Raw genomic sequence first — 144179 nt, 5'->3', positions numbered from 1 at the left:
GATAAGCTGTGGTTTTTAGGAGAAGTTGAGGCATTTGATCACCCATTTTAAGACTGTGACTTGAACTAGAGGGCAGATTGAGGAAAAATTGGAAAAAAATCATTATATTCACAGACTTGGAGAATATTTTTGATTACGCAAAATGGAATAAAATGTTTTCCATTTTTACGCAGGAATAGAAGGCTAATCCACACACTTTATGGGAAGCAGACAGAAGCAGTCAGCACTAATATAACTGTATAAGATGTTTAAATTAGGAGATGTCTAAAGTAGGATTCCTTATTGTCCCCATAGATATTTCATTTGTATATTGAAGAATCAACTAGGTACATAAAGGATTGTCTAAATATGACAACTGTTAGTCATGACAGTAAATTGCATGGAACATACAAAAACTAAGATAATGGTGTGTCCAGGTACTTGATGTGCAGGAGGAAATAGGGTCACTTGTATAAAATAGTTGGTCTTAAATTAGCACAAGAAAATTAACTGACATCAACTTGAACTTATGCCATGAGCTAGAATCAACTTTCACTAGCAAAATTTCATGGGTCAAGTCAAGTTCAATTACAGCTGTCAGTTCACAACTTAATGACACTATGAAAGAACAGATTTCTTTTGTGCAAATGCAAGCTGAAAAGGATTAAATAATAAATAATTGGTTATTAACACTCTCATAGTGCTAAAGTTTAAAATACTTGGTTTTCATATGTAAGGTAAGGTTAAGGAAAATATTGGTAATGTTAGTTATGAGGACAGATGATTCTTGTACCCATGAGAATTCTAAGAGATGACTTGATTTATGTGAAAAAGCTTAAAATAATATAATATACTCTTAGCACTAGGGCAAATACATATATGGAGTTTGACAGCAGCTAATAATACCTTAACATTTCTTCAAAAATGTTCTCATGTAAAACAGTAATTTCAAAGTTTGTATCAAATTCTAAGCAATTCTGTACTCTCTGCAGGGTGATAATGTAACTACTAGATGCCCACCTGTGCACAGTTTCTTAATCAGAAAGATGGCAAGGTGCACTGTAGTTTGGAATCCATGTTAAACCGTAGATCCACATATATCCAAATAAGTAAATATGAGGAATGTGAGAGTATACTGCCTCCAAAAGGATGATGCCAGTAAATCACTGTGATGACTGCCCTATCATAGTAGACAGTGCATAAATAGTTATTTGAGCAGTGAATAATACTTGGTTACAGACCTAAAATCTATTACAACTCTCCACACTTACATATTACAGATCATTGGGCAGAGATTTTAGCAAATCCATGGAAAAAACATCTGTAATGTGTGCATATTCATCAAGCTGAGCAAACATCAGTTGTCATGTGACACTACATTCTCCTACAGTTTGTGTTCATTGTCAAATCAGTCATAGCACCTAACAGCCAACACCAGGTGGCCACGCTGTTAGATATTAAAAAATGCTGTGACTTACCAAACGGGAAAGCACTGGTAGATAGACACAATAAAAAACACACAAACACACACACAAATATCAAGCTTTCGCAACCCACGGTTGCTTCATCAGGAAAGAGGGAAGGAGAGTGAAAGACAAAAGGATGTGGGTTTTAAGGGACAGGGTAAGGAGTCATTCCAATCCCGGGAGCGGAAAGACTTACCTTAGGGGGAAAAAGGGACAGGTATACACTCGGTGGATGGGGTGGGGGGGGGGGGGCGGGGGCGTGGAAAGGATGGAAGGATGGGAAGGATAGTGGGCAGGACATTTTTCATTTCAGGGCATGATGAGAGGTATTCAAAACCCTGGTGGAGAAGCCATTGGCGGAAGGCTTTAAGTGTGAAAATCTTTTTGTTGCACCTATCTGTGACAGCATGAAAATGATGCTGCTTAAACTTATTAGGACCGTCTATAACGCAGGAGAGATATGACACTCTTCCAGAAATGTATCATTGTTCCTGTACCAAAGAAGGCAGCAGCTACAAAATGCGAACAATATCGAACTCTAAGCCCAATATCACATGCATCAAAAATTCTCATAAAAATAGTTCTGAAGAGAACTGAAGTGAAGGTGGAGGATATTTTGAGTGACGATCAGTTTGGTTTCAGAAGGGGATTGGGAACAAGAGAGGCAATTCTGGCACTAAGACTCGTTATCGAAAACCAATTACAGAAAAATAAACCAACTTATATTGCCTTTGTAGACATGGAAAATGCATTTGATAATGTTACCTGGCAAGAGATGTTCAGAGTGCTGAGGAATAGTGGAATAAAGTACAAAGACATCCGTGTGATACTCAGCTTCTATAAAAATGAGGTGGCAGTGATAAGGAAGTGTCACCAGGAACAAGAAGCAAATATTAGAAAAGGGGTAAGGCAAGGATGTGCTCTCTCTCCTCTTATATTGAATGCTTTCATCCAGGAAGCTGTAGACCAAGTTCAAGAAACTACTGAGGTGGGGATCAAAATTAATGGGCAGAAGATAGACGTGCTACATTATGCAAATGATATTGCTATAGTCATGGAGACAAAAGAAGATCTAGAGACAGTCCTCGGAACAATAGAAAAAATTCTATGCAATCAGTATGGAATGAGAATAAACAAGAAAAAGCCTAAAGTGACGGTATGCAGTACGGGAGCAGAATATGAACCTCTGAGAATGAGAAATGGAAGAGAGGAGCTGGAAGTGATAGAGGAATTTACTCACCTAGGAAGCAAAATCACAAGAGGTGGTAGAAGCCAGAAAGAAATTGCAACCAGAATACAAAAGGCCAAAATTGCATTTAATCGGAGAAGGAACTTACTCACCAGCAACAACATCAGTCTGAAAATAAGGAAACGTATCATGAAAGGTTTCGTTTGGAGCGTGGCCCTATTCGGATGTGACACTTGGGCAATTGGAAGAGAAGAGAAAAGATGGCTAGAGGCCATGGAGATGTGGTGTTATAGAAGGATGATGAAGATCAGCTGGAGAGACAAAATAACAAATGAAGAGGTGCTTAGAAGAGTACAGGAAACCAGATCTCTGTGGAGGTACATCCAAACAAGAAGAGAAAAACTTGTAGGGCACATCCTATGACACAACATCATTGGAACAATATCAAAAGGAGCTGTTGAGGGAAGGAATTGAAGGGGGCGACCAAGGCAACAGATCATGAATGGCGTTGGATGTAATACATAGGCCTACATGGAAATGAAGAGGAAGGCAGACAGAAGAGAGGAATGGCGCTCTGCTGCAAAACGACCTCAGGTTGAACACTAAAAGAAAAGAATCTGTGACTCAGCATCTCCACTATATGGCAAGTGACAACTTTCCCTCTCATAATATTGTTACATTCAATCATGGATTTTCCATTGTTTAATTGAAAAATGATAATTTGGTTGTGAGTTGGTGAAGCCAGCGAATGTAAATGCCAAGCAAAGGCTGTGGGAACATACTGATCTATAGCATGGGTCCATTGTTTATGTTTGTGTCATATTCATTGATACTTAATGCACTTTTCATCATAGAAATTGAAACTATAAAGTATATTCAGAAAACGTATATTCGTAAAGGGCAAGGATCCACCAAGTATTGTAATGTGTATTGTGCATGTTTATCATACAGCAAAGGACAAAAAGGAAAGGGGATTCCTCTACAAAACTTTTACCAAATCTTTATCAGTAGGATATTCATAATATGTGTTGTGTTGTAGGGAATAACACCATTGAGAGTGATACACCATTATTTGGCTTTTTGACCTGAGGGGCTGTTAGAATATTTTCCTGTAATTTTATTCCTATGCTACTAAAATAGTCATTTATATAGTTTGCCAAATATATTGGGTCTTTTATTAGAGTCCCTTCCTCTTTTATTTTCAAGTTTGATAGATTCATTTTCCGGGTAGGCCTTCCAGTTACCTGCTTTACAATCTTCCATACTGTCCTATTTTTGTTTTCAGCAGAGAGCACCAGTTTGGAGTTACGAGCTCTCTTTGGCGCAAGAAATATTTCCCTATATCTTTTATAAAAGAGTGAGAAAGCAGGACTAGTTTGGTTGTGTTTAATGGAGCTCAGGTACTTTAGTGTTTCAGAAGATTTTTTGATGCCTTTTGTGACCCATTTGTTTTTTCCTGCTGTTGATAATGGACATGACACTTTAGGAAATGTTTCTCAAAATTTAATTTAAACAATGTCAAGAAATTTTTGAATTTTTCATTTGCATCCATCTCTGAGTATACTGAGTCCCATGTTTGTCCTGCTGTCTGTTTGGCAAACTCATATCTATTTTGTTTAGAAAAAATTTGTCTGTAAATATGAATTTTCTTTGTTTCTTCTGGAGCAACTTTTATATTAATGATTTGACCTGAATGATCAGATAATCCTAGCTCAGCTACCAACACCTCACATTTTTCTTTGCCTACATTTGTTAATACCTGATCAATAGCTGTCTTTGAGTATTTTGTAATTCTTGTTGGACTGTTAACCATCGGAACTAGATTGAAACTTTGAGCAAGACTTAGTAATGAGTCCCATGTAGCATCAGGATTCAGTTTATCTACATTTAGGTCTCCACATATGAGAATGTGGTTCTTTGGAGTTGATATCTTGTCAAGAACATGATTAAGTTTGGAGACAAAGATGTTGAAGTCTCCACTAGGAGGTCTGTATATACATAAGATGATCAAATTCCTACACCTGTATTGGTCCCTGATTTCAACTGCTGCCGGTTCAAAATGTTGCTCTTCACTGATTACACCTAAATCACTTCTGGTCTTATACTGATAATTTTGTTTTACATAAATACAGCACGCTCCACACTTCATAAAAGTCCTACAGTATGCACACACTAAATTATAAGACAGCAAGACTAACTGATTAATTTCAGCCTCATTGTACCAATGATCGGTGAGACAAACAACTGACCACTCTGTAGACTCCAGCTCCACTTCTAGCTGTTGGGTCTTGTTTGCTACGGAACATATATGTTGATGAACAACTGTTAAGTAGTTTTTGCCAACACTATTTTCATTCCCACTTTTTTTCGTTTTAATGACGTTCTGTGTTGGTTCAACTGCTTCCTTATTACGATTACACTTGCGTTTTTTGTTTGCATATGGTATTCCTGGATAGTCACCCCCCGCATTCTTGGATAGTCACCACCTGCAGACTGTATTAGTTTCCCTTATTTTTTATAATTTACATAAGTCCACGAGCATTTTGCTGAAAGTCATTGCACCTAGTCTGTTTAGGTGCAGGCCATCCCTACCAAGACATTTGTCGTCGAAAAATTTATTTGGGTCAACAAATACAACACCAAGTTTGTCACACTGTTCCCTGATGCCAGTGTTTATTTTGTTTGTATATGCGTTACTCACCTACCTTCTTTGAAGAGTTCCGTTGATAACAATCCTGGAGCTTGTAAACAAACCTTTGGCTGACCGAATTACATTACGAATGTCATTTATGATTTCTTTTTGTCTGCTGCTTCTAATAGAGTTGGTCCCTACGTGAATTATCACGCCTTTAAAATTTGTGTTGGAATCATTGTTGTTTTGGTTGGATTTTTCCGTGTTCCTAATGTTGTTGAAATGTTTCACAATCTGCTGCGGTCAGATTCCAGGGCGAACATCGACTTTACAGTTCGGAACCATTACATTTTTTAACATGGATTCGCCAATAACAAAGCAATCACTTTTGTCGATCTGTTTTGCTGGATTGTGTTCACATTTATCTTTTTTCTTATACGTCACAGTTTTCCAGTTATATTTGCTTATAGATTTACCGCACGATTCGTTTTCCGCCGCTGGTTGCACACGTGAGTTTACACAGGTTTGTTTACTTCTCAGTACCGGAGTTTACACGCGGGAGTTTACGGAATTACCACATGTTTCGCTTCCTGCCACTGTTTTTGCCGGAATATGCGCATGTAAGTTTTCACACTTTTGTTTTTTGCTCGGTAACGGGGTTTGCACACAGGAGTCCTCACATTTGTTTGTTTTGTTCTGTAATGGGTTTCCACATACGCAGCTTGCCGATTCGCTTTTTAGCTTTGTATTTTCTTCTTTCAGAGACTGAATCTCTTTTTTTTAGTACTGTTGTTAACCTCTCAGCTCCGAACAACCTCAAAACAAATCCAGACCTCATCAGTCTACCTCCAGACACGGGTTCAGCCACCATTCGTATGAAATGCAGTGACTAACTGGTGGAAGGTCTCTGCCAGTTTTCTTAAGCCCGGTCCACACGCAACGATCTATCTGCGGAGACATCGGCGTAGATGTCTGTACATGCAAAAGATCGCTGCAAATGTGGTGTGTTCACACGACACAAACCACAATCTACTACTCGCCCGCCATCTGTCGGTGTAGGAAAAAAAAAATCAGTGGCAAGCGACTACGCTCCCCGTAAACGTCAAAAATGTATTTCAGTTATTTTGAAATATAGAAAATATTGTGGTCTGTGTTCGCAATTTGTGTTGCAAGAAACATTGAGACCAACCGCAGAAAACAGAGAAAGCGGTCAAAATGGTGTAGACAGTGGCTGCTAAAGCGAAAGCAGTTTTCTCACTTAAATTTCCTGCCAGAGTTGCACGGCAAACCTAAAACATGGGGAAGTATATTCATGTTTCTTTTTTATAACAGCAGTCAATTTTCTATGATGTTTGCACACAAATATATTCTTTTGAATAAACTTTTGATAAACGTATGTGAAATGTATTGTTTTACATTACGTCGTGTTCCATTTCCTCGCTCATTGACACTCCAGTTTCATCTTCAATTGTACTCCTGCTTGGTCTTGGCGTTTCTTGATCACTAAGAAAGCCAAGCAGATCAAAATACCATAACGTTGGCTAGTATACTTGATCTACTCTGAACTTTGGATAACTCTTTTCGATAAACAGTTCGCAACGAATTTTTTTTTTATTACTGTTTTTCTCTGTTTGCCGAGGCGTCAACTGCCCACAATTTTTCTGTTAGAGCATTGTATGGTGCTGTCTTTTTGTCTCGGTCACTATATTCTTTACTTTTAATCTCCGACAAACATGGGTGGTTTCTGTATATTTCAATGAATTCACCACTGACGAGTACCAGCCATTTTAATGCCCTGTGCGCACAAATACAAACACTACTCAGCAAACAGCTGTTTCGCGCCAGATTTGCGGCCATCTCCTGTCCACGCGCTCCAACTTGTCTGCGCAGATGTGGTTTGAACCCTCAGATTTGAGAGGTTTCGCTCAAACCTCCAACTCCAACTTCCAGGTTTGCACACACCTCAGGTCGGTGCAAATCTTCTGTCCACACGCAACGATCTGTCTGCGCAGATGTGATGTGCGCAGACATTTGCGCAGACAGATCGTTGCGTGTGGACGGGCCTTTACTCCTCCACCTATAATTTTTGCCAGTGTGATACCATCCCAGAAGTACAACATAAAGGTTGGCTTATTCGTGAAATGGGATTGTTGTATCCGCGGACCCAACCGAATAGCGCGCGCGCTCTGCTGTCGCATCGCTTGCCACAGTTTCACGTCGCGACCGCCGGCGGCGCACGGCATTGCCACCGACCGAAGATGTCGCGCCATTGCTGAGCTGGGGCGTACAGCGCCCTCTGGCTACACGATATAACAGGAGCGCTGGCCCGAGTGAGGGAGTCTTGCAGACAGCTCGTTGCAGTCGTCCGTGCCGTCGCTAGTTGTCTGGTTAGCTAGCTCGCTGTGTGATTCAGTATTGTATAACGACTTAGGCCACGAATCGGGAATATCCTTTGGGCACTAATTGGAACTGTATCTACAGTACACTCTTCGCTGTCAAAAAAGCAAAGTAACTGTTTTATACTAGCTGGCGCTTATTTGTCACTAATCGTTTTCCTGCCACCAGATTTTAGTCACAACCTGGTCACATCCTACTCCACATCCAAATTACGTTTGCCACGCCCGGGCAGCCATAAAAGTGGCGACGACGATTTCGGTTTTGCTGAGCAGCGGGCCGACTCTGCCTCCCGCCGCCGTTGTCAATCCTGCTCGGCTCGACGTTTGCTATCGCTTGTGAACCGTTTGATAGTTGCTTCTTGCTTGCGCCTAACCGAAACTAACCGAATTTCTTGTGGACATTTTCGGATTTCAGTGTGGAGCACTTCATCCCTTTGTTTCGTTTGTTGGTATCTTGTCCTGAACAGTTGCATAGTACTAACATGGCTATTCCGGGAATAGGTTCCTCCCACCCCGGCGCAAGCGTCTACTACCTCCACAGTCACTCCCGAACTGATTTTGCTTTTGCAGACGCAGCAGATGACTCAACTTTTGTCCGGCGTGCAGCAACTAATAACAGCGCAGCAGCAATCGACGACGCCTGCTGCAGTCCGCCTCACGGACCGACCGACCTGCACGCCCCTGTTCCGAGCCTCCACGGGTGTTAAAGTATACCGACTCTTAGAAAAGTTGTTTCCAGCCTCCCGCTCAGAACTTTTGTAATACGAACAGTACATTCAGGCTTTGTCACAATACTTTGACTCCCAAACCCTAGTTGCTGCAACTAGGTTCAAGTTCTTTCGCTATCATAGACAGCTGGGTCAAACCTACAAACAGTGGATTACTGACCTCAAAGGGTTTACTCGTGATTGTCTTTACGTGTGACTGTGGTAAATATTTTGCAGACACTATGATTCGTGATGCCATAACTCAGAATGTGCAGGACGTACATGTTAGGGAGCGGATATGGCGGATCCCCAATCCCTCCCTCAACCGAGTCGTCACCATCTCGGAAAGTAGAGATGCGTGTGAAAACGCTCAAAACAGTTTTGACTTGCCATCCGTTTGTCATGTGTCGAACGACCCTAGTGTACAACAGACCAACCGTCGTAGGGAAAACTTGCCACGCACACCGCGGGTTCACAAACGGCACGGCGGCAGTAGCTTGCATTCCTGCCAACAGCCTTTGCGTCAAAACACACAATTCGCTTCCTCACAGATGCCTTTAAAATCATGCCCGCAGTGAAATGTGCGTCACAAACGCGAACAGTGTCCATCGCGTAATTATTCTTGCTACGTGTGTGGGAAGACTGGACACGTACAATCCGCGTGCCAACAGCGTAAACTGAATACGTTTGCTCCTCGTGCTTCTGGACACGTACATTCAGTCCGTGTTACTGACTCTACCGTCGACAGTGTTGAAAACTGTGTTTTAGCTAGTGGCTTGTTCAAATGGTTCAAATGGCTCTGACCACCACGGGACTTAACTTCTGAGGTCATCAGTCCCCTAGAACGTAGAACTATTTAAACCTAACTAACCTAAGGACGTCACACACATCCATGCCCGAGGCAGGATTCGAACCTGCGACCGTGGCGGCTGCGCAGCTCCAGACTGAAGCGCCTAGTGACTTGTTCCGTAGTGTCAATGTAGTTAATAGTGATGTTGCGTTGCCGCCCTCTGTGCACCGATGTGCTTACAAATTGTACATTGACTTGCTCCTGGCTTCGCATCGTGTGAAATTTCAATTGCACTCGGGCTCTGCCATTACACTGATTAATAGCTGTGTGTATGAACTGCTAGGAAAGCCTACACTTGCAAAGCCCTCTTCTCCACTTACGGCGTATAGTGGCGAGCGTATTTCAGTTCTTGCCACATGTAGTTTGCCAGCACAATACCATAACGTGACCAGGACAATTCAGTTCCATGTTGTGGCCGCACGCTTGTGCGAAAACATTTTTGGACTGAACTGCTTCGATTTGTTCGGACTCAGCATCCAAAAGAATGTGTTAGCAATCAGTGATAGTCTTACTACTGACGCTGTTGCCCCCCTCTGTGACGAGTTCCCAGAATTCTTTAGCAGTGGCTTGGGCAGCGTCCATGTCTCTGTTGCGCATGTCACGCTCGAGGCAAGCGCCCGCCCTGTGTTTGCAAAGCACGATCAGTGCCTCGTGCATTGCGTGATCAAGTTGCAGCCGAACTCCCTTGAGGGGGTGGTTGCACCCGTTAGCGCTAGTCAGTGGGCCTCCCCATTAGTTGTGCTGACGAAGCCCAATGGTTCCTTGCGTCTGTGTGAGGACTTCGAGAGTACTGTGAATCCACAAACGATTGCGGATAGCTATCCTCTCCCTCGCCCGGAGGAATTGATGGACAAATTAGGCACGGGCAGATACTATTCCAAGATTGACTTGCAGGACGCGTATTTGCGAATTCCTTTAGATGAAACATGCCAGACATTTTTCTGATCAACACTCACTTGCTTCTTTTTAAGTATTTACGCCTCCCCTTTGGCAGCTCATCAGCTCCTGCTATTTTTCAGCGTTACTTGTCGCAACTGACTGCCAGAGTCCCTTTTTGCTCCAATTATCTGGACGACATCATAGTTGCCGGTCGTACTCCAGATGAACACGTGCAGAATTTGCATCGCCTATTTTCGGTGTTGTCGGAGGCAGGCCTCAAAGAGAACAAACATAAATATGTGTTTTTTCATACAGAAACAGAAAATTTGGGACATGTAATCAACGCACAAGCTGTCCATCCATTGCATTCGCACTTTTGTGCCATTGCCAACCTCCCTTCGCCTAAAAACTTGTCCGAATTGCAATCTGTGTTGAGCAAGATTACCTATTATCGTCGGTTCATCCCCAATGCTACACAAATAGCTGCCACCTTGCACCCATTACGCCGGCGCAACGTTCCATTTGTGTGGTCGGCCCAATGCCAAGCGGCATTTCAGAAATTGAAAAACGGCCTCTTGAGTGCTCGTTGCCTAGTCCATTTGAATCCCTCTCAACCAGTTGTGCCTGCTGTGGACGCTTCACCCCACGGTTTAGGTGCTGTGTTGTCGCATCGTGTTGGATCTGCTGATCGACCGATAGCTTTTGTTTTTAAATTGCTTACCGCCGCACAACAAAACTATTCGAAAATTGAAAAAGAAGCCTTCGCAATCATATATGGGGTCACGAAGTTCCACGACTATTAGTATGGCCGAAAATTTTTTTCTAGTGACGGACCATAAGCCTGTACAGTCGTTGTTCCATCCTGCCAAGACGGTCTCCCCCCCCCCCCCCCCCCTCCCCGTACAACTCAGAAGCTCCAACGGTGGGCTCTGTTCTTGTCGAATTATCGGTATGAAATTGTCTATTGCCCCACATCTCGCCATTGCAATGCAGATGTGTTGTCTCGTTTGGCAATAGCCCATGACAATGCTTTTGATGAGTCAGACATTGCGTATTCTCACATCGATTCCCATGACAGTGAGGTGGTCACTCGTTTTCCTCTGGATTTCCGCAAGATTGCACAGGCCACGGCTTCGGACTCGGACTTGGGAGAACTTTTGCATTTGGTGGGCACCGCCTGGCCCCGTTCACCAAAGAACATTGCAAATCCCGTCGTGCGCCGTTATTTTACTCAACGCCACGACCTTTACGTGCAACGTGGTGTTTTTCTGCTTCGCTCTCAGTGTGGACAGACTCGGGTGGTTATTCCACAGTCTTTGCGGCGCGAAGTTTTGACGTTGCTAATCAGGGCCACTGGGGAGTGGTACACACTAAGCAACTTGCACGCCAACATTGCACTTGGCCGCGCACAGACAAGGATATTGTTGAGTTAACCGCTCAGTGCAGTTCGTGCATCGAACACCAGTCGGCCCCGCCCCAGGCGCTCGCTCCGTGGCCCACACCCTCTGCGCCTCGGCAGTGCGTACACCTCGACTTTGCGGGCCCGTTCTGGGGCACTCGCTGGCTTGGGGTTGTGGATGCCTTTATCAAGTTTCCTTCTGTCGTTGCAATGAACAGTATCACTACTGCGAGCACCATCTTTTGCCTCGAAGGTTGACCTGAGCTGATTGTAACAGACAATGGTCCCTCTTTTGTTTCGCGTGACTTTGAACAGTTTTGTGTCGCCAATGGGATTGCTCATCCCACAAGTGCTTCTTTCCACCCTCAGTCCAATTGCGAGGCTGAGCGGTTTGTCCGTACTTTTAAACAACAAATGAGCAAACTTTGCGCTACCCTCACGAGAGACCGAGTTTTGCTCGCATTCCTTTCGTCATATCATTCGCATCCTCGCGACGGCCCGTCGCCGGCAGAGTTGTTTCGTGGCCATCGCCACAGAACTTTGCTCACCCTGCTGCACCCGCCACCGTGCGCGCCAGCACCGCTACGGCTGCACGGTTGCATTGCGCCTAACACTCCTGTGTATTGCAGGTCGTTTGCCGGCCGCTGCCGCTGGGGGCAGGGTACCGTCGTCCGGCGGTTGGGTTCTCACATGTTTCTCGTTTCCACCGCAATCAGCTGCGGCTTTGCCGTCCTAGCGACACTGCCGCAGTCTTCCCGGTTGCAGACCCACAGGCGGACTCGCACCGGTTGCTGGATGGCGGGCGTCCCTCGTCGACCCTGTCCCCACAGCCGTCGCCGCTGCAGGAGCCTTCCCTGATGGAAGTCGACGCGGTTGTCTGTACTGGTCCAACCTGCCCTCCAGCTCTTCCTAACCGGGACTCCATCGCTGCCTCTTCTCGTGGGTCATCTTCGCCGCCGCCCGAGGCTTCGTCGTCGTCCTCGAGCGTCCGGGCGCGTTAAGTGTCGGGTCCGTCGTGGCTACTGCGCGTGGCGTCTTTGGGGTCATTTCAGCTGTTTCCGGCTTCAGCGCAGGGCGAATGCCGGGACGTGGGAGTCGGAGCCATCCAGCCTCGCTCCGTTGGCTCCCCTTCGTCTTCAGGCCCCGGCAGAACCTGACGTCTCGGCGGCCTTTCGAAGGGGGAGGAATGTTCTATCCGCGAACCCAACCGAATAGCGCGCGCGCTCTGCTGTCGCATGGCTTGCCACAGTTTCACGTCGTGACCGCCGGCGGCGCACGGCGTTGCCACCGACCGAAGATGTCGCGCCATTGCTGAGCTGGGGCGTACAGCGCCCTCTGGCTACACGATATAACAGGAGCGCTGGCCCGAGTGAGGGAGTCTTGCAGACAGCTCGTTGCAGTCGTCCGTGCCGTCGCTAGTTGTCTGGTTAGCTAGCTCGCTGTGTGATTTAGTATTGTATAACGACTTAGGCCACGAATCGGGAATATCCTTTGGACACTAATTGGAACTGTATCTACGGTACAATCTCTGCTGTCAATAAAGCTAAGTAACTGTTTTATACTAGCTGGCGCTTATTTGTCACTAATCGTTTCCCTGACACCAGATTTTAGTCACAACCTGGTCACATCCTACTCCATATCCAAATTATGGTTGCCACATCCGGGCAGCCATAAAAGAGATAAATATTTGCATACAGGTTTCAGTTACAGTCTCTCAAACAGAATTACAGTTTCAGTATTAATGTAACTTTGCTGGAATTTTATGCTGACTTTCTTTTATCTGCTTTTTGTAAAGTCTCGAAGAAATAATGGCTCAAAATAAAAACAATTAAAATGTTATTTTGTGCTTTACGGTCTGTGGACCAGGAAACATCAGACTTCGATATTTGAAAGATATAGGTTGGGTTGCATGTATGAAAGAACACACATTATCATACAAGACCACTAATAAGATGTTACTTAACGTCCATTGCCCTTCATAAGTTATCTTCACGTTGACTGCTGCGAATTATTACTACATAAATAAAAATTGTTTATGACAGAAGCAATTAGGTTCTGTATATTGCCATTTCAAATAAAACACCAATACTTTTAATGAATTACTTTATCAACTTGAGAGGTGGCATGAGCCCCCTCTCATATTTCTATCTTACGATTTTCGTCTCTAATTGCATGCGGTGAAAAGTTGCTATTCCTTCACACGCGGACTTCCCACACAGCGTCTCTCGTCACCCAGGTGGTCCGGTGACAGGCGGGCTCTGCCGATCTTGAAAGGGTAAGCTGACGGGTGTGAGGGAGTCGAGTGAATGCTTTCCAGACGCCGACATTGTCAAAAGACACGCCCGGAGGGGCCTGAAGTAGCGGCTGGGCTAGAGGTTCCGTTACTTCGAAGAAACTTAGCGAAAACACTTTCTGGCGGGCTACCGGCGAGGCGTGGGAATGACTTGTGTTCCCAAGCAGCCTTGGCGCGCAAATTCCCGCGTTTTCTGCCGTATAGTAACTGTGATTGGCTTGCTCAGGGCATAGCTCCGTGACGTACCAAAAATCGGCGCAGAAATTGGCGCCAAGAATTTCCATTGGTGGAATGGTAGTGCTCCGCAATAGAGTGGAATTTTCCGCCGGTTTTCGAGTTGCTGATTGGAACGTTTAACCACGGCCACTGTCATGGGGGCGGGAATGTTCTGTGTTCTGCTTGTACGGGTGCTCTAAGGCAGTCGGCTCTCGCCTTTCGGTCAGAGTAGGTTACAAGACTGAGCTCTCGCTGCGCGGGTCGGCCTGCCTTCCGTTGGCTGTCTAATATACTTTTATTTAATTGTAACTGTTTGACGAAGTTGCTGAAGTTTCGACTTCAACGTAACTTTCCGAGTACAGTTGGCAATTGAGCGTTCTGTGTACAAGAGGCCTATGTTGTCTGTCTTGAACAGTTTTGGCTAATGTTGACTGTATCGGAGTTACTGGGTGACTTCGCTTGTTAAAATCAATCACTGTACCGTCAGTGATTGTGTGGCAAGCCTTCTTCGTCTCCCTCAGAGGCGCATTTATATTGCTAGGAAGTCTTTAGTCTGGAACAACCAGGCCAGGATAATTTGTTTCGGGCTATACTCGCGACATTGTCACCACCACGACGGGACGTCGAAGCAACCAGCCATCGCTTCCAGTACTCCAGATCGTGTCCTTGCAGCTAAGAAGACAGCTTGGTAATGTACGTCCGCAGCACCGGCAAAGCAGGCATTTTTGCTAGGAGATAATCAGAGCTCAACAGAGCGCGCCTGTTCGTCTTTTCTAACTTTGTTCTATCTTGGGTGTTCATTGTCTGAGTTCTCACTAATGTAGCAGCAATTAATGTTGGGTTAGCGGTGTGTCTCTCTTAGGATTTGAGTGGCAAGGAATTGGCTCCACATACCACTTCGTCATAAAAGTCACAATCTAGTTTAGGGACAACTTCACCTTCACAGCGTTTGTTTGAGTATCCAATTTGAGCCAATTTGATGTATTTTAAATGTTTCATGTGTTTTTGTTTATTATTTTGTGTTTAGTCTTAATAAATCATATTGTTATTTTGGACAGAACTTTCATTCTGTTAATCAGTAGAGCAACCCTATCATTTCTCACTACGTTAATGAAACCTTCCTTTATTTAACTTATTTATCAAATTAAATTATTGCAGGTGCCAAACTCTTTTCTACTCCACTTGCAGGGTTGATTACAGTCAGTTCGCGTATCTTTTTAATCCATGTGCAGCAGCAAAAGTCGGAGTTAGAATAGGGGGGGGGGGCTTAGAGCATCATTTACATATGTAGATTCTAGAAGAATTTAGTGTTAAATACACTGCTAGCCCCGGCACCTCGCAAACTAAATAACTGTACAGTGCCTAGTAGAGTACACTTGCACATTCCTCTCAAAACTCTAACAGACAAAACAGAAGAATAATAGTTGAAAGTTTTTGTCTTTTGTTTTAGAAATAAAAATTACCTGAGATATTATCTCTCGTGTCTATTACATGTATATAAATTAATTCTTTGCCACTACTCGGCAAATTTGTTCCATACAGAATTTTTCTTTTCCCTTCAAATATCTATTACACTGCCCCCTAAATAGTGAGGCTAAGTGTGAAAATACAGTCAAACTATCTACTTCTAAGGTTTGTTTACAATATCCTTCAAAAACATGCATATACTAATTCTCCTTTACATGTACACTCCTGGAAATTGAAATAAGAACACCGTGAATTCATTGTCCCAGGAAGGGGAAACTTTATTGACACATTCCTGGGGTCAGATACATCACATGATCACACTGACAGAACCACAGGCACATAGACACATGCAACAGAGCATGCACAATGTCGGCACTAGTACAGTGTATATCCACCTTTCGCAGCAATGCAGGCTGCTATTCTCCCATGGAGACGATCGTAGAGATGCTGGATGTAGTCCTGTGGAACGGCTTGCCATGCCATTTCCACCTGGCGCCTCAGTTGGACCAGCGTTCGTGCTGGACGTGCAGACCGCGTGAGACGACGCTTCATCCAGTCCCAAACATGCTCAATGGGGGACAGATCCGGAGATCTTGCTGGCCAGGGTAGTTGACTTACACCTTCTAGAGCACGTTGGGTGGCACGGGATACATGCGGACGTGCATTGTCCTGTTGGAACAGCAAGTTCCCTTGCCGGTCTAGGAATGGTAGAACGATGGGTTCGATGACGGTTTGGATGTACCGTGCACTATTCAGTGTCCCCTCGACGATCACCAGTGGTGTACGACCAGTATAGGAGATCGCTCCCCACACCATGATGCCGGGTGTTGGCCTTGTGTGCCTCGGTCGTATGCAGTCCTGATTGTGGCGCTCACCTGCACGGCGCCAAACACGCATACGACCATCATTGGCACCAAGGCAGAAGCGACTCTCATCGCTGAAGACGACACGTCTCCATTCGTCCCTCCATTCACGCCTGTCGCGACACCACTGGAGGCGGGCTGCACGATGTTGGGGCGTGAGCGGAAGACGGCCTAACGGTGTGCGGGACCGTAGCCCAGCTTCATGGAGACGGTTGCGAATGGTCCTCGCCGATACCCCAGGAGCAACAGTGTCCCTAATTTGCTGGGAAGTGGCGGTGCGGTCCCCTACGGCACTGCGTAGGATCCTACGGTCTTGGCGTGCATCCGTGCGTCGCTGCGGTCCGGTTCTAGGTCGACGGGCACGTGCACCTTCCGCCGACCACTGGCGACAACATCGATGTACTGTGGAGACCTCACGCCCCACGTGTTGAGCAATTCGGCGGTACGTCCATCCGGCCTCCCGCATGCCCACTATACGCCCTCGCTCAAACTCCGTCAACTGCACATACGGTTCACGTCCACGCTGTCGCGGCATGCTACCAGTGTTAAAGACTGCGATAGAGCTCCGTATGCCACGGCAAACTGGCTGACACTGACGGCGGCGGTGCACAAATGCTGCGCAGCTAGCGCCATTCGACGGCCAACACCGCGGTTCCTGGTGAGTCCGCTGTGCCGTGCGTGTGATCATTGCTTGTACAGCCCTCTCGCAGTGTCCGGAGCAAGTATGGTGGGTCTGACACACCGGTGTCAATGTGTTCTTTTTTCCATTTCCAGGAGTGTATTCTGACAGTAGGTCGGTAACGCAGGTCAGAATGTTGTCTGTGAGGGTCGAGCACTCACATATGATATTGTATGTTGCCGTGGAAACAGAGCTTTGGACACAGGTGCTGGTGCACGGTATGTGAGTGTCCGTAGGATGGTGGAACACTGAGCCCTGTACAACATTCGGAGATAGTTTGTAATGAGACAAAAAATCCATACCGAGGATCAGTTCATCGATATCGGCAATGTAGAATGTTCGTGGAAAAGTAGAGAAGGAGATGTGGTCACCGTAACATTTACTGAGCCTGAGGTAGGTAAAGTCATTGCGTTGACAGCTCGTAGAAGTGACTTCGTCTGTGAAGAAGCGGGTGGAGACATCGAAGTAGGTATGATCGACACATCAGCACCAGTGTCGACCAGAAAAGCTAGACCTGACGCAATGTCAGTCACATAGAGGCGACCACTCGGCCAGGCAGACGAGTGAACAGAGTGTAATGTAAGAGGACTGCTGTTAGGTTCCCTGCAGGACTCGACATCTCTTAACTCCTGCGTTGGGCGTTTGGGTGTTGTCATGGCAACCTGTACTTCTTGCTGTTGTCGCCGAACACTCTGTGGTACCAGCAGAAAGGGTGAGCAGGGTGAGGAGGATGTGGAGAGTGCGACAGCAGGGACGGCTTGTCCTTGTCGATTTGTTCCGGTAAATAGACCGGTACGTAAGGTGCACGGGCGATCCCGGAGTGCTCGGACAGCTGAGAGAGTGAGCCGACCCTGCCAGGAGAAGCAGACGAAGTGACGGCAGAGCAAGCCCTGCCCCTGCTGGCCGAAGGTCGGTATGCGGGGTAGGCTGTGCCGACAAACGGTGTGGAATGAACTGGCTGACGTTGCCGCAGCAGCGAATACAACTGGTCAGTGATGCGTAGGCGGGAGACGGTGGACTCGAACGAGTGTGGTAACAGATGGATCTGTAATTGGTAGGTAGTTTGGCAGACCACACAGCCCATAGTGTGGCGTCAGGCATGGTACGCTCGTTCGGGAGCAATCGAAGGCAGCGGCAGAGTTGTGAGGGAATGCGCTGCCCCAGGTGCTCCTAGTAGAGAATCTTGATTATTAACTCTTGTGGCGAGCAGGCAAGTCGTTCCATTATAGTCTTCTGTGCAAATTCGAATTTTGGTGCAGGCAGCGGCGAGAGGAGCAGGTCACAAATCAAATCCGAGTAGTCGTGGAGGTGTGTGACGAGGCAGAGAAACTTTGAGTTGTCATCAGACACACGGCGTAAACTCGTACAGATGCTCGACGAGTGCAAACCACGATGCCGGGTTGTTCTCGTATAAGGGCAGTAGCTTCAGCAGGCGGGCAGGAGGGGGTGACAACAGCGGTTTCGGTGACTCGTGGGGTAGCAGCTGAACTGAGGTTAAGTCAGGGGCTGGCAGAGTAGGCCCAGATTTAAACCAGGTGAGCGAATCCGTAGTAGTGGCAGCTGGCGTAGTTGACTGTGTGTCACGAAAACTTGGTGCAGCAGACACGGATGGTACCGTGGAAATTGGCGGATGGAAGGCACATAGGGGGGGGGGGGGTGCAGAAACTGGACCGTGAGTGACGAGTGCTGGACGGAAACTACCTGCTTTCGGAACGGGGCGACAGACGGCGCGGCAGACACAGGCGGTGCTGTGGGAGCGGCAGGCAGTTGAGAGAACGGAAACGGGGATCCCCGCGCAAGTAGGGGGTGGGGAACTATCTGATGCGTAACATGCCTGTAGTGCATGTGGTGGGCCACTGAGGCGAGGTAAGGGGTCCATGTTACTCGAAACACTGAATTGTGCATGTAAATTGGACACAACTGGAACACCACACGCGCGGAACGGATCCGGCGTGGTTTGTAGTAATGGCGTTGCACACTGCCTGAAAGTAACTGATGTAGCTTGCCGGTGGGTGCCTAACACATTTTCAAATGGAGATAACTTTGTTCTTGAAACACTCGATTTGAAGAGACACAATTCGAAATATTGTTCAGTTCACATTTCACTGTCGGATGGGCATAATCCAGTGACGCATACCCCGAGTCCATTGTTCGCTCTAACGGCACAGTTGTCGACTGTTGAAAACTAATGAGGTTAGCACACGGTGTTGGTAGAACGCAAATCACTGTGTGTAAATGATGGATACGCTGCTGGCGAAGAAATGATGTAACTCGGTGAGTGGAGTTGTCCTTCCACGTTTTCGAACAAGACATTGTTTGGTGTGGTCATTGTGTAGTGCATATAACCTGTTGCATAAACACCGGCGCGGAAGATGCAAAACACGAATGAACTGTGGGGTCACCGCTATTGAAACGCAATCGGTAATTGGGATACAGAAAACTTGATTCCCGTATATGTCATAGCTCGCATATATTTACACTTGACAGAATGTGACTCCGTACAGAATGAAGTATAACAAAGAACTGACTAAAGTAAAGTTAAGTGGGAGGCTCGACAGAGCATTTAGAGTTCACAGATATTAAGTTTTGTGGTCGATACGAACTACAGATGCCACAATAGCTGCAGTCTGGTCTGAGCTGCCGGAGTTGGCAGTCGTGTGCACATGAGATGTGCTTGCTTTTCTTATTGGGTAGTGTGTGTTTCTCTTTCTTTTTCAGAGGAAGGCTATGGCTCAATCTTATGTGTAACTGTCTTTTACTTGAGCCTGTCTGCAAATTAATGCGCCACTTTCATGGTACACAGGGATCTATCTTTTCCTGCATTGTTGCTATTCCAACTGAAGTTTCCATTGTTTGAAAAGAATAAGAGCCACACACAAAAATTTTCAGATGGGTTACTAGTAAAATATGAGCTGGACATTATTTGTTTACTTGCATATTAATTACATACGTATGACAAGGTACCAAAGGGGACAAAAAACCATTGAAAGAAGTTACAAACAGTATTATGACTTATTTAGTAAATCAGATCTACATTTAAAGAGTTTTCTGATTTATTAAGATTGTGACATGCAATATGCCACGTCGTGAGTGTGAGATGCATATATGTGTGTGTGTGTGTGTGTGTGTGTCTATTGTTAACGAAGGCCAACAGCCAAAACCTTTAATTGTGAGAGTCTTTGTGCTGTGCCTATCTGGGACTCAGCATCTCATAATATAGTAAATAGTTGTAGTTTTATTGTTAACTCATTGGTTTCAAACCATATATTGGATAATCTAAGAAATCCTTTTGCTTTTTTTCTTCAGTTTATTTATGTCCTTCCCAGAACTGATAAAAGTTGTATCATCTGCATAAAGCACACATGTGCATCACTTTTACAGAGCCTGTTAAATCACTACATCAATTCTTGCTTTTTTCCCTCTGTTTCCTATTTGTCCATATTAATTTCACGTGTTTTGATCTCTGTCTTTGGAACCCCTAAACGTTATTGAGGCTGCTTTCTTATTATATCTTGTTCTTCCCTGAAGATCACATTCTGAATTTTCTTTCTGTAGAAGTTTCTGTTGTGTGCATTCATTATCTTCTTTGAGGTCATTTAAAGTCTGTGTAAACCATGCTGGTTGTCCTTTGAGCTTAACTATTTTATTAAAGATTTCTTTTGTGAACCTGTTGTTTTCCATTCTCGCCAAATGTCCAAAGACTGACGTTCTTCTTTATGTATTATGTTCTCTACATGTTTGTCAATTTCTTGGTTGGGTTGTGGTCTATTGTATTCTGTTCTTGTTGCCCTTGGGCCAAGTAAGCTTCTGACCAGTCTCTTTCCTATTTTTATTATTTTATTTATCCCACCTTTTCGTACTAGGTTTAGTGTTCTGGAACAATACAGAGCTTTTGTTCTCACCACTGTATTGTAGTGTTTAATTAGTGTTCCATGATAATGCCTTCTTCATGTATATGTTTCTGGTGGTCTGGAATGTGATGTTCATCTTTTTTGCTCTAGACTTTCTTTCTCATTATTGTTTATGGTTACTCACTCATCTAAATATTTGAATGAATTGACTTTCTTGGTTCTGCTTTGATTTATGGGTAGTTTATTGGCTCAACTTTTTGCCTTTGTTATAAACTCTGTCTTTGTGAAAGAAATTTCTAAACCGACTTTTCTTGCATGCTAAGTTACGTTTTCTACTTGGATTTTCGCATTCTCTGGTGTGTCTGTGACCAGGGCAGTGTCATCCATGAATGCCAAGCAATCTACATAGATGTTATTCTTTCGGTTTCCTAATCTGATAACTTTCATATATGATTTTTGCCACTCTCTGATCACTTTTTCCATAGCCAGTTAAAAAGTATAAGTGACAATCCGTCTCTTTGCCCGACTCCTGTTTTTATGTTAAAACTTTTGGAGAATTCTCCACAGAACCCCACTTCAGATGAGGTGTTTGTCAACGATTTTTTGATAATGTTTGCAGTTTCTGAATCTAAGGTGAATTCTTTTATAATGCTGATAAGGGATTCTCTGTCAATGGAATCATATGCCTTCATGAAATCTACAAAGGTAACAGTTGTTCTTTATTTCTCAGTTTCCTCATTTTAAGAATATTTCAGACCTGTTCAATGTATGATTTATTTTTCCGAAATCCACCATGGTATTCCCCTATTTACGGGTCTAATTGCTTGTTCTACCTGGTTGAGTAGTGCTTTAGACAGGATTTTATATGATACTGGTAGAAGTGAGATTCCACTACAATTATTGCAATAGGTTTTAGGGCCTTTCTTGTGCAGAGGGTGAGTGATGGCAGTTTTCCAGTTTTCCGGAATTTCTTCTTTTTCCCAGATTTTGTCTATTATATTTAAAAGTTTAAGGATAATGTACTAGCTAGCTGTCATATCTCCACTTTAATTTCTTCTTCACCAGCTGCCTTGTTGTTTTTGAAGGTGCATATGATTTCTTTAAGTTCTTTTAAATCTATGGCCATCGAATTGTTATTTTGTTTATAAGTTTCAGTAAAAGTGTTTTTGGTTTCAAGTTTATGACTACTGTGTAAATCTTAAAGATATTTTGTCATTATGTCACAGTTATCCTACTTAGAATGGCCATTTAGTCAGTTTTTGGGCTCGCTAGTTGTAACATTGGCGGTATAAATTTGGAAATAATTTCTCATGTTGTGTCTTTTGAAATCTTCATTGATTTGACGTAGCTCATTCATGATGAACACCTTCCTCTCTCTCTTAAACATTCTATCGGTTTCCCTTCCCTTTCATATGAGGTCTTCTCTGTTTTCCTGGCTTCTGTTTGCGTTTCACTTTTCCCATGGTTTCTGCCTTTCTTGTAGAACCTTGCCACATTGATCGTTCCATCATGTCTGTTTCTTTATGTTTGGTAGGTGGTGCCATTCTGATTGCTGCTTCTATGATGACATTTCTAAAATCATCCCATGCTTGAAAGTCATGAATTTGAAGTGCTGCCTTTTATTTTCCTAGCTGCAGTTTATCGGGGTCGTGTTTTGGGATCTTCGTTTCTCTCATGTGTTTCCTGCATTCTTCAGGCTTAATCCTAAACGTAGCTACTGATATTTAGTGATTTGATTCAATATTTGCTAATTTTATGAGATTGACATATTATTTCCTTAGATAACTTTCTGCTTATTCCTATATGGTCAAGCTGTTTTTCTCCATATAGTGGGTTTGGTGAGACCCATGTCGTTAGCTTCTTAGGTCTTCTCTCAAAGGACTGGACTTAATGAATGTGTTGTGGTTATCACATAGCTCTATCAGTCTTTTCCTGTTTCTGTTGGTATTCTTGTGAGCAGAATGTTTACCAACAGTTTTCCTATATTTTTTCTCTTTTCGAGTTTGTGCTTTGAAGTCACCCAGTAGAATAAGAGTGTGTTTCAATTGTATTTTAGTCATGTAGTTATCAATTTTCTTCCAATATTACATTACATTATGTTTAGTTTTCTTCTGGTTTTTATCATTTATTGGGGTATGGACATTTAGAACTTTATACATGTTCATGGATTTAAATGAAATGTTAGAGAGGATGTTCTTTCATCAAGTGAGTCAAAACTTACTATTGAATCAATTATTTTATTAGAGATAATGAAACCACTGCCAAAAATGGGTTCACCTTTCAGTATCTTGTTGCTGGACTCACTATTATAGATTCTTTATCCATTTGATTCAAGAGGTTCATTGTCTACGCAATGGGTTTCTGGCACCTCATACAGTGAATAGATGCCATCATGGAGCCGCTCAAAACAAAACAGATGCTTCTGGATTTACCTTCCTTCTCAGACTGGGTAAGGTTGCCTCTTCTGCCAGCTTCACCATACCAGAGTCCATCTCTTCTGCTGTTGCTACCATTGAAGTCTTCTTCATACACTGACAAGAGACGAACAAAAGTTACTGTTACCCGGGCCAAGTGAACCGGGATTCTTTTAATGAGGAGTTGCTCCTACCCCTCTTCCTTTCTCAACTGTGCTTGGAACCAGCTATGGTGGAGTTTCATTCATAAATATAATAAACAGTAATGGTCCCAGGTCTGATCCTTGTGCAACACCTCTTGTAACATTCAGAAATTGTGTACATTAGTTTCCTGGTACTGAAATAAGGTATGATGAGGGAGAGTTCCTGGTCTCTAATGGTGTAACATCATAGTTTCTCCAGTAATATTCTGTGGCTTACAGAATCAAATGCTTTGCTCAAGTCCACCAGTGTGGGTTCAGCAGATAATTTGGATTCGAAAGAGGATTCCCTGACAAAAACAGCATATTCAACAGATTCAGCTGTTGATAACTAGACCATATTGAGTCTTAGTTAGTATGTATTTCAATAAATGCATACAAGTTTGGATTTGTATACAATATTCAGTTATTTTTTAGAAAATAGGTACCAGAGAAATAGGATGACAATTATTGGTTCAGGACTTTATCACCCTTTTTGTGTAATGTAATGACTTGTGGAAAAATAACACTGGCACACATACAGTTTATAATTGTGCACAGAGGGAGTGATATTAAGTCCACAATATTTTTAATCACAAAATCTGAGAGGCCATAAATGTCTTCTGATTTGAAATCTTCCTACTGATTTAATTACTTCACATACTTCCACTTGGTAAAATTTTTCATTCAGTATTGCCTGATAGTAACACAGCCCAATATATTCACAATATATTTTAGGTGGGATTATACTAGGCATGGCCTTCACCTCAACAGGAAGGGGAAGGGTAAATTGGCTGGGGAAATAGCAGGAAAGTTAAAGGGGGGAGGCACTGTCATGAGTGGTAAAATACCAGTGGTTATAGGATTCAGAAAAGACCCTTTTTTAGGGTAGGGAGGACAGAAAGAAAGCAAAATTTAAGAGAGGTTAGAACTGAGACAAACCTTCAGTTTGAGAAAGAAATAAAAAAAACATAATTCCAGCTTATTACATCAGCATAAACAGCCATTGGTTAAGAATTTTCAACTGTCAGCAGATATTTTAACTCCACCCAATTTTAACTCAGTCAATGTGAAATGTCAGCTATCTTCATTGCATCAAAATATTCGAGGACTGAGAAATAAAATTAATGAATTAACTATCTGCATAGATGAATTAGAGTCTTCAAACCCAGCTGACATAATCTGCCTCTCTGAACATCATGTGTCCACTGGTATAGAACTTTTAAGTGTTACAGGGTTTAGGTTAGCATCTCACTTTTGTAGATCAGAAATGGAGAAAGGAGGAGTTGCCACATTCATCAGGAACTGTCATAAATTTAAGAACATAGACATTCATAAATTTTGCCTAGAACAGCATATGGAAGCATGTGCAACAGAATTAGATTTTCACAAAAAATCCTTCATAATATTAAGTGTATATCGAGCACCTGCAGGTAACTTTAATCTGTTTGTAAACCACCTTGAAGCTGTACTGGCCCATTTAACAACCAAAAACAAAGAAATAGTGGTAGCTGGCGATTTCAATGTAGATTTCCTTTAAGACTCTCCCAATAAGAACTTATTTGAGTTAGTAACACTATCATTCAACTTAATTCCCACAGTAAAGTTCCCCACTAGGATAGCCACTTGCTCACAAACAGCCATTGATAATATCTTTATAGAAAAGTCCAATGAACAAAATTATATTACAAAACCAATAGTCAATGGCCTCTCAGACCATGACATGCAGTTCCTTCTGTTAAATGTTAATACTGAACAGGATGTAAAATCTGTTAAATCTGAGCTCAATAGGGTAATTAGTAAGCCAAAAATTGATTATTTTAGGACACTCCTCAGAGACATTTACTGGACTGATGTTTACAGTGCTCATGGCATGAATGAAAAATATAACATTTTTGCTAATAAAGTGCTTACCTTATTCGAACACTGCTTTCCCCCAAAACTTACCAAGGTTAGAGCAAAGTCTACAAAGAAGCCATGGATTACTCGAGGAATAGGGGTATCTTGTAAAACAAAAAGAAAACTGTATCTGTCAATCCGAAACATTTCCAATGTTGATGCTATAGCACATTATAAGAAATACTGCAAAATATTAAAGACTGTAATACGGATGTCAAAGCAAATATATTACAAGAAAAAGATAGTCATATCAGGTAACAAAATAAAGACAATATGGGATATAGTGAAGGAGGAGACCGGTAGAACCAGACATGAAGAGGAACAAATAGCATTAAGAGTAAATGATACATGGGTGACAGATGTGTATAGTGTTGCAGAACTTTTTAACAAACATTTTATAACTGTTACTGAAAAGATGGGGTTGTCAGGTTCGGTAGATGCTGCTATGGATTACCTTAGACCAGACATTTCAAGTAACTTCCATAATATGAATTTGACCCTCACTACCCCAACAGAAATAATGTCCATCATAAAATCTTTAAAATCAAAAACATCTAGTGTTGTTGTTGTTGTGGTCTTAACAACAACAACAACATCTAGTGGGTATGATGAAATATCAACAAAGTTAATTAAAGAATGTGATTCTGAGCTAAGTAACATATTAAGCTATCTGTGTAACCAGTCGTTTATCAGTGGAATATTTCCTGAATGGCTGAAATATGCTGAAGTTAAGCCACTGTTTAAGAAGGGAGATAAAGAAATAGCATCAAATTTCCGTCCAATTTCACTGTTGCCAGCATTCTCAAAAATTTTCGAAAAAGTAATGTACAGTCGTCTTTATAACCATCTTATCTCAAATAACATACTGTCAAAGTCACAGTTTGGATTTATAAAAGGTTCTGATATTGAGAAGGCTATCTACACTTACAGTGAAAATGTGCTTAATTCATTAGACAAAAAATTGCAGGCAACTGGTATATTTTGTGATCTGTCAAAGGCTTTTGACTGTGTAAATCACAATATCCTTTTAAGTAAACTAGAATATTATAGTGTAACAGGAAACGCTGCAAAATGGTTCAAATCTTATATCTCTGGCAGGAAACAAAGGCTGTTATTAGGAAAGAGACATGTATCAAGCTATCAGGCATCATCCAACTGGGAACTAATTACATGTGGGGTCCCACAAGGTTCCATTTTGGGACCCTTACTTTTTCTTGTGTATATCAATGACCTTTCATCAGTAACATTATCAGATGCCAAGTTTGTTTTGTTTGCCGATGATGCAAACATTGCAATAAATAGCAAATCAAGTGTAGTCTTAGAAAGATCAGCCAATAAAATATTTGTGGACATTAATCACTGGTTCCTAGCCAATTCTTTGTCACTAAACTTTGAAAAAACACACTACATGCAGTTCAGAACTTGTAAGGGGTGTCCCAAGAGTATATGTCTAACATACGGTGACAAGAAGATAGAAGAAGTGGACAGTGTTAAATTCTTGGGATTACAGCTTGATAATAAATTCAACTGGGAGGAGCACACCACAGAACTGCTGAAGCGTCTTAACAAATCTCTGTTTGCAATGCGAATTTTGTCAGACATAGGGGATATAAAAATGAAAAAGCTGGGATACTATGCTTACTTTCATTCCATAATGTCGTATGGGATTATTTTTTGGGGTAATTCATCAAGCCAAGCTAAAGTTTTCCGGGCACAAAAACGTGCAGTAAGAATTATATGTGGTGTGAACTCAAGAACATCCTGCAGAAGCCTGTTGAGGGAACTAGGGATACTAACTACTGCTTCCCAATATATTTATTCCTTAATGAAATTTGTCATTAAAAATATATCACTTTTTCAAACCAACAGCTCAATTCATGGAATCAATACTAGGAATAAGAATAATCTTCACAAGGATTTAAAGTCACTTAGTCTAGTACAAAAAGGTGTGCATTATTCAGGAACACACATTTTCAATAACTTGCCAGCAGCCATAAAAAGCTTAACAACCAATGAAATTCAGTTTAAGAGAAGCCTAAAGGATTTAATGGTGACCAACTCCTTCTACTCCATTGATGAATTTCTTAGTAAAACCAACTGATTTGTATATAAGTACAACATAACTTCTGCACAATTTCAGTGCAGTAATGTGTTCATTGAAAATTTGTGTGTGTGTGTGTGTGTGTGTGTGTGTGTGTGTGTAAGTATAATCTAACTTCTGCACCATTTCAGTGCAGTAATGTGTTCATTGTAAATAAGTATTACAGTAGTTGTATTACATGTTTATTACCTTATAAATAAATAAAAAACTATTTTATTTTAAATTCAGTGCATTAGTATTTGTAAAATGACTCTTAGTGTTCATTAAAAAATGACGATCATTCCACTTGGGACCTGTGGAATGGTACATTAGCTTATTTGTTTTAGTTGTAAATATTTGTCATGTATTGTTGTTTTTCTGACATGTTCCACATCCTGGAGGACCTCCTCACTACGGATCAATTGGAATGAAAGTAAATCTAATCTAATCTAATCAAGCACCATACTAAATGTACTGCTGTTATCAAGAATGTCACAGCAAGTCACTTCAATGCTGATCTCTGCAAAGGTGTAGGTGATAGGCCTTCCCGTTTAATTACTGACAAGTCAGCAGATGTTACTGTAGCCAAATATTTCACAACAGTTACTTCAAACTAAAGTGAACTTTTCTGGAATTTTCTGATCTTCAAAAAGGCAATGCAGATTCTATTGTATTTTACATGAAGTGCACACTAAATAAATACAGTCTTAAACTGTCTAACATACAAGCATTTAGTGTAGATAATACATCTGAAATTGCACTTCCATGCCACCTTGAATTATTATTATATTTAGTTTTTCAATTCATCTATTAGGCAACAAGCTTATAGACAGATGTATGACTTAATTATAGAAGGCAATAGCTCACTGAGGTTCATAAGAACATGTACAACAAGGTGGCTATCAACTGAGTCTGCAGTTAGCAGAATTCTAGATCAATGACAGGAACTGCAAACCCATTTTGGTAGTGAAAGAAAATAAAAAAAAAAATTACACACCAGAAGTATCGGTATTGTATGACCTATATACCGATGAGGGGAATCGTGCATTTCTAACCTCTGTATATCCTCTTTTAAAGGAACTACAGCATTTAATGAGAGCGTTTCAATCTAATAATGTCAATCCCCTGTTGTCAGATCTAACAGTACTTGCTGAATCTGTAGATTTCCCTATGAAAGACATTAGAGCCAAGATGGTGGCACAAGTGTTCTTCCATATTTGTTCTCCCAGTTTGCTGTACCAACACTCATTACAACACATCAAGAACGCCAGTTCAAGGCGTACCTTTTCAAAGCATTGGCCAGCTTGTTGAGCAGTAAGTGCATTTGCAGTACTGCTTATCATCTGGCAGTGAATGGAACAGGCATAATCTGTATCCCTTCAGGCAGGAGGTTACCTTCATAGTCTCAGACGTTATTGAATTTAGCATATTTTAAAATTCACCAGTAAGTAAGAAACATATATGTTTTTTTATTTATCCAAAACAATAGCTGCCACAAGATACAGGCCTCCAAATATGACACTGAGAACACCATTTTGAAGATGCGAATTTCAGAAAAAATTTTAAAATGCTGTATCTCTGTAACAGTTCCAGGTATTTTGTTAGAGTTTTTTATTTGAAATATAATTGATTTATGATTACAATGGTATCCTCCAGTTGGACATATCTGCCAAAGTTTGTTACTACTGCCTTTTGAATTTTTTTTACAATTTACAGATTTTTTTTTAATGCAAATCCAGAGAAGTTAGATTTTTTTCTGTTGATTATTACCATGTAGTACCATATTCTCTGTAAAGGAGAGCTTCCACTTTTAAGTTGGACAGGTTTTATTTTTTAAAAAATCATTTTTTTTAACTTTCAAGGGTAATGTATGTCTTCACTGAAGTTGCTTCTTACTAATTTCTTTGTTACAATGTTTATTTCTATTGTCTTTGTTGCAGTTATTTCTTAATAACTTTCTTAGTTGCATGTATTTCTATTCACTTTCATTGTTGCAGATACTTCTTACACTTTGTTGTAGTTTCTTGTCAGGTTCTTTGTTGTTCAGTGCTAATTTGTTTACTGAAGAGGCTTCTAAAAAATCTGAGACCATCCAGTGAGCTCCGTGTTTTCACGAGAAATTTGTCAGTTGACACAGTTGCAGTGTGTTTGCGAGAAGTACTGTCTGAAATGTATTCTGACTGGGGCCACAGGAGAGTGAGGTCTGCTGACTATTTACATATCCATAAAAGAGTGATGAACAGACTTTGTTCAGGTTGGGGATAAGTGATCTCATTTTAAGACCCTGTTTCAAAGTGAAGATATTTCCAGTGATGACTTTGTGTGTTCTAAATGTATGGCACAATAACAATGATGACAGTATCTGAACAAGGTGCAGCCTCCCATGGTGCAGATGATGCAGATTTTGCATAAATAGAGAAAGAATTAAATACCCTGAATCAGTCAACTACAGAGGTAGGTGTTAGTCCTGTTAAGAAACCATGGTCAGTGAAGTCGATTCATAAGCTCTGTACATCACAAAAGTGCAGAGAAATTACTAAAGCTATGGATGAATAGACTACAGAAAAACTAACCACACTCTTCAAAGTAGAAATTCCATTTTCAGAAGAAAATGAACCAAAGCACTCTTGCACCTCTTGCAAGGAATTTTTCACAAATATCAATTCAGATGTTGAATATTGTGCATCCTACAGTGAAAAGGTACAAGTTTTAACTATTATTCCAGAGACATTTTGAGAGAAAACAATTTTGAACCACATTCCATCAGTACTGTTGTGGATACGTCTGCCACCGAATGTATCAGGATGACCAAATGTAGCAGGAAGACACCAAATGTAGTAGATGCGTGCCAGGAGGTGCCATATTAAAACTCAGTGAGAATGTTCCAAACAATTTATTTGTTGCCAGTACAGTGCTCCGTTCACCTCGTCTGTGTCGCAGGGCCCCGCAATGCCGAGGAAGCACCCCAGTGGCCTGTGCAATTCAATGCTGTGTCGTGCCGGCCTCGGCCGGCCCGCTGAGTTCTGATGATGTCAGGATGGCTGCGGCAGCAGCCGACTCAGTGGCCACCATCCTCGTTGACTCCGCGCTGCTCTGCTGGGAGCCGTAGGCCAGCCTCGCTGCTGCTTCTTCCTCTCTGGCGTAGCTGAGAACGAGACGGCAACAACCGCTCACGATCCCTCATCCGAACCTGCAACCCTCACCTTAGAAGTCTCCGGTGTGTATTGGGAGCCTAGACGACTGCCCACGGTAGTGAGACGAAGAGTGTCCCGCCGCTGGCTGGCTGTGGACCCTGCGTCAGCCTCAGAGGGTCAAACCAATGACCCGCCATCGACTGGAACGCTGGCACCCCATCTGTTGCTGCCATTAGCCCGGCAGTGTGATATACCTCGCCATCCAGGAGAGTTGCCACACTTGAACGACTCTCGTTAGAAAACAACACCTATTTAGACTCGGCTGTGCACCGCTGTTTTGCCAAGCGCGTCACTTCACATCCCGTATGCATAACACATTCGTCAGCCAGTGGCTGTCTTCTGCCTGTGACTTGTGCCATGGAAACTGCTGTGTGCACCCTCTCCAGCAGTTCTACACCCTTGTGGCCTCTATTTGCTTTTGCAACTGCTGGTATGCATAACTTACTGCAATCCGCCCCCCATGAACCATGGACCTTGCCGTTGGTGGGGAGGCTTGCATGCCTCAACGATACAGATAGCCGTACCATAGGTGCAACCAAAACGGAGGAGTATCTGTTGAGAGGCCAGACAAATGTGTGGTTCCTGAAGAGGGGCAGCAGCCTTTTCAGTAGTTGCAGGGGCAACAGTCTGGATGATTGATTGATCTGGCCCTGTAACACTAACCAAAACGGCCTTGCTGTTTTGGTGCTGCGAACAGCTGAAAACAAGGGGAAACTACAGCCGTAATTTTTCCCGAGGGCATGCAGCTTTATTGTATGATTAAATGATGATGGCGTCCTCTTGGGTAAAATATTCCGGAGGTAAAATGGTCCCCCATTCGGATCTCCGGGCGGGGACTACTCAGGAGAAAGAAAACTGACGTTCTACGAATCGGAGCGTGGAATGTCAGGTCCCTTAAACGGACAGGTAGGTTAGAAAATTTAAAAAGGGAAATGGATAGGTTAAAGTTAGATATAGTGGGAATTAGTGATTTTCGGTGACAGGAGGAACAAGACTTTTGGTCAGGTGAATACAGGGTTATAAATACAAAATCAAATAGGGGTAATACAGGAATAGGTTTAATAATGAATAAAAAAATAAGAGTGCTGGTAAGCTACTACAAACAGCATAGTGAACGCATTATTGTGGCCAAGATAGACACGAAGCCCACACCTACGACAGTAGTACAAGTTTATATGCCAACTAGCTCTGCAGATGATGAAGAAATTGATGAAATGCATGATGAGATGAAAGAAATTATTCAGGTAGTGAAGGGACACGAAAATTTAATAGTCATGGGTGACTGGAATTCAACAGTAGGAAAAGCAAGAGAAGGAAATGTAGTAGGTGAATATGGATTGGAGTTAAGAAATGAAAGAGGAGGTCGCCTGGTAGAATTTTGCACAGAGCATAACTTAATCATAGCTAACACTTGGTTCAAGAATCATGAAAGAAGGTTGTATACATGGAAGAACACTGGAGATACTAGAAGGTATCAGATAGATTATATAATGGTAAGACAGAGATTTAGGAACCAGATTTTAAATTGTAAGACATTTCCAGGGGCAGATGTGGACTCTGACCACAATCTATTGGTTCTGAACTGTAGATTAAAACTGAAGAAACTGCATAAAGGTGGGAATTTGAGGAGATGGGACCTGGATAAACTGAAAGAACCAGAGGTTGTACAGAGCTTCAGGGAGAGCATAAGGGAACAATTGACAGGAATGGCGGAAAGAAATACAGTAGAAGAAGAATGGGTAGCTTTGAAGAATGAAGTAGTGAAAGCAGCAGAGGATCAAATATGTAAAAAGACGAGGGCTAGTAGAAATCCTTGGGTAACAGAAGAGATACTTAATTTAATTGATGAAAGGAGAAAATACAAAAATGCAGTAAATAAATCAGGCAGAAAGGAATACAAACGTCTCAAAAATGAGACCAACAGGAAGTGCAAAATAGGAAAGCAGGGATGGCTAGAGGACAAATGTAAGGCTGTAGAGGCTTATCTCACTAGGGGTAAGATAGATACTGCCTACAGGAAAATTAAAGAGACCTTTGGAGAAAAGAGAACCACTTGCATGACTTATCAAGAGCTCAGATGGAAACCCAGTTCTAAGCAAAGAAAGGAAAGCAGAAAGGTGGAAGGAGTATATAGAGGGTCTATACAGGGGCGATGTTCTTGAGGACAATATTATGGAAATGGAAGAGGATGTAGATGAAGATGAAATGGGAGATATGATACTGCGTGAAGAGCTTGACAGAGCACTGAATGACTTGAGTCAAAACAAGGCCCCGGGAGTAGACAACATTCCATTAGAACTACTGACATCCTTGGGAGATCCAGTCCTGACAAATCTCTACCATCTGGTGAGCAAGATGTATGAGACAGGCGAAATACCCTCAGACTTCAGGAAGAATATAATAATTCCAATCGCAAAGAGAGCAGGTGTTGACAGATGTGAAAATTACTGAACTATCAGTTTAATAAGTCACAGCTGCAAAATACTAATGCGAATTCTTTCCAGACAAATGGAAAAACTGGTAGAAGCCGACCTCGGGGAAGATCAGTTTGGATGCTGTAGAAATGTTGGAACACGGGAGGCAATACTGACCCTACAACTTATCTTAGAAGAAAGATTAAGGAAAGGCAAACCTACGTTTCTAGCATTTGTAGACTTAGAGAAAGCTTTTGACAATGTTGACTGGAATACTCTCTTTCAAATTCTGAAGGTGGCAGGGGTAAAATACAGGGAGCGAAAGACTATTTACAATTTGTACAGAATGCAGACGGCAGTTATAAGAGTCGAGGGACATGAAAGGGAAGCAGTGGTTGGGAAGGGAGTGAGACAGGGTTGTAGCCTCTCCCCAATGCTATTCAATCTGTATATTGAGCAAGCAGTAAAGGAAACAAAAGAAAAGTTCGGAGTAGGTATTAAAATCCATGGAGAAGAAATAAAAACTTTAAGGTTCGCCGATGACATTGTAATTCTGTCAGAGACAGCAAAGAACTTGGAAGAGCAGTTGAACGGAATGGACAGTGTCTTAAAAGGAGGATATAAGATGAACATCAACAAAAGCAAAACGAGGATAATGGAATGTAGTCGAATTAAGTCGGTTGATGCTGAGGGAATTAGATTAGGAAATGAGACACTTAAAGTAGTGAAGGAGTTTTGCTATTTGGGGAGCAAAATAACTGATGATGGTCGAAGTAGAGAGGATATAAAACATAGACTGGAAATGGCAAGGAAAGCGTTTCTGAAGAAGAGAAATTTGTTAACATCGAGTATTGATTTAAGTGTCAGCAAGTCGTTTCTGAAAGCATTTGAATGGAGTGTAGCCATGTATGGAAGTGAAACATGGACGATAAATAGTTTAGATAAGAAGAGAATAGAAGCTTTTGAAATGTGGTGCTACAGAAGAATGCTGAAGATTAGATGGGTAGATCACATAACTAATGAGGAGGTATTGAATAGAATTGGGGAGAAGAGGAGTTTGTGGCACAACTTGAGTAGAAGAAGGGATCGGTTGGTAGGAGATGTTCTGAGGCATCAAGGGGTCACCAATTTAGTACTGGAGGGCAGCGTGGAGGGTAAAAATCGTAGAGGGAGACCAAGAGATGAATACACTAAGCAGATTCAGAAGGATGTAGGTTGCAGTAAGTACTGGGAGATGAAGAAGCTTGCACAGGATAGAGTAGCATGGAGAGCTGCATCAAATCAGTCTCAGCACTGAAGACCACAACAACAACAACAACAACTACAATCCAACCCACACGTGGCTGTAACTCGTGCTCCAAATATCACACAAAACTAACTTCCCCTATCCTAAATGGTGGCGCCACTACAGTATCAAAGTACATGGTAGACAAATCAAGAAATGTGACGCCTGTAGAAGGAGTCTTTGGAAGGCCAGATCACTATTATGGTCATCCTGTAGAAGCAGCTCGAGTTAAAATAGTGCAGTCATTTTATCTGGAAGATAAATGGGACTGTTCTCACCAGAGCTCCAACAAAAAAGACACTATTACTGTAACAGCTGAAGGTCAAAAAGTTGTGAAAGTGACTCGCAGTATTAAAGAAACCTTTGCAATTTATAAGAGCAACTATACAACTTCACGTATTGGAAGATCAAAATTTTATGCACTACGACCTAGGTGAGTAGTTCCACACCCACCTACAGATGTCTGGTTATGCATGAACTGTGACACTTTTGAACTTTGTGTCGTGACTTTGAAGAACTTACTGGAGTGTGTGACATACGACCCTTGTTTGGGCGTGTGTTGCCATTAGTAGTCTGTGACATAAAGCGAGAGACTTGTCTGTTTCAAGAATGTGGTGACTGCCCTGGAAAGGTAGGACTGTCTTTACAGACACTTGGCCTGGAAGATGTAGCAAATAGCTCTGCAGAAATTACATATGCGACATGGGAGGAAAATAAACTAATAAGAAAACTGTTGTCTTTGACAGTTTCCTTGATGTACTTGGTAAATGGTTAGTGAAAGCAGTGACACACCAGCATTTGAAGAAATTACAATGGCAACAACACATTGCAGATGTGATAGGGTGTGTACAGGGTGAAGGACTATGTTTAATGCTTCACTGTGATTTTGCTGATAACAGGTCTGTAACTCTCTCCCAAGAAGTACAAGGGTATCATTGGAGTAATGACTAGGTTTAAATTTTTACAGGAGTGACATATTTTGAAAACAACATCACAAGTGTTCAGTTGTAAGTGATGACACATGACATGACTCAGCACAAGCTTTGCTAACAATGTGGAAAATTCTTCAACTGCAAACAGTGGCAGAGAAGATCATCATTATTTCTGACAGTTGCCCTATTCATTTTAAAAATCGTTACCAGCTGTTTGAATTGCGTAAGTCGTTTGTGCCAACTGACTGCGTATACAGAGCTATTGGTCACGGGAAGGGCCTTCTGATGGTGTAGGAGGCCTGATGAAGCACCGTGCTACAAAATATATCTTTCCAGACCAAAGACAGCTTCAATGCAGATTGCTGAGGATTTTATGAGAGTCGTACAATCTTACACATCCACAGCCCTAATTCTTTTGTCCAAAGAGGAAATCGAAGAATTTTGTGAGAAGAAAAAAGAAGATCTAAACAAATAACTCCTGTGGATGGAATTTAGAAGACACATTTTTGGACTCAAAGTGATGGACAAACTCATATTGCACGCACTTTAAAGAGCAAGAAAGAAGAAATTTCGTTCATTCAGCCTACACCTCAGAAACATCAGTATAATATTCAGATCACAACCTGAGATTATAGACACCAGTTATGAATTAAACGAAATTGCAGTGAATTTCATGCTACCACATGGACCAGCTGCTGGATATAGGTTTCCAGTTGAAGGACAGAAACAACGCCATCAGTGCTTACTTCCTGTCCTCAGTGTTTGAAGACTGTAAGTGATCCAGTTCATATTGGTTCAACAGGAAGGCATCACACTATATCAAAGGAAGATACTGAATCAATGGAACACATTTTTAGTTCATTGACTGGCTAATTTTTGTACTAAACAGAGCACACAGAAGTTGTATAAATTGAAACCTTTAAGTCTTTGGAACTTTCATGTAGGTTTTGGAACCATTTAAAATGCTTGAAAAATTAAGTCTATTACTCATCTTTCAAAACTAAAATTATGTTAAAGTCTATTACTCATCTTTCAAAACTAAAATTATGTTAAATAAGGCTAGGTTTTGATTTTTATGAGCCTGTTATCTGACAATGTGGTAACAAAACAAGTTTTATGTATGGCAAATATTTCAATTGTCTATAAAACCTGTTCAACCTAAAAGTGTAAGCTGTCCTATTCAGGGGATGTAGAGCTATTAGGTACTAATCAACAGAAAAAAATCTAAATAAAAATGCTATAGTAAAACAACTTTGGCAGGTAAGTCCAAATTGAGGTTTTCTTGCCAGCCGCTGTGGCCGAGTGGTTCTAGGCGCTTCAGTCTGGAATGGCGTTGCTGCTTCGGTTGCAGGTTTAAATCCTGCCTCGGGCATGGATGTGTGTGACGTCCTTAGGTTAGTTGGGTTTTATTAGTTGTAGGTCTAGGGGACTGATGACATCAGATGTTAAGTCCCATATTGCTTAGAGCCTTTTTTGAGGTTTTCTTAATAATTATAAAGCAATTATGTTTCAAATAAAAAAACAACAAAATATTTAGATTTGTTCCAAAGATACAACATTTCAAAATTTTTCCCAGCATTTGGATCTTTAAAATGCTATGCGCAGTGTCATCTTTGGAGGGCTGCACCTCGGAGCAGAAATTTTTTTAGAGATAACCAAAAAATATGTGTTCCTTATTTAGTCCTTCATTTTAACATATTCTAAATTCAATAACATCTGAGACTGTCAAGGTTAGATTTTTTCCTAGCCTGCCTGAACTGATATTGTCTATGCCAATAGTAAAATGGCTACATCACCAACTCCAGGCAGCCCTTCAGTGTCACGCTGGATAGAGACGTTACCCATTGTGTCTGTGGTCTATGTACTTCATTCCAGAGCAACATGAAGGCTGCAGTAGCTAAATTAGTGCATGGAGAAACAGTGCACATAACAACGGGAGTTTGTGCATAATGTGGCATACGATACAGTCGATGCCTCATACCTTGTCAGCAAATTTCGATCGCACTTCTGACGACACTGGCCAGTGACACCTACAGGACAAAATGGACAATGCCCATTCATATTCGAGGACCTCTATAGCTGCTATTATACATTCATATGGAATGGTACAGTGCGCAAACCACTGCAGCCACCATACTAAGGGTCATCTACAGTACTTGGTAGAAGCAACAACACTTTTAAAATAGACATTAGGGGTGTGCCAAGCATTGTATCCATTGACAGACCCAAACGTGGCTTCTACAGTACACAAGATTCAACGAAGACGGCCACACACATGATAAAGATGCAGTACACGAAGATAAACATGTCCAACATTATGCCAACAAGATACGACAACCTACAGTTACTGTCATGAAGAAAGTTTCCCCACAACTCACTGGTACTACCACGTTAAGCAGAAAAACAGTGTCAAAGAGTGCAGGACATGTCTGATTCAACCTCAGATATCGTTGACACTGTGTGGAAGGTGGGGACGGGTATCTCAGGTATCACACCGTGCTACAAAAACAGTGGCAGTGTACATAAATATTCTGTGATACTCATGATCCCATGTGTATTCATTAGTCTACGTGTTATTCTGTGACTATTGATTTAGTTTTAGCATTCTATGCTCCATGTATTAGAGAACATAACTTATTCATAGAAATAAATGATTAACTCTCAACGGATAATCACAGATTATTGTGTTAAGTAGTAGTTCCTCCCACGAAGATTCATTGCTTTAAAGATAACGTGATGGGTTATTTAGGTCCAAAGCCATATTTAGGCTACAGCTTTGGAAAAATGATTGAACCACTACGTCCAGATCGTCAACGCTACCAAGAAAATGAGGAAATGTCGGCAAGCACTGTGTTAACTACGTAACAGGATTAATAAAGGGTTTGCAGCAGGATTACTGGAGGATACAGAAGCGTTGAGAATGGTTTCCATGCTGTCTGCAGCACACTGCTTAAGCAGAGTGAAAGAGCCTTTGATAATATTGTAGGAATGTACGGGGGTGGCCCCCAAACTAACACAAAACCCATTCAACTCCAATGGGATAAATTGTCTCTCATTACATGGAACAATACGTTCAACATTATTGCATTTTGTAATGAAGTTTGGAAGTACGGAGGCGCAACTGGAGGAGATTCGTTTAACGCATTGGCTTTTTTCTCAGTATCTCCGATCGTTTTTACAAGGGCTAGCCGGGTAGTTAGAGTATTTAGTCAAATGGATGTAACTAAAACGCAAGTTCAAAATAAACTGAGATGCCGTATGCTATTCTTAACGGGCATGGCTTTGATGCACCTTCCACTGCAAACAAAATTGGAAATATGCTATCTTCTGTTGTGTGAACCAACTTCGTTGCAGTGCACACGTGATTTGGTACCGGTAGGTTACATGGATACAAATTAATGTTTAAATTAACATGTACAGTGGTGCACACAATTAGTCTGGATCTTTAAAAAATGCAGGATTACTGCTTTCGTACCATCAAGCACATGAAATTCGAATAATGTTATTCAATCACAATTAATTGCTTGTATAACTGTTATCTCCAGCACACTCAAAGTTAAGAAAATAAATATAAATTAATGTTGCCCTGTTACAAAGTATAATTTTTTTTACGAAATTAAATTGACATAATAATATTTTTTATTTTCTTTCAGCCTTTTTCTGGCCTTTTTTTCTGTGTAGACACTTTCAACTTATTTCGTTTTAGTGGTTTGGCAAGTCGCCATCGATAGATGAGTGAGATATCTTTATGCCACGATAAGTTGACTCATTGATGTGTTTTGTATGTAATACTTGCGTGTTGTTTACGCGTGTAATTTGGTTAACGTTTGTAAGCTGAGTATGTCGAGGGACATAGATAAAAAGCCGATATTTAGAGATCTAGCTGCAGATGACCCAGATCCCGAAACAACAGAAATTGAAAGCCTTTGTATGAATTGTGGCGAAAATGTAAGTTTTAGTTTTGCAGTTAACAGGCCGTTTATGTGAAAGGAGTTGCAGATAATTTTAATTTGAAATGTGTCTGAGCCTATCGGTGTTTTCAACTCTGTTGAGACCGTATGGACGCCTTTGTTTTCGGTTTACATTTTTTAGTAGTCGGTGAAGTCAGCACAAAATGGCATTAGAAATTCTGTGGCGTAAAATTCACAACTGTTATTTAATTCTAATAGTTCAACATGGGCGGTTTTGAGAAACTTGTCAACCTGTTAGAAATATAAAGCGCTTGATTTCACAGACATTCCAACTTACGTTTGTTGCAATGAAAGTAACATTGCATAGGCTACATGCTTTTGTTGGAAAGCAGAAATAATATTGAGGAAGCAGCAAGTCGAACATTTTCCATAATATTATTTAACAATATATTATCCACGTCCTACGTAACGGTTTATTTTGTATCTAACATAGTGTAGTGCTGTAATTGATTTCCGTTTGCACCGCCGGCCTTGTGGCAGAGCGGTTCTAGGCGCTTCAGTCTGTAACCGCGCGACCGCTACGGTCGCAGGCTCGAATCCTGCCTCGGGCATGGATGTGTGTGATGCCCTTAGGTTAGTTCGGTTTAAGTAGTTCTGGGTGACTGATGACCTCAGATGTTAAGTTCCATAGTATCATAGCCATTTGAACCATTCTTGTGTTATTTTTTCAAGGTTGGGACGTTAGAGAGTCGACACCTCTTTTCTTCCTCCCATTTATATTATTGAAACTGGAGTTTTCTTATACTATAATTCCACAGTGTAAGTATGATTCAAAAAGACCATTTACACTGGGCACAGAAGTTGCCTATTAGCTTATGTGCAAACTGTTTCGTACTAAATAGTACAGTACTTCATTTATAGCAGACTTAGCCTCAGTGTTTTCTCCATTGGAGCTTATTGTCTGACATAACTCTCAAAAATTTTACACTGGCAGTTTCCTGCAATCTAGTTTCATCAATAAATTTATCTATGTGGTCTTCATTCCTTTGTTAATAAACACTATGAGGACCAACTTTTTGTTTACATTTATAATGAACATAAGTCTTTTGTGCACAGACATAAAGGAAATAGGTTACTGACAATATTTTACGTTGTGTATGTATTATTTTTTTCATTGTAGGTGGTTGTGGTGACATAGTGATCTCTAATGTAGTCCAAGGCCTAGGGTAGGTTGGACAGCGACAGTTTGATTACGAGTTGGTGTGGAGTCTTAGTTGTAGTGGCATACAAATCTGTCTTGTAGCCCAGTGTCTCTTTTAGGTTATAGGTGACTGGTTCTTAGTTACCATTGCAATATTAGACTTTACAGTTATTCTCACTCACTGCATTGCTGGTTTTTGAAAAAAATTAGATTGCAACTTCTTTTTTACTAATATCACATCATCGGCATACAGTAGGTTTTGTTCCTTCTGATTGACTTTGAGATTGTTTATGAATTGGTCCAATAATAGTGAACAAAGTATAGAATACTGTGTTACCTCATACTTAACAGCCTTGATCGCAGATCAGCTGCCAGTCTCTGCATTATACGTACAAACAAAGCTGACACTCAACGCAGTGCCTGATGGGAGTGGCCGTAAAGGCATTTCCTATTTACAGTCGCTCCCATCAGCCACCATGCCAAATGTCAACTTTCTTTGCGCGAGTATTGAGCACATACTGCCTTCTGTTGTCAACATACTGGTTTAGCCATTATTCTCCTTGGCCTTTGCCATAGCTTTCGAGCTTTTCTATTAATATGATAGCAATCTGCCACATTGACTATCATTAGTTGGATTAGTATATCCCTTTATTTTGGATTCTCCATTACTGCACAGTCTTGACTGTGTGGTCATTGTAGTATGTGCAGTACAGCAGCCTGACAATCTGACATATTTTGGCTACAGTCAAAAATTTGTTCTAGTCGCACAGTGTCGAAATGTGGTGGGTTGCCTGTATTTAAGAAAATGAATGATGTAGCATCGAGCATTTCCTGAAGAGCTGTGATGTTGATCTGCCACTTGCAATTGCAAGAAGATCGAGTAGTAGTTCATTTGGTAATAGAGGGAAGTGGACAGGCACTAAAAAGCACCGAAGGGACCAATATGTGAGTACAGTAACCTGACTGAAGTGCCTTATTGCAGGGTTGGGGGGGTCGAACCCGGGACTCCAGATGGCACAGCTGAAGCCAGGACCCACCGCGCCGTATTTTGACAGGAGGTTGAGCAAGTTCAAGAGCATCGAGGGGCAGCGCAGAGGGATTCAGCAGTATTTGGTAACATTTGTTTATTCCGATGATTTATAGTGCTCGATGGGAGAAGCGTAGTGTGGGGGTACCATCCGCATGCTGTCCCGCGAGTCCAACCGGCTCCGCAGACTCCTTGTTTGCCAATGCTGCTGCTGCCGTCATCAAGGTCGCCCTGCTGGAAGTCAGCTGTGCTCTCCTCGTCACCGCCCGCATTGCGACTTGCGCTGCTCCACTGTCCACGATTCCGGAGACTGCTACAGTCCCTGGACCTCGCTGCCCTGCGGCCCGTTTGGCCTTCTCTGTCCGACCGTGGGGCGAAGGTGGGTGTACTGATCACCCGTGGCCCTCGGGCAACTGCTGCTCCGTTGGCGGGACCAGACGCGAACCCGCACCCTCCTGGATGCTGTACCACAACTTGCCACTAGTAGTGCTTGCTGGATGGCAACACCCGCCACTGTCTCTCGTGCTGTCGTAGTGCCTCCCACAGCGTACGCCTCACCCAGACCCCGGTACGCCAGGTGGGAAGCGAACATGGCCTGTAGACTCGAGTGGAGCTAAGCCCCTCCTGGACCCGCTGCAGATCGCTCTCACTGCCCTCCTTCAGGCAGACCGTGCAATCTCCCAAGCTCCAGGCTGCCGTTCTGTCCTGCAGCCCCAACAAGTACGTGGAAACAAAGTACAAGTTTATGTAGAATAGTTACAACATTGCTGTCAGAGTGGCCCCTAAAAGCGCAGACCAGCACAGGTCCGTCCCGATTCTCATCTGACCTGGCACACTCTGTTCCAAGCTAAAATTGCATCTCTATTTATGTTGGTTTCTACCTCACTTCTGACGTAGTGTCAGAGAGAGACAGAAACTGTGGCAGGGATAAATTCCCGCACGTCAGCCACTTACAAATCGCCACTCTTGGCTCTAGCCTAGTGCCCCCTCATACATCGCAGTGACTTAAATCGACGCTGCAGTTTCCTGCCTCGTTGTTGCTTCACTCAAAACAAATCGTGCGTGCAATGCCGCCATCGCAGCTCTGCACCCGCGAGTGCCACGTTTACCTTGCCTGGCCTACTGGCTGTCGACTGTTACCACACTCTGCCAGTGGCCCCAAATTTCGTCACCCAAAAGCACCTTCATTGAAGTTTGATAAGATTTTCCTTTCCCTCGACTAGGATTGACACTAGCGCAGCACACTTGCCTCCTTTCAACAAGATTCGTCCCGATTCGAGATAAAACAGACGTGACCTGTGGCTGCGTAAACATACCTTGTTCACAAAACTTACATTTTACAGACTAAGTCTAACGAGATCATCAAAACATTAACTTTACATCTATACACTGGTTACCCATGCCGTAGGCAACTGATGTGTTGGCACCTCCTCCACTGGTATACGTTTCCACATTCCCCACAAAGCTATACTCAAGAAAAATAGAAAAATGGCACACTCTGTGGCTGAAATGCTCACTGTCATTATCCTGTTGCTTTGATGCTATTTGAATGTGTTCCAATACTTTATTAACCATGATAAATCCTTCCTGTGCATTAATAAAGGAATGCAACGTTTCCAAAAACTCTGGGTTTAACGTGGAGTTCAAATGTGTCACATTCTGCACTGCTAATATCTCCAGAACCGCTTCCGGATAAAACAATGTTCCCTGTGACAAAGTTAAAACTGTTTCACCCGTATGTGATGCTGGAAGACGGAAATCCTTCCCCACAATCTCACAAACAGCACCATTTATAATTATTGCACTCTCTCGCAGTTGCAACCTCCTTATTTTATTCGCTCTCTGATTGATATAATAAGTGGCCATCACCCATATTGGTGTAAATACCGAGTATAACCAATGCCTCCCTACCTTCTGGAAGTAGGAATGTGTCGATAACACCTATTTCTCACAATCTGAGCCATTTGTAATCCCCAGGAACAATCCAACTTCGCATGTACTACTATCTGAAAAAACTGGTAGATTGTGGCAAGTCATCACTCGTCTGTGTGTACAATGCTCCACCTCTGACAATGATAGTACTCAGTGAGCTTCTTTGTTCGCCGAAATAAAAAGTATGTCTCGCATCCTAATCTGCACCCATTTTCCAATCTCCTTCCATTTCACTGGGTATGAATGAATGGGAATGTGTCGATAACAACTCTGACTACTGAAAAACTGACATCAATGTAAACTCGCGCCCCATTCGTTCTCACCTGCACCGAAGACACATGAAAGAATATTGCTATAGTGGCCCGAGTTACCTCCACTACATGTTCTATATCTGGTGGAAATTGCCTCTTTGCTAATTGTAATCCTCTAAAAAGATCGTCTGACGAGATTAACACTGGACTAAGATGCCCATTTACTGCATGATATACTGCTTCGTGTAACATCGTTACTTCTGTACATGTGTCACTTAATTGGTCTGCTAATGCCCTGAGCAACCTGGCAATAGCTAACTTACCATCCAATACGTTTAATCGTTTCTGCAGCATCTCTAAATTGCTATTTACAATTTCCCATGTCTCTCCCGCGTATTGAGTCAACTCCTCTGCTAAGGTTCGAACGAGCTTGGTGTTATTCAAGACCCTCGTTTCCAGGCTTTCCCCATGGCTATCATCCAGCACGTCCACATACGTTCTGACCCTGTACCACCCGTTTTCCACTACAAGTTATTACAACATCGTACGACATCCTCAAAAATTCTCGGTAGTTCATTCTGTCCCTATTGAATTCTCTGGAGGGGGGGGGGGGGCAAACGCAACTATTTTTGGACCTACCAAAACGTGAGGGGGGGGGGACCAGAAAAAACAAAATGCAAATTATCCCTTGATGCACAAAATGTAAACATGCCATACAATATTACACTTAAAATAATTTACTCCCTCTGTAACCGTAACGCATACGGAACGTTATGCATCTGCTGTTGTCCTTCTCCCGAGACCTTCTTCCTCTTGCTTTGCCTAGCCTCTGCAATCGGGTCACTTCCTTGTAATTGAGGTAATCCGTCCACCATTCCTTTAAAAGGCTTTACTCTACTCACTTGAATAATGGATGTTTTTGTTGGCAGCTGCGAAGTCATCTCCATGAGCTGGTATGGTCCGTAGTACATCATCAAGAATTTTTTCGTCTTTTCCTTAGGTGTATGTGGATTCATGATTAATACCCATTGACCTACCCTGTACTGTGGTAAAGGTCCCAACCCCTTACCGAGCGAGGTGGCGCAGTGGTTAGCACACTGGACTCGCATTCGCGAGGACGACGGTTCAATCCCGTCTCCAGCCATCCTGATTTAGGTTTTCCGTGATTTCCCTAAATCGTTTCAGGCAAATGCCGGGATGGTTCCTTTGAAAGGGCACAGACAATTTCCTTCCCAATCCTTCCCTAACCCGAGCTTGCGCTCCGTCTCTAATGACCTTGTTGTCGACGGGACGTTAAACACTAACCACCACCACCACCTCCCAACCCCTTATTCGGTTCTTCCTGCCCCTCTAACGCTTTTGTATTGGCCTTCTGTACCCTCTTCCAGTATTGTTAGTGCAAATTCCCTTACTGCGTCCCCTTTAGCTCCTGATTTCGGACATAGAACATCAAATGGCGATAGTATCTTTCTTCCATAGACCACCTTGAATGGTGACATTCCGCCCCCCTAATGTATTATTTTAGTGTTATAACTCGATACCACATTTTGAAGAAAAATGTCCCCGTTATCGTGGTTTCCATTCACATAATAACTTAGCATTTTCGAAATTGTCCTATGTACTCGCTCCTTTCTCACCTGTGGATGAAATGGACTGGTCAGTAATTTTTTTATTCTCAATAAACAACACCACTGCGACATTAATTCGGACATGAAGTTTGTTCTGTGATCCGTAATTATGGTATCAGGCACACCAAACTTCAATAACCAGTTATTGACTAAAGCTTGTGCTACTGTGCTTGCCTGTTGGTCTGGTATTGCGACCATGGCTAGAAACCATGAAAAGTGATCAATTATAGTTAAAACATAATGATTTCCTGCCGGTGTTTTGTTGTATGGCCCGCGAATATCTAGCCCGATAATCTCAAATGGTTTCGAAGCCTCTGGTAACCATTGCAATGGAATTCTTGTGCGCGTCACATCTCCTCGCTGCGCACATGGCACACAATTTGCTACGTATTGTTCCACATCCCTTCTCCCAGTGCGCCACCAAAATCGTTCTGCTACTCGTCTTCCGTGCCTCGAGAGCACGTGATGATGGGCCTGCTTTAAGACTTCCTCTCTCAAACTCTTTGGTACCACTGCCGGTGGTCTGCACCTGGTAACTCTACACAACAAATTTTCCTCCACAATGAAATTTGGTTGCGTTCTAAAACCCTGCCACTCCTCATCCTCTGCTTGTGTCGTTTGCCATTCCGCAACGCTCTTACCCATTACTTCTAATGCGTCTAATTTGCGACTTAATGCATCTGCATTCCCGTGTTTCTTCCCTGGCTTATGAATTACTTCAAAGTAAAATTCACTTAATTTTAGAGCCCACCGTGTTAATCGACTAGAGGGATCCTTGAGTCCCAGTAACCATCTCAACGCTGCATGATCTGTCATGACCTTAAACATCCTAGCATAAAGGTAACAACGAAAATACATTACTCTATATATTACAGCCAACATCTCCTTTTTCGTAGTGGAATAATTCCGCTCTGCCCTATTTAACTGTCTTAGGAGCATATGCCACCGGATGCTCCTGTCAGTCACCATTTGCCCCAAAACACATCCTACTGTGCCATTTGAAGTGTCACGTGATAAGATGAAGTCTTCTTCAAAATTCAGAAACACCAACACCGCACCAGAAACTAATCTCATCTTTAATTCATTGAAAGCTTCCCAACATTCCTCCGTCCACTGAAATTTAACCCCTTTCTTTAAAAGCTTTGTTGTTAATGGCTCAGCTATTTTAACAGAATCTTTTACAAATTTACAATAATATGAACATAACCCAATATACGATTGTAACTGCTTAATCGTATGTGGTGTCGGAAAATTTTTGAACCATCTCTGTTAACCGAGGATCGGTTTGAACCCTTGTTCACTAATTACATGACCTAAATATTTGACCTGCGTCTGCACATAATTACATTTTTCTAAACTTAATAGTAACTGTGCCGACCTCAATCTTCTAAAGACTTATCTAAAACGCGATACATGTTCTGGTATATCCTTCGAAAATGCTATAATGTCATCTAGGTAAACCATACATGTCTTTGGTTTCAATCTGCTTAAACTCCCATCTAATAATCGCTGAGAAGTTGCCGGTGCATTCTTCAACCAGAACGGCATACGTGTATATTGATAGTGTCCCCCAGGAACAGTAAAAGCTGTCTTTGCCCTATCCTCTGGCACTACTTCCAACTGATGGTATCCACTTCGTAAATCCATCATCGTAAAATGCATTGTCGCAGATTGTCCAATGTGTCTGTGATGTTCGGAATTGGGTATGTGTCCGAAATGGTTTTTGCATTCAGAAACCTATAATCACAACAAAACCTATATTTCCTTGTACCATCCACTGACCTCTTAGGTACGAGAACTACATTGCTTGAATATGGAATAGCGCTATGCTCTATGATTCTATCCCGTAGTTGTTATTCTATAAACTCCTCTAGTAGCAGTTGCACATGACGTTCTATCCTATATGGTTTCCTAAACATGGGTGTATTATCTTCCATTGATATGTAATGCTTTGTAATCGGTGTTGCTGGTAATTTACCCTCCGTTCTGAATAAATCACTAAATGTCAATAATAATTCCTCCAACACGACCCTCTTGTCTCATTGCAAATGCTGTAATTTTCCCCTTAATTGCGTATAGCTTGCCTCTAAATCCTCCCTATCGAGGTTATCATCAAAAACCCCCACCGTGGCCAATAACAACCCTTTCGACTTACAGGAACTCTATAATCTCCTTCTGCATAACTTGCGTGAGCTTAACTCCTCGTTACTTGAGAGTGGCTCCACCATATACAACGTCTCCTTTGGTAAGTCCGTATTTATCGAAACCCAAACTACCTTCCCTGTACCTGCCGGTATGTTATCCTGCTGATTGACCTTTTATGAATCCATTCACAGTTTAGCTGGTGTCTCCTTCATGTGAAGTGTGCCTTGCGACATTTGTCCATTTGCAACCGTTTCCCCTATGCAAAACATTGTTCCTCCAAGTTCCACTGTTTGTTGCCAAAGATCTATCTTCCCACAATGTTTGTCGAGGAAGTCCAGTCCGAGAATCACCTAATATCCCTCACGTAAACGTGGCAACACCTCTACCTGCTCACTAAATTTAGTTTCTGTGATCATGAATTGAAGTACCATCATATCCAATGACTCCACTTTATTATCTCCCACCCCACATAGCCTATAACGTGGTGGCTCAAGCCTTCTCCTGCTAACCAGGTCTAGACTAATCCTTTGCTTCGTCACATAATCTACCTCCTCTAAGTATGTGGCAATCCTTAAAGCAACTGCACGATCACTGGTATTCTCCAATTTCACCCGATGTGACATCTCCGGTGGTACTCCCCGCAAAAACATATCCAACACCCTGGTCCTGTCCTCTTGTAACAGCACTTTATTAGTTTCCTCATTCTGTGGCAGTTCGAACATTTGTACATTCAGTTTTCGAATCCTGTCTGAGAAAACCTCCACAGTCTCATTTCTCCTCATAACTAATGCACTTAATTTTTCTTGAAAAAACCTGGTACTATTCTGTTTTTGGTACCTCAAGCTCTGAAAACGTCCCCACCTTGTTCAATGTTTCATCGTACAGTATGTACAACTTGGCATCCCCTGTCAAGCGTAACTTCGCCACTCTCAACATTGCAACATCTCACCACCCATTGGCCTCAACCATTGTGATAACGTCATTAAGGAATACTGACACATCCTTCATTGCTTTACCCAAAAAGGGGTTAATCAATGCTGCCGACTGCCGGGGCAAACAGTCTGTGACACTCCACAACCTGTAATTTACTTTCACGCGACGTCCCTTCCCCTACTCGCAGTGCCTCAAATCTCAATGCTAATTCTTTATATTGTTGTTTGTCACTTATCCTCGCCTCTGACAATACCCCAATTTGCCCTGTTAGATCGGCTACAGCTTCCGCTGTAGTCACTGACCGTGTTTCCACCATTCTTGCTTATAGCTCCACAGTTGCCATTCATTTCACTCTGCTACTCATTAAACTTAGTTCTTGTGGCGAATCATCACCCATCTACATTCTGACCAATGGAATGCCAAATGACCAAATCTGTTACAAATAAAACAATTCTTTGGCACCCACTTTGTACACGGTAATCCGTGGCCTGACAGATTACAAAACTTACGTTGCTTAGGCGCTATGTTATCGTGTCCCATATTTCCCCTGAATCCAGATAAATCTACAGGCCCCTCCTTACAAAAGACACCTGTAAAAAGTCAATCCTAATTAACAAAAGAATGGCACATAAACCATAAGTCAAACATCACTCACCCATCCACATCGTGCTCGTGTCCAGGTGAACAGTGCCGCTTTCCTCCCTATACTGGTACGGACGAACACCTGCCGAATGACAGGACGTAACGAGATATTCACGACCACGCTTCACAAACGCAACCAGGCACCTCAGCTACCCCTCTACACAGGCACACCTCAGCGCTACTTGCTGGACATAAGATGTGGGAGTGGAAATCTGGTACCAGTGTTGTAACTGGCACCACTTCTGATACCACTATTGTGGGGTCGGGAGATCGAACCCGAGACTCCAGATGACAGAGCTGAAGCTGGGACCCACTGTGCCGTATTTTGTCAGGAGGCCGAGCAAGTTCGAGAGCGTCAAGGGGCAGTGCAGAGTGATTCGGCAGTATTTGGTAACATTTTTTTATTCCGATAATTTACAGTACTCGATGGGTGAAGCGTAGTGTCGGCGTGCCGTCCGTGCGCTGTCTCTCTCGCGAGTCCAGCCGGCTCGGCAGACACCTGACATGCCGACCCGCTGCTGCCGTCATCGAGGCCGCCCTCCTGGAAGTCGTCCCTGCTCTCCTAGTCGCCGCCCACTGACGCTTTGCGACTTGCGCTGCTCCACTGCTCGCGATTCCGGAGACTGCTACAGTCTCGCCGCCTTCCGCCCCGTTTGGCTCGCTCTGTCCGACAGTGGGGCGAAGGTGGGTGTACCGGTCACCCGTGGCTCGAGGGCCACCGCTGTTCTCGGGACGGGACCGGACTCGAACCCGCGCCCTCCTGGATGCTGTACCGCAATTTGCCACTAGTGGTGCTTGCCAGGTGGCAACACCCGCTGCCATCTCTGGCGCTGTCGTAGCGCTGCTGTGCGTCCTGCAGCGTACGCCTCGCCCGGAGCCCGGTACGCCAGGTGGAAAGCGAATGTGGCCCGTCGACTCGAGTGGACCCGCTGCAGACCGCTGTCACTGCCCTCCTTCGGGCAGACTGAGCTATCTCCGAGTGCCAGGCCACCGGTCCATCCTGCTCTGGTGTTGTGTCCCCAGAGGCGGAATATAGCCCAAACGAGTACATAGAAACAAAGTACAAGTTTATGCGGAATACTTGCAACAGTGCCGCCAGAGTGGCCCCTAAAAGCGCAGACCAGCACAGGCCTGTTCCGACACTCGACTGACCTAGCACACTCTGTCCCAAGCTAATATTGCCTCTCTACTTATGTCGGTTTCTCCCTCGCTTCTGACGTAGTGTCGGAAAGAGACAGAAACTGTGGCAGGGATAATTTCCCACACTTCAGCCACTTACAAATCACCACTCTTGGCTCTGGCCTAGTGCCCCGCATCATAATCGCAATAACTTTAATCGACACTAAAGTTTCCTGCCTCGTCGGTGCTCCACTCAAAACAAATCGTGCGTGCAATACCGCCATCGCAGCTCGCGCCTGCTAGTGCCGTGTTTATCTTGCCTGGCCTACTGGCTGTCGACTGTTACCACACTCTGCCAGCGGCCCCAGATTTCATCACCCAAAAGCGCCTTCATTGAAGTTTGATAAGATTTCCCTTTCCCTTGACTAGGACTGACACTAGCGCAGCAGCCTGTAGGTGGCAGGAACTATGGAGGGATGAAGAGACTTGCAAAAGATAGACTAGGGCCGAGGGCTTGAAGAATTCGTCGGCATAGTCCGTATCGACTGAGGCAGTCTAGGAAAAAGTCTTACCTACATAGTCTCATATGTTATTAAATTTAGCTCATGTTAAAATGAAAGACTAAGTAAGGAACACACATTTTTTTTGGTTTCTCCAAGAAAATTTCAGCTCCGAGATACTGCCCTCCAAAGACGACACTGCACATACCGTTTTGATGATGTGAATTCTGGAAAAAAATTTTAAAATGGTGTATCTCTGGAACAGTTCTAGATGTTTTCTTTTTTTTTTTTTTGTATTTGAAAGATAACTGCTTTATGATTACAAAGAAATCCTCCATTTGGACTTATCTGTCAAAGTTGTTTTACTGTAGCATTCTGAACTTTTTTAAAATAATTTATGGATTTTTTTTTCTCTAAAATGCCAATCCATAAAATTAAGATTTTTTTTCTGTTGATTAGTACCTTATAGTTCTACATTTTCTGAAAAGGAAAGCTTCCACTTTTAGGTTGAACAGGTTTTATAAACAAATGAGATTTTTGCCATACATAAAAACTGTTTTGTTGCCACATTATCACATTATAGGCTTACAAAAATCAAAACCTAGCCTTATTTAATATAATTTTAGATTTGAAAGAAGAGTAACAGACTAATTTTTCAACCATTTTAAATGGTTCCAAAATATATGTGAAAGGCCGAAAGACTTAAAGGTTTCAATTTATACAACTTCTTTGCACTCTGTTTTGTACTGAAATTAGCCAGTCAATGAACTAAAAATTTGTTGCACTGCTTCAGTATCTTCCTTAGATACAGCGTGATGCAATCCTGGTGAGCCAATATGAACTGGACTACTTGCAATTTTCAAAACACTGTGGACAGGAAGTGAGCTGATGGCGTTGTTTCTGTCCTTCAGCTGGAAAGCTATATCCAGCAGCTGGTCCATGTGATATCATGAAGTTCACTACAATTTTGTTTAACTCATAATTGGTGCCTATAATCTCTGCAATCCACCAATCGAAGTTATACATACATGCATAAACACCCCCCTTCTCAGGTTGTGAATCTGAATGTTATCCTGCTGTTTCTGAGGTGTAGGCTGAATGAACGAAATTTCTTCTTTCTTGCTCTTTAAAGTGCGTGCAATATGAGTTTGCCCATCACTTTGAGTCCAAAAATATGTCTTCTAAATTCTTTTCACAGGAGTTGTTTGTTTACACCATTCTTCTTTTTTCTGCTCACGGAATTCTTCGATTTCCTCGTTGGACAAAAGAATGTGTAATATTTCACGACTCTCATAAAATTCTCAGCATTTTGCATTGCAGCTGTATTTGGTCAGAAAAGGCCCCTTCCCATGACCAGTAGCTCTGTATACGCAGTCAGTTGGCACAAACGACTTACTCAATTCAAACAGCTGGTAACGATTTTTAAAATGAATAGGGCAACCGTCAGAAATAATGATGATCTTCTCTGCCCCTGTTTGCTGTTGAAGAATTTTGCACACTGTTAGCAAAGCTTGTGCTGAGTCATGTCATGTGCCATCACTTACAACTGAACACTTGTGATGTTGTTTTCAAAATATGTCACTCCTGTAAAAATTTAAACCTAGTCCTTACTCCAATGATACCCTTGTACTTCTTGGGAGAGAGTTACAGACCTGTTATCAGCAAAATCACAGTGAAGCATTAAACATAGTCCTTCACCCTGTACACACCCTATCACATCTGCAATGTGTTGTTGCCATTGTAATTTCTTCAAATGCTGGTGTGTCACTGCTTTCACTAACCATTTACCAAGTACATCAAGGAAACTGTCAAAGACAACAGTTTTCTTATTAGTTTATTTTCCTCCCATGTCGCATATGTAATTTCTGCAGAGCTATTTGCTACATCTTCCAGGCCAAGTGTCTGTAAAGACAGGCCTCCCTTTCCAGGGCAGTCACCACATTCTTGAAACAGACAAGTCTCTCGCTTTATGTCACAGACTACTAATGGCAACACACGCCCAAACAAGGGTCGTATGTCACACGCTCCAGTAAGTTCTTCAAAGTTACGACACAAAGTTCAAAAGTGTCACAGTTCATGCATAACCAGACATCTGTAGGTGGGTGTGGAACTACTCACTTAGGTCGTAGTGCATAAAATTTTGATCTTCCAATACGTGAAGTTGTATAGTTGCTCTTATAAATTGCAAAAGTTTCTTTAATACTGCGAGTCACTTTCACAACTTTTTGACCTTCAGCTGTTACAGTAATAGTGTCTTTTTTGTTGGAGCTCTGGTGAGAACAGTCCCATTTATCTTCCAGATAAAGTGACTGCACTATTTTAACTTGAGCTGCTTCTACAGGATGACCATAATAGTGATCTAGCCTTCCAAAGACTCCTTTTTGCAGACCTCACATTTCTTGATTTGTCTACCATGTACTTTGATACTGATGGAATGTGGTTCAAAATTGTTTTCTTTGAAAATGCATCTGGAATAATAGTTAAAACTTGTACCTTTTCACTGTGGGATACACAATAATCAACAGCTGAATTGATATTTGTGAAGAATGCCTGGGAAGAGGTGCAAGAGTACTTTGGTTCATTTTCTTCGGAAGATGGAATTTCTACTTTGAAGTGTGTGGTTAGTTTTGCTGTAGTGTATTCATCCATAGGTTCAGTAATTTCTCTGCAGTTTCTTGATGCATAGAGGTTATTAATCGACTTCACTGACCATGGTTTCTTAACAGGATTAACACCTATCTCTGTAGTTGACTGATTCAGGGTATTTAATTCTTCCTCTGTTTATGCAAAATCTGCATCATCTGCACTATGGGAGGCTTCACCTTGTTCAGATACTGTCATCATTGTTGTTATTGTGCCATACATTTAGAACACACAAAGTTGTCGCTGGAAATATCTTCACTTTGAAACAGGGCCTTAAAATGAGAACACTTATTCCCAACCTGAAGAAAGTCCTCCCCCCCTCCCCCCCCTTCTTTCATATACATCACTCTGTTATGTATATGTAAATAGTCAGCAGACTTCACCCTTCCGTGGCCCCAGTCAGAATACATTTTAAACAGTCCTTTCACTAAACACACTGCAACTATGTCAACTGGCAAATTCCTCATGAAAACATAGAACTCGCCGGATGGTCTCAGATTTCTTAGAAGCCTCTTCAGTAAACAAATTAGCACTGAACAACTACAATACAGAAACCTTCAGTGAACAACCACAACAAAGAAAGTGACAAGAAACTACAACAAAGTGTAAGAAATATCTGCAACAATGAAAGAGAATAGAAATACATGCAACAAAGAAAGTGATAAGAAATAACTGCAACAAAGACAATAGAAATAAGCATTGTAACAAAGAAATTAGTAAGAAACAACTTCAGTGAAGACATATATTACCCTCGAAAGTAAAAAAAAAAAAAAAAAAAAAAAAAAAAAAAAAATAATTTTTTTAAAAATAAAACCTGTCCAACTTAAAAGTGGAAGCTCTCCTTTACAGAGAATATAGTACTACATTGTACAAATCACCGGGAAAAAAACGTAACTTTTCTGGAGTGGCATTTTGTAAAATATTTTTTCCTGTAAATTATTAAAAAAAATTCAAAAGGCAACAGTAAAAGAACTTCAGCAGATATGTCCAAACAGAGGGTACCATTGTAATAATGAAGGAATTATCTTTCAAGTAAAAAAAAACCCTAACAGAATATCTAGAACTGATACAGAGATACAGCATTTTAAAATTTTTTCGAGAATTCTCAAATTCAAAATAGTGCTCTCCGTGTCATCTTTTTAGGCCTGTATCTCGGTCAGGAATTTTTTCGGAGAAAATAAAAACATATGTTTCTTACTTTCTCCTATTATTTCTCGTTCGATTTGCCAGATACACTTTATAAAGAACAGATATGATTAATATAAATCACAATAAACATTTGGAACTTACAATGTGGAAACAAATTGTATCAGTTATTACATTACAATTATATCAGGGAAACTACATAATTATGTTAAATGGAACAAAAATCACATAAATTGAAGACAATTAATTACACAGTAACATTAAGATTATGGAGCCATTTCCTGGCATTGTCCGTTAACTTGTGGAGCGACATCAGAGAGCCGTCTCTGAAACCATGAATGTTACAAACCAGAAGATGGTCCATTTTCTGTACCTCGCCACAGTCACAACTTTCTCCTGAATTTTATCGTATGCTAAATTCAATAACATTAGAGACCATGAAGGTAACCCCCTGCCTGAAGTGATACGGATTATGTCAGTCTTTGAAATGAGGACAATAACACAAATGACAAGAGTGATGAACATCGATACTGTAAGAGGCAGATTGTCATAGATCCCCTCTGAAATAAATTCATGTGTGTTTGTGAGTGGAAGGTGCATCTGAAAAATTCGGTTAATGGTTTTGAAAAATAAAGGAAACATAACGTACAAAGTAATCTCCATTAGCTACAACACACTACTGACATAGGTAGTAAAGCTGTTGGAAACTGTGAGCAGACACTACTTGTGGAATTGCTTGAAGCACCAGGAGACGGGACCTGGTGCTACCAGTAAGTTCAGCATTTTCCCTGCCTCCAAAAAAACAGCCAGCTGACAAAATCTAATATTAAGACCGTGTCGATCGACTTTTCTGAGGGCGAGGACTCGATCCGTCACAAATATCTACCCGAGGATCAAAATAATAAAATAAGAGAAATCAGAGCTTCCGTGTAAAAATGTAAGTGTTTGTTTTTCCAATTGCTATTCGAGAATGGAAGAGTAGAGAAATAGCTCTATGGTGGTGTGTCGAATCCTTTGCTTGACGCCTTATTGTGGATTGCAGAGTGATTGTGTGGATGCAGATGTGGAGCTAAGTTTGCTGACCGCCCAGGACCAGTGGAGGACGATTTGTTATTGCAGAAACTTGGAATTTACAAAATACCTCACAAATGTAATGGGCTTACGTAGGTCGGACAATCCACATTGTGCAAGTACATTGCACTGAACACTGACAAGGTACTTGAGTTTTGCAATGAACTTATTCTGCTATTGCTAAACATTTTATCTCCACTGGGAATTCAATGGAGCATGACAAAATAATCATTTTGACCAAAGCAACATCTTCGTAGAACTCCATTACTAATGAATGCACGGAAATTAGCACGGTAGCAAATCTGACTAATTGTGATAGTGGGTACCAGTTGGATGATGAGTGGAACACTATTGTTTCCACAATTTGTTCCAAATGAGGATGACAGAGTATTCCAATGATCACGGTGAGTGACTACCCTGATGCAGCTGAGTTCCTTAATTCCACGAGCGAGGGCGGGCCTCTGTCACTAAGATTTGACCCCTTGTGCAAAATACACACAGCTCACTAATAACCCCCCCCCCCCCTCCTGCGGGTTCGGGGGTAAGAATATGCCTGCGGTATTCCTGCCTGTCGTAAGAGGTGACTAAAAGGAGTCTCAAAAGTTTCAGCCTTATGTGATGGTCCCCTGTTGGGTTTGACCTCCATCTCTCAAAATTTTTCCGAAGAGTGAGCCGATTGGGGAAGGGCGCCTTACTTGGTGCACTGTGTCAATCTTGCGATCAGACCTTTCGCCAGCTTATTCGTTGTTGAATTGCAGTCCTGCCCGCTCTCCATCTCTTGGGCATGACTACGGTCCTGTGTGCGGATTACACCTTGCACTGTGCGGTGCCTCTTTCTGCACTGATGGCGACCGTGGACCACATGTTACCTAACATCCAGCACGGTAGCCAGTCCGTTGTGGTGGTGCCGCCATGTACCCTGTTGGTTGTAGCCCCCTGACAACACAGGGATCGCTCTACTGATGCCTGCGCCGTTAACTCCCCACATATGCCAAGGAGTAGATGCCCATCTCCCTGGGGCTTTGGGACTCCCGGCAATGGCCATCCTGCCAGTTGGAGTAGGTGGCATCAGAGCGGATGACCCGCAATGAAGCGTGGTACATCGTCTCTCGCTGGTGACCAGCTGCCAGCGGTTTCTAAGCTTTCTCGGGCTCAATTTAATGCTCAGAACTACGATCCGAAAACATTCCCCTCCCTGGCCACACCGTAGGAGGTGCGTAAGTCTCAGGATGGCAGTAGCAGTTATTCGCCCCGATTCTTAGTTTGTACGAGAGCTGATGGGGAAGCTTTTCTCTCCACAAAGCCCCAGTTCTTCGTCGAGCATTTAGAGGACAAGTTTGGGGAGGTGGAGGGCTTGTCCAAAATGCGCTCTGGGTCAGTCCTGATACAAACAACATCCTCTGCCCAGTCACGACGGTTACTTGCTTGTGACAAGTTGGGGGATGTTGCCATTACCATCACACCCCATAAGAGTTTCAATATGGTCCAGGGAGTTATTTACCATAAGGACCTTCTTCTGCAGTCTGATGATGAGCTGCGCGCCAATTTAGAGCACTGAGGTGTACATTTCGTCCGGCGCGTTCATCGGGGTACGAAGGAAAATCAGATCGCTACCGGTGCCTTCATCTTGGCCTTCGAAGGTGATGCATTACCGGAAAAGTCAAGGTGATGGTCTACCGATGTGATGTCAAGCCCTATATCCCTCCCCCGATGCGGTGCTTAAAGTGCTGGAACTTCGGCCATATGTCTTCCCGCTGCAGTTCCAGCCTCACATGTCGAGATTGTGGACACCCATCCCAATACTCTTCCAGAAAGAGCGTAAAATCATGGAATATAAGACCCTGGACTGACTGACCTATACTGAGGCCAAAAGAAATACGACCAACTCCATCCTGTAAGAATGACAACTTCCTACGCCGCTGCTACAACACCTGTGCTAGCCCCATCAGTTTCTCGAATTCTGGCCGGATCGGCGAGTAGTACAACTCCTCCTGCCCCCTCGCCAGTAGGGGGCTTTACCCACCAGGTTGCTCCTGCGCCACCTACCTCAGGAGCAACACCATCCCACCCATCGGGGGAAGTGTCCAACTTCTTCGGCTTCTCACCCCCGCAAGGGGTCCCTCCCTTCCCAGGTTTCCACCAGCGGGAAGGCTGACGACCGACAGTGGCATAAGTGCCCACAATCAGCTGGTCGTAGGGCTTCGCGATCCTCCTCCGTCCCAGAGACTGCATCGGTGAAGCCTTCCCAGCCAGTGAAACCCAAGGAGCAGCGTGAGAAACCCAAGAAGAAGAGCTCTAAGCCCAAGGAACTCGCGGTGGCAACCACCCCACCGCAACCTTCCAGCTCTGCGTCTGAGGACGAGGTGGAGATTCTGGCGTCTGCTGAGGACCTCGATCTCGCCGGTCCCTCAGACACCATGGATAGCACTAGCACAGTTGCTCAATCAGAGGCAGCAGGTGACCCAGTGGCGTAATCTGCCTTCGCAGTCCCGGCACGCCTTTCTCGGCCATGGACAGTATCATCCTCCAGTGGAACTGCAGCGGTTTCTTCCACCATCTAGCTGAGCTCCGACAACTTATTAGCCTTCACCCTTTCTTCTACATTGCTCTTCAGGAAACTTGGTTTCCAGCGATGCGAACCCCCGCCCTCCGTGGCTATCAGGGTTATTATAAGAACCGGGCTGCTTATGAAAGGGTGTCTGGTGGCGTCTGTGTCTATGTCCTTAACTCTCTTCACAGCGAGTCTGTCCCTCTACAGACCCCTTTAGAGGCTGTCGCTGTTCAGGTGTGGATGCCACAGGCTGCTGCAGTCTGCAGTCTTTACCTTCCACCGGATGGTGATGTCGCGCAGTATGTCCTGGCTGCGCTGATAGCCCAATTGCCGCCTCCTTTCTTGATACTGGGCGACTTAAACGCCCATAACCCTCTGTGGGGTGGGTCAGCGGCAACAGGTCGAGGCGCCACCATTGAGCATTTATTGGCGCAACTCGATCTTTCGCTTTTAAATGATGGTGCCTTCACACACTTCAGTGTGGCACATGGCACATACTCCGCCATTGACCTTTCGATCTGCAGCCCTAGCCTCTTACCGTCTGTCCAATGGAGTATGCATGACGACCTGTGTGGTAGTGACCACTTTCCGATCTTTCTGTCACTGCCACGGCGTCACTCTTCTGGGCGCCCCAGCAGATGGGCTATGAATAAGGCTGACTAGGACTTGTTCTCCTCCATTGCCGCTATTGAGCCTCTCTCTAATGACGACATTGATGCGATGGTTCACTCAGTCACCACCAGCATCGTTTCTGCCACAGAATCTGCGATTCCCCATTCTTCTGGGTCCCCTTGGCGGAGGACTGTGCCTTGCTGGTCGCCTGAGATCGCTGAAGCGATTAAAGATTGCCGGCGGGCACTCCAGCGTCACAAGCGACATCCCTCCATAGAACATCTCATCGCCTTCAAACGGCTGCGTGCGCGGGCCCGCCGCCTTATCCGCCAACGCAAACAGGAGTGCTGGGAGCGGTATGTTTCCACCATTGGCCTCCATGTCTCTCCATCGCAGGTCTGGGCCAAGATTCGATGCCTCTATTGCTATCGAACCCCTGTCAGCGTCCCAGCGCTCTCACTGAATGGAGCAGTTTGTACAAACTCCGACGTCATTGCAAACCGCTTGGCAGAGCATTTTGCTCTTAGTTCCGCTTCGACGAATTACCCCCTGGCCTTCCGCTCCATTAAAGAGCAGATGGAACGTCGGAGCCTATCGTTTCGCACCCCCCATCCAGAATCGTACAATGTTCCATTCAGTGAGTGGGTATTTCACAGTGCCCTAGCCGCTTGCCCTGATACCGCACCTGGGCCCGATCGCATCCACTGTCAGATGCTGAAACACCATTCAGTGGACTGCCAGCGGCGGCTCCTCGACCTTTACAACCGTATTTGGGTTGAGGGTGAGTTTCTGTCGCAATGGCGGGAAAGTATTGTTATCCCCATTCTGAAACCTGGCAAGAACCCTTTGGAGGTGGACAGCTACCGTCCCATTAGCCTCACCAACGTTCTTTGCAAGTTGTTTGAACGGATGGTGAACCAGCGCTTGAATTGGGTACTGGAGTCTCGGGGCCTTCTGGCTCCGTCTCAGGTGGGTTCCGTAAAGGCCGCCCCGCCACCGACAATCTGGTGAGCCTGGAGTCGGCCATCCGTACTGCCTTTGCCTGCCGTCAGCACCTGGTCGCTGTCTTTCTCGACATGTGGAAGGCGTACCATACGACATGGCGTCATCACATCCTTTCTACGCTTCACGGATGGGGTCTTCGGGGCCCTCTGCCGATCTTTATCCGAAATTTTCTGTCGTATCGTACCTTCCGCGTGCAAGTCGCGACCTCCCATAGTTCCTCCCGAGTTCAGGAGAACGGTGTGCCACAGGGATCTGTTTTAAGTGTCTCCCTGTTTTTAATAGCCATTAACGGGCTCGCTGCGGCAGTGGGAACGTCTGTCTCGGCGTCCTTGTATGCTGACGACTTCTGCCTTTACTACAGCTCTATTGGCATTGCAGCTGATGAACGTCAGCTACAGGGCGCTATCCGTAAGGCGCAGTCTTGGGTTGTAGCTCAGGGGTTCCAGTTTTCGGCAGCCAAGACCTACGTTCTGCATTTCTGCCGGCGACGCACTGTCCACCCGGAGCCGCGGCTTTATCTTGACGGCGAACTCGTTGCAGTGGTGGAGTCACATCGGTTTTTGGGGGTGATTTTTGATGCTCGGTTGACTTGGCTGCCTCATATTCGGCAGCTTAAACAGATGTGTTGGCGGCATCTAAATGCTCTGCGATGCTTGAGCCACACCCGCTGGGGCGCCGACCGATCTACCCTGTTACGGCTCTACCAGACGTTAATCCAGTCTCGTCTGGATTATGGGAGCCTGGCTTATGGCTCAGCATCCCCATCTGCATTGCGGGTGCTGGACCCAATCCTCCACAGCAGGATACGCCTTGCCACTGGTGGACAGCATACTTGTGGAGGCGGGTGTCCCTCCACTGCGGTTACAGTGCCAACGTTTGCTGCCCGCTTATGCTGCCCACGTTTTCAGCTTGCCCGGGCATCCTAACTACCGTCTACTATTCCCACAGTCGCACGTCCATCTTCCAGAACGTCGGCCCAGGGCTGGATGTACGATCGCGGTGTGTCCGAGAGCTTCTCTCCGGGCTTGGGGCTTTACCTCCTCTGCCTCCTTTCCGGGCACGTCTGCGTACACCCCCGTGGTGTGTGCCTCGCCCTCGCCTTCAGCTGGAATTGGCACAGGGCCCGAAGGACTCAGTCGCTCCGGAGGCCTTCCGCCGCTGCTTTCTTTCCATCCTCGCAACGTATCAGGGCTCTAGCGTTGTTTACACTGACGGCTCGATGGTTGATGGTCGTGTCGGTTATGCGCTAACTCTAGGGGACCATTCCGAACAATGTTCATTGCCGGCTGGCTGCAGCGTTTACACTGCTGAGCTGGTCGCCATCTTTCGTACCGTAGAGTATTTCTGCTCCTGCTCACGTGAGTCCTTCGTTATCTGTAGAGATTCCCTGAGCGGTTTACGAGCTCTCGACCAGTGTTTCCCTCGTTCTCGTCTGGTGATGGCTATCGAGGTGTCCCTGCATACTCTTGCCCGTTGTGGCCACTCTGTGGTCTTTGTGTGGACCCCAGGCCATGTTGGGATACCCGGCAATGAAAATGTTGAATGCCTGGCGAAAGAGGCCACCAGTGCACCATCTCTGGAGATTGGCCTCCCGGTGACTGATTTGCGGGCACTCTTATGCCGCAAAATTTTCGACCTATGGGACGCTGAATGGCGCAACCTGCCCATGCCAAACAAACTTCGCCCTATCGAGGCGACGACGACTGTGTGGCGGTCGTCCATGCGGGTCTCCCGCCAGGAGTCTGTTGTCCTCTGTCGGCTGCGCATTGGGCACACTCGGCTGACGCACGGCCACTTATTGCGCCGTGAGGACCCACCTCTATGTCGCTGCGGCTCCGTTTTATCTGTGGTCCACATTTTGTTGGAGTGTTGCCTTTTAGCTGTGCTCGGGCAGATGTTAGCGCTGCCTGATACGCTCCCTGCCCTTTTAACTGATGACCCTGTTATGGCTGGCTTAGTTTTGCGTTTTATTCAGGCAGGGGGTTTTTATCATTTAATCTGAGTGTTTGTTTTATTTTATTGTTTTATGTTGATTCTGGCCTTTGGCCTACGGTTTTTAAACTGAGATTTTAGTGTGTTCTCGGTGGTTGGCTTTTCCTTTTTTATCTCTATGCTCGGCCAACCACCTCTACACTCTGTGTGATTTTAATTTGCTTCGTCTGATCTGTCTGAGTCTGTCTTGTCCTGTGTCGTCTGCCGTCTTTCCTGTTGTTTGTTTTTTATTCTCTTTGAGTGGTTTTAGTTTTTTTGGAACAAGGGACCGATGACCGTAGCAGTCTGGTCCCTTTAATCTCCCAAACCAACCAACCAACCTCACTAATAAATCGTAGGACGGCGAATTCTGTAGCCGTTGAGGGCTTACTCGAAGGTGACTGTAATGTGTCCAGTCAAACTCTCGTGGACTCTATTAAATGACGACTAGTTGCAGACTCGAAATTTCTTTGAACATAAACTCACCCATAATTACATCTTTATTGCAGCCGTCACTTACCAACAAGTCCTTTGTACAGCCAAGAGCACTCGCTTGACTGTCATCTGGTAAATTACTTGTGAGCCATCTAGCAGTATCCTTCCTAGCCATGAAGAATTCCAAACCCGTCTCCCATTGGTGATATTTTCATGAACCGAACTGAGGGTGAGGAAGGTGGCTTGTTGAGCTGAGGAGGAGGAGGAGGAGGAGGACCAGGTGAGGCAAATGGGTGAACATGTGTTGGTGTTGAGGTTCTGGCGGTTTTCATATGGGAGTGTTCATCTGTGAAAAGCAGACAGTAATTGTAGGCCTCTTATTCAAGGGTGTGCTGAAAATTAATGCCTCTGATTTTTTTTATGTGAAGATTCTCGAAGTTTTTTAAATAAAACAAACTGCATTAACATCCTACACCTTTATTCTTAATGTCCACATCTTTATTTCTCAACATAGTCATTCTGGCGACAAATGCATTTCTCTCAATGGGAGACCACTTTGTTGATCCATTACTGTAGAATGTTTGAATTTGTTGACAGAGTCACAAACTCATCTCTGCTCACCCTGCTGCGTCATTATGAAAGTGAAGCCCTTGAAGATGTTTTTTAAGTTTTAGAAGCAGATGAAAATCTAATGGAGTCAAGTTCGGACTCTACAGAGCACGATTGACGACAGTGAACCTTAGACGTCAGATCGTTGCAGATGCCACAGCTCTGACGTGCGGTCCGGCATCGTTGTGTCGAAGGAGAGGATTCTCCGTGCGTGAACAAACTCTTCTAATTTGTAGTTTCAGTTTCTAATGCACCGACACAGTTGCGTTGCACGCTACAATTTGGAGCCCTGTGAGTGCAGAGGATTGCAGATTGCTTAGCTCAGCAGGAAAGTCAACTGAGTGATATGCATGACATGTAACACCTCAACCAGTATTGGGAACAGAATAAAAAATTTGGGGGGCATTACTTTTCAGCATGTCCATGTAGTAAAATGTCGTTCATCCTTTTGTGCAATTGGTAATCTCTTTTCATAGATACAGATTTAATTTATTTAAAACAGTTCTGGTTGTGTAGTGACATGTTCCTTGACGTGTTAATGACATGTTCCTTGATGTGTTATGTTCTTTTCTTGGTAATACATGCAGTAGTAAATGATGATTCCTAGGTTGAAGTAAAGAGCACTTTATTCGTGGCACAAGTTTACAAATAAGTCAGTTCTAATAACACGTGAAAGATCATTTGTGATCTCGTGTGAATAATAGGAACAAAGTTGACTAACGCGGTACCAATTGTGAGGGAAGCCGAGCACCTCGTAGAGTACCATCCGTGTGTGGAATAACTTGAAGGAGTGTGGAGGCGCTGCATTGTAGGGCGGGACGTCCCAGTTGGTGTGGGCGGGTTCTGATTGATGGGCTATGGGGTGTAGCTGTCACCTGGCCTGGAACTGCGAGCAGGCAGAATTACGTACGTGACATGTGGACAGCACTTGTGTCTTCAATAGCAACACTGCCAGTTTTGTGATGATGCACGTGCTGCTCAGAAGTGTGGCTGATGTCCCCTGGTGGTGCATGTTACAAGTGGAGTATCAACAGAGTGTTTACATACAGGATTTGTGAGATGTCTGTTTGCTGAGGGTAGGCAAACCTGCAGTATTAAGATGACATGCTGGCAGCACGTGTAGCCAGCCTTGGGACAATATATGGCACACTTCTCCCTATGAGGAGAAGACAGTGAAGCTATCGTGGTGATGAACACGGATTGTGCGAGGCGGACTGAAAATCAGTTAATAAACAATGTATTTAATGTAAGAAGAATTGATTAGCTCTGTTTTAACTAAAATATTATTATCTATTTTGAAAGTACTGTTCATAAATAACTGTATGTTGTGGTTCAGTGGTAGAGTGCCAGGTTACAGATTGAGAGGTCTCAAGCTCTATCTCTTTCTTTCTAGGATTTTTATTCATCACTTTGTAATTTTTTCACCTGTGGCAATGTTAATGCGAAAAGAGCTGAGCTGTGTCGTACTTCAGATACCACATTAAGTTGTAGGTCTCCCTGTACCTGGCTGGGTAAGTCGTGTTTAACATCGGAGTAAGGCCACGGTGGACCACATCCGGTTGGACAGCGCCTAGCAAGGAAATGTGATGTTCAAACTGTTCTTTGGGTTTATGACCTCTTTACTTTCTTACTTTAAATGTGTGTCTTAGACACTATGATGATTATGTTGTGAGGTTCTCAAAAATTTCACGAGATTTATAAAGTTATTTTAACCTTCTGTCAGGCGCAGCTGTTCAAATTGATACATATCGATATTTGCTGTAAATTATTTGTCAGCAATTGGCAGCTCTGGTGCCTTTTCACTACTAGCTTCCCTTCTCTGAACGCTTTCCATTGTCATGTGCTTCAGTATCAAAGCAACTGCTGTTTTGTCGAGGTATTTGCCGATTGCCCAGTTTGATACACCGCACCCTTTCCTGTTACATTTCGACAGGTAATTTCCTCGATTATCGACATAACTTAGTAAGTAGTGGAAAGCTAATTTAGAATGTAAAATGCACTTATATTCTTTTGGGAGCATTTAGTTGTCTTTTACAGTCGTCTGAATGTCAAGTATCAAATAGATACACTGCGCCCAATTGCGTTTTTTATAGGAATTTTATGACTTTAGGTGGGATATACTTCATGATGGCAGGCTACAGCAAGACATATAACCTCCTTGACCCGAATCATGTTGCGGAAATCCAAAAGATGCTATTCGAAGAGTATAATAATGAATTTCGAGAGGATTTTGAAGACGAAGTGGACACAGATGTTGAAGACAGTTGAAATCCGGCCCGAAGAAACAGAAACAGAGGAAGACGACAGTGGAGATGATGAGGAAGTACTTGACTAAAACGGCCATTAGTATTTTTGAAGGCACAAAGAGAAAAAATGGATTAAAGTTCCACCATCACAGAGAGTACGATTCAGGGCTCTCAATATTATTCAGAAGTTACCTGGACCTATAGGTGTGGCACATAGTTTTGTGTACAAATCAGTATACTGAGAGTGTCAAAGCTTCATTGCAGCATGAGAGAGACATAAAACAAATAGACATTATTGAATTGAAAGCCTTCATCTGTCTCTTATTTTTAGCTGGAGTAAACAAAAGTGAGAGACAAAGCTTAGAGGAGCTGTGGGGAACCGATGAGGGTGGCAATGAGAAATTTCGCTTCGTAATGAACATAAAACGTTTGAAATTCACTATGCGGTGTCTTAGATTTGACAATTGTGCAATTCGCGATGAAAGGAGACGATTAGACACGATAACAGCGATTCGGGAAACATTTTCTATATTTGTGCAGAATTGTCAAAAATCCTTTACCCTCAGAGAAAATGTTACAGTAAATGAGAAACTGGAAGGATTCTGTGGAAGGTGCAGTTTTCACCCACATATACCTAGCAAACCAAACAAATATGGCATTAAGATATATGCTCTTGTGGATTCCCAAGTATTTTACCTGTATAATTTGGAAATATATGCTGGGTTGCAACCAGAAGGATTATATCACTTAAGCAGTAAATCTTCCGATGTTGTTCTGCGACTGTGTGAACCTGTTTATAAGTCAGGTCGAAAGTGACTGCAGACAACTGGTGTACTAGTATTGGCTTGGTAGAAGAGTTACGAAGGAAAAATCTTTCTTTTGTTGGAACTATGAAGAAAAAGAATTGCGAGAATCCTCCGGAGTTTGCTACCAGTAAAGGAAGGGGTGCCAACAGTTCACTTTGGCTCATTTCCTATGTTCCTAGAAAGGGGAAGTGTGTGATCCTAGCATCAAGTTCGTGTGACGATAATTCAGTAGATGGTGACACTGGAGATAAACTAAAGCCATCAATTGTAACATTTTATAATAGCACCAAAGGTGGAGTTCACACTACGGATAAGTTGACCTCTTTGTACAGTGTTGCAAGAAACGTATGCCGTTGGCCCGTGGTTATATTTTTTTCAGTGATCAATATGAGTGGAATCAATCACAAGTAATCTATTGTGGCATGAATGAGAATTGTGTCAGAAGAAAAGGATTCCTGAAACAACTCGTCCATTGGTTCTACCTCACTTAGAAGAAGTTTGGGCAACACAGGAGTTCACAGGGATCTTTAACTGAGGCTACAACATTATAGGCCAACGTGTGAAGATGAACCAGAAGACGAAAGTAGAAAAACAAGAAAAAACAAGTGCAAGCAAGAGGAAAAGGTGTAATACCTGAACAGTAAAGAAAAGATTGAGAAAATTTGTTGCAAAATGTGCCAAAAGCCAATCTGCTTGATGGACATTGAACCTTTTTGTTTGACTGTGGTAAAATTCCTCATAGTCCACAGTCGAAAAGTGATGATGATACAATTGAATAAGTAATGTTACCATTGTTGTTGTGCTATAATGCCATCTCTGCCGTTCTGTAAAGATATTTGATGTTTATACTGAGTTTAATTAGTGAAATGTAATAAAGAAGTAAGTGAAAAAAAAGGCAATGTTATCATTTGTTATACCACAATCCAACACTGACGAAAAGAAATCTGAATGAATAACATTTCTATTCCTGTTGTGCTCTTATGTTTTCTTTGTCTTTCTTTAAAGTTATTTTTAATTTACTGTGTGTTTTGTTAATAAAATTTAATAAATACTCACGTGAATAAGCAATATGATCAATTTGATACACCGTGCCCCATCTCGTTGTGAAAAACACTGCGCCCGACAGAAGGTTAATAAAGTGTTTTGCGGTAGTACTTCACTCTTTTATATGATACGTGCAGATAGATGACTGCCTTACACAGGCAGTCTGCTGCCAATGTTGATATTTGAGCATGTCTCACTTGTAGGTTCCCGTTTTGTTCTGATCGACTACCTGTAATCAAATGTTTTTGTTTGATCTAAAAATCTCTGTTTATTCTACCAAACAAGTTTGCAGAATACACTTGATACATCTGTGGAGACTGTTTGCCCCCCTACATTGTGGAACATTCTATTCATTTCTGGATTTCAATCACTGGGCCACAGTGCCTCGTGCCAACAACTTTACAGCTTTGCTGAGACTGTAAATGATGCTGACTGTATTTTCCATTGAGTCATATACTCCCAAATAAAAACAACTAAATGCTGGGTATGCTATTAACTACGTGGGCAATTGAACGGGATATAAACAGATCACACTAAGTCTACACACTTTGTTGGAAGAAATTAAGCTTGTTCCACCAAATATAAAAAAGTAGCAGACACAAAATATTACATTGCTGTACATGATGTTACCTACTGAACATAACCTATAATCCTACTCATTGCACAGCATTTATCAAAGGACAAAAATAAAGTGAGAAACAGGGTAACACGGCACGTAGATTCGTCGACCGTATATTGTTTACTGTAGGTGTCGGATGTACGTGTTAATGTGCCAGAGTGATCTGGACTGTGTATAACAGTGTGTGAGATTTTTGTGGGTCCAGCTGAGGCAATATGAGATCACATGGATTCCGTGTGTGAAGTATTGCTAAGAGTTGGAGGTTTTGGTTTGAGCATTGTCGCAGAAGCATCTTTCCCATTAATATTTGAAACATTTTTCTTTCAATTTTTCAGGGCATTACAAGGTTATTGCTTACAAAAATTCCATTTTATAAGGATGTCGTGTTAATGTCCTTTGATTGTGAAAAGTGTGGATTCCAGAACAATGAAATTCAGTCGGGTGGTAAAGTTGCAGAAACTGGTGTAAAAATTGTGTTGAAAATCAGTACTCAGAGAGATTTAAATCGGCAAGTTGTGAAGTCGGATTATACTTCGGTAGAAATTCCGGAAGTCGAATTTGAAATTCCAGCTCAGTCACAGAAAGGAGGTTAGTATTATTTTTTTCTCATTTGTCTACATCTAAAGTTGTTGGGTATTGTGTATTAAGCTCTATTTGAAGTCATTGTTTTCATTATTGCTAATAAATTTGTTTATATATCTCAATACTCATAAATATATCTAAAAACAAAGATGATGTGACTTACCAAACGAAAGCGCTGGCACGTCGATAGACACACAAACAAACACAAACATACACACAAAATTCAAGCTTTCGCAACAAACTGTTGCCTCATCAGGAAAGAGGGAAGGAGAGGGAAAGACGAAAGGATGTGGGTTTTAAGGGAGAGGGTAAGGAGTCATTCCAATCCCGGGAGCGGAAAGACTTACCTTAGGGGGAAAAAAGGACAGGTATACACTCGCACACACACACATATCCATCCACACATATACAGACACAAGCAGACATATTTAAATATGTCTGCTTGTGTCTGTATATGTGTGGATGGATATGTGTGTGTGCACATATTTAAATATGTCTGCTTGTGTCTGTATATGTGTGGATGGATATGTGTGTGTGTGTGCGCGAGTGTATACCCGTCCTTTTTTCCCCCTAAGGTAAGTCTTTCCGCTCCCGGGATTGGAATGACTCCTTACCCTCTCCCTTAAAACCCACATCCTTTCGTCTTTCCCTCTCCTTCCCTCTTTGCTGATGAGGCAACAGTTTGTTGCGAAAGCTTGAATTTTGTGTGTATGTTTGTGTGTCTATCGACGTGCCAGCGCTTTCGTTTGGTAAGTCACATCATCTTTGTTTTTAGATATATTTTTCCCACGTGGAATGTTTCCCTCTATTAATTCAATACTCATAAAAATATGCATAGGAGTTTAAATAAATAAATGTTTCACCCAGTTTTGACTACCACTTGATAACCTGTAGATTTCTCTTGACTTTTTTCTGTTTTACGTGTATTGTTCCCTTTTCATACATAAAATATAAAATATCAATAAAAATAATCAATTTTTGAAGATATAAGTAATTGGATAGATAAAAAATCTGCTCACCAAGCAGTGGCAAGAGAACATACAAATAAAATTTATAACAGTTTGCTAGCTTCTGGAGCCAGTGGCTCCTTCCTCTGGCAGAATGGTTTTAGGAGAAGGAAGAGCATTGAAGGAAAAGGGCTGGTCAGGTTTAGAAAAAGGAGTAGAGATTGGAAAAGTCGCCCAGAACCCCAAGTCCGAGGAGACTTACTGTCTGACCTCCACACCTTTTCCTAAACCTCACCAGTCCTTTTCTTTCAACCGTCTTGCTTTCCCTTCACCCCTTCTGCCAGAAGAAGGAGCCACTGGCTCCAAAAGCTAACAACCTGTAGTACCTTTTATTTGTGTATTTTCCTGCCACCACTTGGTGAGTAGATTTTTTTATCCATCCAGTTACTTGTAAAATAGAAAATATGATTTTTTTTCATAATTATATTTCGTTGTCTCCTAGTGGCACTATTATTGCTGCATTTTTTTACCTTGATTTTAGCTTGGTTTTTACTCCATGTTACTTGTCGAGCATTCCTTTTTTTCCACTGTGTGTTGACAATGCAGTGGTTTGTTGCTAGCTATTGACATATAGCTCTCGGATTAAAATTTCAACCTGTTATGGAAGTGTTTTGCAGTGGATAGGTTACAAAAAGGAAGTTGAACATGTACCCCCCCTCCCCCCCTCTCCATTCCTCACCCTCTCCCATCTGTTCTCCCTCCTCATCCCAGAATAGGAGTATGGGGACAGAGAAAGCTTTTCGAAGAGAGTTTGAGAGGGGGAGCCCTTTTCTTTCTGCCTCTTCAATTCGCTAATCCTCTATCTATTTCACTTTTTAAATTTCTCCACCCTACCTACCTGATAAGGGATCTAATATTCCACACCCTAACCTAGTTTGTTTTTTTACGATGAATACATCCTCCTGTGTAGTTCCTCCCCAGAGATTTGAATAGTGAACTGTTTTACCCTGGAATTTTTTTACCCTAGAGCATGCCTTGCTCATTGAGCTGTACAGTTTAGCTGTTTGTCCATGGGAAAAGTAATGTGGACATAGTTATGAAGCCAGATTTGGTCCATCGTCTAGACTGTTATACCTGCAACTGCCAAAAAGGTTGCTACAACCCCTCTGTTGTAGCTGTACCTATAAAGCAGCTATCTGTATCATTCAGGCATGCATTGTGTTAAGTTTCTTTGCCTTTGCTTGTGGGGCATGGGGGATGAGAATATATAGAGCAAATAATTGAAGGTAATGGGTATATGCAATACTTTTCAAATGAAATTGGCACTCTAAACTAGACTAAAGTTTGGTCTATACAGTGCCTTTGATCTATAGATAGTATTTGTGACAATGGCTGTGCCAAACATAAAATTTTATTTGCCGATGACCCAAGCGGCACACGGCAGTGCCAGGGGGGAGGAAGGGAGCTTACGTGCCATCATTCGTAACAGGTGCTCTGAGGCCAAATTCACTGTGTGGAGACAGTTTCATACTGTCTGGGTCAATGCTACCTTCCCCTTTTGTAGCGATCTGTGGGATACTTAACAGACACACCTTTTAGACAGTATTTGTCACTGTGGCAACTGTGGGTGGCCACTATTTCATTGATTGTGACTCTTCTTTCTATGCTAATTCGTAACTGCGCTCTTTGTCTCCGTTGCCCCAAACCTTTCCTTACTTGTCACTCTGTCCTTACTATCACTGGACTGAAGCTCTGGCGTGCTTTCTTCGACACCTCCCCTCTCACCATTGATTGCCCTCATCTCCTGACAGCTGGGTCCCTCTCACCTTGCTGTCTGAATGGTCTGCTCTACTTTTTAACCTTTCCCAACCTATTCATCTCTCCTCCCCGATGAAGCAACTATTAGCTTCGATAGCTGGGTAGCGTGTCACCATTACTACACGTTTCATTAATTAGGCAGGTATCCTGTCTCTTAGTTTGTCAGTTTCCTCATCTAAATTTTCCTTTAAAAAGGTCATTTTAAAATGAAGTGAAAATTCACGATGTAAAATACTTGCAATTTATATAGTGAACTTTAATTTATACGTGCAAATTATAATGTATTGATGCTTAGGCTGAGAAAGCATCATCAGCCCTGCTCTAGACTTTTCTAAGCATTATTATCTTCAGCTATATGCACTGTGGCATTGTGAGCACAAATATAGGTGCAGTTCTGGCAGACTGCGTGACGTCTCCAAACGGGCGAGCGTAGTGTCCGAGGAGATCACCAGTTTTGTTTGTCGATCACAGCAGGCGACATGTGAGGTGAATTGGTGGGAGAAGGGGTGACCCGACGAGGTAGCTGGGACAGTAGGTTGTCAAAGGGATTTTTATAGGAGGGTTACAATTTCGATGGCAACACTTAGCATGCTCGAAAATGTTGTGGAACTGGTTGAGTCTTAAATTACTTTACAGCTGTCGTGCAGATAATATCTGGATGGATAAAGTTAGGAAGACATCAGCAACTCCAAAACAAAGAGAGAAACAACGTGATGAAAAGAAGTACCCACTCTGTTGGTTAATTACTGTGAAAATTAGAGATGAACAGAGATGGGTAATTACAAACATGTTTGAAAAAAATTAATAAACCCATAAAGTCTTAAACTATGATAACAAATGAGATGTGAACAGAATGTGACAAAGTAGCACTACATGATGATTCTTTCAGGTGTTAACTGAATGATATATCTTAACTGAATGATATATCTTAATACTGAGTAATGGACACAAGGGAAACATTCCACGTGGAAAAAATATATCTAAAAAGAAAGATGATGAGACTTACCAAACAAAAGCGCTGGCAGGTCGATAGACACACAAACAAACACAAATATACACACAAAATACAAGCTTTCGCAACAAACTGTTGCCTCATCAGGAAAGAGGGAAGGAGAGGGAAAGACGAAAGGATGTGGGTTTAAAGGTGAGGGTAAGGAGTCATTCCAATCCCGGGAGCGGAAAGACTTACCTTAGGGGGAAAAAATATGTCTGCTTGTGTCTGTATGTGTGGATGGATATGTGTGTGTGTGCGAGTGTATACCTGTCCTTTTTTCCCCCTAAGGTAAGTCTTTCCGCTCCCGGGATTGGAATGACTCCTTACCCTCACCTTTAAACCCACATCCTTTCGTCTTTCCCTCTCCTTCCCTCTTTCCTGATGAGGCAACAGTTTGTTGCGAAAGCTTGTATTTTGTGTGTATATTTGTGTTTGTTTGTGTGTCTATCGACCTGCCAGCGCTTTTGTTTGGTAAGTCTCATCATCTTTCTTTATATATATATATATATATATATATATATATATATATATATATATATATATATATATATATATATATATATATATATATATATATATATATAATGTAACTTACCAAACGATCTGTTGTAGAATTTTAGAACATGTTTTTTGCTCAAGTATCATGTTGTTTTTGGAAACCCAGAACCTACTATGTAGGAATCAACATGGATTCTGGAAACAGCGATCGTGTGAGACCCAACTCGCTTTATTTGTTCATGAGACCCAGAAAATATTAGATACAGGCTCCCAGGTAGATGCTATTTTTCTTGACTTCCGGAAGGCGTTCGATACAGTTCCGCACTGTCGCCTGATAAACAAAGTAAGAGCCTACGGAATATCAGACCAGCTGTGTGGCTGGATTGAAGAGTTTTTAGCAAACAGGACACAGCATGTTGTTATCAATGGAGAGACGTCTACAGATATTAAAGTAACCTCTGGCATGCCACAGGGGAGTGTTATGGGACCATTGCTTTTCACAATATATATAAATGACCTAGTAGATAGTGTCGGAAGTTCCATGCGGCTTTTCGCGGATGATGCTGTAGTATACAGAGAAGTTGCAGCATTAGAAAATTGTAGCGAAATGCAGGAAGATCTGCAGCGGATAGGCACTTGGTGCAGGGAGTGGCAACTGTCCCTTAACATAGACAAATGTAATGTATTGCGAATACATAGAAAGAAGGATCCTTTATTGTATGATTATATGATAGCGGGACAAACACTGGTAGCAGTTACTTCTGTAAAATATCTGGGAGTATGCGTGCAGAACGATTTGAAGTAGAATGATCATATAAAATTAATTGTTGGTAAGGCGGGTACCAGGTTGAGATTCATTGGGAGAGTGCTTAGAAAATGTAGTCCATCAACAAAGGAGGTGGCTTACAAAACACTTGTTCGACCTATACTTGAGTATTGCTCATCAGTGTGGGATCCGTACCAGATCGGGTTGACGGAGGAAATAGAGAAGATCCAAAGAAGAGCGGCGCGTTTCGTCACAGGGTTATTTGGTAACCGTGATAGCGTTACGGAGATGTTTAATAAACTCAAGTGGCAGACTCTGCAAGAGAGGCGCTCTGCATCACGGTGTAGCTTGCTCGCCAGGTTTTGAGAGGGTGCGTTTCTGGATGAGGTATCGAATATATTGCTTCCCCCTACTTATACCTCCCAAGGAGATCACGAATGTAAAATTAGAGAGATTAGAGCGCGCATGGAGGCTTTCAGACAGTCGTTCTTCCCGCGAACCATACGCTACTGGAACAGGAAAGGAAGGTAATGACAGTGGCACGTAAAGTGCCCTCCGCCACACATCGTTGGGTGGCTTGCGGAGTATAAATGTAGATGTAGACGTAGAAGTGCTGGCATGTTGATAGACATACAAACTTGCACACAAAATTCAAGCTTTTATAAATGTTTGCTTGTGTCTGTGTATGTGTGGATGGATATGTGTGTGTGTGCGAGTGTATACCTGTCCTTTTTTCCCCCTAAGGTAAGTCTTTCCGCTCCCGGGATTGGAATGACTCCTTATCCTCTCCCTTAAAACCCACATCCTTTCGTCTTTCCCTCTCCTTCCCTCTTTCCTGATGAAGCAACCGTTGGTTGCGAATGCTTGAATTTTGTGTGTATGTTTGTGTTTGTTAGTGTGTCTATCAACATGCCAGCACTTTCGTTTGGTAAGTTACATCATCTTTGTTTTTAGATATATTTTTCCCACGTGGAATGTTTCACTCTATTTTATATATATGCCCAATTTAATCAATATACCGAGCGAGGTGGCGCAGTGGTTAGCACACTGGACTCGCATTCGGGAGGACGACGGTTCAATCCCGTCTCCAGCCATCCTGATTTAGGTTTTCCGTGATTTCCCTAAATCGTTTCAGGCAAATGCCGGGATGGTTCCTTTGAAAGGGCACGGCCGATTTCCTTCCCAAGCCTTCCCTAACCCGAGCTTGCGCTCCGTCTCTAATGACCTCGTTGTCGACGGGACGTTAAACTCTAACCACCACCACACCATTTAATCAATACTAATTAATGTACAGGAAAAACTGACAACAGTATGTAATAAGCAAGTGAAGCCTCCATGTGTAGACAAACTAATTTTATTTATTTAAGTTATTAATTTTCAATAATTTGGATTTTTTTGACATTTGAGGGAGAGGGAGAGAGAGAGAGATTTACTTGTTAACTATCTCTGCAAACACCATATAAAAGCTGGTGAACTTCTCTCTCCCACTAATATCTAATTTTATATCATATGTACTTGCCTTAGATTTGTATAAACATTTGCCGGACTAAACAATGAATAAAGAAAAGTATACTTCAGCAACAAATATCAAGGAAGAGTACACCAGACAGTGGCTTGTAGAATGACCAGCTCGTTCCCCAGCCAATGGACGGAAGTGTGTGGGCTCTTCTCAGTGGCCTTGTCAGTGCTCCAGACTACATTGTTATGTGTTGATGGTTGTCCAGGACATTCCTCATGAAGCACACCTCCTTTCTATCAGAATTCATTGACGAGAAGGCCGACATCAAAAGTTTTGCCACCAAGTTTCCAGGAAACAATGGCTATCCTTTCTTCTATGGAGAGACTGTTAAAGACCTGTGAAAGAAGAATTGATTATACAAATAACTTTATGAAAATGAATCCTTGCTTTTGGGACACACTTTATTATTGTTAAAGTCTTTAAATGGCTCTGACTAATATTGATATGTACAAATTTCAGAAATAACAACTGTCGAAGGTATAATTGACAGAAGTATAACTGGGTTAAAACGAGATCAACCACAGAGGCGTGAAGAAAATCCGGAAGCTGCAGAAAAAATAGAGCAGTTCATATCAAAGTTGAAAGATTTAAAGGAGATGAAAATGCCTTTTTCTATGGTTGGTATGTTTTTGTAGTTCTCACATAATCTTTATTGATTACTATTAGATTTTTATGCTGTAGTGACTTGTCATTATTTGAACAGAATTCAAAACTTTAGCCATGTCACTATAAATTAGTTGTTTCGATGTGTAATGTGACATGCTTTTCTAAAGAAGAGAGCAGATTTGTTTTGTACAAAGATGAAGAAAAATTTAGAAAAAATCACCAATAAAAATGTATATTATTTAAGAGTAAAGGAGACCACTCACCGAATAACAGAAGTGTCAAGTCGCCGACAGGAACACACAATGTGTGTGTGTGTGTGTGTGCGTGCGTGTGTGTGTGTGTGTGTGCGTGCGTGCGTGCGTGCATGCGTGCGTGTGTGTGCGCGCGTGCGTGTGTGTGCGCGTGCGTGTGCATGTGGTGGTGGTGGTGGGGTTAGGGGTAGGATTTATTTCTACATCTGAATGTACATCTGTACTCTGTAAACCACTGTGAGGTGCATGGCAGAGGGTACGTCCAATTGCACCAGTTATTAGGATTTCTTCCTGTTCCATTCACATATGGACTGCAGGAAGAATGATTGTTTGAATGCCTCTGTGTGTGTGTGTGTGTGTGTGTGTGTGTGTGTGTGTGTGTGTGTGTGCAGTAGTTATTCTAATCTTATCTTCACGATCCCTGTGTGTGTGATACGTAGACAGTTGTAGTACATACCTAGAGTAATCATTTGAAGCCAGTTCTTGAAACTTTGTTAATATTTTCTCGGGATAGTTTACGTCCATCTTCAGGAGTCTGCCATTTCAGTTCCTTAAATATCTCTGTGGCACTCTGCCATGGATTAAACAAACCTGTGACCATTCATGCTGCCATTCTCTGTACATGTTCAGTATCCCCCATTAGGCGTATCTGGTATAGGTCCCACACACTTGAACAGTATTCTAGGATGGTTCTCACGAGTGGTTTGTAAGCAATCTCTTTAATAGACTGTTTGTACTTCCCCAGTATTCTACCAATAAACTGAATTCTACCACCTGCTTTACCCGCGACTGAACCTCTGTGATTATTTCATATCCCTGCAAAGTGTTACACGCAGGTTCTTGTATGAGTAGGCCAATTCCAACACTGGCTCATTGATATTATAGATGTAGGATACAATCTTTTTTGTTTTGTGAAGTGCATAATTTTACATTTCTGAACATTTAGAACAAGTTGCAAATTTTTGCACCATTTTGAAATCTTATCAAGATCTGACTGAATATTTATGCTTCTCCTTTCAGATAGTACTTCATTATAGATAACTGCATCATCTGAAAAAAGTCTGAGGTTACTATTAATATTGTCTGCAAGGTCATTAACATACAACATGAACAGCAAGGGTCCCAACATACTTCCCCGGTGTTCACCTGAAGTCACTTCTACGTCTGACCTAGATAACGTGCTGTGTCCTCCCTACCAAAAGTCCTCAGTCCAGTCACAAATTTCATGTGATACCCCCATATGATTGTATTTTTGACAAAAGCATAGGTGTGGTACTGAGTCAAATGCTTTTTGGAAATTGAGAAATACTGCATCCACCCGATTGCCTCGATCCAAAGCTTTCAGTATGTCGTGTGAGAAAAATGAATTAGGTCGTTTCACACGATCGATGTTTTCGAAATCCGTGCCGGTTGGCATTGAGGAGGTCATTCTGTTCAAGATACCTCATTATGGTTGAGCTCAGAATATGTTCTAAGATTGTACAACACATTGATGTCAATGGTATTAGAGAACAGGGCACCATTTTTTCTTTGAGGGATTTACAATAGATTATAGTTAGAAGAGGGGAGGGGCATCTCAGCTGCAAATTCAGTACAGAATCTGACAGGAATCCCTTTGGGGCATGGAGCTTTGTTCAGCTGTTTGTCAACACCACTGACACTAATGCTTATTTCATTCATCTTTTTAGTGGTACGAGGATTGAACTGGGCCAACTCTTCTGAGTTTCCTTTCGTAAAGGAACATTTGAAAATGGAGTTATGCATTTAAGCTTTTGCTTTGCTACACTCAATTTCAGTTCCTGTCTCATTTGCTAGGGACTGGATACCAACTTTGGTGCCACTAACAGCTTTTACATATGACCAGAGTTTCTTTGGGTTCTGTGAAAGATCGCTTGACTGTATTCTGCTGTGGTAGTCATTAAAGTCATCACACATTGCTCTCTTGAAAACCAAATGCTTTATTTTATTTATTCTGAAAGCTAGCAAGTTTTCTCTCTCTTTTACACGTGTTTCTCGAAGACTCGACGCTTTTGTTATTCGATGAGCAGTCACCTTTACTTCTAAAGTATTTAAATTCTACCAGAACTTTACTACTATATTTAACCAATATAAGTGAAATGTTTGACAAGGCTTAATTTGATGTCACTTAAAATATATAGATAAAACCCTTTGATAGTCAAGATTTGAATTCTTGCATTTCAGATTTTTGTTGACATAAGTGGGAATATGTTCATAGAAAATCCTAATGCACCACACAGGGATACTGGTGTCACCGTTACATATTTCGATCGAACAAAAGAACAAGACCATTCCTTGGGCATCTATGAGCATACTGAGATCGAAGAGAGTGGTGGTGATGAACCAGGAATTTTGAAACCTCTAAGAGAAGGAGAACACACTTTGGAGGATCTGCAAGGAGAAGTTCTACAGTTTCCAACAAACTGTCCCGATTGTAACTGTCCTTGCCAGACAAATATGAAGTTGACTAGTATCCTTTATAGAATCTGCTCGATACGGAATTGTGACATTACATAGAAATCGAGATGTGATTAATGCGATATCTTTATTTGTCTTTTAAGTAAAACCGCTTTCTGCACTGTAATTTATTTCTCCCAGATGCATTTCGTCTTTTTTCACTGTAAGGCATCTTCAGTGAGGTCTAGAACAGTGTAGTTTTTTATATGTGTTATTTTTAGATTATCAAACAGTTCACATTGCATTTTTATGTAAATAAGTAATTACTTACAGTTTGTTGGCATCTGTGTTACCTCTCATCTGGTCTGGAGGTAACATTTCTGAAACATAAGCTCATTTATATATTCCAAACTTTGTCTTCACACTTTTCAGTATGTTTACCTTAATTTTTGTGGTGCACTATTAGTCTTTTGCCACTAGTTGTAAATATTTGTTCCAAAACTGTGTATTTAAAGATGTAAATGTTGTGAGTTCATTATGTGTTTCCTCCTGTGTGGTTTGTTTACCCACAAATTGCCAAGCTAACAAAATACATGTTGAAAACTTATGTCTATTCATGAGGTTTATATCGGTGTGTGTGTGTGTGTGTGTGTGTGTGTGTGTGTGTGTGTGTGTGTGTGTGAGCGAGTGTGCACGCGCTTGGTTGTGTGGGTGCGGGGCGAGGGTGGGGGGAGGGGGGGGGGAGGGATGGGGGAGTGTTGTTGGTGGTTTGAGTTGTCGAGTGTTGAATATGAATTTAATAGCTGTTAGAGAGTGATTGAAAGCTTTGGTGATCATCTGGTTTGAGTTTTGATTTAAATGTTATGTGGAGGGGTTCACGGTCAAGTGAGTGAAAAGGTGTTGGGTGGTATTATTAACTCTACAGCTCAAATCACAAACACACCTCCCCCCTCTCAACACTCCCCATGCCACGTGGCGCGCTCACACACACACTCACACACACACACACACACACACACACACACACACACACACACACATCATGAATAGACATTAGTTTTCAACATATAGTTTGTTAGGTTAGCAACTTGTGGGTAAATAAACCACACAGTAGGAAACACATAATGAACTCACAATATTTTTAAGTCTTTAAAAGCACAGTTTTCAAACACATATCTATAACTAGTTCCAAAATAGTGATTGTGCACTTTGAAAATAAAAGTAAATGTGATGAACAGTGTGAAGAAAAGTTCAGAATATAAAAATGTTCTTATGTTTTGTAGATAAAGTAGTAGTGCGACCTCCAGACCAGGTGAGAGGAAATTCAGGTGCCAACAAACTGTAAGTAATTACTTATTTACATATAAAAAAAGTGATGTGAACTGTTAGTTAATCTAAAAATAACCTATATCAAAATGAAACTGTATTGTTCTAGACCCCACTGAAGATGCCTTAGAGTGAAAAAAAGTGAAACCTGTCTGGGAGAAATAAATTATAGTGCTGCAAGAAAAGTCAGTTTTATTTTCAAAACAAAATAACATATCTGTGCTTGCTGCTGATGATGGCCAACAAACAAACTTGTTTCAACATCCATTATTTGTGCACTTTCTTTTGTACTGGTGAGTAACAACTCAGTGCATATTTTACAGAAGGACAAAGCCCAGCCACCAAGTGCTAAGTCTTCACATAAATATACACAAGAGAAATAGCAGAGGACAGTCAGTGAGAACCCTTCTCAAGAAAAAGGTAAGGAGCAGAGTAGTCAAAAGGATTGAAAGCTGGGGGCTTGTTATGCATAGCTGGAGCATCATTTCCAGCCTTACGGCCTCGAATTGTGAATCCACTGTGTGGAGTGTTCCACAAAAGTGAGTGTTTTATGTGAAAAGTTGCAGGTTTGATGCATAACCACAGTTCACTACAAATATGTGAATGAGCTGCTTTACAAGTGCAGGGGCTTACTTCCTCAAGAAAACTGTGTCTTTGTAAGGAAAGTACTGTCATCCTCACATTGACCACAGGAATGAATTTTTTAGTTATTTCTTTGCATTCTATAGTGACTGAAGCTAGTGCCACTGCTTTGAAAATGAGTTTTTTCAGGTATTTATCACACAATGATCATGACTGACAGTTTCTTCTGTGTATACTAGAAGAGAAAAATATCAGTTGCAAGATTTTCACTATCCATGGTTGTGAAACCAACCACGGTTTGGTAGATAAGGGTTAAACAATTTTGTATCTCGGTTTATTTGAGTTTCTTGTCTACTGCGACAAACGTACCACGACCATTTCACATAAGCCTATTCTTTTGATATACACTTACATTTTCCCCAAAAATCTCACTGCTATTAATTTCAGGTTTTAGCCCACTTTTTGTGCCTAGTATTACGTGAACTTCACTGCTTTTAAGAGCACACTTAGCTCTGGCACTTCGTTGCGAACGCTTCAGCAGTTCGCCACTAGGATTTTAATAGTCTTACTTTTGGGAGGTACGTCTTTCGATCTTACACTTGTACTTGCGGATTTCCTACAGCTCTCATTATCTGGATTGTATGGAGAGTTGGCTTATCTAAAAACCACTTGTGTGCACCCCACACACAATCAGCTATGTGGGGAGCAGAGGCTTCGATACGTAGCGCACTCCCGATAGTTCTCGACCCTACGGTGCACGTCCAGAAAGTCACAGCCTAGCTTGTCGTAGAACTTTCGAAGTCTGTGGTGCCATGTCTCCACTCGATTCTGAACCGAAGGGCCACAATCGGCTCTGGGGCAATGCTGCAAATTGTGAGCTTCTTAACTTCACTAGAATGACCCAGTAATGATCTCAGAGCCCAGATGGCGGGCATCATTTGTTCCGGCAAGTGCCACAATCTGCAGTTGGTTGCACACAGTTCCGTCACTGGCCGCCGGAGTAGCCACTTCAAGATGTTGAGTGAGGCCTCCAGGCATACACCTGAGTGCACCTAGTGTCCTTTCTTGTCCCTTGCTACCGTTTCCCTAATGGGTATCATCATTCAGTGTACATTTGAACTGCTGGCAATTGATAGACCCGTTTCCTTTTGCGTTGGACTACTGCTGATATTTTTTAAAATTTTTTTTTGCATTTGTCAAGCTGAAAAAATTACTAATTCCCTATAAGAATTGTAACAAATACACAAGACAAGAATTCTGATAATGCAACAGAAAAACCTGTGCTAAAAATTACTTAGTTCCTAAAACTTTTTGAGGTTGGTTATAGTTCTTAGGAAACCAGAAAATGCAGTTTATTTACAGTTAAATGTAGATAATATGTACTCCTTTTTTAAAGTAAAACTATACGTAATACAATATTTTAATTAGAATGTCTGCTACAGTAACTAAATCACAAACACTGATTTATTAGAAATTAGATTATGCACTGGACAATGATAATGTCCAAAAATTCTCAAAAATGCATGTTTGTTAGCGTTGATATGTAATGAAATTGTGATCTATTCTTTGGAAGCAACTGTCAGTCACAACTGTTGTTTTGCTGAGACACAAAGTTATTCAAAAACTCTTGTACTGGTAACTTACAAAAATATTGTTTTGTAAACAAAAATATGGTTTCATAAGCGCCCGAAAAGTCTAAAAAATGACTTATTTATCATTTACTTATACAATTAAATTAGAGAACTAATGTTTGAACAACGATAGGACTTCTCTCTTTTTTTTTTTTTTAAAAAAAAACAGAGAACAAATAAATTTCCTTCTACAATTGTTGATAACAGGTGTAATTTATTGTGGCACTCACTAATGTTCGAAATTTCTCATTATATCACTGTACAAACATTTATTAAACAACCGAAAAGATTTTGCAGAAACACCACAAACAGTAAAGTATGTGAATGTAGAATACCATATTCGCACACAAATCAGTGAAGTATGTGTATGTAGGATACCAAACTGTCACAAAAATCTGTGACTTTGTAAGGAAAGTATGGTCATCCTCACACTGACCACAGGAATGAATGTTTTAGTTATTTCTTTGCATTCTATAGTGGCTGAAGCTAATGCCGCTGCTTTCAAAATGAGTTTTCTCAGGTATTGATCACACAATGATCGTGACTGATAGTTTCTACTGTATATGCTAGAAGAGGAAAATATCAGTTGTAAGATTTTCACTATCCATAGTTGTGAAACCAAGAGTAGTTTGGTAGAAGATTGTTAAATGATGTGCTGAAAATTGCTTAGATTACATAAACATTTGTAAGTGAATTGAACAGTTTAAACTTGGGGGAGGGGGAACTAATGATACTGATACTCACTGATGTGACAAAAGTCGTGGGATAGCGATATGCACGTGCATTGTGATTCCCGACGATATACAAATATTTTAATACAAATACTAACAAAGAGATAGAGGGGCTAGCCAGTACTTACCTCAGCTCAGTACAGCCGATAGATACACAAAAAACAGAACCGAAAATTTACGTTCCTAGCTTTCGGAACAAATGTTCCTTCATCAGGGAGAAGAGAGAGGGGAAAGAAAGGGAAGAAGGGAAAGTAGGTTCAGTTACTCACAACCCAGGTTATGAAGCAACAGGGAAAGGAAAACGGAGGGTAGCAAGGATGGAGGCATGGTTGTCAGAGGGAAGCCAAAGATATTCTACAGTAAGTACTGTGCCAGATTCAAACCAAAGAGGATGCATACAGAAGTAAAGAGGTATACAGTATAAAGATAAACACAACTATGTAGGATGAAAAGATGCGTGAATGGCTAAAGAGGAAAGGGAAAGGGGAGAAGACTGAAGAGTAAATGGGAGTGAGGTTGTTTAACGTAGGTTCAGTCCAGGGGGATGGCGGGATGAAAGGATGTGTTGGAGTGCAAGTTCCCATCTCCGCAGTTCAGAGGGACTGGTGTTGGGTGGGAGAAGCCAAATGGCACATACGGTGTAGCAGGTTCCTAGGTCCCTAGAATTATGCTGGAGGGCATGCTCCGCTACTGGGTATTGGGCATCTCCTAGGCGGACAGTTCGTCTGTGTCCGTTCATGCGTTCAGCCAGTTTGGTTGTTGTCATACCGATGTAAAAGGCTGTGCAGTGCAGGCATGTCAGCTAGTAAATGACATGTGTAGTTTCACACGTGGCCCTGCCTTGAATTGTGTATGTTTTACCAGTAGCGGGGCTGGAGTAGGTGGTTGTGGGGGGATGCATGGGGCAGGTTTTGCAGCGGGGTCGGTTACAGGGGTAGGAACCGCTGGGTAGAGAAGGTAGTCTGGGAATATTGTAGGGTTTAACTGATGTTACGGAGGTTAGGGGGGCGACAAAAGGAAACTCTGGGTGGTGTGGGGAGAATTTTGTCAAGGGATGATTCATTTGAGGGGTTGACTTGAGAAAGTCACATCCCTGGCGGAGTAATTTGTTGATGTTTTCGAGGCCAGGATAATATTGGGTGACAAGGGGGATGCTTCTGTGTGGTCTGGGGGTAGGAACATTGTTGTTGGACGGGGAGGAATGTATTGCTCGGGAGATCTGTTTGTGGACAAGGTCTGCAGGATAGTTGCGGGAGAGGAAAGCACTGGTCAGGTTATTGGTGTAATTGTTGAGGGATTCATCACTGGAGCAGATACGTTTGCCACGAATACCTAGGCTGTAGGGAAGGGAACGTTTGATGTGGAATGGATGGGAGCTATCAAAGCGTAGGTACTGTTGTTTGTTTGTGGGTTTGATATGGACAGAGGTGTGGGTGTGAGCTTCAACAAGATGAAGGTCAACATCCAGGAAGGTGGCTTGGGTTTTGGAGAAGGACCAGGTGAAATTCAGATTCGAAAAGGAGTTTAGGTTATGGAGGAAATTAAGGAGTGTTTCTTCACCATGAGTCCAGACCACAAAGATGTCATCTATAAACCTATACCAGGCCAGGGGAAGCAGCTGTTGGGTCTTCAGGAAAGCCTCCTCCATGCGGCCCATGAAGAGGTTAGCATAGGACGGAGCCATCCTGGTTCCCATGGCCGTTCCCCTGATTTGTTTGTAGGTCTGGCCTTCAAGAGTGAAGTAATTATGGGTTAGGATGAAGTTGGTAAGTGTGATAAGGAACGAGGTTTTTGGAAGATCTTTGGGTGGGCGTTGGGAGAGGTAGTGCCCAAGGGCAGAGAGACCATGGGTATGTGGGATGTGTGTGTAAAGGGATGTGGCATCTATGGTGACAAGAAAGGCTTCAGGTGGGAGAGGAGTGGGAATGGATTTGAGGCGTTCTAGGAAGTGGTTTGTGTCTTTGATGTAGGATGGGAGTCTGCAGATGATAGGTTGGAGGTGCTGGTCTACCAGAGCTGAGATACGTTCTGTTGGGGCTTTGAAGCCTGCTACAATGGGACGGCCAGGATGGTTCTCTTTGTGGATTTTGGTTAATAGGTAGAAGGTAGGAGTACAGGGCTCAGGTGGAGTGAGTAAGTCTATGGAAGCCGTTGTGAGGCCTTGTGAGGGACCTTGGATTTTTAGGATTTTCTGCAGCTCAGTCTGGATGCAGGGAATGGGATCCTGGGTAACAGCTTTGTAGGTTGAGGTGTCGGAGAGTTGACGCAGTCCTTCTGCCACACTCCACACGGTCAAGTACCACAGTTGTGGACTGATGTAATCTGGCCTGATGTAAGCTGGCCTGATGTAAGCTGGCCTGATGTAAGCTGGCCTGATGTAAGCTGGCCTGATGTAAGCTGGCCTGATGTAAGCTGGCCTGATGTAAGCTGGCCTGATGTAAGCTGGCCTGATGTAAGCTGGACTGATGTAAGCTGGACTGATGTAAGCTGGACTGATGTTTACATGAAAATGTTTTGTAACCGTTACTCACTTTGTGCATATGGTGTGGCAGTCTCGTTGTGATAAGTTGGGGTGTTTCCATTTCTGTGGCTCTCTTGGCTTTCTTGATCACTGTTCACAAATTTTCAAAAACGTGCCAGTAACTTGGAAATACAATCACAAAAACAAATATGAAGTTCACTGGGCAAGATGGCAGTCAAAATACAGCTGGTTTCGATATGACGATGGATCTGTCGATCTTTGTGGTGTCAGATGTTTACAATGTCTTCTGTACGTCTTGTTACGATATTACAGATGTAGGTTGGCAAAATACATTAAAATTTGAGCACTAGTTACAATATTATTGTACAAACAAGGTATAGGCCCAGCAATGGGAAGTCTTCCAAGTGGAATCATTGCAGAAATTTTCATTTACCACCTTGAAAATAAACTTCTCAGCAACAAAGACATAATAACCCAGAAAATTGTACACTACTGCAGATATGTTGATGACACATTCATTGTATACAGTGGGACTGATGAAATAGAAACTCTATTAAACAAGTTCAATAATTTACACAATAACATCCAGTTCTCCAAACAGCATGAGAAAGATAACAAAATTAGTTTTCTAGACACGACAACAAGTAACACAGACCAAACCCTAAATATCAATGTGTACAGAAAAAAAAAACAACATACAAAGACAGAGTTATTAATAAATCTTCCACACATCTCAACTCACATAAACGAGCTGCATTCAGATGCTTTTTAAACAGAGCTGCCGACTATGAGACACTATCAAATAGATTGCACATAATAACGGCTATCGCAGACATGAAAGACACATACTTTCACAACGCACAACCAAAAATGACAACAAACAATGTATCACAGCTTCCTCACACAGCATCCAACAAGTATATAACGTTACCATATTTAGGTGTCATATCAGGCAAAATATCCAAACTGTTTAAAAAACCAGACATCAGAATCACCTTTGCTACCAACAATTACTTAAAAAAGAAACTGATACATGACATCTCACATCCTAAGAGAAACTCAACAGAGCAGGAATTTATAATTTACATGCAGTCATTGCAACAAATATTATATTTGCCAAACAGGAAGAAATTTTAAAACCCACTTTAAAGAACACATCGAGTGTTTCAGACTTGGCTAACCAAATAAATCAGCTAGGGCGAAACATATAAATGAAACAGTACACATTGTTACAATAGACCACGATCTCAACATACTACATCGGAATGTGAAATGTCAGATCCCTTAATCGGGCAGGTAGGTTAGAAAATTTAAAAAGGGAAATGGATAGTTTAAAAGTTGGATATATTGGGAATTAGTGAAGTTCGGTGGAGGAGGAACAAGACTTATGGTCAGGTGAATACAGGGTTATAAATACAAACTCAAATAGGGGTAATGCAGGAGTAGGTCTAATAATGAATAAAAAATAGGAGTGCGGGTAAGCTACTACAAACAGCATAGTGAGCGCATTATTGTGGCCAAGATAGACACGAAGCCCACGCCTACGACAGTAGTACAAGTCTATATGCCTACTACCTCTGCAGATGACGAAGAAATTGATGAAATGTATGATGAGATAAAGGAAATTATTCAGGTAGTGAAGGGAGATGAAAATTTAATAGTCATGGGTGACTGGAATTTGACAGTAGGAAAAGGAAGAGAAGGAAATGTAGTAGGTGAAAATGGATTGGGGCTAAGAAATGAAAGAGGAAGCCACCTGGTAGAATTTTGCACAGAGCATAACTTAGTCATAGCTATCACTTGGTTCAAGAATCATGAAATAAGGTTGTATACATGGAAGAACCCTGGAGATACTAAAAGGTATCAGATAGATTATATAATGGTAAGACAGAGATTTAGGAACCAAGTTTTAAATTCTAAGACATTTCCAGGGGCAGATATGGACTCTGACCACAATCTATTGGTTATGAACTGTAGATTAAAACTGAAGAAACTGCAAAAAGATGGGAATTTAAGGAGTTGGAACCTGGATAAACTGAAAGAACCAGAGGTTGTACAGGGTTTCAGGGAGAGCATAAGGGAACAATTGACAGGAATGGGGGAAAGAAATACAGTAGAAGAAGAATGGGCTTTGAGGAATGAAATACTGAATGCAGCAGAGGATCAAGTAGGTAAAAAGACGGGGGCTAATAGAAATCCTCGGGCAACAGAAAAGATACTGAATTTAATTGATGAAAGGAGAAAATACAAAAATGCAGTAAGTGAAGCATGCAAAAAGGAATACAAACGTCAAAAAATGAAATCGACAGGAAGTGCAAAATCGCTAAGCAGGGATGGCTAGAGGACAAATGTAAGGATGTAGAGGCTTATTTCACGAGGGGTAAGGTAGATACTGCCTACAGGAAAATTAAAGAGACCTTTGGATAAAAGAGAACCACTTGTATGAATATCAAGAGGTCAGATGGAAACCCAGTTCTAAGCAAAGAAGGGAAAGCAGAAAAGTGGAAGGAGTATATAGAGGGTCTATACAGGGGCGATGTTCTTGAGGACAATATTATGGAAGTGGAAGAGGGTGTAGATGAAGATGAAATGGGAGATATGATACTGCCTCAAGAGTTTGACAGAGCCCTGAAAGACCTAAGTTGAAACAAGGCCCCAGGAGTAGACAACATTCCATTAGAACTACTGACGGCCTTCAGAGCTCCAGTCCTGACAAAACTCTACCGTCTGGTGAGCAAGATGTATGAGACAGGCGAAATTCCCTCAGACTTCCAGAAGAATATAATAATTCCAATCCCAAAGAAAGCAGGTGTCGACAGATGTGAAAATTACTGAACTATCAGTTTAATAAGTCACAGCTGCAAAATGCTAATGCGAATTCTGTACAGACGAATGGAAAAACTGGTAGAAGCCGACCTCGGGGAAGATCAGTTTGGATTCCGTAGAAATGTTGGAACACGTGGGGCAATACTGACCCCTACGACTTATCTTAGAAGAAAGATTAAGGAAAGGCAAAGCTACATTTCTAGCATTTGTAGACTTAGAGAAAGCTTTTGACAATATTGACTGGAATACTCTGTTTCAAATTCTGAAGGTGGCAGGGGTAAAATACAGGGAGCGAAAGGCTATTTACAATTTGTACAGAAACCAGATGGCAGTTATAAGAGTCAAGGGGCATGAAAGGGAAGCAGTGGTTGGGAAGAGAGTGAGACAGGGTTGTAGCCTCTCCCTGATGCTATTCAGTCTGTATATTGAGCAAGTAGTAAAGGAAACCAAAGAAAAGTTCGGAGTAGGTATTAAAATCCATGGAGAAGAAATAAAAACGTTGAGGTTCGCCGATGACATTGTAATTCTGTCAGAGACAGCAAAGGACTTGGAAGAGCAGTTGAACGGAATGGACAGTGTCTTGAAAGGAGGGTATAAGATGAACATCAACAAGAGCAAAACGCAGATAATGGAATGTAGTCGAATGAAGTCGGGTGATGGTGAGGGAATTAGATTAGGAAATGAGACACTCAAAGTAGTAAAGGAGTTTTGCTATTTGCGGAGCAAAATAACTGATGATGGTCGAAGTAGAGAGGATATAAAATGTAGACTGGCAATGGCAAGTAAAACGTTTCTGAAGAAAAAAATTTGTGAACATCGAGTATAGATTTAAGTGTCAGTCTTTTCTGAAAGTATTTGTATGGAGTGTAGCAATGTATGGAAGTGAAACATGGACGATAAATAGTTTGGACAAGATGAGAATAGAAGCTTTTGAAATGTGGTGCTACAGAAGAATGCTGAAGATTAGATGGATAGATCACATAACCAATGAGGAGGTATTGAATAGAATTGGGGAGGAGTTTGTGGCACAACTTGACTAGAAGAAGGGGTCGATTGGTAGGACATGTTCTGAGGCATCAAGGGATCAGAAGCAGCTTGCACAGGATAGAGTAGCATAGAGAGCTGCATCAAACCAGTCTCAGGACTGAAGACAACAACAACAACATAATAATTTAGAAAAGAGCTGGAAAATAGGCATATTGGAAGAAATGGAAATATTCATCCATGGCCACATGGGGAATAACGAGATCCTGAATGAAATGACAGACTTCAAAAATCCACATTTCTTTTCCAATTTCACTAAAGTACTCTTAGAATAAAAGATACATAACATCACATTCATATGACTCTAGCCCCAGCAATAGCTTAGAAATGTTTAAAATAAATTGTTCTTATATCATCATTTGTACAATAATATTGTAACACGTGCTCAATTTGTAATGTATTTTGCCAACCTACATCTATGATATGATAACGAGATGTGCAGAAGACATTGTAAACATCCGACATGACATAGATTGACAGATCGATCGTCAAATCGAAACCAGCTGTATTTTTACCGCCATCTTGCCTAGTGCACTGCAGATTTGTTTTTGTGATTGTATTTCCAAGTTACTGGTACATTTTTGAAAATTTGTGAACAGTGATTAAGAAAGCCAAGAGAACCACAGAAGTGGAAACACTCCATCTCGTCACAACGAAACTGCCACGCCAGTAGAACAAAGTGACTGTTACAAAAGATTTCCATGCGAACATCAGTCCAGCTTACAAAGTGACATCACCTCTTACTAGCTTTATTCTTCTGCCACAGGATAGCCACAGCATTTATGAAAAGTCTGTTTAACATCTGCATGATCCTATTGTGAAATTGTTTTTGTAATGCCATACAGCCTGATGATGAGCTATACCCTCGAAACATGCTGCACAATAAATAAATAATACATTAGTTAACAAAGTTTGTGACTGGAAGCGGTAGTTAAAAACCTTTACATAGAGCTGAGAAACCAAATATATACACAAAATTTCATCCAACTTCTGTTATGTTGTACTGTTAGAGAGAATATGTAACCATTTACAGTTAGATTAGTTAATTAATCGAACAGAAAAACCAAACATTGCTGTGAAAACACTTCCTCTTCTTCTTCTTGCTTTGCATTACGCCCTCTGTGGAACTACAGGTCAGCTCTTCATGGATTATGTTGTGTTGGCTGAAGAGCCAACATCGTGTTACTAGAGGAGGCCGAAATGCAAGGGGTTTAGGTCACGCAGGCTGGCGTGAGGAGGGAAGGACTATACTGACGTGAGGTCTGGAACATGACAAGGTATGAGAATTCAGAAAGCGGACGTAATTAGTTTGATACTTAACTTTAATCCATTAGTGATGAACGTCGCTCTTGATGGTACATGATTCACAATATTATCTGTTCAGAATACATTCATAGTAACTGAATATGGCGCCTTTCTAGGTCATAGCAAATGACGTAGCTGAAGGCTATGCTAAACTGTCGTCTCAGCAAATGAGAGAGTATGTAGACAGTGAACCATCGCTAGCAAAGTCGGCTGTACAACTGGGGCGAGTGCTAGGGAAGTCTCTCTATACTAGACCTGCCGTGTGGTGGCGCTCGGTCTGCAATCACTGACAGTGGCGAAACGCGGGTCCGACTTATACTAACAGACCGCGGTCGATTTAAATGCTACCACCTAGCAAGTGTGGTGTCTGGCGGTGACACCACAGATTACATTTTCTCAGAGCATGTTCATCTTTTCTCTACTGCTCTTTCACCGGTATTCACCGTCTTTAGTGCCAGCAGCATAGTGTATTTCTGTTAATGACACGATTATTAGAGTAGATTAACCAAATAGCTGCTTATAAAAGTAATCTTTATTTATGACAGACTGTTTTGGCTTTATCGCTATTTTCAAGTACCTGCAATTACAGTTTTGGTAAGAACAGGTATGGATACCAATGTCATTTATATTAAAGCACCTGTATTATACTCAGATCTAGAGTGATGTGATGTCCACATTATGTGGACTCTTTTATAATTGTTACTGCTTTAATAAGATGGTAAATGATTTAACAATGTTGAAAATAAAATGTTAATTACCACGTGACAGCAGTTTGATAGTTCCACTCTTACAACGCTATATATTTACAAAGATTGTGCAAATGAACAGCGATATTATTTTATTAACTAGAATTTTTTACGATTGTCTTTATTTGTTGCTTATGTTACTTCCAATTTATCCATTTTCATTTTCTAAAAATTCAATGAAATTTTTGAGATAGTACTTGTGTTTACATTTTGTGTGTTTGTTTGATATTTATTGTGGATGTTTTCTCGTGTACATATAGTTTCTAATTTTTCAAGAATGTTCATTCAAAAACCTTCTGGTATTCTGTGCAGAATCTTTAAAAGTTAAATGTATAACCTCTACCAAGATTTAGGCTAAGAACAAGAATCATTGCAGCAGTGTGTCACAGCAGTAGAAGTAGTCCATTACTGTACCATGTTGTTCGTTGGTATCACCAATCAAATCACTTGCTGACATGACTTCAGATCTTCAGTTGATCAGATCTTCAGATACAAGAAGAAGGGACCGGTTGGTAGGACATGTTCTGAGGCATCAAGGGATCACAAATTTAGCATTGGAGGGCAGTGTGGAGGGTAAAAATCATAGAGGGAGACCAAGAGATGAATAAACTATACAGATTCAGAAGGATGTAGGTTGCAGTAGGTACTGGGAGATGAAGAGGCTTGCACAGGATAGAGTAGCATGGAGAGCTGCATCAAACCAGTCTCTGGACTTAAGACAACAACATCAACAACAACAATTTATTTTGCTGGTGGGACTCACGTAAGCTCATTATTAACATTGTCCTGAACCATCAATATGTTAATCACCTTTGGTAAACATATATTAAGTGGTCAAGGTGCCACAGAATGTGCTCTATCTTATATTGTGGAACCGTGATGTCAATAGGTGAGAAATTTGAAGAGAGTTTTGAATTTCACAGATATACTTTTGGCTGAAAGGCTTTGATATCTCCTTAACAAAAATCATAAATTCCTCATTTTAAGGAGGTCATCATAATGGCCACAAATTGTGAAAGCTGTGGGCATCGCACCAACGAAGTGAAATCAGGAAGTGCTATCGAACCGAAAGGTGTTCGTATAGAAGTAACTATTTCTTCACCGAAAGACCTCACTAGAGATTTGCTAAAGGTAATTGTCTTGCATAATTTTTATTCATTATATTAAGATAATGTTCATTTTGACTTGACATACTGCACATTATTCTTTGTAGTTACAATCAATGAAATGTCTTTGTAGTGAAGGTTACAGCATACAGTGAACTGCCAGGGGAGCCACGACTATTTTGCGGATGTGTGTGCTCTGAGTTGTTGCAGAATTTTCTCTTTTTTCCTCCGAGACTACTACTACTAGTCCTCTGACTATCTCATCTCGAGACTCTGTTGATCCCGATGTGAAGGCTTTATGTTGACGTGACTATTTCTTAGCTTCTGAATCAGATTTCTTACTTTCCTTTCTTCTCACACACTTTTGGAAAATTAAAGTGAAGTCCCCACTTTTGGGTTTGGTTAACTTTCTTTTTTTCTTTTTTCAAAATTTGTACTTAGTAAAGAATGGCAGCAAGCTCTAAATATAGGTAAATGTAAATTAATGCAGACAAATAGGAAAAGGAATCCCGTAACGTTCGATAACTCCATCAGTAGTGTAGCGCTCGACACGATCGCGTCGATTAAATATTTGGGCGTAACATTGCAGAGCGATGCGAAGTGGGACGAACGTGTAATGGCAGTTGTGGGGAAGGCAGATAGTCGTCTTCGGTTCCCTGACGGGTACCGTCATTCACTGTACATTTGAACTGCTGACAATTAATAGAGCTATATCCTTTTACGTCGGCCTCCTGACACCAGAGAAAACGTGTTTCCCAAAACAAGTGAAGTGAGTCCCACTGGCTCAGTTTCAGTGACAGACAGCGCCTGAACCTTGTCGGTTTGGGGGATCAGTACAACACCCTGCATCATCCCTGGTCCCCACCTACCCTGTTCAGTACTCCTAGGTCTACCACTGACACGCCACCCACAGTCGAGTCAATGAGTAAAGACAGGTCCTGTACTTCCTGCAGAGGAGGTGGGATCCACAGGAGAGGATAGTACTTAAGATACCTTCGGTACCGGTACCACTGGTACACGACTCTCGGGAGCTCTTCCGACACACTGATTTGCCAGCAGGTGCCAATCATTTGACAGTAGTCGAGGCAATTTCCCACTGCTTTCCAACTTCAGTCAACTCGTCCTGTGTTAGAGAACAGCATTCACAGTGGGGCTGCATTTTGGCTGGTGCAGGACAGTGAACACGTAACTTTAAACCTGCTGATTATTTTTTACATTTGTCAAGCCGAAAAAATTACTAATTCCCTATAAGAATTGCAACAAATACACAAAACAAGATTTCTGATAAGGCAACAGAAAAACCTGTGCTAAAAATTACTAAGTTCTTAAAACTTTTTGAGGTTGGTTATAGTTATTAGCTAACAAGAAAATGCAGTTAATTTACAGTTAAATGTAGAAAATATGTACTCCTTTTTTAAGGGAAAACTATATGTAACACCATATTTTAATTAGAATGTCTGCTACAGTAAGTAAATCACAAATGCTGATTTACTAGAAATTAGATTATGCACAGGACAATGATAATGTCCAAAAATTTTCAAAAATGCATGTTTGTTAGTGTTGATATGTAATGAAATTGTGATCTATTCTTTGGAAGCAACTGTCAGTCACAACTGTTGTTTTGCTGAGACATAAAGTTATTCAAAAACTCTTGTACTGGTAACTTACAAAAATATTGTTTTGTAAACAAAAATATGGTTTCATAAGTGCCCGAAAAGTCTAAAAAATGACTTATTTATCTTTACTTATACAATTAAATTAGAGAACTACTGTCTGAACAAGTATAGGCCTTCTCTTCTGAAAGAAATATCACAAATAAATTTAGGTCTACAATTGATAACAGGTGGTGTTTATTGTGGCACTCACTAATGTTCGAAATTTCGCAATATATCACTGTACAAACATTTAATAACAGTTGAAAAGATTTTGCGTGAACACTGCAAACAGAATGTGAGTGTAGAATACCAAATTGGCACACAAATAAGTGAAGTATGTGTATGTAGAAAACCAAATTGTCACACAAATTGTTCAAACATTGTTTCTCTTAAAGGAAATTCCGAAGTTTTCATTTGTATATAAATAAATGCGTAAATAGCACAGATTTTTTACTTAGCTGTTTCTGTGCCAAATTTTGTCGTCATTCCCAGCATTGATATCTTTATCTGTCACATGCTGCAATGATCAGAAGTCACCCACAAAGTTACGCATAATGTGCTTGACAGTCTGTCATGATGGTGTGCCTCAAGTTTATATGACAACTTGTTGCTGAATACCATAAGTCTAAACTGAGATCTCACTTATTGTATCACTTTTGAGTTGTGATACTCCACTAACTCCTACCTGAACAGACTCGATAAACTTCTGTGAATTGCCACACTTCAGCCGCACCTTATTTTCCTCACCGAAGAGACAGACCTCGTGATGCCGTACCAGCTTCCATTTGGAAACTGAAAACAAATACTGATCATCCGTGGTTCATCACCCTTCTACAATCTCTATCCAGTTGCTGCCATTCTGTGCTTGTTCTCTGTCTTGCACAGTCTCTAATGTGTGCCGTCAGTAATTCTGTCTTAATAAAATGATTTATTTTATTTGTTGTTGTCTTCAGTCCTGAGCCTGGTTTGATGCAGCTCTCCATGCTACTCTATCCTGTGCAAGCTTTTTCATCTCCCAGTACTTACTGCAACCTACATCCTTCTTAATCTGCTTAGTGTATTCATCTCTTGGTCTCCCTCTACGATTTTTACCCTCCACGCTGCCCTCCAATGCTAAATTTGTGATCCCTTCATGCCTCAGAACATGTCCTACCAACCGATCCCTTCTTCTAGTCAAGTTGTGCCACAAACTCCTCGTCTCCCCAATTCTATTCAAAACCTCCTCATTAGTTATGTGATCTATCCATCTAATCTTCAGCATTCTTCTGTAGCACCACATTTCAAAAGCTTCTATTTTCTTCTTGTCCGAACCATTTATCGACCATGTTTCACTTCCATACGTGGCTACACTCCATACAAATACTTTCAGAAACTACTTCCTGACATTTAAATCAATACTCGATGTGAACAAATTTCTCTTCTTCAGAAACGCTTTCCTTCCCATTGCCAGTCTACATTTTATATCCTCTCTACTTCGACCATCATCAGTTATTTTGCTCCCCAAATAGCAAAACTCCTTTACTACTTTAAGTGTCTCATTTCCTAATCTAATTCCCTCAGCATCACCCGACTTCATTCAACTACATTCCATTATCCTTGTTTTGCTTTTGTTGATGTTCATCTTATACCCTCCTTTCAAGACACTGTCCATTCCGTTCAACTGCTCTTCCAAGTCCTTCGCTGTCTCTGACAGAATTACAATGTCATCGGCGAACCTCAACGTTTTTATTTCTTCTCCATGGATTTTAATACCTACTCCGAATTTTTCTTTTGTTTCCTTTACTGCTTGCTCAATATACAGATTGAATAACATCGGGGAGAGGCTACAACCCTGTCTCACTCCTTTCCCAACCACCTCTTCCATTTCATGCCCCTCGACTCGTACAACTGCCATCTGGTTTCTGTACAAATTGTAAATAGCCTTTCGCTCCTTGTATTTTACCCCTGCCATCTTTAGAATTTGAAAGAGAGTATTCCAGTCAACATTATCAAAAGCTTTCTCTAAGTCTACAAATGCTAGAAACGTAGGTTTGCCTTTCGTTAATCTATTTTCTAAGATAAGTCGTAGGGGTCAGTATTGCCTCACGTGTTCCAACATTTCTGCGGAATCCAAACTGATCTTCCCCGATTTACTTTGGCTAAATAGATACCATCACGGGCATGTCATGAAAATGATCACAGCAAGTGCAGCTCTTCTGTTTTTATTGGTACAGTACTATGGAACTGTGGAGCTCCCAATTATAAGACGTTATGTGCACTGACTGTAAGAAATGAAATAGTTTAGCAGCATCCTACCACCCTAGTGTACAAAATGTCATAATCGTGTTTCTGTATTTATCCGATAATTTCTTTTTTTGTTCCACAGTCAGAAACATGTTCTTTAATCTTGCCAGAGCTTGACGTTGAGGTGGGCCCGGCGGCATTGGGAGGTCGCTTCACGACTGTGGAAGGGATACTTGTCGCAATGAAGGAGCAGCTGGCTGAACGCGGAGCGATGTTCGGCGACAGTGTGACTCCTGAAACCTCAGAGAAGCTCTCTGCTTTTCTTGCCCGGCTCGACTGTGTGCTAAACTGCAAAGAATCTGCTACTTTGGTTCTAGACGATCCTGCTGGAAACAGTTATATTCAGGTATGAAGCTCATGCACTACGATAACAATGTCAGTTTCCAAAGTTCTGTTGTTCCAATGTTATAATAGAAAAGAGATTCATGATAGGAAACTGTGAAGATGTGGACAGATGTGGTTCAGTATCTTTACTGACAGGTATTCTGGGAGTTGGCAATACTTTGTGGAGGATGGAGGTTATGTGTACTAAAGTCTTGGAATATTACCAAAAATACAATGGGCATGGTTTACCATGGTCATTTCATTACTAGTTACATAGAGTGAGCTACCATTTCTGCATATTTGTGGAGCAAAAATTGAAATATGTAACTACATTTAAATTTTAGCGTACTTGAAATTTCAGTATCTAAAAGCTCCAAAACCCAAGAGAAGCTTTATATAAAATTTGCTTTTACACCCAGTTAGCTTATATATTTAACTTGTAGTTAGAATGTCTCTTAAGAAGATTTCAGTGCTGTATTGAATCAGAACCTTTCAGTTATTAGTGGATCACATAAAAAGGTTTATTACAGTTGATTTAAAATATTAATGCACTTTTACTTTAGAACATTGTAAACCTGGAGAGGAACTTCCTTCAAAAGTGTAGAAACCTATACCATGTAGGACACTAGTGTGAGAAATTGAATTTTCTTGTTGCTCTTTTTTTGCCTGTCTGCTATTGAATTTCAGTTTAATGTAGTTTAGTTTGCTAGTTACAGGCAGTGGGGAAAGTGGGAGATGTTTGAGGGGTGAAATGTGATTGGTATGGAAACTGGATGATGAGAAGTGCTGATAAAGAACCCACAGTATAGGGTGAGAATTTGTTACTGTGATTTGGAATTGGAAATGAGTTTTGTGGAGGGTGAAGAATGGTACTTTGCCGGCTGGTGTGGCCGAGCAGTTCTAGGTGCTTCAGTCTGGAACCGAGCGACCACTCTGGTCGCAGGTTTAAATCCTGCCTCAGGCATGGATGTGTGTGATGTACTTAGGTTACTTAGGTTAGTTAGGTTTAAGTAGTTCTACGTTCTGGGGGACTGATGACCTCAGATGTTAAGTCCCATAGTGCTCAGAGCCGTTTGAACCATTTTTTTTTTTTTTTTTTTTTTTTTAAGAATTGTGTTTTGAAAGTTTGCACATTCAGGAGATAATGCCAAAGAAAAGGAATGACTGGAGAAATAGAATATAAAAATGCAAATGAGCAGTGGTGTTCAAATGCTTAAGACTGAAACAAATGTACTGTGGAATGCGGTTCAGAATGAGAATGTAATGCTGGAAGTGGCCAATAGTTAGGGACCAATGAGCAGTGTGGGCTGAATAGGGACATGGCAGACAAAAAGGTAGAAATGTAAGATATTATCAAAGATTCAGATAAAAAAAGAGAATGAAGTCATGGAAAAAATTACCAGTACAATTATGAAATGGAGATCATGTCAGAAGGCTGACAAAGAAGTAAATATGATAAAAGTAACACTAAATTATAAATAGATAAACATTAAAAAGTAAAACTAACCAGATAATAGGAATAATCATAAACATTAAAAAGTAAAACTAACCAGATAATAGGAATAATCATATCAGTCATAGACATTGTGAGCTAATTTGAGCAGATAAGTTTACTTTTCCTTTCTTCAGATTCTCTGCATCCCTTCTTTCTCCTTATTCAATGCTTGGAGTGAGTTTTCTTCGTCCTTTATTCTAATTATGCATTTTTGAAAGGTCTCACAGTTCAAGATTTGGCTATTTCTAAATTTTTGTATGTGTCGGTTCTGCTTCAATCACATTTCCATAAGAAATGTTATTAAACAAGAAAATATACCATACATAGCATTATTTTGTCTTAGTGCTTACTGATATGTGGCAGAAAAATGAAAACTAATTTGACAATCACTGATGTTTCAGAACCTAACAGATGATTGTGGCGAAGACCACGGGCTTAAAATAACTTACTACGAAAGATCATTTGAGCAGAACGAAGAACTGGGACTGAATGATATGAAAACAGAGAACTATGAACAAGATTGAAGAGTCAAAACGTTACATTTTATGTAATAGGAATTGTTTTTTATGTATTAGTTACTGAATAAATTTGTTCATAAAATATTTTTTTTTCTCTTTTAACACACTGCAATTAACATGGCTGTGACTGTAAGGAGCGTTAGGTACACAAACAAGGGACAGCAGTAGTTGTCTCTTTCGCAGCGAGTTAGGAGAAAAAACTAACTCTGGGCCTGATCGGATCCACAGCCAGATGATCAAACATCTCTCATCTGACTACAAGCGACGTATCCTCGTCATCTTCAACCGGATCTGGTGCGGTGACGTCTTTCCATCACAATGGCGGGAGAGCACCATCATTCCGGTGCTCAAACCCGGTAAAAACCCACTTCATGTGGATATCTGTCGGCCCATCAGCCTCACCAACTTTCTTTGTAAGCTGCTGGAACACATGGTGTGTCGGTGGTTGGGTTGGGTCCTGGAGTCACGTGGCCTACTGGCTCCACGTCAGGGCAGCTTCCGCCAGGGTCGCTCTACAACTGATAATCTTGTGTCCCTCGAGTCTGCCATCCAAACAGCATTTTCCAGACACCAACACCTGGTTACCGTCTTTTTTGACTTACGTAAAGCATACAACGCAACCTGGTGACATCATATCCTTGCCACATTTTATGAGTGAGGTCTCCAGGCCCCACTCCCAGTTTTTATCCAAAACTTCCTGTTGCTCTGTACTTTCCATGTCCAAGTTGGTGCCTCTCATAGTTCCATCCATATCCAGGAAAATGGAGTCCCGCAGGGCTCTGTATTGAGTGTGTCTCTATTTTTAGTGGCCATTAACAGTCTAGCAGCAGCTGTCGGGCCTTCCGTCTCACCTCCTCTCTATGCAGACGACTTCTGCATTTCGTACTGCTGCTCCAGTACTGGTGATGATGAGCTTCGCCTACAGGGAACCATCCAAAGGCATGGCAATGGTAGTTCCAGGCATCATGTAGAGAGTGGACGGTGCCAGGCAGGACTCAGGGTTTTGTACCGATCCCTTTAACCAACAAGTTTGAGATGCTGTCTTTCACTGAAACTGAAAACTGAGCCAGTGGGATTCACTTCACCTGTTTTGGGGAAACCTATTTTGTGTGTGTGTGTGTGTGTGTGTGTGTGTGTGTGTGTCAAGGCGAGGCAAGTGCAAAAGGGTAGTGGTGTATTAATCGTTCGCAATCTGTACGTTCTGGAAATGATGGTACCTCTGAGGGAAATGGCAACAAGGGACAGGAAAGAACACAAAGTGTGCTCAGTGTGTATGTATAGGGATCTCAATCAACGTATTGAACAGGCTATTTCAGCGGGCATTGATGGAACAGGTTACAACCAACTGCAGATTGTGGCACATGTTGGAACAAATGATACCTGTTGTCTGGGCTCCAAAGTCATTCTTGGGTCATTTGAGAGACTGGCAGAGAAGGCTGAGAAGACTATGCGTGCATGTGGAGTTTCAACAAAGCTCAGAATTTTCAGCATAGTCCCCAGAACTGTTTGTGGCCCTTTCGTTCTGAGTTGAGTGGAAGGATTGAACCAGGGACTTCGAAAGTTCTGTGACAATCAAGGCTGCGACTTGACAATCTAGGCCGCGACTTCCTGGACGTCCACTATAGGGTTGAGAACTGTAGGGTCAAAGGCAGAGGCAGCTACTCAGGTAGTTGACTGTGTGTGTGATCCACTAAAGGTTTCTTAGGTTAGGCAACTCTACATCCAATCTAGATAACAATGGCTGCAGGAAACCCAGAAATAACAGTGCAAGATCAGAAGACATGCCTCCCACAGATAAACTGATGAAGCATTCGAAACAAAGTGCAAGAGTTTGAAGTACTTGTGAAAAACAGTGAATCTCAAGTAATACTAGACACATAAAGCAGGTTGAAACTTGAAATTGATAGCAGTGAGATTCCTGGGAAAATTTAAGTGTATATTGAAAGGATAGGTAAATGGGAAATGGAAGTGGTGTATTTGTTGCAGTAGACAAAAAACTCATATTCACCTAGATAGAAATTGAAGCTGCATATGTGGTTTTTTGTTCAAGACTCAGTGTCAGGGGTGGGCAGAAAATGATAACTTGATCCTTCTATCACCCGCCAGACTCTTCACCTCCTGTAACAGAAAACTTCACAGAAAACCTCAGTGCACTTGTATGTAAGTTCTCCAAGCATGCTGTAACCATCAGTGGAGACTTTAATCATCCAACAATTAATTGGGAAAATTACAATTTTTTAGTGGTGGGTATGGTAAGACATCCTATGAAACCTCACTAAATGCTTTCTCTTAAAACTACTTAGAACAGATATTTAGGAACAAAACTCATGATGGAAATATAGTGGATCTAATGGCAACAAATGACCTGATCCCTTTGAGGACATCGACATCAAAACTGGTATCTGTGACCACGTGGCAATGATGATTACAAAAGTTCAAAGGAAAACTATAACAAGCAGAAAGATATATATGTTCAGTAAACTAGATAAAAAAATATTCAGTCATATCTTGATAAGATTTCAAAGTGGTGCAAAAATCTAAATATTCATAAACGTAAAATTTTGCACTTCACAAAATAAATTAAAAAAAAAAGTATCCTATGACTATAATATGAATGAGTCAGTGCTGGAATTGGCCAACTCATACAAATACCTGGATGTAACACTTCGTAAGGATATGAAATGATCACATAAGTTCAGCGGTGGGTAAAACAGGTGGTAGACTTCAGTTTATTGGTAGAATAGTGGGGAAGTACAATCAGTCCACTAAAGCAATTGCTTACAAATCACTCATGTGACCCATCCTAGAATATTGGTCAAGTGTGTGGGACCCATACCTGATAGGATTAATGGGGGATATTGAATATATACAGAGAAGGACAGCACAATTTGTCACAGGTTTGGTTAATCTGTGGGCTTAGGTCGCAGAGATACTGGAGAAACTGAAATGGCAGACTCTTGAAGACAGACGTGAACTGTCCTGAGAAAGTCTATTAACAAAATTTCAAGAACCAGCTTTAAATGACTTCTCTAGGGATATACTAACAAAGAGATAGAGGGGCTGGCCAGTACTTACCTCAGCTCAGTACAGCCGATAGATACACAAAAAACAGAACCGAAAATTTACGTTCCTAGCTTTCGGAACAAATGTTCCTTCATCAGGGAGAAGAGAGAGGGGAAAGAAAGGGAAGAAGGGAAAGTAGATTCAGTTACTCACAACCCAGGTTATGAAGCAACAGGGAAAGGAAAACGGAGGGTAGCAAGGATGGAGGCATGGTTGTCAGAGGGAAGCCAAAGATATTCTACAGTAAGTACTGTGCCAGCTTCAAACCAAAGAGGATGCATACAGAAGTAAAGAGGTATACAGTATAAAGATAAACACAACTATGTAGGATGAAAAATGCGTGAATGGCTAAAGAGGAAAGGGAAAGGGGAGAAGACTGAAGAGTAAATGGGAGTGAGGTTGTTTAATGTAGGTTCAGTCCAGGGGGATGGCGGGATGAAAGGATGTGTTGGAGTGCAAGTTCCCATCTCCGCAGTTCCGAGGGACTAGTGTTGGGTGGGAGAAGCCAAATGTCACATACGGTGTAGCAGGTTCCTAGGTCCCTAGCATTATGCTGGAGGGCATGCTCCGCTACTGGATATTGGGCATCTCCTAGGCGGACAGTTCGTCTGTGTCCGTTCATGCGTTCAGCCAGTTTAGTTGTTGTCATACCGATGTAAAAGGCTGTGCAGTGCAGGCATGTCAGTTGATAAATGACGTGTAGTTTCACACGTGGCCCTGTCTTGAATTGTGTATGTTTTACCAGTAGTGGGGCTGGAGTAGGTGGTTGTGGGGGGGATGCATGGGGCAGGTTTTGCAGCGGGGTCGGTTACAGGGGTAGGAACTGCTGGGTAGAGAAGGTAGTTTGGGAATATTGTAGGGTTTAACTGATGTTACGGAGGTTAGGGGGGTGACGAAAGGCAACTCTGGGTGGTGTGAGGAGGATTTTGTGAAGGGATGATCTCATTTCAGGGGTTGACTTGAGAAAGTCACATCCCTGGCGGAGTAATTTGTTGATGTTTTTGAGGCCAGGATAATATTGGGTGACAAGGGGGATGCATCTGTGTGCTCTGGGGGTAGGAACATTGTTGTTGGACGGGGAGGAATGTATTGCTCGGGAGATCTGTTTGTGGACAAGGTCTGCAGGATAGTTGCGGGAGAGGAAAGACCTGGTCAGGTTATTGGTATAATTGTTGAGGGATTCGTCACTGGAGCAGATACGTTTGCCACGAATACCTAGGCTGTAGGAAAGGGAGCGTTTGATGTGGAATGGATGGCAGCTATCAAAGTGAAGGTACTGTTGTTTGTTTGTGGGTTTGATATGGACAGAGGTGTGGATGTGAGCTTCAACAAGATGAAGGTCAACGTCCAGGAAGGTGGCTTGGGTTTTGGAGAAGGACCAGGTGAAATTCAGATTCGAAAAGGAGTTGAGGTTATGGAGGAAATTAAGGAGTGTTTCTTCACCATGAGTCCAGACCACAAAGATGTCATCTATAAACCTATACCAGGCCAGGGGAAGCAGCTGTTGGGTCTTCAGGAAAGCCTCCTCCATGCGGCCCATGAAGAGGTTGGCATAGGACGGACCCATCCTGCTTCCCATGGCCGTTCCCCTGATTTGTTTGTAGGTCTGGCCTTCAAAAGTGAAGTAATTATGGGTGAGGATGAAGTTGGTAAGTGTGATAAGGAACGAGGTTTTTGGAAGATCTTTGGGTGGGCGTTGGGAGAGGTAGTGCCCAAGGGCAGAGACACCATGGGTATGTGGGATGTGTGTGTAAAGGGATGTGGCATCTATGGTGACAAGAAAGGTTTCAGGTGGGAGAGGAGTGGGAATGGATTTGAGGCGTTCTAGGAAGTGGTTTGTGTCTTTGATGTAGGATGGGAGTCTGCGGGTGATAGGTTGGAGGTGCTGGTCTACCAGAGCTGAGATACGTTCTGTTGGGGCTTTGAAGCCTGCTACAATGGGACGGCCAGGATGGTTCTCTTTGTGGATTTTGGGTAATAGGTAGAAGGTAGGGGTACATGGCTCAGGTGGAGTGAGTAAGTCTATGGATGCCGCTGTGAGGCCTTGTGAGGTACCTTGGATTTTTAGGATTTTCTGCTGCCCAGTCTGGATGGAGGGAATGGGATCCTGGGAAACAGCTTTGTAGGTTGAGGTGTCTGAGAGTTGACGCAGTCCTTCTACCATATACTCCACACGGTAAAGTAAGTCAGTTGTGGAGCCTTTATCTGCCGGGAGGATGACAATAGAGCGGTCTATTTTCAGCTCCTTAATGGCACGAGATTCAGCTGGGGTGATGTTGGGGGTTGTCGGGATGTTCTTCAAGAAAGACTGGGAGGCAACACTGGATGTGAGGAATTCCTGAAATGAAATGTCTGCAAGGAATGGTTTTGGGGGAGGGGAGGAGGATCCCTTTGAGAAGGCGGTCAGAACTGTTCTAGACAGGGTTCAACACTAAGTCTAGTATTTGTGGGCTGTGTTTGAGTAGTGAAGTGATATTTTCAGTTGAGGTTCCGGGTGAATGAGAGGAGATCTTTAACCAGGGCAGTGTGGTTGAATTTAGGCGTGGTGCTAAATGTTAAGCCTTTTGATAGAACAGATGCCTCTGGAGGAGAGAGGGATCTGGATGAGAGGTTTAGAACTGAATTGGGACTGGTGATATGTGGCATTTGACTGTGGTTATAGTTGAGATTCGGTCTGTGTGGGGTATGTGCTGGGATGGGGAGATTGAGTAGGGTGGCTAGGCTAGGTTTGTTGGCTATGAGGGGGGTTTGTTGAAGGTTCTGTTGTGGTTGGTGTTTGTGAGGGATAGGGAGAGGGACCCCACTTCTTAGGTGTTGCACTAGCACTGTGGATAGTTTTTTCAGGTGGTGTGTGGCATGGAACTCAAGTTTGCAGCTGGCTTCTAGGATGATGTTCCTGAGTGTGTTCTCCAAGCAAGGGTTTGAGAGGTGGAGGACTTTGAAGAGAGATAGGAGCTGTTGGGAGTGGTGGTTACATGAAGTGGTGTAGAGATTCAGGACAAGTCGGGTAAGGGCTAAGGATTGAAGGTTCTGGAAGTCCAGGAGAGACTGGTGGAAGGAGGAATTGCACCCAGAGATGGGAACTTTTAAGGTAAGCCCTTTAGGGGTAATTCCAAAGGTTAAGCAGGACCGGAGGAAAAGTATGTGGGATTGCAGTTTGGCTACAGTGAATGCATGTTTCCGGAATGAATGTAAATAATGTGGTATAGGATTAGGGTACATAGTGGGTAACTGGTGGGTAGGGAAATTAAATAACTAAAGTTGAAATAGTAATCATAAGAAGGAATAAAACACGGAGGGAAGCACGAGAAGGAAAGAAATTGTGTTGGTAATGTTCAATACCAAAGGAAGACCACTAAATACGAAAAATACGGAAAAAGTTGACCAGACCAAGCAAGTATGTCCAGATCATGGGAAAAGAACACACGTTGCTCAAAAACAGAGATCGCGCGTGCCGCAAAAGAGATCGCGCGTGCCGCAAAAGAGATCGCGCGTGCCGCAAAGAGATCGCACGTGCCGCAAAAAATATCGCGGGTGGTGCAGAAATGTCCCAAAAAAATTTTCCTGTGGCAGAGAAAGATAGCCAATGGCACAAAAATATCGCCAGCAACAAGAAATCGATGGAAATGGATGATACTGGTAGGTGTGGAAGAGATTGTTGGCAGTGATTGTTGGCTGGAAAACAGCGAATAACGAACGTTAAAACTATGGAATGTTAAATAAATAAATCAATAAATAAAAAAGAGAAGTGGACTATAAACGGAACAAGATAATAGGAGGAAGATGAAACTAGCACAGTTGGTGACGAAAATATTTATTTATGTATATATAAAACACTGAAGAAGAGAAAGTGTTAAGATGACATATGTAAGGGATAGCTAACAAAAGGGACAAAACAATGAAGTATGTGGACCATATAGGTGATCTAAATGATTAATGGAAAATCTCATATAAAGATGTGAAACAAATACTAACAAAGAGAGAGAGGGGCTGCCTAGTACTTACCTCAGCTCAGTACAGCCGATAGATACACAAAAAACAGAACTGAAAATTTAAGTTCCTAGCTTTCGGAACAAATGTTCCTTCGTCAGGGAGGAGAGAGGGGGAAGAAGGGAAAGTAGATTCAGTTACTCACAACCCAGGTTATGAAGCAACAGGGAAAGGAAAACAGGGAGGGTAGCAAGGATGGAGGCATGGTTGTCAGAGGGAAGCCAAAGATATTCTACACTAAGTACTGTGCCAGCTTCAAACCAAAGAGGATGCATACAGACGTAAAGAGGTATATAGTATAAACATAAACACAACTATGTAGGATGGAAAAATGTGTGATCCCTCACAAACACCAACCACAACAGAACCTTCAACAAACCCCCCTCATAGCCAACAAACCTAGCCTAGCCACCCTACTCAAACTCCCCATCCCAGCACACACCCCCCACACAGACCAAACCTCAACTATAACCACCGTCAAATGCCACATATCACCAGTCCCAATTCAGTTCTAAACCTCTCATCCAGACCCCTCTCTCCTCCAGAGACATCTGTTCTATCAAAACACTTAACCTTTAGCCCCACGCCTAAATTCAACCACACTGCCCTGATTAAAGATCTCCTCTCATTCACCCGGAACCTCAACTGAAAATATCACTTCACTACCCAAACACAGCCCCCAAATACTAGACTCGGTGTTGAACCATGTCTAGAACAGTTCCGACCGCCTTCTCAAAGGGATCCTCCTCCTCTCCCCCAAAACCATCCCTTGCAGACATTTCAGGAATTCCTCACATTCAGTGTTGCCTCCCAGTCTTTCTTGAAGAACATCCCGACAACCACCAACATCACCCCAACTGAATCCCGTGCCATTAAGGAGCTGAAAATAGACCGCTCTATTGTCATCCTCCCGGCGGATAAAGGCTCCACAACTGTCGTACTTGACCGTGTGGAGTATATGGTAGAAGGACTGCGTCAACTCTCAGACACCTCAACCTACAAAGCTGTTACCCAGGATCCTCACAAGGCCTCACAGCGGCATCCATAGACTTCCTCACTCCACCTGAGCCATGTACCCCTACCTTCCACCTATTACCCAAAATCCACAAAGAGAACCATCCTGGCCGTCCCATTGTAGCAGGCTTCAAAGCCCCAACAGAACGTATCTCAGCTCTGGTAGACCAGCACCTCCAACCTATCACCCGCAGACTCCCATCCTACATCAAAGACACAAACCACTTCCTAGAACGCCTCAAATCCATTCCCACTCCTCTCCCACCTGAAACCTTTCTTGTCACCATAGATGCCACATCCCTTTACACACACATCCCACATACCCATGGTGTCTCTGCCCTTGGGCACTACCTCTCCCAACGCCCAGCCAAAGATCTTCCAAAAATCTCGTTCCTTATCACAATTACCAACTTCATCCTCACCCATAAGTACTTCACTTTTGAATGCCAGACCTACAAACAAATCAGGGGAACGGCCGTGGGAAGCAGGATGGCCGGCCGAAGTGGCCGTGCGGTTAAAGGCGCTGCAGTCTGGAACCGCAAGACCGCTACGGTCGCAGGTTCGAATCCTGCCTCGGGCATGGATGTTTGTGATGTCCTTAGGTTAGTTAGGTTTAACTAGTTCTAAGTTCTAGGGGACTAATGACCTCAGCAGTTGAGTCCCATAGTGCTCAGAGCCATTTGAAGCAGGATGGGTCCGTCCTATGCCAACCTCTTCATGGGCCGCATGGAGGAGGCTTTCCTGAAGACCCAACAGCTGCTTCCCCTGGCCTGGTATAGGTTTATAGATGACATCTTTGTGGTCTGGACTCATGGTGAAGAAACACTCCTTAATTTCCTCCATAACCTCAACTCCTTTTCGAATCTGAATTTCACCTGGTCCTTCTCCAAAACCCAAGCCACCTTCCTGGACGTTGACCTTCATCTTGTTGAAGCTCACATCCACACCTCTATCCATATCAAACCCACAAACAAACAACAGTACCTTCATACATCTAAAAACAAAAGTGATGTGGCTTACCAAACGAAAGCGCTGGCAGGTCGATAGACACACAAACAAACACAAACATACACACAAAATTCTAGCTTTCGCAACAAACTGTTGCCGCATCAGGAAAGAGGGAAGGAGAGGGAAAGACGAAAGGATGTGGGTTTTAAGGGAGAGGGTAAGGAGTCATTCCAATCCCGGGAGCGGAAAGACTTACCTTAGGGGGAAAAAAGGACAGGTATACAATCGCACACACACACACATATACAGACACAAGCAGACGTCTTTAAATATGTCTGGGGGGAACTTGATTATCGGCTTGAATTTTGTGTGTATGTTTGTATTTGTTTGTGTGTCTTTATACACAGTAACCTTGATTTATTTGTAGAAAATCATTTTCAACCAGGAATCAAAATAATTTTATGCTGCACACCCACCATTTAAAATTTTATCCTCAGACTCCACAGTATATGGGTATGAAAGTTTATAAGAAAGTGAAAGGAAGAGAGCTACTCAGTATACATTTAGAAACACTGAAAAAGTTTTATATGAGAAACTAGGGCAGACATGTTACTGTTCAGTAGAAGAATTCATGGAGGAAAACCTGAAAATTCGAGCAGGAGAGAGCAAGCACTTAGCACTGCTAATTTTTAAAAATTTGTTGCTTTTTAATGAAAAATTATTCACCCCCCCCCCCTCCCGTTCAGACCATTTCTGTTTTTTCTCTCACATGGTCGCATGTTGAAACCCACCCTTCCAGTTCATTTATGAACATTTGAGAACTTTGCATCAAAATTTTATATTTTCTTCCTTTTCAAGATGTTTTTTTGTGCATTACAAGTGATGTGAACACTTTAGTGATGATCCAGCAATCAGCTAAAATGTTTAATATGAAAACTGCAGTAGTTTGCTCCCCCCCCCCCCCCCCCCCTCTCTGTTTGCCTTTCCCTCCCACCCCTTCACAGTCCCCTATCTCGACGCGTGTGCGTGCGTGCGTGCGTGCGTGCGTGCGTGCGTGTGTGTGTGTGTGTGTGTGTGTGTGTGCGCGTGTGTGCGTGTGTGCGCGCGCGCGCGCGTGCAGAAGAAGAAGAGGGGGGGGGGGGGAGGAAAGGGGATGTGTCTCATTGTAGGCAGCACCATGAGAAGAGTAATCAGCAAACAGAGTTTAAGATTTCATGATAGGACACACCAATATTGGTTTATTTATTGTTTTAGCTTGGTTTTTATTTTATAAAATTTACTTCAAGCTATCGACAAATTTAATCTTAAATACAAATTATTGTTTTGCAATTTATCACACACATAATTGCTATAACATGACTGGTAAATTTATATTATAAAACGCCCCTTCATTCAGTCATTCGGAAATAACTTCAGCTTTTTTTTTAACAGCGTTGCTTTCTTTACCAACTTGATGTTGTTCACAAGGTGATGTGTAGTTGTTCTCCACTGTGAGAGTTACTTTTCGGATAGGCAGGTGTTCTGGCCTAGGAGAAATGAATGTTAATGCAGCTTCTTGTTCTGTTATTCAGCACAAAGCTGTTTTGCCGATATGTTTTGGAGATTCCTAAGTATTCTTAGAGAAAGAATATTCATTTTTTGTGTATATACAGGTGTGCAGCATTCAGTATGTTTGGTGTAGGGCAGAGAGAATGATGTGAATCTTGACTCTTTACGTTGCATATGGTTCTCTTTACTTTTTTTGAGCTTTGAATACAGTTCAGCTATGGGATGAATTCCCTCTGAATATTATCCCGTATCTGATTGTGGACCGGAAATTTGAATCATGTGCCTGTACTACTGTCGCTCTGTTACAGCTTGTGTCCAGAATCTGTAGCGTATGAAAGATTGATGATAGTTTAGCTGTAAGAACTTGAATGTGTGTGTTCCATCTTAGATCTTAATTCCTCTGCAGATATGTTCCTAATAATCCTAGGAATTTTACATCAAACCCAGATTCAACTTTTGTTATTTATGTTCAGTGTGTGGTCATTTTGTTTCTTCCGGTAGGATATATGAAAGATCTTTTTTTTTTTTTTTTTAAGTATAATTTTATGTTCTCCATACCAGTGTGTTAGTTCCATCGATGGTGTGTCTGCTGATATTTGAAGCTCTCAAATTTTCTGTTTGGCCTGAACAGATAATAGATTCTTGCCTGGAAATGTGCCATTTAGGTATAAAATAAGTTTGAAGATCGGATTGCTTTCAAATACTCCACTTTGTTATATGCACACAAACTGAGAAGAGGGTCCACCGTCAGTCCCTGTAGTCATTATGACATCACCTACCATTTTGTCAAACTACAACAACTGCAAAAAACTTACATGTTCACAACTAGGAAGATTGGCTGTGGTGTTCCATGAGCAAGCCACACTCTCAACTTTCAAGAGGATGTCCATTGTCATGCAGAAGAGATTTCAGTGATGAGTACTCCAGACACTGCCTGTGCCATGGGCTCCTGTAGACCACACAGGTCAGAGCTCATTCTCTCTGCTGTGTGTGTGCTGTGAAGCGAGAGATTCAAAAGTGGTCCAGTCTTTGAACTTATTTTACATTCAGATGATTCATCAATAAAAACTGTAGGTACAAAGTCTCCTCTGCAAACCCTAGAAACCTGTGATGGAAATTGTGAAACACCCTTTATACAAGAAAAAGGGGATTTTGGATCTAATGTTTATCCTTGTGGCACACCATATTTGATTACAGTTTCTTCTGATGAGTATGTTGCTGTTTTTCTTTTTTTTCTTTTCTTTAATATTTCCAGTGTTTATGCTTTGCTTAAGACATTCATTTGGTATACCTCTAATTTCCTTTCTTTCCAACTTGTAGTAGAGTAGCACAATTTATAACATCAACTTATATGGACAGTACCAGAAATACTTCAGTACATTCTCCCATTTCATCTATAGCTTTTAGGATAGCTATGAATTTAGATTGCCTGAAGCTATGCTGGTGATTTGAGAGCAATGAATTTTTGTTCATAAATTCTAGCAGCCTACTATAAAAGGACTTTTCAAAGATTTTTGAGAGCCCATTAAGCTGTGCTACAGGCTTGCAATTGTAAACACTGTCTGTGATTCCCTTTTGGTGACCTTCACAAGCTTTAGAAGCTTGGAAATGTATGTGTGGAAAAGGAATGATTAATAATAAACTCCATAGATTCTACAATATAGTGTCCTGTTTGGTTTATGATACAGCTTGGACTATCATCAAAACCACACACAGAACCTCTGCGGATTTGTAGTTTTCAGTGTGGTGCATATTGGGAGTTCGAAAGTTGTTTTGGGCAAGACTGTTTCCTATTTTTCTAAAGTACTCATTAAAAATATCAGCTACTGAGATTGTATCTGATACTTTTCCATTTTCCAGTTTTGGGCCACATGTTTTCTTCTTGTTTTAGACCTGATAGTGTACTGTGTGGCATGTGTCTTGTATTTTGATTTGCAAGCTATGACAAAATGCGTGCATCTCACGTGTAAGATATATGGGCCTCAGACTTCAAGAAGAATATGATAATTCCAATCATCCAAAGAAAGCAGGTGCTGACAGGTGTATTACCATACTATCAGTTTAATAATACATGGTTACAAAATACTAACACGAATTCTTTATAGAATAGTGGTGTGGTGCCGATGAGGTCGACACCAGCATCGATCTGAGTATCGTCTTTGAACTGAGCTAAGATTATCTTTGAGCAGTTCCGCCATGTCAGTTCTTTGTGAGCCTTTGATGTGTTTAGGTGAATAAATGAACTACTGCAAAATGGTTGTTCGGTGTAACCGACCCGAACGTCTCCCCTCACTGGTGACCCCGAGTTGTAGCGTCTTCCGTTTTCGCCGTTTTACTGTGTCCGCCACCTCCGCGTCGGTTATTTCCGCGTGTATAACATCGACACAGAATTCGAACAATGACTTTGGCCCTGCGCCTAACGCCAGATTTTGTGTTTGACATGCATCGTGTTGCGGGCGATGTACACCCGCCAGGACTGCAACACGATGCTTCTCCCTTGACGATTACACTGGTTTTGCCGGACGTGTTCGAGCGTGCAACAATTAGTGAGGTTTAGGAGTGTGCATGACTCCGGCTATCAGACGTCTCTGTTCCCACCACAGGTGCCCTCTCTCATCAACGGTGCAGTTACCTCTTACGCATGTCCGTGCAGTGCGGGACCAATGCCAATTTCTGCAAATGCTTTGTTGGACAACCTACTACCGCCAGGACAACGATTTGCCATGCTGCAATCCGTGCAGTACACGTGGATTCCTGCCACGTGGCCAGAACTTCTTCGTTCACAGGTCAACCTCCTCAGCATCCGACCACGCCCGTGCCTGCCTCGGTTCAGCATCGGCACATGCCTCCCTGCTTCGATACCTCGGCCTGCAACAGGAACAATTACTTATTCTCTGTGCCTGAACTCCATCTCTGTCCCACTGCTACACCTCAGTGTTTTGTGCCACGATATTCACCTTATCCGCACACCATTTTGAGTGGAGTGACTATGAACAGTGAACATTCACACATTCCATCCCACGTTCGACATCATTTCCCACACTGTGCTTCTGGACAGCCCGCACCTCCGCAGCCTCCCTGCAACACAGGTGGCCCCAGCTCTGATCATACGTCGAGCTTTCCGCGGGCTAACACACGTTCTCAAACTTTGAACTTTTTTCACCTGTCTCCCCCGCGTCGGCTCCAGTCGAGCTTCCACTACTGTTCTTGGCACATCTCAGTTCCTCATCCGGGTTGGTCTTCTGCGATGTGTCAATCCGAACACACCCGCAACGTGTTGAGCTTCCACAACCGCAATCGACACATTACGGTGTCTCACCCGCGTCGGCCTTCCGCGTGCGATGGATCGCACTCGAGCACAACGCGTCACCTTCACGCTGCCACCCGACCAGCCGTCGTCGCCACATCCCCTGGAGGCACACTCTCCTGGAATACTACAGCAACAACAGCTCGTTTCAGGCAGTGCCCCGACGAACTCAAACTACCTGTTCTTCCGAACATTGTACAACACTTACCGACACTGCCGCCGTTAAATCCCTAGAGAGCAACAACCTGGTTCAAAATTGTGGACGAAGTGTTCGACCATTACAAACTCGACGAGTCAACCAGATTTCTATGCCTCATCACCCACCTGCACGACCAGGAGGACTTGATTGCTGACCTGGTCGACACCCCAGGCTCATCTACCCGGTACACTGTAGCCAAAAAGACAGTTCTATGTCGGCTTGCAGGGTCAACTGAGGCAGCAATATGGCAAGTGCTCCATATCGAGCAACTAGGCAACGACAAACCTTCCCAGCTCTGGAGACAGCTACGTGCCCAGCTAAACTATCTCCTCACATCTGCTTTGCTCTAGCTCAAAGGTCTCCTGAACCTGTCGAGCAAAGAATGACAATTGCTGACAAGCTACACGATGCATTACTGCTCTATGTTGCCAGCCACTGCCTACCTGACAAGTCTCAGGTTCAGGCTCATCGCACTGCAGCCGGACGCGGCCGGGGCCGTGCTGTGCCCACCGTTCCGCTCGCTCCGGGAAGCAGTAAACAAGCAACTGGGACGTCACTGTCTCTGCCCACAGTCATGCCCCCTCCTGCAACAGAACCTGCTGCAGCCACCAAACCTCAGCCACCGCCACTGGCAACGAACTTTCCGCAGGTAATGCAACCGCACTACCCGTACTGTTACTTTCACACATGGTTTGGCAAGGCAGCACAGAACTGCAGACCACCCTGCTACTTCCCAAACACCTCCTGCACACAACACGACAGGCACCCCCCCAGTGCTTCATTCTGTCCGGGAACAACTGGATAATTGCAGACGACTTTACATTAAAGACATTTTGTCGGGATGCCTTTTCCTAGTGGACACAGGTGTTGATGTATTGCTGCTGCCTACATCCTTAGCGTTGTCGAACACCCGCCTTCATCATACTTCACTGCAGGCCGTGAATTCAACTAAACTACAGGAGGAACAAGACTTCTGGTCAGGTGACTACAGGGTTATAAACACAAAATCAAATAGGGGTAATGCAGGTGTAGGTTTAATAATGAAGGAATGCGGGTAAGCTACTACAAACAGCTTAGTGAACGCATTATTGTGGCCAAGATAGATACGAAGCCCACACCTACTACAGTAGTAGTATAGCTAACACTTGGTTCAAGAATCATGAAAGAAGGTTGTATACATGGAAGAACCCTGGAGATACTAAAAGGTATCAGATAGATTATATAATGGTAAGACAGAGATTTAGGAACCAGGTTTTAAATTGTAAGACATTTCCAGGGGCAGATGTGGACTCTGACCACAATCTATTGGTTATGAACTGTAGATTAAAACTGAAGAAACTGCAAAAAGGTGGGAACTTAAGGAGATGGGACCTGGATAAACTGAAAGAACCAGAGGTTGTACAGAGTTTCAGGGAGAGCATAAGGGAACAATTGAGGGACGAAGTAGTGAAGGCAGCAGAGGATCAAGTAGGTAAAAAGACGAGGGCTAGTAGAAATCCTTGGGTAACAGAAGAAATATTGAATTTAATTGATGAAAGGAGAAAATATAAAAATGCAGTAAATGAAGCAGGCAAAAAGGAATACAAACGTCTCAAAAATGAGATCGACAGGAAGTGCAAAATGGCTAAGCAGGGATGGCTAGAGGACAAATGTAAGGATGTAGAGGCTTATCTCACTAGGGGTAAGATAGATACTGCCTACAGGAAAATTAAAGAGACCTTTGGAGAAAGGAGAACCACTTGTATGAACATCAAGAGCTCAGATGGAAACCCGATTCTAAGCAAAGAAGGGAAAGCAGAAAGGTGGAAGGAGTATATAGAGGGTCTATACAAGGGCGATGTACTTGAGGACAATATTATGGGAATGGAAGAGGATGTAGATGAAGATGAAATGGGAGATACGATACTGCGTGAAGAGTTTGACAGAGCACTGAAAGACCTGAGTTGAAACAAGCCCCCGGAGTAGACAACATTCCATTGGAACTACTGACGGCCGTGGGAGAGCCAGTCCTGACATAACTCTACCATCTGGTGAGCAAAATGTATGTCAGACGAAATACCCTCAAACTTCAAGAATAATATAATAATTCCAATCCCAAAGAAAGTAGGTGTCGACAGATGTGAAAATTACCGAACTATCAGTTTAATAAGTCACTGCTGCAAAATACTAACACGAATTCTTTACAGACAAATGGAAAAGCTAGTAGAAGCCGACATTGGGGAAGATCAGTTTGGATTCCGTAGAAATACTGGAACACGTGAGGCAATACTGACCTTACGACTTATCTTAGAAGAAAGATTAAGGAAAGGCAAACCTACGTTTCTAGCATTTGTAGACTTAGAGAAAGCTTTTGACAATGCTGACTGGAATACTCTCTTTCAAATCCTGAAGGTGGCAGGGGTAAAATACAGGGAGCGAAAGGCTGTTTACAATTTGTACAGAAACCAGATGGCAGTTACAAGAGTCGAGGGACATGAAAGGGAAGCAGTTGTTGGGAAGGGAGTAAGACAGGGTTGTAGCCTCTCCCCGATGTTATTCAAACTGTATATTGAGTAAGCAGTAAAGGAAACAAAAGAAAAATTCGGAGTAGGTATTAAAATCCATGGAGAAGAAATAAAAACTTTGAGGTTCGCCGATGACATTGTAATTCTGTCAGAGACAGCAAAGGACTTGGAAGAGCAGTTGAACGGAATGGATAGCGTATTGAAAGCAGGGTATTAGATGAACATCAACAAAAGGAAAACGAGGATAATGGAATGTAGTCGAATTAAGTCGGGTGATGCTGAGGGAATTAGATTAGGAAATGAGACACTTAAAGTAGTAAACGAGTTTTGCTATTTGGGGAGCAAAATAACTGATGATGGTCGAAGTAGAGAGGATATAAAATGTAGACTGGCAATGGCGAGGAAAGCGTTTCTGAAGAAGAGAAATTTGTTAACATTGAGTATAGATTTAAGTGTGAAGAAGTCATTTCTGAAACTATTTGTATGGAGTGCAGCCATGTATGGAAGTGAAACATGGACGATAAATAGTTTAGACAAGAAGAGAATAGAAGCTTTCGAAATGTGGTGCTACAGAAGAATGCTGAAGATTAGATGGGTAGATCACATAACTAATGAGGAAGTATTGAATAGGATTGGGGAAAAGAGAAGCTTGTGGCACAACTTGACCAGAAGAAGGGATCGATTGGTAGGACATGTTCTGAGGCATCAAGGGATCACCAATTTAGTATTGGAGGGCAGCGAGGAGGGTAAAAATCGTAGAGGGAGACCAAGGGATGAATACACTAAGCAGATTCAGAAGGATGTCGGTTGCAGTAGGTACTGGGAGATGAAGAAGCTTGCACAGGATAGAGTAGCATGGAGAGCTGCATCAAACCAGTCTCAGGACTGAAGACCACAACAACAAGAACAAGAACAACAACAACAACAACAATGCTTGGGTTCAACTTCCCACGTTGTCTCACTCTCCGCAAACTGCAAACGCTAGTGGACTCTTTTAGTGTGCAAAGTTGACGAACCTATACTAGGCATTGGCTTCTTGTGACACCACAAACTTCCACCGGACCTAGTGCGAAACACCGTCTTTCATCACCTGTCCAAGACTCACTACTCCTGTGCTCTGTCGAGCAAACCTCCCTGCGACACATTGGTCCGGTCTCATCTCATCCGTACATGCTCGTCTCTGTTGACAACGTTACAAGAAACAACGCGCAAGTGGCTTGTCGAGCTTGAAAACATTGCTCACCTATGCAAGGAAAACTTCGAGCTCTGCTTCCGGCTCCACGAAACTCAGCTCCAACTATCCAATGCAGCAAAGGAATTACAGACACTACAGCAAGGACAGTAAGTGCGCCAAATCTGCTTGCAGTCCCAGCAAATAAGCCTCCGTGTGTTTACCTCCCACTACCTCTTGCAACTGTGCTATCAAGACTGCTATAACATGTACTGGCAGCTCCGCAGGGCCACAGCCTCCTAACATGGCAGCGTTTGACACTTGGCCAGGCATAAGTGCGCATGCGCGATGAGCGTCATGTGTTCCCAAACTGACGGCTCCTATCCCACCCCTCGCGGACAGCACCACAAACTATGCAACTTCGGCTCCTGCGTGCCACCGTGCGACCGCCGCTGACAACACAAACAGTGCACCCGCGCCAAGTGTTTCACCCGCGACCGTGCTGCCACAGGCCGCGCCCTCGGACAATGGACTCACTAACGGCTCCCGAACTCTACTGAGGTCACCCGACCACAGTGCCACTGCTTCGGGCTGGCGGCCATCTTGTCGCGTTGACTCCTGAGACACTTTGCCGCCTCGGATCCCGTCGGATCTGCCGAGTGGCTCTGAACACCATGACCACGCCTCGACTGCCCCGCTTGCCACACATTGTAAACAAACCGCCTCCCACACTGTCGGCAACATTTCCGTCATCACCAACGGCACGGTTCACAAGCTTCGCCTCACACCAGGTCGCCTGATCTCCAGTAAACCACGTCGACTATGTCCTGAGCGCCTCTCCGACCTTAAAAATCAGATTTCTGAACTACTAAGCTCCGGAGTCATTGAACCCTCTGCCAGTAGATGATCCACGCCCATACATATGACACCCAAGAAATATGGCTCCTTGCGCATGTGCGGAGACTACCATCGTCTAAACGCATGAACAATTATGGACACATACCCCATTCCCAACATTGCCGACTTTATGAGTTCCCTTGCAGGTGCGACCACGTTCTCTGTCGTTGATTGCAAACGGACCTACAACCAGATCCCCATGGCATCTGAAGACATCGCAAAGACGGCAATCACCACCCCAATCGGGTTATTTCAGTTTCGATTCATGCCCTACGGTCTGAAAAACGCAACCCAGACCTGGCAACGCTTCATCAACGAAGTGCTATTCGAACTAAAATTCTGCATGGCAAATCTTGATGACATCCTTGTGTTCACCTCCTCCGTCGAGGATAACATTCGACATGTGCAAACTGTTATGAACACTCTCGAGGCAGCAGGCATCGAGACCAACTAGGACAAATTGCAGCTACATCAACCCGCTGTCACTTTCCTTGGTTTTCGGGTCTCTGCTGACGGCATTTCACCGCCCCCTAAGAAAGTACAAATGATACTAAACCTACCCAGACCTTTGTCATTCAGAGAGCTCTGGCACTTTCTGGGGACGGTTAATTATTATCGCCGACATCTACCTCGGGCTGTGGAGATTCAGGCTCTACTGACGGATACCTTGGCAGGCACCAAAACTTCTGGATCTCTGCCCATTCCACGGACCCCTGCTATGACTGACTCTTTCACTGCCCTCAAAAATCTTCTTCCCAAGGCCCGCACCATCGCGCATCCTCATCCCAATGTGCAGCTTTTCATCACCACAGACACCAGCGATACTGCCATCACCACTGTCCTTAGCCAGACAATCGACGGCCAAACTTTGCCTCTGCAGTTCTTCTTGCGCAAGCTCACCAATGCACAACAGAAATATTCCACGTTTGACAGGGAGTTGCTCACAGTCTATGAAGCAATCAAGCATTTTAAGACTGACATTGAGGGATGCCCTTTCTATGTTTTAACGGACCACAAACCCCTGGCTGCGGCCATTACAAACCCGCCAGCCAACCCGCCTCCTCGCCGCTTCAGATACATGAACTTCATATCTCAGTTCACCACCGATGTCAGACTCATAAAGGGTGCTGACAATATAGTTGCTGATTCGTACCACGAGTCGACGCCGTCCATTCGCTATTAGACCTATCTGAACTGCCTAACCTCCAACCCACGGATGAGGGGAGACAAAACCTAATTTCAGACTCTACCTCTTCGCTACACTTCGTCCGCACCACCTTCCCTGGCATTTCTTGTGAGATCTGGTGCGACGGCAGTACGTCACGTTACGCCCCCTCACCCCAACCAAGTTCCATCGAGCTGTCTTCAACGCATTGCTTAATTTAGCCCACCTCGGTGTTCGTGCGTCCGCCCGCCTCGTAGCGGAGAGCTTTGTGTGGAGAAATGTCAACAAGGACTGCTAGCAATGGGCACGCTCCTGCGTTGCATGCCAAAGCTGCAAAGTACACATCACACTTCACCCCCCCTTGGCGCCTTTTCGATTCCTCCTGAGCATTTCCAGCATATTCATATTGACTTTGTCAGCCCCCCCCCCTCCCCCCTCGCTGTAACAGCTTTCATTATGTTCTCTCGTCTATCGACCAAACAACTCGCTGGCCGAGGCTGTCCCCCTCCCCAATATTACGGCAGAAACTGCCTTCACGACATCTACCCACACAGTTCCCCGACGACGCTGTCGAGCTGACCGTGGTCTGGCTCCCGCGGAGGGGCGGAGGGGGAGGGGGGGGGTAGCTATGAGGTCGACACCAGCATCGATCTGAGTATCGTCTTTGAACTAAGCTAAGATTATCTTTGAGCAGTTCCGCAATGTCAATTCTTTGTGAGCCTTCGATGTGTTTAGGTGAATAAATGAACTACTGCAAAATGAGAGTGGTGTTTGGTGTAACCGACGCAAACTTCTCCCCTCAGTGGAAAAACTACTAGAAGCTGACCTCAGGGAATATCAGTTTGGAACTCATGAGGCAATACTGATTTATTATAGAAGATAGCTAAGGAAAGGCAATCCTATGTTTATAGCTTGGAGAAAGCTTTTGACTATTTTAAGTGGAATATTCTCTTTCAAAATTCTGAAGGTGGTAGGGGTGACATACAGGGAGTGAAAGACTATTTACCATTCTCCAAAGATCACACAGCAGTTATTAGTGTCGAGTGGCATGAAGAGGAAGCAGTAGTTCAGAAATGAGTGAGACAGGGTTGTAACATATCCCTGATATTATTCAGTCTGTGCACAGACTATGAAACCATAGAAAAATTTGGAATAGGAATTAAAGTTCAGGGAAAGAAATAAAAACTTTGTGGTATGCCATTGACATTGTAATTCTGTCACATACAGCAAAGGACTTGGAAGAGCAATTCAGTGGAATAGACAGTGTTGAGATAGAATAATTTAGGACGAACATCAACAGTTTAAATCTGGTGATTCTGAGGGAATTAGATTAAGAAACAAGACACTTAAAATAGTAGATGAGTTTTGCTGTTTGGGCAGCAACATAGCTGATGATGGCTGAAGTAGAGAGGATATAAACTGTAGACTGGGAATGGCAAGCAACATTTTTCTGTGGAAGAGAATTTGTTAAGACAGAATACAGATTTAAGTGTTATAAAGTCTTTCTAAAGATAATTGTTTGGAGTGTAACCTTGTATGGAAATGAAATGGGGATGATAAGCCGGTTCAGTCTTTCAATGCACGTGTTGTTATGTTAACCAGCGACCTAGAAACGACGGAGAGGCTCCATTCCCACCGCAGCCGCAGTGGTCCGCAACCCTATGATGACTATCGCAGTCCACTTCAACGTCTCACACCAGACGAGTGTAGCCCCTATGTTTGCGTGGTAGAATAATGGTGGTGTACGCGCCCGGCTGATTTGTGCCGGGGACCGGCACTCCTTCCCGCCCGGAAAGCCGCGTGTTAGACCCCACGGCCAACCGGGTGGGCTTCAATGCTCTTAGTGAGTTACTAGTCTTCATACCAACTAATAAGTTTAATCTGCTAAGACCTTAACTTTACTGTATATTGTTTGGGGAGACATGTAATTTGGAATGTCCAGATATGCAATAATAAAGCTAATGCACATATCGTCGCACCAGGAATTGTATATACAGAAACGCACACTGTAGTGTTTAATAAAAAAAAAAGTAAAATAAGAAGAGAAGAAAAGAAAAAGAAAAAAAGGGTGAAAATGTGAGAAGAAATCGTAAGTGAAAATGTTTTTTTTTAAATCGTTAATGACCGTGAAAAAAGGGAAAGAATGAAAAGCAAATCGGACTTCGTATTACAGAAAATCTATCGGACTTCGTTATTCGGAAAAGCTATTGTTGGGGTGGTCCTTGTGGCGTTTTTGAGCAAAAGTTAAACCAATTTCCACTATAAAAATTTTTGAAAAAGAACAGAGAACAACAAAATGTAACTGACAGGGGGAAATGGCGTAGCTTTGAGTTCATTCTTTACCAGGTTAACATGTCTTCTTTCGGGCGGCGTCCAGGTCTTCAAAAATCTCCTTCATTTCTGCATGAAAAAACTGCTCCGAAATCTTGCAATAGTCCAGGAATCACTAATTTATACCAATTAAAATCATCTTGATACTGTATGCAATTTAATTCACTTTGCTACTTCCATCATCCGAATTTCTTAACAACTTCCACAATGTCTACACATTACAATCAGATCAAGATTAGCCGTTAAGTTTTTTACATCAGCACCAGATCACGTCTGCCTTAAGCTACCGCATCAAGAGACAATTGAAACGGAATAAAAAAAACAAAAAAAGTTTACAATTTTAGTAGTTTCTCTGCCGTCGAGCGCTCATACCGCTGCGACGAGATATTTTTTATCTGAGGGAACGAGTGTAGCGTGGCGAAATTCAAAGTCCCGCTACAACACAGGTATACATGCGTGCATGTTAAGAATATTGTGGAAATTCTGAAACTTTACTTAATTTTTAGTGTGCGGCTTGGTATTTACCTCTCTCTTCATGTTGACTTCCTCTTCGAAGAACTGAATTTTAAAATGCATGTCCTAATTGCTTTGGGAGAAGGAAATTAGGACGTAACTCAGTAGTAGAATGAAAACTTGAGACTTTTACTTAACCCAATACTGAGACAAGAAGTCGCAAATGTCTTTCTTGCACCAGCTCAGAAGACCAACAGACACTGAGAATGGTGAGAAAAGACAAATGAGGTACATAAGAAAAATTATGGTTTTCCCTTCAACTATCTTACTCAGATAATTGTACCTCCATACACATCTTTGCTGCATGGGGCTGGCATGAATGTTTATTTATAAGTGTAGGCCATTTAAAGAGCTTAAACAGTGGTACCCCTCAGTCACTGTATACTGGCGGGATCCAGGTCACTGGATGTCAGTATATGCTATTTGCTCCTTTTTTGTACTTTACATTCTTGGCCAGTCATGCTACTGAGGCCTTTATTCATGGCCAAGTTTGTCATTTACTCCCTGAACATGTCATTACATAATATATATATATATATATATATATAACTCCGCCATTGCCGGTCCCAAGCCCGGATGAGAAAGGAGGAGGGTTAGAGGATGGGCCAACCCCCCATCCTCTGTAAAAAAAGACTCTGGTTAAAGAAAAAGACAAAAGGAAAAACTGGACGGATCAAAATGGTGACGAAACTGGATACGTAAATGGATTTTCTGGATTTAGAATTGGAACATGGAATGTAAGGTCAATCATGACGGGGGGAATGAAACAACTTGGAGGAGAACTGAGTAAATATCAATGCATAGTGGCAGCAATTCAAGAAACAAGACTTCCTCAGGGTGTTATGAAGATTGGAGATACTCACACGCTCTTTAACAGCAATGAGCTAAGCCCAGCCTGGACTTCTGGAGTTGGTTTTGCTGTACACAATAAAATGATATCGGCTGTCAACAAATGGTCTCCTGTAAACGACCGAATCTGTTGGATGATTCTACACGCTAAACCATATAAGATCTGCCTAGTCAACTGTCATGCCCCATCAGAGGATGCCGATGAAGAAACAAAGAATAACTTCTATCTAGAACTAGAGAATGTAGTAGACAAACTCCCAAGACACTCAATTCAGTTGATAATGGGAGACTTCAATGCCCAAGTGGGAAGAGAAGTGCAGTATCGACCAACGATAGGGCCTGATAGTATCCATGAAACAAGCAACGAGAATGGTATCAAGTTAACTAACTTTGCCGATACAAGGAGAATGATCGTTAGAAGCACATACTTCCCCCGCAAAGCAGTGCATAAAGTAACCTGGATATCCCCAGATGGAAGTACGATGAACCAGATCGATCACGTTCTTGTTGACCGAAGACATCATTGTAGTGTCGAACATGTAAGATCCTTTCGCGGGGCAGATATGAATTCAGATCATTTCTTAGTGGTAGTCAAACTACGTCTGAAACTTTCAACCATGTGGAGAAGAAATTCTGAAATGATGGTCCGCTTCGACAAGAATAAGTTGAAAGATGTAGAAGTGAGACAGCGCTATCAAGAAAAAATTGCAGAACATCTCACAATATCAGAGAACCCTACCAGTGTGGAGAACGCATGGCTGCTGCTGAGGAATGCAGTGTTAGAAAGTGCAAATGAAGAACTAGTTTGCGATGCAAAACGAAGAAGTAAACCTTGGTTCGATGAACAATGTCGAGAATCTGTTGAGATTAGATCAGCGAAGAGGATACAATGGCTACAGCAACTCTCGGAAGAAGCAAGGGTAGCTTACTACGAAGCGAGGCGTAATACGGACCAACTCATGAGAAAGAAGAAACGGGACCACCACAAAAGTCTGTTGATTGCAGTCGAAGAAGCAAAGTCGTCACGCTCGTTTTTCCAGGCCTCAAGATTCGCCAGAGGCGCATACAGACAACGTACATTGGTCCTAACGAATGAGACGGGTGAAGTTGTACCGCCAGAAGAGCAAGCAACCCTATTTAAAAAACATTTTGAAAACCTATTGAATCCCGACAACCCACCTGTAGGGACAACACAGACGGATGCCCGTTTTGACAGAGTTGAAGTCCCTGAACCATCTGAGGAAGAAATCAGTGTTGCCCTAAAAGCACTCAAGAACAACAAGGCTCCAGGAGGTAGTGGTATCACAGCTGAGATGCTTCGCTTGGGAGGGGAAACACTGGTGGGTGCTTTGAAACGATTAATTTCTACCATCTGGGAAGCAGAAGCAATTCCTGAGGAATGGAAGGGAGCAATCATATGTCCCATATTCAAGAAGGGAGATGCTACTCATGTATCCAACTACCGAGGGATTTCGTTACTTGAAATTGGCTACAAAGTTTTTACAACACTGCTACTAAACCGCATGAAACCACTGGCTGAAGGAATTGTAGGGACCTATCAATGTGGGTTCGTTGCTGGACGATCGACAATTGATCACATATTTACTCTGAGGCAGTTGATAGAAAAATTCTACGAATTCAATAAGGATCTACACCTCATCTTCATCGATTTTCGACAAGCTTATGACAGCATTGACCGCGCCACGTTATGGGAAACGTTAGAGGAACTTGGCATCCCATCAAAATACATCCGCTTAATTGCTGCTTGCTACTCTCAGTCTACGGCCCAAGTGCGGTTTGGTAATCAACTATCACCATCATTCAGTGTACAAAATGGATTGAGACAAGGAGATCCATTGGCGCCAATATTATTCAATTTGGCCCTGGAAAAAGTAAGCCGTGACACTTGTCGAACCAGAGAGATGGAGATGGTGGGAGCAGACACAATCTTGGCATTTGCTGATGATGTTGTGATCCTTGGTGACACTCTAGAGCAAGTACGCAGTGATACCTCCCGATTCCTCCACAATGCAGAGAAAATTGGGCTGGTGGTGAACGATGGAAAAACTAAATATCTTGTTGTATCACGCCGCCGAGATCTCCCTCCTTCCATTGATGTCGACAGGCATACCTTCGAACGAGTTGAAGAGTCCAAGTACCTGGGCTCCATACTAACAAATAAAAGTGAAGTAACGAAAGAAGTACAGCAACGTATAACAAATGCTAATCGCATGTTCTTTAGCCTGAACAATCTTTTCAGATCTCGGCTGATATCGCAGAAAAACAAGATCCACCTATACACGACACTGGTGAGACCAGTACTTCTATACGGCTGTGAAACTTGGGCAACATCAGCAACAACAGAAGAAGCAATATGTGCATTTGAAAGGAAGGTACTTCGGAAGATATATGGACCCATCTACAATGCCATGGAAGGTAAATGGGAACGAAGAAAAAAAGAAGATTTATACCAGCGGTATGGAAAGCCACACATTGGACGAATGTTGGCGCAGAAGAGACTCCAATGGTTTGGCCACATCCTACGGGCAGACGGATCCCTTCCAAACAGAGTCCTCCACTCTCAACCCACAGGAAAACGCCCTAGAGGACGCCCAAGAACTCGATGGAAGGATAGGATAACAACGATCCTGAAAGAAGTGGAACCAGCAGCCGTGGAGGAGGACGCCAACGACCGGATGAGATGGACTGCCATCTGCAACAGCTCCCTCCTCTCGTGTAATTGACAGACACTGCGTGTGTGTTTTTTTTTTTGTTTCTGTAATATATCCCTCTTGCCTTTTAAACCTTTGATTGAATGCCCTGTTTATTTTTCGTTTTTCTTTAAGCTGTAATGTATATATATATATATATATATATATATATATATATATATATAAAATTTTATTTCCTGTACACTTTACAGGCTATTTCTACTACTATTTACATTTTTTTTTCTTAAAGGTTGTGTCAACAGGCACATTCAAATTCATAGTCTGTAATTTGATGGTTGGGATCCAACCGCCGCTATTACGGCATTGTCCAGTGCGTGCAACTCGTGTGACACATGATGTGCACGGACTTGTGTTTGTTATTGCTACAGTTAAGCTAAGGTGTCCATGAGTGCACTACAGTTTTGCTTGTTTACCCATAGTCAATAAAAGTATTCATCCCATTGCTGCAACGTTGTGTGCTGAGGATTGTGCATAGTGGAAGGTGAGGAGGTTAATCATTTGCGGCCCAGGCATTTGTTCCAGTAAGAACCCACATGTCTCAGTGGTTGAACCAGGCTTGTGCTATCAGCAACCTGAAGACACTTGAGTGGGTTCAAGGTAAGTCTCCAGGGCCTTTATTCATTAATATACACCCTCTCTGTGGTAGAACGTCTTGTCGGAAGCCGAATCCAGTAAGGATATAAATATTTGTTCCTACCCAGCGCTGGTACAGGTTTTTTACAGAAACATACGGAATTATGGATTTCAGACCTTCTCAAGATGTTCATAGCAAATTTACAGTTTTAGTTGTCATACGCAGTACTGGATAACATACACAATTTTTACATTCCATCATTGTTATGGTAACCTAAGTATTTACATGGTAAAATATATTGACAAACCTGGTTTGAATATTTCTTACTCCATACATATACATTTTCACATGGCATTACATTTTTACATGGCATTTACATTTCTTTACATGAATGCTGTACAAAAATTTACATAAACACTGCACAGAAATTATGCATACAAGACAGTTAATATTATGAACCTCTGTTGTGATTTTATGTTGCATTACATCTTTCGTCCCCCCCCCTCCCCCCCTCTTTCTCCCAATGAACCATGGACCTTGCCGTTGGTGGGGAGGCTTGCGTGCCTCAGCGATACAGATGGCTGTACTGTTGATGCAACCACAACGGAGGGGTATCTGTTGAGAGGCCAGACAAACGTGCGGTTCCTGAAGAGGGGCAGCAGCCTTTTCAGTAGTTGCAGGGGCAACAGTCTGGATGATTGACTGATCTGGCCTTGTAACACTAACCAAAACGGCCTTGCTGTGCTGGTACTGCGAACGGTTGAAAGCAAGGGGAAACTACAGCCGTAATTTTTCCCGAGGGCATGCAGCTTTACAGTATGGTTAAATTATGATGGCGTCCTCTTGGGTAAAATATTCCGGAGGCAAAATAGTCCCCCATTCGGATCTCCGGGTGGGGGCTACTCAAGAGGACGTCGTTATCAGGAGAAAGAAAACTGGCGTTCTATGGATCGGAGTGTGGAATGTCAGATCCCTTAATCGGGCAGGTAGGTTAGAAAATTTAAAAAGGGAAATGGATAGGTTAAAGTTGGATATAGTGGGAATTAGTGAAGTTCGGTGGCAGGAGGAACAAGACTTTTGGTCAGGTGATTACAGGGTTATAAACACAAAATCAAATAGGGGTAATGCAGGAGTAGGTTTAATAATGAAGGAATGCGGGTAAGCTTCTACAAACAGCATAGTGAACGCATTATTGTGGCCAAGATAGACACGAAGCCTACGCCTACGACAGTAGTACAAGTCTATATGCCTACTAGCTCTGCAGATGACGAAGAAATTGAAGAAATGTATGATGAGATAAAAGAAATTATTCAGGTAGTGAAGGGAGATGAAAATTTAATAGTCTTGGTTGACTGGAATTTGATAGCAAGAAAAGGAAGAGAAGGAAACGTAGTAGGTGAATATGGATTGGGGTTAAGAAATGAAAGAGGAAGCCGCCTGGTGGAATTTTGCACAGAGCACAACTTAATCATAGCTAACACTTGGTTCAAGAATCATAAAAGAAGGCTGTATACATCGAAGAAGCCTGGAGATACTGATACGTTTCAGACAGATTATGTAATGGTAAGACAGAGATTTAGAAACCATGTTTTAAATTGTAAGACATTTCCAGGGGCAGACGTGGACTCTGACCACAATCTATTGGTTATGAACTGTAGAATTTAAGGAGATGGGACCTGGATAAACTGAAAGAACCAGAGGTTGTACATAGTTTCAGTGAGAGCATAAGGGAACAATTGACAGGAATGGGGGAAAGAAATACAGTAGAAGAAGAATGGGTAGCTTTGAGGGATGAAATAGTGGAGGCAGCAGAGGATCAAGTAGGTAAAAAGACGAGGGCTAGTAGAAATCCTTGGGTGACAGAAGAAATATTGAATTTAATTCACGAAAGGAGAAAATATAAAAATGCAGTAAATGAAGCAGGCAAAAAGGAATACGAACATCTCAAAAATGAGATCGACAGGAAGTGCAAAATGGCTAAGCAGGGATGGCTAGAGGACAAATGTAAGGCTGTAGAGGCTTATCTCACTAGGGGTAAGATAGATTCTGCCTACAGGAAAATTAAAGAGACCTTTGGAGCTCAGATGGAAACCCAGTTCTAAGCAAAGAAGGGAAAGCAGAAATGTGGAAGGAGTATATAGAGGGTCTATACAAGGGCAATGTTATAGAAGTGGAAGAGGATGTAGATGAAGATGAAATGGGAGATATGATACTGCGTGAAGAGTTTGATAGAGCACTGAAAGACCTAAGTCGAAACAAGGCCCCGGGAGTAGACAACATTCCATTAGAACTACTGACAGCTTTAGGAGAGCCAGTCCTGACAAAACTCTACCATCTGGTGAGCAAGATGTATGAGTCAGACGAAATACCCTCAGACTTCAAGAAAAATATAATAATTCCAATCCCAAAGAAAGCAGGTGTTGACAGATGTGAAAATTACCGAACTATCAGTTTAATAAGTCACGGCTGCAAAATACTAACGCGAATTCTTTACAGACAAATGGAAAAACTGGTAGAAGCCGACCTCGGGGAAGATCAGTTAGGATTCCATAGAAATATTGGAACACGTGGGCAATACTGACCTTACGACTTATCTTAGAAGAAAGATTAAGGAAAGGCAAACCTACATTTCTAGCATTTGTACACTTAGAGAAAGCTTTTGACAATGTTGACTGGAATACTCTCTTTCAAATTCTGAAGGTGGCAGGGGTAAAATACAGGGAGCGAAAGGCTGTTCGCAATTTGTACAGAAACCAGATGGCAGTTATAAGAGTCGAGGGGTATGAAAGGGAAGCAGTAGTTGGGAAGGGAGTGAGACAGGGTTGTAGCCTATCCCCGATGTTATTCAATCTGTATATTGAGCAAGCAGTAAAGGAAACAAGAAAAATTCGGAGTAGGTATTAAAATCCATGGAGAAGAAATAAAAACTTTGAGGTTCGCCAATGACATTGTAATTCTGTCAGAGACAGCAAAGGACTTGGAAGAGCAGTTGAACGGAATGGACAGTGTCTTGAAAGGAGGATATAAGATGAACATCAACAAAAGCTAAACAAGGATAATGGAATGTAGTCATATTAAATCGGGTGATGTTGAGGGTATTAGATTAGGAAATGAGACACTTAAAGTAGTAAAGGAGTTTTGCTATTTGGGGAGCAAAATAACTGATGATGGTCGAAGTAGAGAGGATATAAAATGCAGACTGGCAATGGCAATGAAAGCGTTTCTGAAGAAGAGAAATTTGTTAACATGAAGTATAGATTTAAGTGTCAGGAAGTCGTTTCTGAAAGTATTTGTATGGAGTGTAGCCATGTATGGAAGTGAAACATGGACGATAAATACACTCCTGGAAATGGAAAAAAGAACACATTGACACCGGTGTGTCAGACCCACCATACTTGCCCCGGACACTGCGAGAGGGCTGTACAAGCAATGATCACACGCACGGCACAGTGGACACACCAGGAACCGCGGTGTTGGCCGTCGAATGGCGCTAGCTGCGCAGCATTTGTGCACCGCCGCCGTCAGTGTCAGCCAGTTTGCCGTGGCATACGGAGCTCCATTGCAGTCTTTAACACTGGTAGCATGCCGCGACAGCGTGGACGTGAACCGTATGTGCAGTTGACGGACCTTGAGCGAGGGCGTATAGTGGGCATGCGGGAGGCCGGGTGGACGTACCGCCGAATTGCTCAACACGTGGGGCGTGAGGTCTCCACAGTACATCGATGTTGTCGCCAGTGGTCGGCGGAAGGTGCACTTGCCCGTCGACCTGGGACCGGACCGCAGCGACGCTAGGATGCACGCCAAGACCGTAGGATCCTACGCAGTGCCGTAGGGGACCGCACCGCCACTTCCCAGCAAATTAGGGACACTGTTGCTCCTGGGGTATCGGCGAAGACCATTCGCAACCGTCTCCATGAAGCTGGGCTACGGTCCCGCACACCGTTAGGCCGTCTTCCGCTCACGCCCCAACATCGTGCAGCCCGCCTCCAGTGGTGTCGCGACAGGCGTGAATGGAGGGACGAATGGAGACGTGTCGTCTTCAGCGATGAGAGTCGCTTCTGCCTTGGTGCCAATGATGGTCGTATGCGTGTTTGGCGCCGTGCAGGTGAGCGCCACAATCAGGACTGCATACGACCGAGGCACACAGGGCCAACACCCGGCATCATGGTGTGGGGAGCGATCTCCTACACTGGCCGTACACCACTGGTGATCGTCGAGGGGACACTGAATAGTGCACGGTACATCGAAACCGTCATCGAACCCATCGTTCTACCATTCCTAGACTGGCAAGGGAACTTGCTGTTCCAACAGGACAATGCACGTCCGCATGTATCCCGTGCCACCCAACGTGCTCTAGAAGGTGTAAGTCAACTACCCTGGCCAGCAAGATCTCCGGATCTGTCCCCCATTGAGCATGTTTGGGACTGGATGAAGCGTCGTCTCACGCGGTCTGCACGTCCAGCACGAACGCTGGTCCAACTGAGGGGCCAGGTGGAAATGGCATGGCAAGCCGTTCCACAGGACTACATCCAGCATCTCTACGATCGTCTCCATGGGAGAATAGCAGCCTGCATTGCTGCAAAAGGTGGATATACACTGTACTAGTGCCGACATTGTGCATGCTCTGTTGCCTGTGTCTATGTGCCTGTGGTTCTGTCAGTGTGATCATGTGATGTATCTGACCCCAGGAATGTGTCAATAAAGTTTCCCCTTCCTGGGACAATGAATTCACGGTGTTCTTATTTCAATTTCCAGGAGTGTAGTTTGGACAAGAAGAGAATAGAAGTTTTCGAAATGTGGTGCTACAGAAGAATGCTGAAGATTAGATGGATAGATCACATAACTAATGAGGAGGTACTGAATAGAATTGGGGAGAAGAGGAGTTTGTGGCACAACTTGACTAGAAGAAGAGATCGGTTGGTAGGGATCACGAATTTAGTATTGGAGGGCAGAGTGGAGGGTAAAAATCGTAGAGGGAGACCAAGAGATGAATACACTAAGCAGATTCAGAAGGATGTAAGCTGCAGTACGTACTGGGAAATGAAGAAGCTTGCACAGGATAGAGTAGCATGGAGAACTGCATCAGACGAATCTCAGGACTGAAGACCACAACAACAACATCTTTTGTTTTTACATTATCTTTATCACATTTTGCTGTTGGGTATTACCCTATTGAATATTTATTTGTGAGCAATCTGTATTCATATTGTCTTCTTACTTTGACATTATACATTTTTCAATCTCATTTTCCAGTTTTGACAAAATATTGGAATACAGCATTATCACAATGTGTGTAAGTGTTTTTTGATACTCTGCACCTAATGTGAATATCCATCATTACAGATGCAGAGGAAGGAAAGCTTTATAACATGAAATCATGATAAGCCTACATAACTACTCTTAATTATGCCTCTAACAAGTTTATTAAGATGTGACCTCTGGTCTACAGGAAATGAACTATGGACAGGAGAAAGCATTCAGTTTTTATTCTACTACTGCATCACAAGAGAACTATTGACAGCACCATTTCATGACTTGTGTTAATCCACTTAGGTTGTGTTTACTATTTACTGATTCATTTTGACAGCACAATATTGTGTCATCATCAGTAGTAAACAGTGCACTCAGTTCCAGTGACTTATACTTCCCTCTGCTATATGATATCTGTAGTAGCCACCAGAAAGATCGCGGGAGGCGCACATGGGCACGGCGCGTCACGGGCGGTAGTTGCCGCAAGTAGAGTCCCGTCCACCAGAGGGCACGCGAGAATTCGGACGCGACCTCTGCCGGCGTAACAACAAGAACAACAACAACTACTCCGGCAGCACGGGCCGTGCCGAGTCAGTCAACATCGGGCATGCCTAGGACAAAGTCCCGGTCTACGCTAAGTGAAGTGCGACGTAAACGTGAACAGTGTTACTACACAATTGGCGACGAGTAGGGTCGTTCTTTCGCGTGTTGCGTCGTTGTTCCGGTTTCGCAGTTTCTCCACGGCATGGAGGATTTGGTACGGGTTTTGGTGGCGCAGCAGACGGAGCTCATGGCCACCATGAAACAAGTGCTTCCGGCGTTGCTCTCCACGCCGTCTGCTCCGGCGCAGTTCCCTCCTCCCTTTCCCCCGTATGACGAGACGGCGGAGGATTGGGACGCATATGAACATCGCCTTCGGCAGCATTTCCAGGCGCTTCATGTTGCCGAGGCGGAGGTATGTCGTGCTCTCTTCTTGTCTTGGATATCTCCCTCGCTGTATCAAGTTTTGCGGCAGCTAGCGCCGTTGCAGGAACCCTCGTCCTTGACTTTTGACGCATTGTGTTCGTTGCTGTCTTCCTATTATCGCCGCCGCACGCATGTTGTGGCGGCTAGGGTCGAGTTCTATCAATGCAAGAAACAGCCCCATCAGTCTTACCGGGCGTGGGCCGCTACCCTGCACGGTCTTAGTCGCAAGTGTCATTTTGTCACGGAGCAGTCGCGAGAGTCGTATGCCCACGTTATGGTACGCGACGCCATTGTTCGTTCGGCCCCTGATAGGGAGGTCCGGCAACGGGCCCTGCAGTTAGAAGACCCTTCCCTCGAGGAAGTTCTGTCCATTGCTCAATCGTATGAAGTCTCTCACGCGGCAGGTCAACAGCTGGAAGCGTGGTGCGACGTCGCGGAGGTTCAGGGTGGCGCGGCCGCGTCCACTGTGTCCGGGGTGGACGACGTGCGAGCGGTACAATCCGGCCGTTACGGCCGCTCCCGCACGGCGCGTAAACAGAATTCCGGCCGCCGGCCCCTGTTGCCGTCCTGTGCGTCGTGCTATATACATCACGATCGGTCAGCGTGCCCCCAGCGTTGGGCCGTTTGTCGCAAATGTAATAAAAAAGGTCACATTGCTAAAGTTTGCCGCTCAGCCTCAAAGGCATCGAAGGAAGCAAGTACAGCGGACATGGACGTTGACATTCAGGAAGTTTCATCGGGCCAGGCTCCCGACGCATCGGCCCACAAACTCTTTATTGAGGTGTCGGTTCGGTCGCGCCGGTTACAACTGCAAGTAGATACGGGGGCGGCAGTTTCGTTGTTGAATGCACAAACTTATTCCGACCTTGGATCGCCCCCGTTGGCGCCAGTTTACCGGCGTCTACGCGGTTATGGTAAACAGTTCATTCCCCTACTGGGTCAATTCACTGCCGACGTGACTTACAAATCAGTCACTCGGCCTATTACTTTTATTGTTGTCAGTGATGCGAGCTCCGCTAACCTTTTTGGCCTGGATGCCTTTCAGGCTTTCGGTTTTTCTATTGCTGACACCATACAGTTGGTCTCAGAAGACGTTCCCTATCACTCATTGGAATCTTTGATCTCAGACTTTCCAGATATTTTTGAGGAGGGCCTGGGGCGTGTTTCCGATTTTGAAGCTCACTTAACGTTGAAGGCGTCGGCTCGCCCGCGTTTTCTACGCGCGAGACAGATCCCCTTGGCTCTCCGCCCTCAGGTAAAGGAAGAGCTAGACCGGCTGACAGCCCTAGGGGTCGTTCTTCCCGTTTCTTCCAGTGAGTGGGCTTCGCCCCTCGTTATTGTCAAGAAGCCCTCAGGAAACTTACGTCTTTGTGGCGATTTCAAGGCCACCATTAATTCCCAATTGGTGGTGGACACCTATCCTTTGCCTCGTGCTGATGAATTGTTCTCCGCCGTGGCGGGTGGCCAATATTTTTCGAAAATCGATCTGTCGGAGGCTTATCATCAGATACCTCTTGATCAGGACTCCAAACGGCTGGCGGTCGTCAACACCCCGTTTGGCCTTTACCAATACCAGCGGTTGGCTTTTGGAATATCCAGTGCCCCGGCGATATTCCAGCGTTATCTTGAGCATGTCACGTCGACAATCCCTCATTGTATTAATTACCTGGATGACATAATTGTAACAGGCCGCAGCACGAAGGAACACTTGCACAACCTTCGCACCCTCTTTCTCAAATTCAGGTCTGTGGGCTTGCGTTGCAACCTGCGTAAGTCAACCTTCTTCCAACCGTCCATTGAGTATGTGGGCTACACCATATCTCGGCATGGCATACAGTCACTAGGAAGTTTGGTCCAAGGTATCGTCAACCTTCCTCGGCCCACTTCGCTGAAAGAGTTACAAGCCTTTTTAGGCAAGATAGCCTATTACCACCGGTTCATTCCCAGGGCTTCCACTATAGCCCACCCCCTGTACTGCCTTCTGCACAAGGGTGTTCCTTTTGATTGGTCGCCTGCATGCGAGCGAGCATTCACCTCGTTGAAGGGCCTCCTCACTTCAGCCCCTTGTTTGGCTACTTTTGATCCCCGTAAGCCGTTGGTCCTGGCTACAGATGCTTCGCAGTATGGGGTGGGGGCGGTCCTGGCCCATCGCAACACAGACGGTTCCGAGCAACCACTGGCGTTTGCGTCTAAAACGCTTAGTCCCGCGCAGGCCCATTACTCCCAGGTGGAAAAAGAGGCTTTGGCCATTGTCTACGCTGTTACCAAGTTTCACCCTTTCTTGTACGGCACGAAGTTTCAGTTAATCACTGACCATAAGCCGTTAATATCGTTATTTGGCCCCACCTCTCAGATTCCGGATAGGGCGGCCCACAGACTACAGCGCTGGGCCTTGTTCCTCTCTAAGTACCATTATGACATTCATTTTCGCCCTACAGGACAGCACGCCAACGCCGACGCTCTTTCCCGTCTTCCGGTGGGCCCGGATCCTACGTTCGATCGAGAGGAGATTATGTGTTTTCATTTGGATGTGGCATCCCGCCAAGCAGTTGATGGCTTTCCGATCACTAGTTCTCGAGTCGCCAGGGAAACGGCGGCTGACCCGGTTCTCCGGCAAGTAGTTCGCCTCATTCAGCAGGGGTGGTCCTCCCGCCCTTCAGGCAGGGCCTCGGACCCTCTTCGTAATTATTTTCTTCTACGAGACCGCCTCTCGGTCTTGGAAGGTGTTCTCCTTCTGGCTACCGATGATACAGCTCCTCGCGTGGTTGTTCCTGCAGGTTTACGAAGGGAGGTCCTCACGTTATTACATGCGGGGCACTGGGGTGTTTCCCGTACTAAAACCTTTGCTCGCAGACATGTGTACTGGCCCGGTATTGACAGAGAAATTGAGCACTTGGTGGCCGCCTGTTCCCAGTGTGCGAGCCAACAAGCATCTCCCAGGGCAGCGTTCTCTTCATGGCCGCCGGCAACACAAGCATGGGAACGTGTTCACATCGATTTTGCGGGCCCGTTTCTCAATGGCTTTTGGCTCATTGTCATTGATGCTTATTCCCGATTCCCATATGTGGTTCGCTGCTCCTCAACCACTTCAGAAGTTGCAATCCAGGCACTAGCAAAAATCTTTTCTGTGGAAGGTCTGCCAATCACCCTGGTCTCGGACAATGGACCGCAGTTTCTTTCGCAGACCTTCCAGGATTTTTGTAGGCACTTCGGTATTCGGCACGTTTGCTCTCCCCTCTTCCATCCACAATCGAATGGGGAAGCCGAGCGCATGGTGCGCACATTTAAGACGCAGATGAAAAAGTATGTGCACGAATTTCCTGCAGAGGAAGCCTTGACGTTTTTCTTGACGGCATACCGGACCACACCAATGGGCGACCGCAGCCCCGCAGAGCTCCTCCATGGGCGTCAACCTAGGACTCTGCTGCACCTCCTCCGGCCTGGTCCTCGCCAGTCTTCACAAAACGAAGTACCTGGCTTTCCACTGGGTCTGTCGGTCTGGGCCCGTGGGTTTGGTCGCAATCCACGTTGGATACCGGCGGTGGTCCTGCGCCGAAATGGCCGCCGGCTCTATACCTTGCAGGCGGGGGATCGGGTGGTACGTCGTCACCAAAATCAGCTACGTCAACGTTCGGGCACCCACCCTCCGACCTCTCGGACACCGGCTTCCCCATTGCCGGCACCTGTATTGGTTTCACAGGGGACGTTACCTCCTCTCCCCGCTGTGACTCTGCCGCACTGCGATGGTTCTCAGCCTTGGCAGCCTCCAGTAGCTCCAGCACCGGCATCGCCATCATTCGAGATGCCCCAGCGAGAGCCGGCCCCCCTCGCAGGTTCGGTTTCTCAGGGGGCTAGTTCACCTGTGGTTGTCCCTTCCCCTTCATCCCCACCACTGGGTCTTGCCCCTCCCGAGGTGGAACGGGATCCGGAGTTCAACAGCTTGTCACCCGTTCTGTCCCGAGCTCCGGTTGTGGGACGACGGGGGCCTCTTCGTGTGGGTCACTTCCAGGCGTATTCGAAGGTTCCAGCTCGAGGGTTGGCAGATCCCCTCGACTCCGGCCATCCAATGGATGTGGAGGTCATCGCTCCTGCCCGACGCTCCACCTTCCGACGCCGTGGATCACAGTGGCTTCACCCCCCGAAGGAGGAGGAGTGTAGTAGCCACCAGAAAGATCGCGGGAGGCGCACATGGGCACGGCGCGTCACGGGCGGTAGTTGCCGCAAGTAGAGTCCCGTCCACCAGAGGGCACGCGAGAATTCGGACGCGACCTCTGCCGGCGTAACAACAAGAACAACAACAACAACTCCAGCAGCACGGGCCGTGCCGAGTCAGTCAACATCGGGCATGCATAGGACACAGTCCCGGTCTACACTAAGTGAAGTGCAACGTAAACGTGAACAGTGTTACTACAATATCACTCTTCTGTATTCTGTTGCGCATGAATATGTCTTTACAAGAATTGTGCGAATGAACAAGTGTAAAACAATGTTGAGACAAGTTGTGTTCACGTGCAGATATACTGTGATACTTCTTGCTTGCTTTCTTCTCAGTCACGTGGACTTGTAATGTGTGGTATGACCCCTTTTTGTTTGGTAGCACAGGATCTAAGTTCAACTCTTTTATACATCTGGCATACTGTAGTTTTTTCATACATGCATTCACACCACCATACTCACACATTTTTCTATACGTACTTATTTTCGGTGTGGCCCTTATACTTTGGTACCAAACAGTAAACTATTGTGTTACGAATTGTATCCAGGACGTAACTGCATCATTCACTGGAAGGACACTTAAACATTATCTTGAAACTAAGTGTATAGTTGCTAACTGGCTGCTAATGCATCTCGCTTCCAATATTCGAATTTTAAATTTCTATCAGTATGCAGTTCATTCTTATCAGGTTTTCTTTTGTTTACGAATTGTAAGAGTGCACACGGTCGTACTGCAGTTGTCGTTTTGACTTACCTTTTCGCACCTGGAAAGAAAAGTGTTGTCGTAAGTGAGACACAATCCTATCTTCCGTAGTACACTCAATAGTTAGTTTATATTGCTTAATTACTCGTGTAGATATCCCCTTTCATGTAGTGTGTAAATAGTCACTTGTATAAAAGTAGTAATTGTCATAGACTGCAGCTAATTTTCTGTAAATTGTGTGTACTTCGTCCTCTGTATATGTGTATTCCTTAGCTTAGTTCTTCGTAATTTCTTAATCTTACTTTAGTTCTGTAGTGTAGGGGTTTTATTTCCTTGCGGGTCAACTCATATTATAAAGTTTTCTCTAAATGTAGATTACTTGGCGTTTCTTTGCTAAGCCGCGATCACTGTCTCGCAGCGATCTGTTGGCTTACATTTTGCTGTGCGCATGTGTGGCGGTTGTCAGCCTTAAAGCTAGCTACTGTGTGTGCGCAGTTCTGTCCTCACTCCGTTTTGCTGCTTATATGCACTGCATATCTACACTGAAGCTCCAAAGAAACTTGTATAGGCATGCGTATTCAAATACAGAGATATTTAAACAGACAGAGTACGGTGCTGTGGTCGGCAACAGCAAGTGTCTGCCATAGTTGTTAGTTCAGTTTCTGCTGCTACAATGGCAAGTTATCAAGATGTGAGTGAGTTCGAATGTGGTGTTAGATCGATGGGACACAGCATCTCCGAAGTAGCGATGAAGAGGGGATTTTCCTGTACAAGCATGCTGGGCCATCAACAAGTGTCAGTGTGCAAACCATTCACTGAAACATCATTGATACGGGCTTTCGGAACCGAAGGCTCACTGGTGTACACTTGATGACTGCATGACTCGAAGCTTTAACCTCGTCTGAACCTGTCAACACTGACATATTGGACTGTTCATGTCTGGAAATATGTTGCCTGGTTGGACAAGTCTCGTTTCAAATTGAATCAAGTGGATGGACGTGTATGGGTTTGGAGACAACCCTCATGAATCCGTGGACCCTGCATGTCAGCAGGGGACTATTCAAGCTGGTGGAGGCTCTGTAATGGTGTGGGGCATGTGCTGTTGGAGTGATATGGGACCCCTGATACATGTATATGTGGCTGTGACATGTACATAAGCATCCTGTCGGATCACCTGCATCTATTCATGTCCGTGTACATTCTGACAGACTTGAGGAATTCCAACAGGACAATGTGATGCCCCACACATCCACCAAACCCTCCAGACATGATCACTACCAAGCATATCTGCGATGCCTTGCAATGTGCTGTTCAGAAGAGATATCCCCCGCCCCTCATTCCCTTACTGATTTATGGACAGCCCTACAGGATTCACAGTATCAGTTCCGTTGAGCACTACTTCAGAGCCGGCCGGGGTGGCGTGGCAGTACTAGGCGCTACAGTGTGGAACCGTGCGACTGCTACGGTCGCAGGTTCGAATCGTGCCTCGGGCGTGGATGTGTGTGGTGTCCTTAGGTTAGTTAGGTTTAATTAGTTCTACGTTCTAGGGGACTGATGACCTAAGAAGTTAAGTCCCATAGTGCTCAGAGCCATTTGAACCATTTTTGAACTACTTCAGACATTAGTCGAGTCCGTGCCACATCGTATTGTGGGACTTCTGCGTGGTCGTGGGGGCCCTACAGCGATATTATGCAGGTGTACCAGTATCTTTGGCACTTCAGTGTACATCTGTATTCTGCAAACCAGCATGTGGTGCATGGCAGGGAGTACGTCCCATTTTACCAGTTATTAGGGTTTCTTCCTGTTCCATTTGAATATGGAGCGTAGGAAGAATGACTGACTGAAAGCCTCTGTGTGTGTGCAGTAATGATTCTAGTCTTATCCTCACGACCCTTGTGTAAGCGATACATAGGGGACTGTAGTATATCCCTAGACTGATCATTTATAGCTGGTTCTTGAAACTGTGTTAATAGACTTTCTCGGTATACTTTATGTCTGTCCTCAAGAGTCTGCCATTTCATTTCCTTAAGTATCTCTGTGAGACCCTCCCATGGATTAAACAAACCTGTGACCATTCATGCTGCCCTTCTCTGTATACGTTCAATACCCCCTGTTAGTCCTATCTGGTACGAGTCCCAAACACTTGACCAATATTCTAGGATGGGTCACACAAGTGATTTGTAAGCAATGTCTTTACTAGGCTGATTGCACTTCCCTAGTATTCTACCGATAAACCAAAATTTACTACCTGCTTTACCCACAACTGAACCTATGTGATCTTTCCATTTCATATCCCTATGAAGTGTTACACCACGAGTTGACTGATTCCGATAGTCACTCATTGATATTATAGTCGTGAGATACTACTTTTTTACTTTTTGTGAAGTGCACAATTGTGCATTTCTGAACATTTAGAGCAAGTTGCCAATCTCTGCACCATGTTGAAATCTGATCAAGGTCTGACTGAACATTTATGCAGATTCTCTCAGGTAGTGCTTCATTATAGATAACTGCATCATCTGAAAAAAGTCTGAGGTTACTATTAATATTGTCTACAAGGTCATTAATATAGAACATGAACAGCAAGGGTCCCAACACATTTTCCGGGGGCTCACCCGGAGTTACTTCTACATCTGATAATGACTCTTCATCAATATAACATGCTGTGTCCACCCTGCCAAAAAGTCCTCAACCCAGTCACAAATTTCACTTGACAGGCCATGTGATTGTACTTTTGTCGATAAGTGTAGGTATTGATTGCACATGTACTGCATGTTAAAACAACACAGTGTCAAATTAAAGAATTCCTTGCACTGGGCCAAGATAATGTTTTCTGAGCTTCTCTGGCCCATAAACATACACTAAAAATCTTGCATAACTAAAACTTACATCCTAATAAGGCAACACACATGAAACAGGCAGAAATGAAATGTTTCCTTACTACTAAACCTCAATCATAATAAGTGTACTAAAGTGGATAGTAGGTTATCTCTCATATACACTTATATACATTCCTGCAAACCGTGATTTATCAGTGTCAAATTGTGTTCAGTGTACAAATTCACATAAATATTTGTGTGGGTAGAGCTCTTTTTCCTTACCACTGTTTAAGTATAATAACTTATAGGCTCTTGGGTGAGGGAGTTTTGATATAACAAATGGCCTTGTGTACAAAAGTTGGCTCTTGTGATTCAACTTAACAGTACTTTGTCAATTCTGGGTGGATCCTGAAGAGTACTTGCTGTCCATCATGGTACTCTACAGTGCATCCTAATTTGTTATCACACTGTTGTTTTCTGCATTCTGCCTTTTCTTTAATGCTAACCAGTGCCTGACATATTTTTCTCCTCACACAGTGTACTCTTCCCAGGAACCTTGGTAGTGGTTTTTACCAATACATCTATACTTTTCTTATGCCAAACAGCAAATCTGTAGGTGTAAAGTGGGATGAGTTATGTGGGAGATTGTTAACAACTTGCTGGATGGGAGTAACATATTTGATTCACCTTGTGTGTTTGTGAGGGGTGTATATCTGGATAAATCTGTTAAATTCCTTAAATATCTTCCCTATGGGACTTGATTCAGGGTGAATCCGGGATACAAGTGTATGTTTAATGTTGTGAGTATTCATGAACTATATCCAGCAGTTGCCTGTAAAGTATGATGCGTTGTCCATCAACAGTATTTGCTACGGCTTGCCTCCTGGGTAGATAATCCATTGTAATTTTTCTGGTGATGGAGTGTGCAGTCACTGACTGCATGGTGTACAATTTGAAGAAAACGCCATATAGAGCAACAACATATCTTACACCTCTTTTCCCTTGAGGATATGGTGCAGCCTCATCCAAGGAAGCTACTGTAAAGGGTCTTTTAGGCAATATCAGATGTAGTTGCATTCATTTTGACTTATTTGTAAGCTTAGCCTTCTGGCACACAACACATTTCTGTGTTATCTGCAGAACTTTTTGTCTTAAATTTGGATAGTAACACAAGTGCTTATCTTACAAAGGCATTTGGAGATGCCATAGTGTCCCCAAACATTGTGAGTGTATAATGTAAAGCCGTTAATGTGATCCTTCGGTAAACAAACACTCCACTGGATCAGCTCTGGGTGGTGTCGGTGAAACAATACACCGTGGTAAATCATTAAAAAAATTTCCAACCTGTCGTCATTGTTGTGCAGCAATTTTAGCCTCTCCTCTTGCCGTCTGGGACCCTTCTGTTGTAGTTGCTCCATGTTTTTAGACATCCTAACATAGTATGTCTGTTGTGTTTTATCGTTCTGAATTGTTCTCCACAGATTTCAAGAATTCATCTAGACCTTGTAGCCATGATACGGAATCACTAATTACATTTTGATTACCTCTGATATACACAATTTCAAAATCAAATGACCTTAAATACAAACAGGACCTTAGCACTCCTGTATAAGATTTTACATGTGAGAAGGAAGGACAAAGACTGATGGTCACAATACATCTTGGTATGTTTTCCCCACAGGTAATATTTGAACTTTTTGAAAGTCCATATTACCGCAAAAGCTTCCAATTTGCTCACGGAATATGATGGTTTAGCTTCAGATAGAGTCCTACTAGCAACACTAATTATCTTGGAGGTAATGTCCCATTTGTATCAATGATTTGGAATAATCAAGTGCTCAGTCCTTGAGGGGACACATCTGTACACAGACAAAAATCCTGGGTCATGTCAGAATGATGTGAGATATCAGCATTCAAAAGAGCTTCTTTAATCTTGTTACAATCAGTTTCGCATTGCTTGGTCAATAACCAATGGTGGTTGTTCCATAGAAGATTCAGTAGAGCATCACTATTTAAAAGCTGCTGTGGTGTAAATTTTCTGAAGGAAGATACTAAACCAAGATAAACCTTCAACTGTTTCTTATTTTGAGGTACAGGGCAGTGTCTGATAGCATTGAGCTGCTTCTGTTCTGGAAGTATGCCTTGAGATGATATTCTGTGTCTGAGGAATTTAAATCTTTCCTTACCAAAATGTGACTTCCTTAGGTTGGCTGTGAATCCATATTTGAAAAAAGATATAGAAGGCTTTAGCCAAAAGCTGAAGTGTTCTGATAATGCAGGTGTAGCAATCCAGTAAATCAACAACATACACAGTGACTCTACTTAAGAATTCAGGTTGTAAGACTCAATCTAAAGCAGAAATAAATACACCTGCACTGACATTTAAAACATGAGGGAGAACACACAACTCACAGTTTCTGCCCTCGCATATAAAAGCAGTGTACTTAATGCTATCTTCATGTAGTATGATTTGCCAGTACATGGCTTGGAGATCTATTATGGTGAGGTACTTAATGTTATGGAATTTTAGAAGTTGTTCTTCTGGATTTCCAGGCTGACAGGCACAATAATTGCATTCATTCCTCACGTGTCGAGCATGAGGCGTGCACTACCATTCGATTTACTAACCATCAAACTGGGCTACAGTATGGAGGTAAGGATGGCTGTTTTATTTCCCATTTTAGCATTCCATTGATCTCTCTCCTTCTTGGCCCATGGAATGGGGTAAGGTGAAAAGCAGAAGGTTTCATGCGGGTACACCTCCATTTTGTATTTCTATTGTTTGATTATGTAAGGGCATTATTCAGAAACATGAACATAACGTATTAAAAGCTCCTACAGTTCTTCCTTTTGTTCTGCTGTAAGACATGCTGATTCACTCAGCGTGGCGTGCATGATTTCAGGGCCTATTTCCTCTTCCTGTGATTGCTCAGTTCCCTGTGTGTTTACAAATATGACAGTAGGACAGAAGAATTGAATTCAAGTGTCAGAAATGTGTTTAGGTTTGCTTTTTCTGGCATTGGAATTGACTAGGTCTACTGAATATTGTTGGTCGTTCGCCACAAAATGACACTTCCCCTTACCCGTGTCAGTTTGTGCTTGGTACTTTCTGAAAGTGTCCATGTCGATAAGCAGTTTACTTTTAGCCTTTCAACCACAAGAAAAATGCATTGTTAGGAGAAACTATAAATTTCCGTAGCAATTCATGCCAACAATTTTATGCCTTTGGACTTGCCTCTTACAGCTGTTTGAATTTTACAGTTTTGGACAGGAAGTGTTGGTATGTGTCCTTGTTTTTCTAAATAGTCAAGCAGAGCTCCAGTGTCCCATACTATGGGTATCCATAAACCAAGCATTTGTGAACTGGTTACTGCCTGTACTGTGTTTTCATTTTATCTAAACAGTTGGTAATATCCTTATGACATAGGTCATCTTTGATATCACCACAGTTGTCATATCTAAGAAAACAGCTTTTAACTAGATATATGCCCCCATCTCTATTACTAGGGATCGAACGGGTGCCTATCAAGAGTAGTTCCAGTTTTGCGAATTACCCTGAGCACTGACCTCTTCATTAGGGGTAACCTCAACAATTTCCACATTATGCATCTGGTTTTTCTAGTTGGCATCTTGCCCGGCGCTTGTCCCTGGCACCTATTCGAAATGAAATTTTAATTGTTCTGATTACAACCAGGCAGTGGCAGATTATTTGTCACCTGGCTGTTCGAGTCATTGTCTCTAGTTGGCGGCGCATTGTACACTTATTTATTCTGTCTGTTGACACCTGATAAATTGATCTTTAATCTTCCCTTCTCTTTCCTTTTCAAAGTTAGTAACAATGTTAGTCCATGATTTTTCGTCAACTGCTTTCATCCTCTGATCTATTTGAGCCCTTAGTTCTACCCTCTGTAACTTCATTGTTTCCTGAACAACATCTATATAACCTTGTGTTTTTGGACTACCTTCTGCATCAGGGTACTGCCTCGGTCTAGGATACTGGCCTCAGCTCTATCCTTTATTTCCTTAATGTCTTTATCTATCCTTTCTTGCTCCTTTCTCTTGAAATGAGCATTTAAACTTATGCTACTTACTTCCGATGACAGGTCTTGCACCAGTTCAGGTAGACCTTCATATTCTGTTTGCAACCCATCAACAGTACCTGCAATGGGTGTTTTTGTTTTGGCACAATTGTGGCTCCTCCTACTGCAGTTTTGTTTGAGCCTCAGATATCCTTCACTCTTCCGTGAACGGTTATTGTGTCTTGCCTACTAATGACACTTTTTGGCTTAAATTATCTTTATGTTGTGGCATATAACTAAGCAATTGTGTTTTTAGGTCTTGCCCTATACTAACAAGTTTATCTGCTATCTCATTTGAAAGATCTGCATGCAAATCTTTTGACAAGTGATTGAACTCTTGTGTTACATTGGTTTTGAAAGCATAAAGAGTTTGTTTTTGCTGTTCAAGTAATTCCTTTTGTGTATCTGTCTGTTGTTTTGAAAACTCATTAAATTTTTTATTTTGTTGTTTTAAAAAATAATTGAAGCTTTGTTTAAATAACTGTTGCAACATTTGCATCACAATTGGGGTTTCCGGTATGCACAATGCACCCTGTCCAATCACATTTTCATTAGGCGCAATTGTGGCAGGCAAAGAACGATTTAATAAGTCTGCACTGTCGTGCGTTACATTTTCACTGGGGGAAAAATACTTCCTGCAGAAACTTATGACCCTATCTCATCTACTGTCATCATCATATCATTTTGAATTATAATGTTACTATCATTTGTGCTCGTGTTAATTGAAAATGTAACTGGCCATTGTCACTACGACTGACATTTTCGGTTTCAGTTTCACTTGTTGCATGTACATGCCTGTGACATCTTGTGCCTGGCTGTCTGGCAAAAGACTGGAAAAGTGTGCCTATTGTGTGTGCTCATTTTTTTGATACTTTTACAAAATGACAAAGTAAATGAGAACTTTTAGAAACTAAATATTCTGTTAGTAACAGTGAGGACACAACTAAGAAAGCTATTCAATGGTGCTTGACCAACATGTGTCAAAATACAGTGTCAACATAACTCAATGGTATGCACATATTTCTCTCCATAAAATTAATTTTCTGTCCAAATGTGTGCATATTTTACGAGAATGCTTCAATTTGGGAACTGGATTAGGGAAGGTACTATGATCACTATTGACAGAGATGATACTAAGCCCAGTCCAGCCGTGCATGCGTACATCGTGAATTTTCCTGTGTTTTCATTGGCTTTTTCACTCCTTCTGGAATTACTTGTCCAATTGATTATAATCTTTTGCACATCCTCATTGCGATAACATAGTACCTTTGATTTATCGGTCTTTTCCAGTCCGGTATGAGTGTATCAGACAACAGACAAATAATAATAGATAATGATAACAGTATGTGATCAGAGTATAAATTTCTAATGGTGATTAATGCAAACATTGGGTCCTTGACAATGGCTTTTCACATAAGGTTCATTCATTGCAAACTTGATCGTGAGTGACTCTTCTGAAAATATTTCTTTATCGGACTTCGTAGATTGAATAATTCCAAAGCATTAGTTTGTGCTGGACCATTCACAGGATTTGTAACACGGAACCTTTTAGCCAGGCCAAGATGCTGTTTAATTGGAACAA

The 144179-nt window shown here is 42.9% G+C and overlaps 1 protein-coding gene across 2 annotated transcripts; it reads left to right on the top strand.

The window, feature by feature from the left end:
* The first annotated feature begins 39029 nt into the window (after positions 1 to 39029).
* On the top strand, positions 39030 to 97822 carry LOC126202896 (zinc finger protein ZPR1). Of its 2 annotated transcripts, none has more exons than XM_049936975.1 (7): positions 39030 to 39211; positions 67646 to 67898; positions 74894 to 75051; positions 77494 to 77779; positions 91350 to 91510; positions 95506 to 95769; positions 97644 to 97822. In XM_049936975.1, exons 1-7 carry the CDS (start codon positions 39104 to 39106, stop codon positions 97764 to 97766), a joined length of 1353 nt encoding a protein of 450 aa, XP_049792932.1. In that variant the 5' UTR covers positions 39030 to 39103; the 3' UTR covers positions 97767 to 97822. The 2 variants fall into 2 exon arrangements, with proteins under 2 accessions (XP_049792932.1, XP_049792939.1); XM_049936982.1 differs by lacking the exon at positions 39030 to 39211 and adding an exon at positions 39934 to 39993.
* The last annotated feature ends 46357 nt before the right edge of the window (positions 97823 to 144179 follow it).

Source organism: Schistocerca nitens, chromosome 1, assembly GCF_023898315.1.
Source record: "Schistocerca nitens isolate TAMUIC-IGC-003100 chromosome 1, iqSchNite1.1, whole genome shotgun sequence".
In the NCBI taxonomy this organism is placed as follows: domain Eukaryota; kingdom Metazoa; phylum Arthropoda; class Insecta; order Orthoptera; family Acrididae; genus Schistocerca; species Schistocerca nitens.
Note: the sequence above shows the minus strand (reverse complement) of the source record. Positions and strands in the feature narration are given on the sequence as shown.

What these genes read in the sequence shown, in the direction of transcription:
- LOC126202896 (XM_049936975.1), top strand. Translation starts at nt 39,104, where the DNA reads ATGTCGAGGGACATAGATAAAAAGCCGATATTTAGAGATCTAGCTGCA. An exon ending in GACAAATATGAAGTTGACTA is followed by an intron (nt 77,780 to 91,349) that starts GTATCCTTTATA and finishes AACAAAAATCAT; the next exon opens with AAATTCCTCATTTTAAGGAG. An exon ending in CTGGAAACAGTTATATTCAG is followed by an intron (nt 95,770 to 97,643) that starts GTATGAAGCTCA and finishes CTGATGTTTCAG; the next exon opens with AACCTAACAGATGATTGTGG.